General features: G+C 54.1%; 9 protein-coding genes across 10 annotated transcripts in view; 4 read left to right on the top strand and 5 right to left on the bottom strand.

The window, feature by feature from the left end:
* The window catches only part of SRC (SRC proto-oncogene, non-receptor tyrosine kinase), a 29,271-nt gene extending 2,263 nt beyond the window's left edge, over positions 1–27,008 (top strand). Inside the window, exons 2-13 of one of the 2 annotated variants that reach the window (XM_054274540.1) lie at positions 10,094–10,168; positions 14,192–14,441; positions 15,038–15,137; positions 18,866–18,964; positions 19,711–19,814; positions 21,346–21,495; positions 21,756–21,911; positions 22,073–22,252; positions 22,333–22,409; positions 22,783–22,936; positions 23,048–23,179; positions 23,823–27,008. In XM_054274540.1, the coding sequence (XP_054130515.1) occupies positions 14,201–14,441; positions 15,038–15,137; positions 18,866–18,964; positions 19,711–19,814; positions 21,346–21,495; positions 21,756–21,911; positions 22,073–22,252; positions 22,333–22,409; positions 22,783–22,936; positions 23,048–23,179; positions 23,823–24,031 (1,602 nt within the window). In that variant the 5' untranslated portion in view covers positions 10,094–10,168; positions 14,192–14,200 and the 3' untranslated portion in view covers positions 24,032–27,008. The remainder of the gene's footprint in view (positions 1–10,093; positions 10,169–14,191; positions 14,442–15,037; positions 15,138–18,865; positions 18,965–19,710; positions 19,815–21,345; positions 21,496–21,755; positions 21,912–22,072; positions 22,253–22,332; positions 22,410–22,782; positions 22,937–23,047; positions 23,180–23,822) is intronic. The other variant, XM_054274539.1, reaches the window with a different exon arrangement.
* A 3,382-nt stretch (positions 27,009–30,390) lies between these two features.
* Positions 30,391–38,419, bottom strand: BLCAP (BLCAP apoptosis inducing factor). Its single transcript, XM_054274593.1, has 2 exons — positions 38,322–38,419; positions 30,391–32,005 (listed from the first exon to the last, which is right to left on the bottom strand). The coding sequence occupies exon 2, from the start codon at positions 31,918–31,920 to the stop codon at positions 31,657–31,659; it is 264 nt and encodes an 87-aa protein (XP_054130568.1). The 5' UTR covers positions 31,921–32,005; positions 38,322–38,419; the 3' UTR covers positions 30,391–31,656.
* Positions 38,420–41,184: 2,765 nt separating this feature from the next.
* Positions 41,185–46,612, bottom strand: PIGT (phosphatidylinositol glycan anchor biosynthesis class T). The gene is made up of 12 exons (XM_054274560.1): positions 46,423–46,612; positions 45,845–46,022; positions 44,812–44,939; positions 44,242–44,342; positions 44,002–44,088; positions 43,675–43,762; positions 43,504–43,601; positions 43,047–43,212; positions 42,758–42,958; positions 42,064–42,229; positions 41,862–41,945; positions 41,185–41,729 (listed from the first exon to the last, which is right to left on the bottom strand). The coding sequence occupies exons 1-12, from the start codon at positions 46,610–46,612 to the stop codon at positions 41,477–41,479; spliced, it is 1,740 nt and encodes a 579-aa protein (XP_054130535.1). The 3' UTR covers positions 41,185–41,476.
* Positions 46,613–48,428: 1,816 nt separating this feature from the next.
* On the bottom strand, positions 48,429–55,308 carry DBNDD2 (dysbindin domain containing 2). Its single transcript, XM_054274908.1, has 4 exons — positions 55,113–55,308; positions 50,403–50,558; positions 49,791–49,934; positions 48,429–49,019 (listed from the first exon to the last, which is right to left on the bottom strand). The coding sequence occupies exons 1-4, from the start codon at positions 55,306–55,308 to the stop codon at positions 48,811–48,813; spliced, it is 705 nt and encodes a 234-aa protein (XP_054130883.1). The 3' UTR covers positions 48,429–48,810.
* A 4,034-nt stretch (positions 55,309–59,342) lies between these two features.
* On the top strand, positions 59,343–62,941 carry LOC128936081 (neuritin-like). Its single transcript, XM_054274779.1, has 3 exons — positions 59,343–59,391; positions 59,760–59,907; positions 62,416–62,941. Exons 1-3 carry the CDS (start codon positions 59,343–59,345, stop codon positions 62,639–62,641), a joined length of 423 nt encoding a protein of 140 aa, XP_054130754.1. The 3' UTR covers positions 62,642–62,941.
* Positions 62,942–66,581: 3,640 nt separating this feature from the next.
* SYS1 (SYS1 golgi trafficking protein) lies at positions 66,582–68,901 on the bottom strand. Its single transcript, XM_054274644.1, has 3 exons — positions 68,725–68,901; positions 68,013–68,080; positions 66,582–67,467 (listed from the first exon to the last, which is right to left on the bottom strand). The coding sequence occupies exons 1-3, from the start codon at positions 68,884–68,886 to the stop codon at positions 67,227–67,229; spliced, it is 471 nt and encodes a 156-aa protein (XP_054130619.1). The 5' UTR covers positions 68,887–68,901; the 3' UTR covers positions 66,582–67,226.
* A 6,373-nt stretch (positions 68,902–75,274) lies between these two features.
* SDC4 (syndecan 4) lies at positions 75,275–93,486 on the top strand. The gene is made up of 5 exons (XM_054274793.1): positions 75,275–75,387; positions 88,942–89,083; positions 89,954–90,006; positions 90,246–90,429; positions 91,744–93,486. The coding sequence occupies exons 1-5, from the start codon at positions 75,313–75,315 to the stop codon at positions 91,893–91,895; spliced, it is 606 nt and encodes a 201-aa protein (XP_054130768.1). The 5' UTR covers positions 75,275–75,312; the 3' UTR covers positions 91,896–93,486.
* Positions 93,487–104,172: 10,686 nt separating this feature from the next.
* Positions 104,173–124,107, bottom strand: RBPJL (recombination signal binding protein for immunoglobulin kappa J region like). The gene is made up of 12 exons (XM_054274906.1): positions 124,080–124,107; positions 117,517–117,592; positions 111,182–111,307; positions 109,303–109,373; positions 108,957–109,072; positions 107,913–108,087; positions 107,023–107,160; positions 106,456–106,565; positions 105,908–106,048; positions 105,123–105,278; positions 104,832–104,935; positions 104,173–104,446 (listed from the first exon to the last, which is right to left on the bottom strand). The coding sequence occupies exons 1-12, from the start codon at positions 124,105–124,107 to the stop codon at positions 104,173–104,175; spliced, it is 1,515 nt and encodes a 504-aa protein (XP_054130881.1).
* A 2,474-nt stretch (positions 124,108–126,581) lies between these two features.
* On the top strand, positions 126,582–134,658 carry MATN4 (matrilin 4). The gene is made up of 11 exons (XM_054274781.1): positions 126,582–126,654; positions 127,940–128,082; positions 129,135–129,561; positions 130,238–130,360; positions 130,955–131,077; positions 131,177–131,299; positions 131,435–131,557; positions 131,994–132,407; positions 132,743–132,895; positions 133,693–133,797; positions 133,943–134,658. The coding sequence occupies exons 1-11, from the start codon at positions 126,582–126,584 to the stop codon at positions 133,999–134,001; spliced, it is 1,866 nt and encodes a 621-aa protein (XP_054130756.1). The 3' UTR covers positions 134,002–134,658.
* Positions 134,659–135,404: the final 746 nt, after the last annotated feature.

The following is a 135,404-nucleotide window of genomic DNA, read 5'->3' as shown; positions in this document are numbered from 1 at the left end:
TTCTCACTTCCAAGCTTTGACCTGGGAGCAGCAGGGCAGGGGCTCCTCTAAACACCTCCTGGCTTCACCAAAACAGCCCAAGACAGGGTTATTTATGGGCTACGCAGCAGCAGCAGGGAAGGGAAGTCCGATGTTCCCTGTCTCGATCGTTAGTGGCCTTGCAGTGCTCCCTGTGTGATGGAGATGCCCTAATGATAGCTCTGCCCTTTAATGACTTTGTGCCAGAGTGATGGAAAATCAGGGAGGTTCCACGGGGAGGCAGAGAGGGCCATCCCAGCCCCTGGCTGGGGAGAGGGGGATGAGACAAGGAGAGCACTGCAGTGACCAAGCAGTGTGGAGGCTCTGCTGCAAAGACAAGAGGGTCCTTTTCTGCCTTGGTGGCATTGAAGGGACATCAGCAATCCTGAGACAGCATGGCCTTTAGCAGCATGGGCAGCTCCTGCAAAGCAGCATTATTTCACTGGACTCACTGAGGCAAGCAGGGGATGGACCATGGGGCTCCCATGCTTTCAGAATCCCATCTGCCTCTCCCTGTTACTGCTGTGGGATCCTGCCTGGCCTTTGAAGTCATCACAGAGCTAAACTCTTATTTAATGAGACCTGAAGGACTTGGTCCCCAACCTCTCATTTAAACAACCAGCAAATGCCTGTAAGATCTTGAAAGAGAAGAGGTAGGAGGGAGCAAGCAGCCTGCACCTCCTCCCAGCATGTCTGAGCAGGGGGGACCCACGAGCATCCCTGGGACAAAGCACTGGCCTCCTGGCACGGCTGTGGGAAATTGGAAAGCCTATCTGAAGTGCTATTGTTTCCTGTGCTGTCTATTTTGCAGCTCGGTTTCCAACTTGTTTCTTTATCTCTTGGAACAATTTCCCATGTGAGCTCACATCCGCATCTCGCCCCAGAGCCCGCCTGGAGATGTGTCCAGCATGCATCCCGTCAGGAACAGCTTTGTCAGACAGCAGCACACCCCTGCACCTCCCTGCAGAGGGGAGCCCTTGAACCCCATGCCTGGAGAGCAGCTCGGACCTGTGGATGGAAATAACCATCCATGCATGGCTGTTCCTGGGACAGGAGCGTGCATTGTCACTGTTTCCAGTCCGAGCTGCTCTTCCCGACTGCCTGTAGCTGTGGGTGGTGCACTCCAGCTCCCCAGGGCTCGTGTCTTGCTGAAGTTTCCACCCATCAGCAGAAAACACGCCGTGTCACGGGGCTGCTTTACAGCCTTTGGTTCCTCTTCACTTAAATGGGCAGCAAAGTGGGAGATAGTCCAGTACATCACAGAATTGTGGGCTGGTTTGGGTTGTAAGGGACCTTAAAGCTCATCTAGTTCCAGTTCCCCTGATCATCTAGTTCCAGACTTGCCCACAGTGTGCTTAGGAGGGCACTCAGACCCCCAGCTCGGTGCCAGGCTGGCACAGTGACCTTGGCACTGGCTGTGTTGGGAACCAGCGCACATGGCTCTGCACACGCGCGCCTCGCAAAGAAAACCCTGAAACAGATTTCAGGAACAAATGTGGTTTGAACCTGGGCCAGGAACCAGGACCTGCAAATCTGCGTGTTGCACTGACTTCCCTGCAGGCTATGGATCTGCTGGCTGCTCTCACTGGGGAGCAGGGAGGGGTTTTCAAGGGCTGGGGGCTGGCCAGGCTGCCGGGGGCATCGGCTGCTGGGCAGAGCGGGGCTGGTCACTGAGTTTAACTCAGCCCTTAAACAAATCTCTGTAGTCTCAGTGGAGATGCAGCATCTGAAATATCCATAGGATGGCATGTGGGATTGGTGGACTTGTCTGGAGAAATGTGGAGAACAGAACTGTCTGGATGTTTAAAGTAAAAAAATAAGAAATGGGGGCCATGTGTAGCAAGCTTGCCCTCACCTCACAGCTGTGGGCCCCATGCCAGGAGGGCACTGGGATTGCTTTGGGGTGTGCAGCCAAGAGGGACATGTGTGACTTGGGCTGTGCTGTGGTTCTTTCCCTGAGCTGCAAGACTCACAGGCTGGCCCTGAATTTCTTAGCCCATGCTTGACCTGTCGTGGTCTCACTCCTGTGACTGTGAGGTTTCAGCTGGCCCTGAGCCCCCTGGGCTCAGAATGGATGGAGGGATGGATGGGTGGGTGGGTGGATGGATGGATGGATGGATGGATGGATGGATGGATGGAAACCTGACTGCATGCTGTGCAAATAGCTTCCACCCAGTGCAGATGGGAGCAGCTGTGCTTCCTGACTGTGCTTGGCAACCTTGGCCACCAAAAACCTGGGCAATGAGGGTAAAAGCCTCAATGAGGGTAAATTGCTGCATTGTCCCCTCTACCATGGCAGAGGTTAACAAGTCCAGCCTGTCCTGAGCAATGTGTCCCCCTCCCACACCACACACCAGTTTGGGGGTAGCATGAGAGGGTCAGGTCTGTGCTAAATTGATTCTAAAAATATCTCACCTCAGGGCACCCTTTTGCAGTAATTTGGGGTTGGAGGCGTAGCATTGTGTCTGGGTTTCACTTCTCCACTTTGCTTTCCCACTGCATTCCTCAGTTTCCCCTAGGAACACCTGAGGAGAAGCTGTTGTTGGAGTTGGTGAGGTTTTACACAGAGTGTGTGCCTCAGTTTCCCCTTCTCCCAGCCCCAGCTGCACTGCCCTACCCCATGCACACACCATGGGTAGATCCTCCCTTTAGGCAGGGCAGACAGAATCTGATCTCTGTGAAGCACTAGCACCTTCCTCATCCTCAGCTGCAGTGCCAGCAGCAGTGGGGTCAGGCAGTGCTCTCTCCCTGGGCTTCCCATGTCCCGGGGTTGAAGCATGTGCTTGCTGACTTATGCAAAAAAAACTACACAGAAAGGCTCTTGGAGCCACTCCCTGCTCAGATGGGCCCTTTCCTTCCCCTGCCCATGGGGCAAGTGCTGGTGGGGCCCTGCTGTGCTGGGAAAGGGATTGGGAATCCTCGGGACAGCAGGAGGGAGCTTGCAGTGAGCAGCCTGCTGCACCAGGCAGGGAGGGTGACATGGGACCAGGAAGGGTGCAGATGTAGCTGTGACCAGGATGAGCTCCATGCTCCAGTGCCATGAGCAGCTGAGCTCAGGAGTGTGTGGGGTGGTCAGGCTCAGGCTGCTGGGAGCAGTGTGTGTGGCTGGGGCTGGGCAAGGAGGGCAGCAGCTCTCTGCCCACCTGGCTGCCTGCGCAGGTGCAGGTGTGTGTTTGCAGCTGTGCACGTGTGTGTGCACGCTCACCTGAGCCCTCTGGGTGGTTTGGGGTGGGCACAGCTCTCCTGCTCCCATGTTGTGGTCCAGGGGGGCTGTGCTGAAGGCACTGTGAGCCACAGGTGATGGGAAGCAGAGGAGATGCCCTGCATCCCTTTGTCCCTGCATCCCTTCAGTCTGTCCCTGATTGAGGATGAGCAGCACAGGCAGGGCCTGGAGAGATGCCATGGGAGGGTGCAAGGTCCACGTGTCACTGGTCACATCCACCTTGCTCATAGTCCATCTTTGCTCCCCACCACAACTGCAGAGCAGTGCCAGAGGTGTGCAGAGCCCAGCTCTGCTCCAGGAGTGACAGGGATAAAAGACACCAGCTCAGCATTTTTCTTTGTTTTGCATCTGCTCAGGTTGTTGATAGTGAGCACCATGAGGGGCTGCACCTCCCAGCTGGATCCTCTCTGGTGTGAGCATCCCACTCACCACGGGAGCAGCTGGCAATCCAACACAGCATTTTGGGCTTGGAAAAGCTTTTTGGGGCTGGCTGATCTGGGTCTGCCCCTCAGGACCCTCCCTGGTTGTTCCTCTGACGCATCCTGAGCGATGCTTTGTTTTGGTGGTGCAGATGGGAGTGGCTGTGGGGACCAGCATCTCTCAGGACTCTGTTGCCAGTGATGTCCTTGGTGTTCCAAGGCCAGAGCCACAGTCCATGCTGTGATCACTCCTGTGGGACCTGCTCCCAGTCCCATCCATGCCCATGGGGGTGAAAGGAGTCGAGTGTGCACTGCTGGAGGCTGACCCTGCTCATTGAGTCCTGACCTGCAGCCACACATAGCGTGTGGACATTAGGGCTGGTGGCCCCATGGCTCCCCAGAGCATGGGGCTTGTGTTGGGCAAATGCCCCAAAGTCCCAAAGTAACCCAGGAAAATGATCAGCATAAATTTGATAAATGTGTTCTGTGGGATCCTGCTTATTTATTTGAAGATGTTCAGGGGTCTGCAAAGTGGGAATAGGTTGAAATCTGTGACAGAAGAGCCTTGGCCTCTGCTGGGCTTGTCCTTCATCCCCCTCCCATTGCAGTGAGTCCCAGCAGGTGTCCTGCCAAGCCTCCAGCTGGGAGAGGGGCAGTTCCCAGCCCCATGGCTTTGTGTCACATACCCACAAACCCTGCCAGCATTTTCCCTTGTTTTCCCCATGAGTGTTTCAGTTCCTGTTCCATGTCAGGAGGGCTGTGGGAGGTTTCCTGCCACGGGGGTCCTGCAGGACCCCTCAGCAGGGCTGGTGGGGCTGTGGCTCTGGTCATGGAGGGCCAGAGGATGCCTGGGAGCTCCTTGCCTGGCTGGACTGGACGGGCTGGTTTCTCTGAAAGGGGAAATGTTTTAGCAGTGACGCCAGCATGGCCAGGGGTGGTTGTGACTTGCTCAGATGTGGAGCTTTTCTGCCTCCTGCGCTCCTTGCCCCCTTCCTCCCCCTGCCCTGGAGATTTGCTGCCTGCCTGCACTGCTGTCTTGCCCAGGTCAGAACGGGTGTGTCAGCCCTGCAGCCACTGTTTTATCCGGATCTGAGACACCTGTGAGTCACAGCAGCCTCCTGCTGCCGCCTGCCCCTTCTCCAGGAGCTGGGCAGGGCACGGGGTGGGCTGGGTGCTGCCACAGCCATGCCCCCAGTGCCCCCGGGGTGGATGTTCACTTCCAGAAAGCAGAAGGAAACCACATTTCCTGGAGCCTGAGGCTGCCTGTGCAGGGAGAGGCGCTGCAGAAATGGGGAACAGAAATCACCCCTCCTCCTCCAAGGGCCAGCTCGTGTCACCAGGTCTCCAGTGGGGTCAGTCCCTTGTCCTGGTTCTTTGCCTGGAGGAGGATGGGAACAGCAGGGCTGTGATGGGCCATGGGGAACTGGAGAATTAAGTGGGAGCTCAGAGGTGCCAGCATGCCCAGGGGCCAGTGTTAAAAGGGCACATTTTGAGGAGTGCTGAGCCACAGGGCTGCTTTGGGGAAGCATTGCCCCATGGCTCCAGGCAGTCCTGGTGGCCAAGAGCTCCAGCTCCTAGTGCCATTCCAGCTTGATATCAGAGTTTCCCTGCCCAGCATTGTCTCTTCCCAGCCCCACAGGCACTCCTGCCCTTGGAAGCATTTCCTTTCAGTTTCCTTCTCCCAGACTTGGCAGGAGGAGAGCTGTGCCCTCATCACCTGCCTGGGAGAAGCCAGCTCAGGTTAATGCAGGCCAAGGGCTTTGTGTGCCTTGGAAAGCATTTGCTGGAGCTGGTTGGGCAATTCCTGGCTTTGGCTGGTGTCCTGATGGGAATGCTGGAGTGCAGACTTGAGTCAGGCTGGGAGGTACTTACTGGGAGGCATCCCTGCTCTGACCCGGGGCACAGTCAGGCTGCACAGCACCCAGCCAGCTCTGAGCATCTCCTGCTGGGGCTCCCACCACCCCTCCAGTCCCTGTGCCTGTGCTGGACCACCCTCAGGGTGAGAAAGCTTTGTGTTCCCTTCTGTAATTGTTGGATGCCCCTACAGTGCACCCACACACTGACTGATCCAAAGATGGTCCCTGTCGGTCCCCAGGCCTGCTGCAGCGCAGTGACAGGGATGTGACAAGGTGTGGCAAGGGCCACCTTCCCTTCTCACATCTCTCAGTGCAGAAAAGGCTCAAAACTGAGTGCTCATCTCAGCACCAGCAAGCACAACTTGCAGCACATTCGCTTCCTGCACCCAGCTGCTTGCATTGTTTCAGGGAGATAAGGCTTGTGGCTTTATGCAGGATGGTGCTTGGGGGTGCCCAGTGTCAGGATGCCCCTGCCTTTGCCTGGTTTTGGGGTGCTGTGGGGGTAGGGGGGCACAGCCTGCAGCTCTCTGTGCCACTGATGTTGGCAGAACCACTGCCCATCACCCCAGCAAGCCAAAATCTGCCCATGGAGGGGCTGACCTTGTGATGGCTGGGAGAGCTCAAGCTCTCTCAGTGTGCTTGCTTGGAGTTTCCCAGTTTCTTAGCCACATGAACATGCAGAATGTGCTTGTGTGCTTCTCAGGGTTTGTTTTGGTCTTTCCAGCTCCCTGTTTTGACATGTCTTTTTGGAGGCGTTGTGCATCGCTCCTGAGCGTGCTCTCCCCCGTGCTTAGGGGGAGTGAATTTGGATGGTTGATCTAATTATCCTTTCCCTTTTCATGAAGCACTGGCCTCTGCTGTCTTGGGCTGTGGAGCTTTAATTAAGATGGTCTTAATTTTAACGGGAGTTGACAGGGCCAGAGAGGAGGAGTTGGGACTTATATCTGTGGGGAGTGTGTTGGAACTTATATCTGTGCTGGGCCCCTGCACAGCAGCTGCACTGCCCTCCCTGCTCCAGCCATTCTTTCATCTGGAAGAGCTCTCCAACAGCTGGGGGAGCCAGGGGAAGGCTGGACTGCCTTGGCTCAGATGCCTTCATCATGCTGTTACTGGGTGAAGCAGACATCAGGACTGGGGACACTTGCCTGTGGGTGCTCCTGGTTGGAGCTGAGAGATGAAGTGAGCATCCCTGCATTGTTCCTGCTGTTTTAGGAATCAGTGCAGGTGAGAAATGAGTGTCCTTGTGGAGGAGAAGGGCTGCAGGCACAAGCCAGACGTGTCCTCACTGCGTCATCTGGGCAGGGACAGGGTCTGCAGCATCACACCCCACTTTGGGGCTGGGGCAGCAGCTCCCCCTTCTCACAGCTCCTGGGACTCACTGCAGTGAGCCTGGTCCCAGCCTGGCTCCCTGTCCTGTACTGAGCAAAGCCCGATGGCAGGGACAGGGGACAGGAATTGTCACTGACTGGCCACTGTGACTGTGTGTTCAGGTGGCAGAGGGGATGGGCTGAGCCAGGGCAGCCAGGCTGTCCCCAAAGCACGGGGGCTGTGCTGCTGCTCGCTGGCCCCCAGCTGGGATGCTTGCCGTGGGAAAGGGCAAAACCGGGATCGTCCCCTGGGACCGAGGGGGAAACTGCTCTGTGAGCATATCCGGGGCTGTGCATCCACTGAAATGTGGGGAGGGAGCAGAGAGCAAAGCAGGGAAAGGGACAGGGTGCCCCCTTAAGATGATTAAAAGAATCCTCTATGGTTGAAAGACCACTTTGATGCCATGATAATGGCAGCACTGACCAAGCTGGGACTTCACCCACAGCCCTGACCCTGCTCTCTGGGCAGCACTGCTGCCACTTGGTGCCACCCAAGCAGGGGTATGGGGAGGGTGGCAAAGTGCCCTTTGGCTGCTCCAGTCTGGGACCTCTGGTTTAATGCCCCCTTTGCAAGCAGCTTCCATTGATTCCGCACGGATCTGCCCCGGCTGGCCGGGAGGGGCTGGGTGTGTGCCAGGGAGTGGATGGAGGGGCTGGTTGTGTGCCAGGGAGTGGATGGAGGGGCTGGGTGTGTGCCAGGGGATGGATGGAGGGGCTGGGTGTGTTCGGGACCGCTGCCCCGTGCCTCTCCCTGTCCCCGGTGCCGGCTGCCATGGGCTGGGTGCCGCCAGGCTGCTTTGTCTCGCCCGCCGTCCCGCACGCTTCATTTTTCAGTCTGCTGCGAGACAGCTGCCGTGATTAATCTCACCGGGGCTCTGCGGGCTGGGGACACGGCTCCGCTCGTCTCCCTCCATCAGTGCCGGGGTGCTGGTGCTCCCAGCCCCTCGCCCCCTGTCCCCCAGCACCCCCACCCTGCCCAGCACCCCCGGCTCTGGAGCAGCTCCAAGGACTCCAATCCTTTATTGCCAGAGATGTTTCCCTCCCCAAAGCTCGGTGTCTGGTGCTGGGCCCCAGCTTGTCGCGGCATTTCCCAAGGTTTCTGCCTGTGCCGTGTTTTGTCTGCTCCCAATCAGTGCCTTTTGTTAGTGTCTTTACGAAGGCGATAAGATCGCTTCCCCTGCGCTGTCAGCCTGCCCGTACCACGGCCATTGTATCCTTGAGCGATCCAGGAAAGCAGGAAAGCAGCGGGAGCGGGACTCGCCGCGGAGCTGCCAGCGCATCTCTCCTCGGGGAGGTAGGGCAGAGGATGGAGCCTTTTCCTGCCGCCCAGCTTGCCAGTTAATTTTTTTGGAGGAGACAGCCCGGAGCGTGGGTGTTGGGCGGCCCAGGTGGCATTTCCAGCGCCGGCAGCGCGGACGGGGATGCCGCTGCCTCGCGTACCGTGATCTGATCCGAGCTGAGCTGTGCAGCCGAGTGTGCTTCATTTTTAATTGCTTTTGGAGAGGGTGGGACTGGGCTGGCCTCTCCTTGCTGCGGCCTCTGCCCCGGGCAAGTTGCTCAGCCCTGGCACCCTCCCCTCTGTCTAGGGAGGAAAGGAGGCAGGGAAGACCCCAAATGCAGAGCCAGCAGCACAGGGGATCGGTGGGGATGGCAGTGCTGGTGTTCTCTGAGCCTGGCTGTGGCTGTGCCAGTGATGTGCTGGTGAGGATGGCAGCCCCACTGCCAAGTGAGCAGCAGGACTCTGCCACATGTGCCAGGGAGTGCCAGGCTGCTGCCACAGCAGCCACCTTCAGCCACCAAACAGTCAAATCTGTCAGCATGAGGTTGCTGGTGCATCCATCCACCCAGGGACCTGCCCTTCCCCATCAGCAGACCTGGTATCTTGCTGCTCTGGCACATGGCTGACCCCAGGCTGAGGCATATTTGGATTTTCCTTGTGGCATTTTTGGCTCTTTTTGGTCTAATCATTCTTGTGGCCCGTGTCACAGCATGTCTGGGGGCAGGGACACGGGCACCACGTGTGTACGTGGCACAGCTTTATTTGTATGTGCTGCAGCCTTGAGTTGGGGCTGCAGCTTCCCCCCTGCATCCCGCTGTGCAATCATTGCCAGCCAGTATTTGTCAAGTACAAATTACAAACCATTCAACGTCTTAAAGAGCTGTCAGTCAGCTCCCACTCATTATCCTAATCAAATGCACTAAAAATAGTGACAAAAATTATTAGTAGGGGGAAGGGGAGGCCATGAAAACAAGCCTGTGGTGGGGCACGGCCCCTGCATGCAGACACTGAGATATTCCCTTGGTATGAGGTGTGAAACCCGGGATGTTGCCCTTGGATCAGGTGTGAAACCTGGGCTCCAGCTGGGACAGGAGCCTGGTGGGATACTGCCTGGGGCCTTGAAGTAGGGTCTGAATCCCCTCTGTGCAGGAGCAGGAGCCCCTCGGGGGTGGCTGAAGCTTCTGCCCAGCACTGGGTGAGCAGGGCTGGTTGGAGAGAGAATTTCCTTTCTGTAGGAGAAGAAGGAGCATTTCCTGTTGGAGCTGGGGCTGGGAAAGGGTGGCAAAGCCAGGTGAGGGGCTGCCCTGGCTCTGCAGGGCCATGTCCTGCTCTGCTTTCCACCTGCAGCTCTGCCCCAGGCTGCTGCTGCTGACTAGGGTCCCCCCATCACACACACTTGTGACAGAAAACCGTCCTTTTTGAAAAATTTAGCTAAAACACGCTTTTCTGGATGAGTCAGGGCTTGAGCAGCAGAGGTTGCTCCCATACCTTGTGCTCGGTTTGTCTCAGCTGTTGGAGCAGATGACTCATCCCGGGGGACGAGGTCTCTGCCTGGTGGCCAACCATGCCCTGCCACAGGTCGTGGCTGTCCGGAGATGGAGCAGCAGGGCTGGAAATGCTGGTGTGTCTGGAGGAACCGGCTTTGCTTTTCCCCTGAAAAATCCCTTGCTGGGCTGGGGGTGCCTCTGTTCCCCTTCCACTCTGGGACATGGCTTGGGGCCTGCTCTCCCATCCCCAGTGGGGTTGATGAAGGGGAGCAGAGAATCATCCATCCCCTCGTCACACAGCAGAGATCAGAGCGAGCGGTGTGAGCTCGCCGGAGGGATGGCGAGGAGGAGGAGGAGGATGAAGGCAGCCCTGGGCAGTGAACCATGGCATGGGGGGAGAGGGTGTCAGGGCTGCCGCGGTGCTGACGCTCCCTCTCCTCGCAGGCTGCAGCGGGAGCTCAGCTGAGTTCTCTGGCAGCACCTCCCCACCCCGCGGCCAGGCTGTAGCCGAAAGCACCGGTGAGACATCGCCCATGGCCCGGGCAGCAGGCATCGGGCTGCTTCACCTGCTGGGGGGGCTCACTGTGTGCTGTGCCACAGCCAGAGCATCCCGGGCGGGCTGGGGCCAGCTGCAGGTGCAGAAGGCACAGCGCTCCGTGGTGCTCCTGGTGGGACCGGCCAGGCTGGGGCTGGCTGGGGCTGGCTGCAGGCGCGGAGGGCACAACGCTCCGCGGTCCTCCCAGCAGAGCTGAGGCCCCGCAGCCCATGCCAGGGTGGTTCTGAAGCCTCTCAGCCCATGCCAGTGTTGGTTCTGAGGGTTCCCAGGTCATGCTGGTGATGGTTCTGAGGCCTCAGCTCACTCCAGTGCTGGTTCTGAGGGCTCACAGCCCATGCCCACCCTGGTTCTGAGGCCTCAGCTCATTCTGGTGATGGTTCTCAGGGCTCACAGCCCATGCCAGTGCTGGTTCTGAGACCACACAGCCCATGCCTGTCCTGATTCTGAAGCCTCACAGCCCATGCCAGTGCTGGTTCTGAGGTTCTGAGGGCTCACAGCCCATGCCAGTGATGGTTCTGAGGTTCTGAAGCCTCACAGCCCATGCCAGTGTTGGTTCTGAAGCCTCACAGCCCATGCCGGTGCTGGTTCTGAGGTTCTCAAGCCTCACAGCCCATGCCGGTGCTGGTTCTGAGGTTCTGAAGCCTCACAGCCCATGCCGGTGCTGGTTCTGAGGTTCTGAAGCCTCACAGCCCATGCTGGTGCTGGTTCTGAGGTTCTCAAGCCTCACAGCCCATGCCGGTGCTGGTTCTGAGGTTCTGAAGCCTCACAGCCCATGCCGGTGCTGGTTCTGAGGTTCTCAAGCCTCACAGCCCATGCCGGTGCTGGTTCGTGCCGTGCCGCTGGCGCTGCCCCCCGAGCGGAAGGCAGGGAGTTCCTGCAGGCTGCAACGTGCCCGGGGTGCTAATCCCCGCCGCAGGAAAGCTGTGAGCCGAGCACAGGCAGCGCTGGCCGTGCTCCAGCCCCCTGCACAAGCCCTGGGAGGGGGACAGGGGCAGTCCTGCTGAAAGGCAAGGGGTGGGGAGCGATGCTGAGCCCCCCATCCCAGCACTGTCAGCTGTGAAAAGCAGGGCAGAATCCCACTGGGCGTCAGCCAGGCTGCCCTGGCTGGGTGCTGCTGGTGCTGAGCATCCCTGCAGCCTGCTGCCTGTGGAAATGCTGTATTTATTAGACATAAATTTATTAGACATATACACAGCATAGCTCCTGGCAATGGGTGTTTTTTGCAGTCTGGCTGCTATCCCTCAGCTCCCAGTGATGCTGCTGGGATGTGCTGGGAGCCACCACACTTCCTCCTTTTCCATTTGACTCTGGAGGGGTTTTCATTGGTTTTCACTGGTGACTGTGCTAGAGGCAGGGGGGTCTCTCCCTGGTGCCTCCCGAGGACCTGAGTGCACAGCACATTCCTGCTGTCATTAATCACTCCTTTGCCAGGCTCTTGCACAACCCTGCATTCTCTCAGGGGAATCTGCACCCTTTCCTTTCCAGCTGCCAAGGGGGTGTGGGTGCTGCAAGGGTTTTCTCAGGCCCCTCTCCTCCCTGGGGACAGGTGGAGAGCCACAGGGCTAAAGCCACAAAGCCACATGGTCGTGTTGGCTGAGTTACCTGGGACTCAGAGTGGGGATGGTTCGAGGCTGGCAGTGCCCCTGGGCACGGTTTGGGGTTGCCAGCCTGTATTTTGCAGATTGAAGGCAGAGTGTGTAGACATTCAGATGCAAAGCAACAGGAGAGCTTGGAGTGGGGCTCTGCAGCCCCTTCCCCAGAGAGCTGTGGGCTCCTGCCTCCTCCTCCTCCATCTTTGGCTCTTGCAGCACAGCCCTGCCAGAGCATTGTGTCCCAGTGACCAGCACATCCAGCAGAGCCCTTGCCTGGCATGGTCAGCACCCAGGGCAGGGTGGGAGCTCTCCCTGCCCAGACTGCTGTGTGAGGAGGGATGAGCTCACAGTTCATGGTGTTCCTGGCCAGGACATGGCTGGAAGTTACACATCCTGTGCCCACAGACTCACAGGTGGGAAGGTGAGGACCCCCTGTTTTAGGGAAGTCCCTGTCCCCTCCCTGTGCTCTGCTTCTATCTAATCTCTGGGCATATTGACTATTTTATACCTTGATTTCCTCAGCACACTGATAAATAATTTTCTGACCCAGCCTCAGAAAATGTGCTTGGGGACACTTGTGTCCCCAGAGTGCTGCTAACCCACCATCCTGGCTGGGGTGTTTTCCTGCCTGGGGAAGTGCTGCTTGCAGGGGAAACTCTGAGCAGCTCTACTCTGGCTCACTGTCCCGTGGGGAGTCACAAGCCACACGGTCACAGCCCTGCCATGCTCCCACTTTTCTCCCTGCACTGCCACTGGCATCCCGGGAGCCCCAGCGGGTGCCAGAGCCCCGGGCAGAGGTGAGCAAGGGGCTGGCTGGGGACAGGGAGGTGGGGGCTCCTTGTCATCACTCCTCAGGTCTTGCTGTCCCCTACTGAACAAGCTTTTAAAGTGCATTTATGGGACAGACTCCTTCCCCTTGGCTGCAGGATCTGCCTCTGGATTGCCAGAAGTGACCATTTGCAAATCCAAAGCTTTTATTTAATTCTTATTTGCTCTGAGACCCCCAAAGCCTGGCACAGGTATGGGTGGACTGAGTCCTGTGGCAGATAGAGGCATGGTCTCTCCTCATCACCTGCATCCACAGGAGGAAGGACAGCTCTGCTGCCCACTGGAGTGGCTGCAGGAGTCATACCCAGCACAAAAAAATCAGTTTATTACATTTCCCAAACCATGGCAGGATCTGAGCCTGCCGGCACGGGTCACACAAGGACACTGCTGGTCCTCTGTGCAGTGTGGGAGCTGGAGAGCAGGAGATGGAAATTGTGTCTTTTGGGAAATAAGCCCTGATCGTCAGTCAAAGCCCTTGCTGTGGGAGGGGAGCTGAGGGGGACAGGGAGCAGCTTGTGCCTGGCACCCTCAGCTTTCCCACAGCAAGAGCCAAGGCTTTGCCCCAGTGACACTGTGCAGGCTGCTGGGGCTGCCCATGGCTCTGGGGGGCTCAGCCTGAGCTTCTCTGCAAAGCTGGGCTCAAAACCCTCTGCTGGATGAGGCTGAGCCCTCCCAAAGCCTCACTGTGTCCAGGTCTGCACCCTGTGGGCAGCAGCTGCCTTCTCTGCTGCTTCCCTTCTTGTTTTCTTGTCAGAGATGCTCTCCTCCCTGCTTGTCTCCACCTCCCTTTTCCCTCCTGCCATGTGTGATCTAGCCTAAATATTTCCTGCCATAGCTTCAGGACACTGCTGGGTATCCTGCCATCTTTAGAGACTGCAAATAATTCCCTGCCTTCATTTATGTCATTACCTTGAAGGTATTTATAGAGTGTGGTCTTGAGTGGAAAGGAAGGCTATATATAAACTATTTCACTATATATAAAAGCGAGATCCCTTGGTCCTTAGCTGCAAACTGCCTGAAACTGCTCCTGATTTAAACTTTTATCCTGTTGGCTGCATGCTTTGGACTTCAAAGGTCTGTCTTCAGTACTTAAATCCCCATCCTGGTAGAAACTCATGTGTAGGAGGAAACACGTGGGGACTGAGCCGTGTCCCATGACAGGTGCCTGGCCCCAGAGCTGCCACAGTCTCAGCACAGGTCCAGATTCCACACTCAGCATCTTTGCTCTGCACTCCCACAGCTCAGCGTGCTTCCCTCTGCTCCCAAAGCGTGTCCTGGCAGTTTCACTGCCTGCTGCAGCCACACAGGAGGAGTCTCCATGCTAATGAGGGGCAATGGTATCCCAGGGCAAGGGCAGCACAGCCAGACTGCCCAGCAGCTGCTGCTTGAACTGACTCCAGAGGTTGTTTCGTTTCCTGGTGGGCAGGCATCTGTCACTCGAGCCCTGGGAAACAACTTCTTCTTCTTCCTATCGATAATAATTACAATAATAATAATAACCATGACAATAATAATGATGATGATGATAATAATAATAATAATAGAAGCCCTCTGTGTGCCCTCCAGCCCGGGACCATGGGGAGCAGCAAGAGCAAGCCCAAAGACCCCAGCCAGCGGCGGCGCAGCCTGGAGCCCACGGAGAACACCCACCATGGGGGCTTCCCAGCCTCGCAGACACCCAGCAAGGCGGCTGCCCCCGATGCCCACCGCACCCCCAGCAGATCCTTTGGCACCATGGCTGCTGAGTCCAAGCTCTTTGGGGGCTTCAACACCTCTGACACCGTCACCTCGCCGCAGCGCGCCGGGGCGCTGGCTGGTCCGTGGGGCTGGGGTTCACCAGGGTGGGGTCATGGTGGGTTTGGGAAATAGGGGTCTCCTCAAGCCAGCTCTCATAGCTCAGATACCTTAGAAGGCATAAAATCAGCAGGATGGCTTCTGTGGTAGTGTTGGAAACAGAAAGGTTTTAATAAAAGGCAAAATAACAAAACTCTTTACTGAGAAAAACCAAGCCAGGTGCAAAAGGTCTTTGCCCCTGGTAAAACACCTCACAAAAGCCATTAGTTTCTTTGTTCTCTTCTTTTTCTAGTAAATTGCTCAGGTGGGACTTTTTGGCTCCTGTCCAATTAGCTGTCCTTAAGTTTGAGGTGAAGTCCCCCAGGTCCTATGAGATGTGTTTTCACCTAATTGAGGAATGAAACTTCTGGGCTTGTTTCCTTTTTAAGGGGACAAACCATAGTTTTGTCACTCTGTCCACAGGGGGCACATTCCTATAGGTTTGTTGCCAACTTCTTGGGGTTTGGGGTTTTTGAGGGACTCTGGGCTTGGGGGAGGAGCAGGTCTGTGTTATCAGTGGGAGGATGGTGGGAGGCAGTGTCCCTGTGACTGTGCCCTCCTGAGTGCTCTTTGTCACAGGGGGAGTCACCACCTTCGTAGCCCTCTACGACTACGAGTCCCGCACGGAAACCGACCTGTCCTTCAAGAAAGGAGAGCGCCTGCAAATTGTCAACAACACGTGAGTGTCCCTGCAGCCGAGCTCGGGGGGTGAGCTGTCACCTCTGTCCCTCCTGTGGAGCCCCCAGCCCAGCCTGGCAGGACCAGCTGTGCCAGGGATGGATGGGTGCTCAGAGGGATGTGGCAAAATGCACACGGACACGGTGACTTGTCACACTGACACTGAAAGCAGTCATTTGCCTGCTTCCTCATCCTCCTCACCCTGCTGCAGGTCACTGTGGCCTCACAGCCTTGTCACCAAGCTGTGTCCTCTCTTTGCTGGCCATTCTGCGCCACCACAGAGCCGTTCTGTGCCCTCCAACACAATCCTGACCAGTCCTGTCCCCATCCATGCTCAGCTGCCTCTTGTTGGCCTGGACACCTCCCTGAGCTTCATGGGTGCTTTTCCCTGTGCTTGTACGCTGTCTCTGGTCTCAGCTTCTCTCTTGACTCTTTCTTTCTCTCCCTCCATGCTGTCCTTTAGGAGAAAAGTGGACGTCAGGTGTGTATTGCACATTCTTACTGTTGTTATAAATGACCTAAATGATCAAAGCCTGTCTGCTGCCCACTTGAGGGCAGGTTGGATGGAGCAGGGCTGGGAGGAGATGGTTTCCAGATGGTTTTGTGGTTGGTTGCATTTGTCCTCTTTGAGTGAGCAGAACAGAGCAGGGAGTCCCTTCCCATGCTGGGGAAATGTTCCATCCAGAGCTGTGTCTGCACCTGGGAGCTCTGAACCCATCCCCTTTCCTTGTCCCATGTGTGGCTCCCCTCTGCACTCTCTTTCCAGCTGGCTTTTCACTACCCCCTGCCTTTTGCATTTTTCTTTTGCATTTTTTTAAATTTTACTTTTATATTTCATGAGTGGCTCTGATATTCAAGTATTTCCTCAGGGTTTGGTTTGAGGACCCCCTGGTTTGCTCCCCATCCTGGTCACCACAGCACATCCATCACGTGCAGGGCAGCATGGCCAGCTGGAAGATGCTCCTAAAAATGATCCTGTATTAACCCCATGTGTGCTCTGTCCTGAACGAGGCACACACAGGCCAGAGCCTGGCTGGCAGAGCCAATGTCCCCAGTGTCCCCAGCTATGGAGCTGCCACAGGGTCCTGAGGGTCTGCAGCTCCTGCTCCCCCTCCACTGCTGCCTTCCAGCTTGGGCACCCAAAACAGCAAAGTCAAAGGGTGGAAAGATGAGGGAACATCCCGGGAGTGAGATTTCTCCTGCAGTGCTTGGGCAGTGTGGCTCAAACATGTTTTCACTCTGATCCTTGTTCTCGTTGTTCCAGTGCTGTTTATTAACGGTTTGTTTCATCTATGAAGTCTGAGATGTGCAGCATTTCAACATTGTAGGAAAAGCCTGAATTTGGGAGTTTTGGTGATTCTTACTTTCAGCCTCAGCAGTGTGTGAGCCCCATGCTTTAAGTTCTGCTCTCTGGCTGTTGCAATGTGAGCTCTGCCCGTGGGGGTCCAGATCAGGCCCATTTGTGAGGAGTTTTTCTTTTCACCTTTTATCAGTTCTGGGGTTTCCACACTTTTTCTTCCCTTTACTGCTATTTGTCAAAGGCTCAGTCACAGGGAAGGCTCACTCTGTGATGGGCTCTGCAGCACCCTGGGGAGCAAAAGGGCTTTTTTTGGTGACCCAGTCCTTTGGTGGAGGGTGCAGGATGTGGCTGCCAACCTTCCCAGTGCCTGTGTGGGTGAGATGTCCACAGGGAGAGAGGTGGTGGAGGAAGTTGGGAGTTTGTGCAGTGCTCAGGGGTGAATCACTCTTCTCAGTGACCTCCCAGAGATGCTCACACAGTCTGGGAACAGCTCAGGCTGCTGCACTTTGGGGACAGCCACAGACAGATGTGTGATGCCCCCTTCCTCTGGTCTCCCTGGCAGGACAGGGAGTGCCCTGGAGCTGCAGGGAGGGGACTTGGGTTCAGTCCAGGAAGGGCTGGCAGGTGCTGGGCACAGTGGCCAGGGTGGCTTTGCAGGCTGGCACCAGATTTTGGCTGTCCTGATGGAGCTGAGGTTGCTCAGGGTGAGATGAGAAGCCTCCACATCCCTCACCTCCCTGCTCTGGGTCATCCTACCAATCCACCCAGTGCAGAAGGGCTCTTGTGGTACCATCTCCAGTGGGAAGAAGTCTCCTCCCAGCCAGCAGGCAGCCAGCTGGGATGTGGTGGGATATTTTGGGTAAGATTGTGCAGGGAATTGTTGAAATGCTTTGTTTTGATGATGATGATTATTATTATTTTTTTCCCCACTGAGACATTTTTGGAATAGTTTGTTTTGCTGAATTCCCAGCTTGTAGCCTTGCAGCCCAAGCTGGAATAAAGCCACAAGTCAAAAGCTGGGCATTTTTCAAGCAGATGTTTACTATGGTCCTGTGGGAAAGGAGCCCAACCAGCCTCCTGTCCCCTTCAGAGCCACCTCAGTAAAGGTGACTCGGGAAACAGCCCTGGCTGAGGAGCACAAGCTGCCTGCCACAAGATGTGCTGGGGCTGGAAGAAGCAAAAATGTCATCCAGGGCTGCTGTGAGGCTGCTCCAGGGGCAGAGCCCAGCTCTGTGAGTAGGAAGAGATGCCTGGAAGGTCCCCACCATCCCCACCAAGTGGCACCATCACGGGGAGCTGGGGGCCACGTCTGGGTTATCCCAGTGCTTTGAAGCATCACTGGTTTAGCTGGGAAAAGCACGGGTCACAAGCAGCTGGTGAGTCTGAAGCAAGGATGGAGGTTTACACATCTGCAGGGTCAGGGATGGGTCTGGATGTGGTCTGGTGATCCTTGTGTAGTGGTGGCTGAGGTTATTGGTGTTTTTCTGTAGCTTGTTTGTGGAGGTTGTCCTGCCAAGTTCTTGTATCCTTACGGGGCCGTTCCCACGAATCTGCACTTTCCCGTAGCCTCGTCTCCCTTGTGGTCAGGATGAATTCAGAGGCTGTCTTTGATGGGCAAGAAGATGCAGGTGGTGGGAGGAAAAGCCCTGCTGTCCACAGGAAGGGGAAGCCACCTCCTGTCGTGCTCTTGTTCTCTATTTGTTGTCCTTTCCAGCCCCGTCCGGCGGGAAGGAGGGCAGAGCACCCTCCAGCTCCTGGGGACATGCCTGGGGTCACTGTGCCCGGGGCAGGAGGGCTGGCTGGGGCTCAGCTGCAGGTTTTTAGGGACAAGGAGCCTCAGCCCTCGCTGGGGCAGCAGGAGGCTCAGGGTCGGGCTGCAGCCTTGCAGGGGCTGTGAATGGGACACCCGGGCTGGACAGATCCCAGCATCCAGCCTGGACACCACAGACCACAAACCTCAGCCCTGTCCTGCTGCTTTTCTGCAGCCTGTGTTTAACTAACTCCCTTGGGTTTTCCTGGTTCCTTTTCCAATTGCTGCCATCATTCTGTCGCTGCTCCACGTTTCCTGTCCCTCCCCTTGTCTGCTGCTCCCTGCTGCCAGGACCCCCAGTGCCCCCCAGCCTCCAGCCAGATATCCTTCCCATTCAGGTGGCTCTGAAGGTGTTTTGGCTTGCTGGCTGCCCTGCCTGATTTGGGTTTAAAGCATTCCATATGTGGATGGATGGCCCCAGGTGCGAGAGCTCACCCAAACAGAGCCAGGGGCAGGGGCTGGCAGCAGGAGCTCTCCTGGCTGGGGTCTGGTTGTGGGGCTGCACCTTTTCCCAGTGGGGCTCTGTGCTGGCTCATCCTGCCCCGGTGCCTGTGGGCGGGTGAGGGGCTGGCTGGGGGGCTCCTGGCTCCACACTGAGTGTGTTTTGGTTCTCTTGCAGGGAAGGTGACTGGTGGCTGGCTCATTCCCTCACTACAGGACAGACGGGCTACATCCCCAGTAACTATGTCGCGCCCTCAGACTCCATCCAGGCTGAAGAGTAATTGCCATCTTTTAGACAGTTTATAGACAAGTGATAGCAAACACACCCTGAGCACTCCCCCTCCACTCCTGCCCTGCTCCTGGGAGAATCCTCCAAGCCCTCTGGGTGTTTCCTTTTTGTTAGTTTTCCCCTGTGAATGTGCAAACCAGGCTCTCTTTAAGGCCATAGTGCAGTGCTGCAGCGTGCTTGCATGGTGGAGGGGTGAGTGGTGGCATAGCAGGGCTGTGGATGCTTTTGCTCTGGTTTTTGTGGAGAGCCTGGAGAAGAGAAGGCTCCAGGGAGTTCTCATAGCAGCCTTCCAGAACTTAAAGGGGATTCTTAGAGAGAGGTGTTTTACATGGGCACAGAGGCCTGTGAAAGGACAAGGGGGAATGTTTTTAAACTAAAAGAGGAGAGATTTAGATGTCAGGAAAAAAATTATTTACCTGGTGGATGGTGAGACACTGGCACAAGCTGCCCAGTGTGGCTGCCCCAACCCTGGCAGTGTTCAAGGCCAGTTTGGATGGGGCTTTGAGTAACCTGGTCTGGTTGAAGGTGTGGCAGGAAGGTTCCAGCCCCTCTGGCAGAGAGGCAATGCCCAGCCCAGGCTGTGTGGGGATGTGACACACAGCGAGGTGCCCGAGCCCGGACACAGCCCCTGCTCTCCCAAACCTGCAGTGGGAGGGCCAGGGCTGAGCCCCCTGCTTGGGCAGGCAGTGGAGGGGGGCAGTGCCAGGGGCTGAGCCCCTGCCTTTGTCCTGCAGGTGGTATTTTGGGAAGATCACTCGCCGCGAGTCCGAGCGGCTGCTGCTCAACCCCGAAAACCCCCGAGGGACCTTCCTGGTCCGGGAGAGCGAGACCACGAAAGGTGAGCAGGGCTGGGGGGCTGCTGGCCTGGAGGAGACCCTCTCTGGGGGGTGTGGGGGTACCCTGAGTCCCCTCAGTGTCTGCTGCTGGTCTCCAGGGAGCCAATGCTGACGTGGCCATCACATCACCAGTGACGTGCCTGTGCCAAAGGCACTGTTACACCACTGAGCCCATGGGCTGGAGGGATGTGGCCACTTCTCTCCCACCACTGCCCACCCAGTGAATGCCCTTCTCAGAGGTGGTTCAGCTCATGGCAGGGTGGAAGCCAGGGGTCTCACCAACTCTGGCAAGACCATCAGGCAGGATCATCTCTTTTCCTGTTTGTTTTTTTGTTGTTGGTTTATTTGGCTGGGATTTTGTACACCCCCAACTAGATGGTTTTTTTGTTTTCTCCTGGTCCCTTTATAGTGACAAAATCTTGAACACATTCTGCCTGGGCAGCCAGGGCTGAGGGAATGATGAACTTTAGTCCTTTCAAGTCTGGCACTTCTGAAAGTGCGAGTTGTGATCTTTGAGGTTTGACTGCCTGAGGACGTTTCTTACCTGGTTTAGTTTGGCTCCAAATGCACCTTTGGGAAAAGCTCTTTGATGTTCCTTTCTGGTTTTGTGCCTTGAACTTTTCACTATTTGTTTTATTCTGATGGAAGCAGCTTCTTCAAGCAGCAGCATACATCTTGCCCTCTGCTCTCTGTGGCCCCAGCAACACCACATTGTTCTCATGTGGGCAGAGCAGAGCCAGGCTCCTGAAGCAATGCCTATGGTGGGACTTGTGCAGAAGGGAACTGTGACATAATTCACAGGGGTCCAAGGATGAGGGAAGAGACAAGGATCTGACTCCATGTTTCAGAAGGCTGATTTATTATTTTATGATATATATTATATTAAAACTATACTAAAGGAATAGAAGAAAGGATTTCATCAGAAGGCTAGCTAAGAATAGAAAAAAAAAAGAATTATAACAAAAGCTTGTGTCTTGGACAAAGACTCCAAGCCAGCTGACTGTGATTGGCCATTAATTAGAAACAACCACATGAGACCAATCACAGATGCACCTGTTGCATTCCACAGCGGCAGATAATCATTGTTTACATTTTGTTCCTGAGGCCTCCCAGCTTCTCAGGAGGAAAAATCCTGAAGAAAGGATTTTTCATAAAAGATGCCTGTGACAGGGAGCTGTGCCCACCGGCCCCTTAGCTGCTCTCTGAGACACTGAAGAGCTGTTGGTCAGCAGCCCCCCCAGCCTGGCTCTGCCTGCTCCTCTCCCCTTGTTAGCACATCCCACAGGATGGCTGCTGGCAGAGCTGCTGTGCAAGCAGAGGGCAGCTGAGGTTGTGATGGTGTGGCATGGCTGTAGCTGGGGGATGTGTGCCATTCCTCCCTGGCACCTGGTGCCAGCTGGTGCAGCCAGGAGCTGCTCCCCATCCTGTGCTTTTGGGTGAAGGCAGCACCTGCGTGCCCAGCCCTGCAGTGGGACCCCACGGGGAGCACCCACCCATGGCACATCCTCTGCAGCCCCTCTGTCGTGCCCACAGGTGCCTACTGCCTCTCTGTGTCTGACTTTGACAACGCCAAGGGGCTCAACGTGAAGCACTACAAGATCCGCAAGCTGGACAGCGGCGGCTTCTACATCACCTCCCGCACCCAGTTCAACAGCCTGCAGCAGCTGGTGGCCTACTACTCCAGTGGGTAGCCATGTGGGTCCCCTGGGCTCTGGGGGGCACCCTGGGTGCTGTCCCTGCCCTTCCTGCAGGGTGGGTGCTGCTGGAAGTCACTGCTGCACAGGAGACACCAAAGCAGCTGTGTGGGACTGTGGTGAAAAGCTGGGGTTCAGGCAGAGGGTTTGGGTTTGGGTCCCCAGGGTGTTCACAGGAAAGTTATGGGTAAAGACATTGCATGCCTAAGTACCCAGGTGTCACCCTGCTGCTGTCCCTTCCCGTGCCAGAACATGCTGATGGCCTGTGCCACCGTCTCACCAACATCTGCCCCACGTCCAAGCCCCAGACCCAAGGCCTTGCCAAGGATGCCTGGGAAATCCCCCGGGAGTCGCTGCGGCTGGAGGTCAAGCTGGGACAGGGCTGCTTCGGAGAGGTGTGGATGGGTAAGGACCATTCCCACCCTGCTGTCCCCTCTGTGTCACCCTCTGCATCCTGTCCCCTGCTATCTGCAGATGCCTGGAGCAGGTGGTGGGGTGGGGAGCAGGGGAGGGACACAGCCCCTTGCCCTGTACGTGTGTCCTGAGCAGCGTGTCCTGTGCCACAGGGACCTGGAATGGCACCACCCGGGTGGCCATCAAGACCCTGAAGCCTGGCACCATGTCCCCAGAGGCCTTCCTGCAGGAGGCCCAGGTGATGAAGAAGCTGCGACACGAGAAGCTGGTTCAGCTCTACGCTGTGGTGTCAGAGGAGCCCATTTACATTGTCACGGAGTACATGAGCAAGGGTGAGCAGGGGAGGGACACCGAGGGGACAGCTGAGGGGCTCTGCTCCCCTGGACTGCTCTCACCATGGTCTTTCTCACAGGGAGCCTCCTGGATTTCCTGAAGGGTGAGATGGGCAAGTACCTGCGGCTGCCTCAGCTTGTGGATATGGCTGCTCAGGTGGGTTTGCACATCCCTGGGCCTCCTTCATTCCTGGTGGGGACACTGTCTGCCTGAGCCCTGCACTGGGCTGTGGTGGCTGCCATGGTCAGGCAGTGGGGTGCTCTGCAGCCTCACTTGGGTGGGTGCTAGTGTTGGGTCTCAGCCCAGAGCAGGGTTGCACTCCTGGACCATCATTTTGCCTGTTCCTGTTGCTGCCAGCTCTCCCTGGCCAGCAAACCCAAGCCTGCATGGCGTTTCTTGTGCAGCTGGTGTTCCCCATACCTCAGCTGGGTCCCACTGCAGGCCTGTTCCCCTCAGTGGTGGCAGGCTGTCCCTGGGGATCCTCGTGCCATTCTGTCAGCCACAGTGCCCCATGTGCTGCTCCCCACAGATTGCATCGGGCATGGCCTACGTGGAGAGGATGAACTACGTGCACCGGGACCTCCGGGCAGCCAACATCCTGGTGGGGGAGAACCTGGTGTGCAAAGTGGCTGATTTTGGCCTGGCACGACTCATCGAGGACAACGAGTACACGGCTCGGCAAGGTGCGTGCCCAGGGCTGCTGGCCAGAGCAATGGCCACTGGTCCCACAGTGTGTGTGCCTGGAGCCACCATGTGGCCCTGGAGGCACCCCCTCACCCTGCCTCTCCATCCAGGTGCAAAGTTCCCCATCAAGTGGACGGCCCCCGAGGCAGCTCTGTATGGCAGGTTTACCATCAAGTCTGACGTCTGGTCCTTCGGCATCCTCCTGACCGAGCTGACCACCAAGGGCAGAGTGCCATACCCAGGTGAGGGCTGGCACTTGCTGGCAGAGGCCCTGTCCCCTTTGTGGTGCCCAACACCAGCTGTCCATGCTCAGTGCTTACCTTATCCCAGGTTGGATCCTGCCCCATGGGGTGAGCAGATATTGGCCAGGATGCAGCATCCCAGCCACCCTGTGCCACTGAGCAAGGTGACAGGGACAAGTGCTGCTAGGCCTGGGGTTCTTCTCTCCCTGGGTCAGTGGGATTGCCCCTAAGGCAGGTCCTGGCAGTGCACCCTTGGTGTCCCTCTGGGACAGGCAGTGTGCAGGCCTGGCTCTGCTCAGGGACAGGCAGGGTGCAGGCCTGGCTCTGCTCAGGCACAGGCAGGGTGCAGGCCTGGCTTTGATCAGGGACAGGCAGGGTGCAGGCCTGGCTCTGCTCAGGCACAGGCAGGGTGCAGGCCTGGCTTTGATCAGGGACAGGCAGGGTGCAGGCCTGGCTCTGCTCAGGGACAGGGAGGGTGCAGGCCAGGGATGGGCAGGGTGCAGGCCTGGCTCTGCTCAGGCACAGGCAGGGTGCAGGCCTGGCTCTGCTCAGGGGCAGGGAGGATGTCTTTGGTTCTGCTCAGGCACAGGCAGGGTGCAGGCCTGGCTCTGACCCGTGCCATGTCTCCTCTGGCTGCACACAGGCATGGTGAACAGGGAGGTGCTGGACCAGGTGGAGCGGGGGTACCGCATGCCCTGCCCGCCCGAGTGCCCCGAGTCCCTGCACGACCTCATGTGCCAGTGCTGGCGGAAGGACCCGGAGGAGAGACCGACCTTCGAGTACCTGCAGGCTTTCCTGGAGGACTACTTCACCTCGACAGAGCCCCAGTACCAGCCTGGAGAGAACCTATAGACATGGGGCTCCTCCTGGCACCAGGGACGCTGCTGTCCCCAGCGCGGGGCGCCGAGGGTTGGCCTCCCCAGCGAGGGGCTGTGTTTGTGGAGCAGCCCTGAGCAGGACAGGGCACTGTGTGCAGATGCAGCCAGGGGAGCCCCTGGGTTCCCCCATCGCTCATTAAGACTTGTGGCCCGTGTTTAACAAGGCGGCGCTGTTCTGCTGGCGAGAGGAGCCTGTGGGCACCAACACAGCCAGCTCAGGAGGGCAAGCAGAGCATCTCCTGCCAAGAGACTTGGGTTTTGGGAGACTTTCCCCCCTCACAGCTCTGGGGTCAGCCAGGAGGATTTGAGGGACAGCATCACCCCACCTCAGACACACGGTCCCAGTCTCCTGCAACCCCTTTCTAAATCAGCACAAATTTCCCTGCCCCTTCACCTTCCCCACCATCTCCCTCTTGGCTCCAGCTCTCCCAAGGGTGCTGGCAGAGATGTTTTACCACAGGGATGTCACAATTCCAGGCTGGTTTGAATGGGGTGATGTGCCAGAGTGGTGGCAACATGGGATGACAGCAGAACTCTGGTGGTCCCTCTGGCCTCACCATGACCTTAAGGGCTGGTGGGTTCTGGAACTCTGAAATGTGACAGCTCCAGGCTCTGGTGACCAACACTAGCCCATTGGAGCACCCAAGCACACGATCAAATCTTCCAGCTATGTCTGTTCCCCCAAGGGACACATCTTGGGGAGCAGGACTGGGGATACCAGCAGAGCCCTCACCCTGCTGTGCTTTACCCCTCCACATGCTCCAGGTCTTCCAGCCAGACCCTTGGGAAGTACCCCCCAGCCACCCTCCCCAGCTCTGCCACCAGCTTTCCCACCAGCAGAGTCCCCTGGGCTGGCCCTGCCACCAAATCCAGTGCCACTGCGGTGCTTGGGTGCATGGCCCATGGAGTGTTCTGGGTGTGGGAATGTTTTGGAGGAAGTACTCGACTTTCACAGATGGTTTTGTCCACCTGGTGTGTTTTTAGCTGCCTTCCCTCTACCCACTGTGTCTCAGCTTCCAGGCAGCAGTCCCCATGCAGCATCCCCAGCCACATCCCCCCTCTGGAAGTGCTGTGCCACATTTGCATCCTCATGTCCCCTCTGCTCGCTCCCAGAGGCCTCAGCCATGTCTCAGCTTTGTCCCACACCCACCCTGTGGGGCTGATCCCTGGTGTAGGCAGGCAAGGCTCATCCCCTGCCCTCTCCCACCCAGCACCTGCTTGTACATAACCCTTGAGTGGTCCCTGCACCGCCCCAGACCTTGGCTTCATTGCATGTGTCAGTTTTCCCTGTCCTGTGGCTGTACCCTGCTGGAAAGCCTTCACCATGGTGGTTCACAAAGCTTCACTCCTTCACCTCCTGGGTCCCAGAGACCCTTGCTCAGAGAGACCTGGGCGTCTTCAGATGCTCCCCAAAGGGTTTTGGGCGCTTGGGGGATGCTGTGGGGCAGGGATGCTGGAGGAAAGGACCTGGAGAGGGGAGCCAGTGGCTGTGTCCTCCTCTGAGCCCTCAGGCTTTCTGTGCCTCCCCATCACCTTTGGGATGGTGTTTGCCTCTGGCACAGCCTCCTGGCAGGCAGCAGACCCAACCCACCCCTCACCAGCCCCTGCCATGGCGCCAATGTCCTACAAAAGCTGGGTGGGAGCCAAGCATGGGCAGGAGGTGGCCAAAACCCCTCCCCAGGTCTCCACCAAAGCAGGACCCGGGCGAGCCACTGCCTCTCACTCACTCACTCACTCCCACAGTGCCCTGGTGTGGTTTGACCCAGCCACTTATTTATGAACCAAGTACATGGTTGGTTGTTTGGTGGCTCCGTTTTTAATAGTAAAGCTTTTAAAGTCAGTTTGAACAGACTCTTCAGCAGTATGGAGAGGACATGCTAGCTTGAAGGGCAGCAGCTGGATAATGAATTTTTTTAAAATGATTTTGGGAGTTGGAGCCTTTTCTCCCCCCTTCCTTTCCTAGCAGGTTTGCTGTTTTGGCATTTCTGCATTTGGGCAGGGACTCCCCAAACCTCAGTGTTTTGGGTCTTCCCATGTTTGCAGCCTTTTGGGATGGGCAGCTGCCACAGATCCCTGTCCCGTGGTGGCTGTTCCAAGGGGTGGCTTGTGCCATAGCTCTGCCTGAATTACACAAATCCCTATCCCTGGGAGAAACCTTTTACAGCTGTAACATGTGGAAGGCAGATTTGGTCTGGAAGCTGGGAAGAGAGAAGGCAAGCACATATTCTGTGGTCTGGCCTTTGGTTGTGTGGCACGTGCAGGGCCCTGGGTGCAGCAGGACAGGAAGGCCAGTGCAGCCTCTGGCTCTTCCCAGAGGGCAGCAGGTGCCCAGGATGGCTGAATTCCCTCAGGCTTTCAGCAAGATCTGGTGAAGGAGATGTGCTGGGGACACTTCAGGGCAGTAAGGCAATCCCAGAGAAGCCCTCCTCCACGGGGCTGTGTGTCCACATGTCCGTGTGTCCATCCGTGTTCCTGTGCAGTGCTTGTGGTGGGACCAGGTGTCACCAGACTCGCCACCACAGCCAGCATGACCTGGGAATGCAGAGCTTCCCCTCCATCATTCTGTCTGCCAAGTTACTTTTTAAGCCAATAAACTCCAGAGGGGAGCCTCCCCCTAAGGATGCTCTTTGGCTTCCTGGGGTCCATAAAACCCTACAAGTCATTCTCCTCTGCTGTTACCATTTTTTACACAGTCTTTTGTAAGATCTCCAACTGACTATGCAGAGAATGTGTGGATCTGTGTCTCTCTCCCCAGCTCCCCTCACTTCCTCACTTGCCTTTTTTGGTGTCTCAGTAAAATATTTAGCTTTTTTTTTTTTTTTTTTGGATAATAATACAACTTTGGAAAAAAAAAACCTGAAAAGGTCCAGCTTTTTGGGTGGTGGGGGGGTGGAGATGCTTTGAAATTCTAACGTTGATGTAAATACTTTGCTATTTGATAATTAAATACAAACAGACCTCACAAAACAGAAGTGTAGCTTGTGTATGAGGAGATGGGTGCTGGGGCAGGCCAGGGTGCTGCTGTCAGCCTGACCTCTGGGGAGGTGCAGGGAACTGAGGTGGTTTGTGTGCAGGGGATGAGGGGACTGGATTCAGAACTGAGGTGATTTGTGTGCAGGGGATGAGGGGACTGGATTCAGCACTTCCAAGCGCTGCCTATGGCACTGTTTGCTTCCTCCTCTCCCTGTCTTGTCCTCAGCCTCAGTGGCAGCTGAAACATCTTAAGAGGGCATTGTGGTGGGGCTGTGGCTGCCCCTGAGCAGTTCTAGTGAGGAGGCAGGGGTCCTGTGCTGTGCAGTTTGTATTGGCAGTGGGCTCTAAAATGGCAAGGAGGAGTTGTTTGACTTGAGCATCCTCTTCACTTACCCAAAGCTCAGTGGTAGCACTCCCCAAGAACGTGGATCCTGGCTCCCACAGGATAAATGTTTTTGAGCACACAGGCTCAGCCCTGAACTGCAAATCCCGAGTTGTGCTGAGGGCTGGGGTCTCTCCCACAGCCTAAATGCAGCAAAAGGTCTCCTGGGGCAGGAGCAGGATGCTCTATTAAAGGGTTGGTTCACAGCAGGACTGTCCCCCTGTGTCAGGCTCTCAGGCTTTGCTGGCAGTGCCACCAGAGCTCCCACAGGGCCTGTTACTCACTGGTAACAAGGGGTGGACAGGAGGCTGCCAGCATGTGCTCCCTCAGAGGACACAGCCTGCTGTCACTTGGATCTCATCCCCTCCAGCAGAAGGTCTGGGTGGCACCTGAGCCATCTGCCCTCCCTTGCCCTACTACCAGAGGATTTGCCTTTGCTGGAAGAGTAGCAAAACCCTCTTGCCAAGGGGTAATCTTCAGGCTCTGGGGGAGGGCTGAAGTCCTTACCTGACTGTAGCTTGCCTCCCACGGCTGGGAAACCACCTGGTGGCAGAGAAAAGCTGCAGGGCAGGGCTACTGTGATCCTGAGTGATGTTTGTGTCTGCCTGGCTCAGGAGATTGGCTGGACCAGCCTGGGTGACAGCATGAGGGGACGAGGCTGATGCTATTGTCAGTGGGACTGTACCTCCAGGGCTGCCTCCCTGAGCCACTGGTGGGTGCTTCCAGCCCTAATGGCTCCTCCATGGGATCAGCCTCTTGCCTCTGGCTGCTGCTGTTTGTAAGGCCACGTTGTGGGCTGGGCTCAGGGTGAGCAGGAAGAGAATCCATGCAGGAGGCACCAGCAAGATCGCTGGCTGAGAGGCAGATGCTGGGAGAGCAGCTGATTCTTACCTGCACCCCAAGCACTGCTGGGGAGCCAAGTATCAGACCCAAAGATGATGCACTGAGACAGATATCAGCCAGATCTAAAGCTTAAAATAAAAGGGCAAGCCTTGTGGTATTCCAGCTGCTCATCCTGGGGGTGCTCCCTCTCCCTGAGAAGGCTTGAGGAGGAGTATGAAAAGCCCCTGGGCCCTAAGGGTCTACTCACAAGTCCAAGGACTGCCTGAGGCAAGCTGCATCTCTGTTTGTAAGGACTGGAACCTGGGCTGGCTTTTGTTTTGTTTTGTTTTTTTCCTTTATTGACCCTGCTGTGTCACTGATCTGTTATGTGACCTAGAAAAGAAAATGATCTCTCCCTCACAAAGGAACAGCTTAAGGCTCCAGCTCCTGTATCCAGGGAGTATCAGGCAGATGGACACTCTAATTCAGCAAGGTGATGACACTCACTCCGTGCCAAAGTGTCAAGTGACACTTGTGGGCAGTGTCCAGGCTCAGGGGGCCGGGCACAGCAGTGGTTGAGCTCTAAATCTCACTGTTCTGAGCCCCTGGTGCAGCTGCCCAGCTGTGTGTCCCCACACAGAGCCCCCATGGTGCCCCAGGACTCCCAGGCACAGAGCCACCCCAGTGTCCCTCTGGCAGAGAGGGGCAGGACATCTCGTGTGAGCATTTTCCATGGAGCTGGCAAACACCTGGCTGAGCTCTCTGGCTGTGTCTGCCCAGGCTCAGCCCCATCTGTGGTGCTCCGGCAGGGAAGCTGTGATGCTGCTTCTCAGAAGCCATCGGGTTTGACCTGTTCTGCAGTCACAGGCTGGTTTTTCACAGTCTCTTTATGGAGAAGGATGAAGCAGGCATTAGCATGGGATGTGAGACTTGGTTGGGTTCCTCCTTCTGCCCGAGGCTCTCTGTCTGACCATGACGAAGTTGCTTTACTTTTCTATCTTTACAATGAAGATGGTATCTCAGGCCCTGAGGGAGGGTAGGAGAGAGTGCTGGAGAGGGCTGAGTGCACATCAAAGAGTGCTCCTTCTCTGCAGCAGGGGTGGGAAGCTTCTTACCCCATTGAAAGCTGTCCTGCAGCCTCCCTCTTTTGAAGTGCTTTTTTCGAGCTGGGTTTCATACGAGGCAAGAGCCTGCAGCTGTACCTTGTCCTGAACCCCACATACAAAGCCAGGCCTTGCTCTCATCCAAAGCACAGTCTGTCTTGGTGGCTAGCATTTATTTAAATTGCTGTGAAGTGCCTTGGCTAGTGAGCAACAGAAGTGTTCTCTTGACAGAACAGAGCACATTAGCTTAAATACATTAAAACTTACAAGTTGCTCAGAGCACAGCTGTGCCATGGCTTGCAATGGGTGCCCTCCCCTCTCCTTTCCATTTGTTATTTATGCCTGAGTTGATGTGACAGCTACTGGGACTTCCCTCAGCCTGACAGGTGACAGAGCTGTCACATCTATTTTTGATGTGGCACATGCTTTCCTTTAATCATGTAAACAATAAATATGCCCTGAACTCTTTCTAACTTGGACCTGGTCTTCAGAGAAGGGATAAAGCCAAGCCTGTTTCAGCTCCAGCAACACAGCTCCACACTCTTTAACACTCTCAGGTGCTCCTGGGTGCTGTTGGACCCCCCAGTCTGCATGGCCAAGGCTGGGGAAGGGCTCACAGCAGCACGTGTGTCCCCCAGATGGCTGGTGGCAGCTGGGCTGTCCTGAGCAGAGGGACAGGCTGGGGTGATGTGGTGTCATGGCATGGGCTTACACCACGTGGGCACCCAGCAGACACTTTTACTGTTGCTGGGGATTAGTGGCTTCCAGGACACAGCTCGGGGGTTTAATTTCCTAAGCAGCAAGAAAAAGGGGAATCTGTCAGGAAAGTGCAGAGACACACAGGACACAGGAGATGAGGCTGGTTAGGAATTGCCAGTCTGGCTCCCAGTCTGCCCAAACAATCAAGAGTCAGTACTGGGAGCTACAGGGCAAACAGGCTCTGCCTCTTGCTGGGGGTTGCTGTGCTGGGAACAGAACAATGCAGGGACACGTGATTGCTGGGCTAAGGCATCCACAATGAGCAGCCAATGCATCATGCTGGGCAGGAGGCCATAGACCAAAGTTTATAAAGCTTTATTAAACATTTTGAACAGCTGTGCAATGAACAAACAATACTCTGGAAGTTTCACAACCTCATAGCTTGAACTGCCTCATGACAGCAACAGCCACTTCTGCTGCTCTCCACCAGAAGACTGAAGGAAAGACAAGCAGATGGCAAAGGAGAGGGAAACCTTCAAAGCTTAAAGGTAAGTGTTTTGTGCCAACCTCTAAGGCTTCTCACAAACCAACCTCTGCCCCAGGCTGTAGGCCAGACCCACCATCACCCTGGATTCTTGACATCCTTCTGCCAGGGAAGCTGGAGACACCAGGCATTTTCCAGCCTCTGCCCTTCTCTAGTCAGTAGCACCAGCACCTTCTGTCACCTCTGGCCCAAACCCATTATCTCTGAAAATGGCTGAAGCATTTACTGCTTCAAGCCATGCCCCCACCTCATGGATCCCCTCCTGCCCTGCCCACACCCAGCCTTTTGGGGTAACATGAGTTCTGTAGGGTAAAGTTCACAGTGGCTTCCAAAACCCTATATCTTGCAGCATGCTGGTTCTTTCTCCCAATGGTCAATACCTTGGTAAAGCCAGGACATGGAGGAGGAGGGAAGAGAGTCTCTACTGCCTGTGAGGCTTTATAAAAGCAGCAGCAAAGTGAGGCTTTCAGGCTGGGATCTCAGAGCAAAGAGTTCAGAAAGCACTTGGGCAGTGCACACATCTCTTTGGCAGGCTGAGCAGGAGGAGATGACTCAACTGCCTCTGGCTCCAGCAGCTTTTGGCCAAGTCCATTTGTGAGCTGTTGCACTCTCCCTTGATCAGCAAGGTGGGAAGGCTGGCTCCCCACAAACAGAGACTGAGAGAATCCTGTAGCTATTCAAGCAGGATCAGAGGGCCAAGAGCCCTGAGTTAGACCATCATGGCCTAATGCAGACAAGTGACACACAACCCCAGCACGCCCAGCTGGGCAGGGGCCAGCAGCTCAGGCTTCCAGCAGTTCTCAGTTGAGGGCTGGTGTCTGCTCCCGGTGATACGGGAAAGAAAAAGAAAGACTTCTGCTCCTAAAAAAGCAGGTGGTGCTGCCAGAGTTCACACAGTAAACGAGTCGATTTCACAGGCAGAGAGGGAAGAATCTGCCACTCCAGTCCACGCACAGTTACAGGAAATAGGTTGTCCTTACTCCAGTCCCACACCCAACACCCCCCTCCTCCCCAGGCCCACCCCTTTTTTAAAAATCAAAACAAGAGCCCTCAGCAGACTGGAAGATTATGATTTTCTAGGTGCCCACTATGCTGGGGTCGTGAGCTGATTCTGGTAACTGGGATCCTGTGCAGTGGTACAAGAAGCAGTTCCCCCAGCAGCTGTAGCAGATGAGGAATAGAGCTGCCAGGAAGACCAAGGCACAAATTGTGCAAGGTTTCCGTTCCAGGAGAAAACTGAGCAGGTAGAATCCCATGAACATTGAGTGACTGAACCACAAGGCTGGGTTCAGGGGCTTGGGTATGAGCAGGACAGGTAGCAACCACTGCAGGCAGTACATGGTGGCTGGCTGGGGCCTCGTGGGCAGTAGCAGGCAGATGTGCTCCAGAACAGGCTCCAGCAGCTCCTCCCGAGGGCAGGCTGCTCTGCAGGGAGAAGGAAATGTCAGACTCTCAGAGAAATGCAGGGAAAACAAATCAACTGACATGCTTCTAAAGCTTCATTTACTCCCAAGCATCATATGCTGATGGTTGAACTCCCAGTACTAAATTCTTGGAGCTGGTGGAAAGGTTCCTGCTTTCTGAACCACTCAGCTGGGGACAGGATCAGCTAATGCTGGTATACAAGTGTGTCCTGTGTGCTCTGTTCCTCAGGCCTTTATCCAGGCTAACAAGTGAGACCCTTTTAGCACAGTGAAGGAACAGAAAGGGAGAGGTGGAAATGGGAAACAAGCTGCCACAGCCTTCCCTACACACACTGATCCAAGACAGCCCAAAGGCTGGAGTGATGATATAAAGAAATGCAATTGAAGGGTGGTCATTATTTGGTGTCGCAGACATTTTTTCATAGAAATCCTTTCTTTGGGATTTGTTCATCTTCTGGGAAGCTGAGGCCCCAGCAGAAGAATGTAAACAATTGTTATCAGCTGGTGTGGAATGTAACAGGTGCAGCGGTGATTGGGCTTCTGTGAGTGTTTGGATTTGCTGACCACTCACAGAAGAGTTTGTCCTTGCTTTCTGCTGGACACAGAACTTTGTTATTCATTCTTTTCTATGCTATTCTTAGGTTAGCAGCCTCTGCAACTTCTCTCCTTATTCTTTTTAGTACAGTTATAATGTATTATATATCATATATCAATAAATCCAGCCTTCTGATCATAAACTAAGATTCTCGTCCACTTCTCTCACCCATGAAGACCTCATCAGGCCGCTGTGATAATTTGGTGCTACAGAGAAGTGTTAAGGAAGCATTTGTGTAAGGAATTGTTCTGCACACAAACAATAAAGGGTTCCAGCAGGACAGCACCACACCAGCTACACATCAAGGTACCCAGGAAAGCCCCAGCAGTGTCCAGGCTGTAAAACAAAGGGGAGGACAGTCCCAGCTTAAAGATTTATAATCCTTGCCAAACAGCTAAAGTCAGATAAGATGAAGTATGTGAATAGATCAAACAGGGGGACAGGCTCAGAATGGCAATTTCCATTAAGTGCTGTAAACACAGGATTTCCTCACTTGGATTATTATAAAACCCTCTGGAAACTGGGCTTTAAGGGCTTTCCTAGACAGGGATGGCAGCACACTGCAAGTCCAGAAAACCTGCTCCTACCTTTAGCAATCCCCTCAATGACATTAAATGTGTGCTCTCTTGAGGCACTACAAACCCCTTCAAGAATTTCAAATGGCTTTAAAAACAATCAATCCCTCACCCCCACCAAGAGGAGTCTGCTGGGGACAGCTGCTTGCAGAAAGCCTCGAGTGTGCAATTACTCAATGGAGCAGTGCTCCCTCAGAAGGATGAAGGGCTCAGCCCAGCCTGTCAGGATTACAGCTGGGGGTGGGAAGGTTAGTAGGATGAAGGAGTGAGAATGTAAACAAACAGCACATTCCACCGGCTCCTGTTGGCAGGAGAAGGGATTTCCTGGCAAAGGGAGGGAGAATGAGGGATTGCAGAGAAAAGCCAAGAGAAACCACAGGAGGTTCTATTCCAAAAGAACTCTGAGGTCAGACTTGTCTCACAGGTAGCAATGGGCTCTGCTGTCAGCAGCAGGAAATGCTGCCATCCTGAGCAGCACCATCTATTTTACCTTAATGTCAGTAGGAAAATGCAGGCAAACAGCTCCACCAGCACAAACATTATGTGGGGAAGTGCATTGTGCTGGTGCTCCTGCAAGGGAGTGCTCTCCTGCAGAGAGAGCAGCTGGAGTTCAATTAGTAAAACTAAGCTGCAGCTCAGTAGCCAAAGAGTAAGGAAAAAGTTAATTTATGCTGCAATACAGATAAAGCCAAGTCACAGGAATACAGCTCCCAGTGTTAGTCCTGTTTTAGGCAGGTCACTCACTCACATCTTTAAGGGCAAGTCTAGTCCCAAGCCTTTTCTCCCATCTGTGAACTGGAATTAGCTATTACTCATTTCATAACAAAACAAAACATGCTTGCCTTTGTGAATTGCTCAGATGTCTCTGGAGTAAACAATACCACAGAAATACTAGAGAACTTTTTTGCAAGGGGAAGAACGGAGAGAAGAAAATCTAACAACAAATATTTGAACAGGAAGGTAACCAAACCCCATCACCCAAGTTTTCAATTCACTGAATGCAGTAAAGTTTTACTAAATCAATGATCTGCAGCTGCCTTAATCCTCCTGAAATGTTCCCTTCTTGAAGTTTCCTGCATTTTTTTTTCTCACAAGTGCTCCAAACACCAAGCATTAAAAATCAGTGCCTAAACAACCATGTTATGTTTTTGCCAGATCCAGTTGCATCAGCTTGACTTCTGTGGCAATTTGTGTCAGCTGTTTTCAAAACTTTGAAGTGCCTACTTTGCTTTGGGTTTCTGTATCCAGAGTAAAGAAATGGGTAAAGAATGTGTCTGCTCAAAAGGCTGAAACAAAGAACTAGAATTTTTCAGAACTAATGTCACAAATCTCTCAGCTTTAACAGGGTCATATGTCACTCTTGAGCCTTTAGCTCAATACAAACTTTACAACTGACTACAGTTAGAAAATAACTATAATTTGTGTTGTAGCTACACTTTGTACTTCATGGTCTGGCATCCTCACTCCTACAATGCTCTTAACAATAACACTCTAAATACTGAATTAATTTTAAGTGTCTAAGCTTTACTTGAGCACTTCCTACAAACACAAAGCCACCTCACAACAAGTTACACATTTTTAAATATTAGTATTTCCTGCAAGAACCAGTTGCTTTTAGCAATCAATGCAACCACTGCAGAATAAAGAACCATTTAATAGCAGTTATTCTTACTATGAAATTTCAATGCCAATGCCCTTCAACCTGCAAACCTCTTGGATTTCTGCCTAATGCAGCCATTCAAACAGCTGCTCTTTGTGTCTGTACTCAGTTTGCTTTTATTCTCAGGAGTCCCTTCACTACCAAGCAGTTAAAGGATGAGGATCCTCTGCTGTATCCCACAGCTGATCCTAGAGCAAGTACTTACTACAGGAGGCTGCTACAGCTCTGTGTCCCTCAAGGGACTTCCCACCAGTAGGAAATGTGCTCTTCATTAGAGATTCTCTGTACAGCTGGCACTGAGTTCTCTTTACACTCTATTGATCCAAGAGAAACAGCAGCTCCTGTATCAGCCCTTCACTGAGCAGGGAACATTCTCCTTCGTGCCCAGGACAGGCAGATCCTTCCGGAAGCCACAACAATATTTGGTTTTGCCTGGTTTCTCAAGCAAGGTGAAATTTGCAAATTAAAGATTCCTCCCTTGTTGTGTTTGTCCCCTTCTCACAACCCAAGCCAAAGATTACCATGTTCCAGAGCAAATAATAACCTGTCACCCAACAGGACTGGTTTCACAACTGCATCCTGTTTTCCCTCAGCCAGCTGCTCTTGCTCTCCCCTGCCTGACTCACCTCTTGCCTCAGCCAGCCCCGTGTCCCACTGTCCCCAAACCTGCCCCTGGTGCTGCTCCTCATGTCACCTGATTTGGTGGCACTCATGTTTACCTGACAGCTCCTTCCCACTTCCTCCTTTCACCCTCCACAGTTCTTGGAGCCACTTGAACTCCCTTCAGACCCCTCAGCAGCAGAGCTGGTGATGCTCCCACTGTGTCCCAGCCTGATCTCCACGTGCTGCCAGAGCCTCTCCAGTTCCTGCAGGCAGAGGAGCAGCCAGGGGAGGTTCCCTGCACACCTCCTTAATAAGCAAGCACCAGCACTTCTCCACATGCTTATTAGCTGGCTTCCATTGCACTGCCAGCCCTCCCTGCTGTCATCTTCCCTCCCAAAAACATTCAGGTCCTGCTGGTGTGTGTTTGCGTGGAGGATTTTGGAATTCCAGTGCAAAGGCAGCAGCAGACCTTTCCCAAGCAGAAAAAAAAATCTCAATTATGACAGGTCTAGAGTGAGCAGCACAGAGCACTGCTCTGCAATGGATCAGTCACGTTTTGGAATAAATCCATGTGAGGAGCTAGCAAGCTGTTCCTTCGTATTCTACACCCTAACTCAGCAATCAACACACTGAGAGGTGTTCCTACACCACAGGTTGGCACATCAGTGTGTCAATACCAAGTCTGTACCTTTCTGAAGAACATTTGAATTCTTTAACAGTCCACTTACCCTGCAAGGGGAGAATAATCAGCCAGCTTTCCCTAAGCACTTCAAGGGTAAGCTTGTTCAGCCCTTACAAAGGCAGCCTTTAAGCCAGTGCTGTCCACACAGAACTCCCCCAGCAGATGCTACAGAAAGAGAGGCTGAGAGCTGAAAGGTCTGCAATAAAACACTGAGTAACCTTTTTATTGGGGCGTGCTGCTATCGTCCTCCCCCTTTCCCAGAAGCTGAAATCTCTGCTTGTGATGAAAAGCCACACTGGTTAGATAAAACTCTCTCAAGTCATCCAGTGCACATAAACTGAAAAGGAAGGCTCAGGGATGTGTTTCTCACCTGTCTGCTTAAAATTGTTTTAACCAAAAACCCTGCCACAAATACCAACTGATGTGTGTGGGCAGTGCTTCACACCAACTCAAATATCACACAGCACCCAAAACAGCTGCTGAAAAATACACAACAGCTAAAGCACTGGGACAAAAAGAGAGCTGAAGAACTATCAAGTGACAAGTTGGAAGAGTTCAGCTAAGAAAAGCAACAGCACACCAGCTTCCCAGATGCCAACCCGCTGTCGTAAACCCAAGAACCATAACTGCTCAAACTTTAAGACCTATTTGCAGCAGGGATTAACTTCTCTGGGGTTTTTTTTTAGCCTTGCCACTATTATTTCAATTTTTTTAAAAGCTTTATCTGCTGGTATGACTCAGCTGGAAAGAGTGAGTCTATACTTTTTGGCAAAGGCCTTAGCCTAGTCTTGGATCATGCCTTGGACACTTTGTGTAGAGTCAGAAATGGTGCAATATAATCACAACAGCTTCCTAAAAGAGCAACAAATCCTTTACTAACCAAGCCTTGGGGTTAGTATTCTGATTTCTCACGCTAGACACAAGCCAAAGCAACTCACTTGGTGAAAAGTGGAGGCTCTCTGTTGAGCCACTCTTCTCACCACCTCCAAAGCTGCCTCTGAGCTCCATTCCTGATGGGAATGGATGAGCTTTTGTCCAGAGGCAGTGCCCACTCCATCTGCAATGCAATGCCCTCACAGCACCAGGGTGAATCCTTCCCCACCCATGAGCAGGAAGGCAGAGGAGAGATCCAAACTAAAACTAATTGCTTTGCTCAGAGAGCTTGGAATGGGCCTGGAAATCATCAGGAATCAGAGGAGCAGAAGCTTAAGTCAGCCAGCTCTGTGATGGGAAGAGATGTCAGCAGCCACAGCTGTCATCTGAAGTATTACTACTTCCATTTGGACTAATTCATTTCTTTTCAGAGGTCCTCATTCCCACCTTCAGCCTTTGTCTAACTGCCACAGATTACAACTTCCAGGCCCATTCCAAGTTCCCTGAGAAAAGCAGTTTTAATTTGGACCACTTTTCTACCTTTTGTGCCTTTAGCAGGCTTCAGAGGTCCAAATACAGCCTGATAAGAGTGAGTTTTCTGCATCTCAGATGAGGAAAGGCAGAAATGCTGTTTGGGCAGCTATGAGGAGTTATGACTTACAGTTTGAAAAGACAAAGGTTACTGCACTATGACAGTATGACAGTACTTGCAAGGTCCATTGAAATGTCCATTGAAATGTTTCAGTACCAATGAAGTATGGGAGAGTTCAGCATGCTGTGGACTGCATTTAGAGCTTGTTTTTTCTCTTCTCTTGCACTTGCACGTCTGGGATATCATGAGCAATGTTGGTATGACAGCACAGCTTGTAAACTCACTTTGTAGCTGGCTCGAAGCACGTATGGGTGCTCGGGGAGGGTGCCTGGCTGGGCACAACAGTCTGTATTCACAGACTATCGCAGAATACCCCGGGTTGGAAGGGACCTACAGGGCCCATCCCGTCCAGCTGTCTGCACAAAAGCTTGTCAGAGCATTGTGCTGCCCTGGGGAGGAACGGGCCCGGTTTTCCTTTCAGAAGGCGCTAACGAGAGCTGGAGACGTTCGCGGCCGAGAGCAGCAGGAAGGGAGGGAGGGCACACAGTGCTGTTATTTCCATGCTGGCACCGAGCTCGGGGTCGGTTGAAGCCTCTCCCATCCCGGCGCACTCAGGGCTCCGAGCGCGGGGCTCCTCGGCCGGGACAAACCTTCCCCCTTTCCCCCGGTCGAGCCCCGGAGCCCGCAGCGCTGCCCCGCTCCGCCAGCCCCGCCGCTGGGCCCCGGCCCGTACTCACCGCTCACGCCGCCATCCCGGGGCCGCCCTGAGGAAGGAGGGAGAAGCCTGCCAGGCCTCCCCAGGCGGCCGGGCGGCTGTCCCCGGGAGCGGGGCTGTCCCCGGGAGCGGGGCTGTCCCCGGAGCGCTGCCGGCCGCGGGGCGCTGCTGCTGCCGCTGCTGCTCGGCCGGCGGGGCGGGGGCGCGGGCAGCGGCCGCTCCTCAGGCGGGTCCGGCAGCCCCGCGCGGCGGCTGCTGCGCCTGCGCGCACGGCGCTGCGCTTGCGCACGGCGGGGCGGCGCTGGGAGCCGGCCCCGGCCGGATTCGCGTTTTGTGAAGAGATTTTTGTGTTTGTGGGCTCTTGTAATGAGCCGCGTTTGGGCTGTTCGGCCTGGGGAAGAGGAGGCTGAGGGGGAGAGCTCAGCGCCGCTTATTCACGAGGGGCAGCTCCGCTCCTCAGGGCTGCTTACATCCTTCTCACCAGGGGGGGCTCCGCTCCTCAGCGCTGCTTACACTCTCTTCACGAGGGGCGGCTCCGATCTCTTGGCCTTCATGAGCAGTGACAGGAGCCGAGGGAATGGCCTGAAGCCGGGTCAGGGGAGCATTAGGCTGGATATTGGGAAAGGATTTTCACCTTGAGGGGTGGTTACAGCCCTGAGCCTGTCTGAGTTCTAGAGGCATTTGGACATCGCTCTCAGGCACAGAGTGGATTCCTGGGGTGTCCTGTGCAGGGCCAGGAGTTGGACTTGGGGATCCTCGTGGGTCCCTTCCAACTCAGAATATTCCGTGGTTATTATTCCATTGTGTTTGCATGCTCCATTGCACCTTGTGCTGCCTCAGAGCCACGGAGGACAGCGGGGCTGGGCAGGGACCACTGCAGGGCATCCCTCCCGGCCATCCCTCCAGGTCCCTGCTCCACTGGGTCCCCTGGAGCACAGTGCTCTGGATTGTGTCCATGGGAATATTTCAGTGCAGCCTGTTCCACTCATCCATGCAGTAAAGTTCTTCATGTCCAGGTGAAACTTCCAGTGTTCCTGTTACCTCATCCCACTGTTCAGCACCCTGGCTCCATCTTCACAACACCCTCCCTGCAGCTGCTCACAGGCATTGATAAGCTCCCCACTCTGTTGTCTCTCCTCCAGCCTAAACAGCCCCAGCTCCCTCAGCTTTTCCTTATAAGAGAGGTGCCATCCTCACAGCCCTCCCCTGATTCGCCTTGGAGAGCTCTGTGTCTCTCCTGGACTGAGTAACCCAAGGAAAGAAGAAAAATAGTCCAAGAAAAACAAAACCAAAAACCTCAAAGACCAAGATTTGGCATTTTCACAACCATTTAAAACCCACCCAGCCACAGGCACAGGGCCACCCACATTTCCCACAGTTTTCCACTTGGCTGGCCTGGGTATTTTTGATAGTTATGATAAGACCTGCTCTCCCAATGGCCCTTCAAGCGTGTATCCAGCCTGGAACAATTTCCCTCTGCTCTGCCATTATTCTGGGCTGACCTTTTTATGGGGTGTTTAAAATTCCTGGTTTATGGCACTTCATAGGAATGGCCCTAAAGCCTTTGGCTGATGCCAGCTCTGATGGTTCATAGTAAAAATAACTACTGGATGCCACCTATGATTCCCATGGCACTCAGGGGACTTTCAGGATCCCACCCAACACCAGCAGCGAGCAGGCTTCACCCAGGGAACTGGGCTGCTCCAGCACATGCTGCTTGTTGCAGTTTGCAGGACTGATACTGGATCCAACTGATACAATTTGAGGTCTCCAAATCCTTTTGCAATCTGTAATGCGGACCCTCATGCCTAAGACTGCTGTGGGACCTGTGTGCTTGCTTGGGTTTTGGTTGTAATTCCAGCTTTCTATAAAGAAATTCCATTTTGCACTTGCAGCCTGGCTGGCAGGGCTGTGAGCTCCCAGCCCTGTGGCACCTTTTTCAGCAGGCAGGAACAGAGAGGGATCATCCAAAACTCATATTTCAGCAGGCTCTGCAGGCTGCATGGAGCCATCCAGTGGAGTGATCTGTAAGGAGCTGCAGAGTAAAAAGCATCTCTGGCTTGGAAGGGAAAGGTAATTCCAGGCTAGTGGGAACAGCTTGTTCTGTGCAGAACAGGAGGCCATGGGGTTTTTATGGCTTTTCTGTTCAAGCAGAAGCTTTTAAAGGACCTCTGGCTGTGCTCTGCTTTGGTTCTGGGCAGTATTTCTTCCAGTGATTTCCCTGTCCTTTGTAAGATTGTCTGTTGCAATCACAAAAGCCACATCTGAGATGGAAAGGGTGTAGCCCTGAAAGCAGCAGTGTCAGAGGCCAAGCAGCACCACCACTGACCTCCCACTGCTCTGGGTGAACCACAAGGTGGTAATCTGTGTTTTGAGAAAATAACTGAGGAGCACAGCGGTGCCAGGGCTCCTGCATTCCCAGCCCAGGGCTGGCTGCAGCTCAGCACTTGGGGTCTGCTGAGCCAAGGCTCCCCAAAGCTGCAGGGACACTGTGGGTGCACAGGAGAATCCTGTGCTGTGGCAGAGGGCTGAGAAGGTGGAGGGTTTCAAAATCCTGCAAACAGAAGTTGTGAGCAAGAGAAGCTTTTTCCTGTGAAAGAAAATAAACCCTTGCTGTTGGTGAGGGGGCAGACATACCCTGTGCCCAATAATTAATTTGCAAACTGGCTGCAATGTGGCCAAGTGTGACAGGACACACATGTGTGAAACATGGCAACTGTGAGAGGTGAGATGTTAGAGCAGATGAATCCCTCTGATCTGCAGATCAAACCCCCTTGCCTGGTCCTGCCTGCATCAAATCCCAGCTGAGCCAGGCAGTGTGCTACAGACCTGGCAGCTCTGCCCATGAGCTGAGAAAGCAAAACCAACCAGGAGCAGCACAAACATACAAAACACTCCAGTTTACTTCCAGCACCATTCCCAGCATGTAAGTTACACCTCTCCCAAACAGAAGTCTTTTACTTTTCCCAGTCCCACAGCACTGCAGTTCAGTAGTCAATGGGCTTAGAGCCATTTCCCTTCTTAGCAACGGAAGTGATCTCTCGGCTTCTTGGATCCCAAAGAGAATTCCTGGCAGCAAAACACAACAAGCTGCTTCCAGCAAGACAAGAGGCAGCAGAGCTCTGCTGTCTGTCTCCCACAGAGCCCTGCAGGCAGTGCTGGCTGCCCTGGCCCCTCTCAGAGTGGGGGCACCCCCCTGAATTTTCGGATGACGTTGGCCAGCCGCTTGGCCAGCCCGCCCCGGCTGGGCTCCTCCACGTGGAACGTTCTGGTCAGCAGGTTGTAGAAGGAGCCGTAGCACACGGCCACCACAGTGCAGGTGAGGCAGATGACGTTGTAGGGCATGCTGAAGTCTGGGGTTGGCAGGTTCACCAGCAGTGGCTCCGTGTACAGGCGCACAAAATAGCTGGAGCCATCGGAGGAAGGAAACCTGGAGAGTTGGAGAAGGAAAGGCAAGGTCAGCCTGCACAGGACCTGTGTTTTGTGCTCACCAGAGAGGATGAGAGCAGCCACAGCCTGCAGGTTGTGGCACAGCCCTGCTCCCCAGCACAAGCACACTCACAGTGAGGTGAAGAGAGGGCTCTGCTCCACATCCATGTCCTTCATTGCAGTGACACTGGGCACCAGGGCACTGAGCACAGATGAGCTAAGGGGACAAACAACACAACAGTGTCAGCCCTGGCAGCAAAGACATCTCCAGAGACCTGGGCAGTAAGTCCTATGCAAAGCCCAGAAAGGGATGAGGAGCTGAGGAATGTCATTACCCGACATAAAAGCCATGATTGGGGTCAGGTGGGTACTCTGTCCACTTCAGCAAGGCCCTCTCAAACTGGATTGTGATCTTGGTGACGGAGCTGGCTGGCAGCTGGATCAGCATTTCCAAGAGGTGAGGCCGGCTCCGGTCCTGGGCTGGCTGGTAGTGGATGTAACCTAACCCCAAAGAGATTTCCACATTGGCACCAGGGGAACCTTGTCCCATCTCACACTGCCTGGACATCTCCCATGAGGTGGCTGCTCCTGCTTCCACTGTCCTGAGAGAGGTTTTCTGGGCAAGTGAAGATGCACCCATAGCAAAAAGTGCTAAAGCTAAATTTAGCTGGTCTTTAAAGCTACTGACCCATGATGGTCAGGTATTCATAAGGTATAAATGCAAAATAAAAACCAATCATCAGTTTTAAATTGAGCTTCCTGTGCTACAAAAATTAATTCATGTTGGTTTAAACCCTTATTGGATTATAAAACACTATCCATGTGCCTCTTATAAATAAAACACACTTAATGGTCTCATCTGCTGTGAGCACTGAACTTGAGGCTAGGAAAACATCCTGAAATGTTTTGTTTCACAATCCAGTTTCCCAGTGATCACTGGGACCTGAGGGAGGGACTAAACCACCTTTGGAATGAGCTGCTCATGCCAAGGGAATGGGGTGGCATGTGCTGCTTGGAGGGTTCACTCACTGGGCTTGTTCTCCTTCCCTTTGGTGATGATGGTGAGGGTGTGCACGTAGAGGCGCAGGTACCAGGGCACAGTCTCCAGCAGGATCACGGGGAAGGCTCGGTAGGGGTGGGTGTTGTAGATGAGGGTGCAGATCTCCCCGGTCTGCAGCCCGTACCCGCCCACGTAACGCTGAGCATGGAGCGTGGGAATGGGCATTTCCGCTGTGAAGAGCAAGCACAGCAGAGGGGTGATTTTCAGCCCTGGAGCCCTGGCCAGTGGTGCAGGGGAAGTGAAGTTCTGCTCACTCACAGCTGTCTTGGGGCCGCTTCCACTTCAGCTGCACATTGAGGCTGCGAGATGTGTTGAAGAGGGAGGGGCTCAGCAGGTCATAGACAGCGTAGGTTCTCCTGTCTCCCTGGACAATAGCTTCGTGTACTGATGTTGGAGGGGGGGACACTTCCAGCAGCTCCTTTTCCTGAGGAAAGCAAATGGACTATGAAAGGAAAAAGTGCCCCTTGAAGAAACTGGCAGCACTGAGCAAAGTTCTTCCAGGTAGCCCTGAACTCTGCCACCCAATGGCCAGCTCTGTGCTCATACTAACATCACCAGGCTCATCCCTTCAGCCAAGCTCAGAGCAAGGAAATCACCTCCCAGTGTTAGCCCCTGAGAGGCCAGGCCATGCAGAGGTGGAGGTGAGGATGTTTCAGAGCCACATGAACTGGCAGAACTGAGAGAGCAGGGGATGCTTTCTGGCCCATGAGCTTACCTTGTTTTTGGGGGAAATGTCAACGTAGACTTTGCTCTGCGACGCCAGAGGACACGTGTCAGTCAGCGTGCGAGAGAACATCTTAAACAAGGACCAGTCTGTGGGAAGCAAGGTCAGCTGGCAGGTCAAGTGCTGCAGGCTGGGAGCACTCCAGCACAGCACCACGCTTACCTTTCTTTCCTTGGCCACTGGAAAAGAAGTCAAAGACCACAGTGAGGGTCTGTCTGAGCTCCCAGGACAGAGCCAGGCAGGAGGCATCCTGGACAAGAGACAAGCAGTTCTGATCACACCTTCTGGAGGGGGAGGACACCAGGATGGAGCTGGACCTCCACCAAGATTACAAGATTTCCATTGGGGTTACCAGAGAAGGAGGATGACAGCTGTGTTAGACACAGTGAACCCATCACAGGGTAGCTGAGCAAACCACTGTGATACCTTGCAATGTGACAAGGGGGCTTTGGATTTTCTCTTGGGGGAAGGAGCTCAGCCAGCACTTACCCTGCAGATGGGGCGGATGTGCACTGCCTGGGAGTGGTAGCTGCTGTGGAACAGGCGCTCAGCCTTCAGCAGCACAGCCAGCCCAGCCTGCAGGGAACAGGAGAAACTCAGCCCTGCCCTGTCCTCTGCTCCCACCGAGAGAAAGCCCTGAGGGAACCTCCCAGTGCATGCTCCCACATTGCTGCTGGGAGCCCAGCTCCATCAGGAGTGGCCCCATTGGGCAGCAGGACTTCTCTTTACCTTTGAGCCACATGGCAGCAGCTTCTTCCAGGGGGTGAGGTTCTCTGTGCAGACAACTTCCCTGGGCAGGACAGCGTAACGCAGGAGATGGTGATCTGTCCCTGGGCAGGGAGAGGGAGGAGAGCAGGCTGGGATTGCTACAGCCACGAGCACAGCAGCAGTGTTCCACCCCCAGTGTGCCCCACATCCCAGCACCCTCAGAGCATGCCTGAAATGCAGTGAGCTCCACCAGAACTAGATCCCACTCTGTTCAGAGTGATTGGAAAGAATGGTAAGGATACATCCTAGCAGATCTTCTTTTGTGAGTGCCTTAAATCCTGTGGTCCCCACTGTTTCATAAAACATTTTTTATAGAGTCAAGTAAGGGCTTGAGAGCACCTGCCATGTATTATTTGTGACTTTCCTCTGTTTAAATCCAAGCCTTGTTTGTAGGGAGAGGAAATCCTTCCTGGGAAGGGTTAATGGATGCTGTCGTACACACCCAGACCCAGAGTCATTGCAGGACCTGCACGTGGAATGCTGGCAGTGGCACAGGGCAGAACTGAAGTGAGAGAGCAGAGCCAGGCTCACCATTGGCCAAACCCAGGGGTTTGAAGGATGCTGTTGGAATCACTGTGTTGGTCGAGTCAATGAAGTTGAGAGAAGCACAGAATATTCCCGAAAGGATGTTACTCAGTTCTTTCCAGGCTTTGTCAACACTGTGTGAGAACAGACACCAGAGATTACTCAGCAGCTCAAATCCTTGAAACAACAAGTGTTAAGTCAGTAACATTCAGAAATGACCACACTGGGTTACCAAAGCTGCATGGAGTATGCAGAGAGACTGCTGGGCTGGCATTCTCCAGCTCTCTTGGTATTTTATTCTGACACATCAGATCTGAGGGACACACAGCAGGGCTTCACAGGCATCACACAGCCAAGGGACAGGGTGGTGGTCACAGCTGGTATGTGAGGAGAGAGGCCAGGGGAGCTGGGAGCACAGAGGAGGTGATATGTGTGAATGGGGAAGGGGCTGTGAGGCCCACAGCAATGCCTTGGTGCAGCTCCAAAGGCTGACCCGACCAGCAGACAAGGGATGGGACACTTGCAGGGAGGAGAGGGCTCTGTGAGTCCCCACAGGGCTGGTGTGCTCAGGGAGATGGTGACAGGTACTGGATGGGAGTCAAAGGAAGTGAGTCATGGATGAGAGGCCAAGATACAGCCCCACTGTATTAGCGCAGCAAGGGTCCTGCAATCCACCCTGAACCCTCATCCCCCATGCTGTTTTACCCCAATGACACACACACCCATTGCTTGGTTAGATCAGTGTTATTTCTCTCTGTGCCATCGTTAAGTGCTTGTCATCACAGAGCCCACAGGGGAATTACTTGGGCCTTTAATGAACAGGGATTTGCCCTCAGCACCACATCCTGTCCCCATACAGATGGGGTATGTTCTGTGGGTTTTTAGAGCTACTCCTGGGCTCTTCTTTCCAGCAGACATTTTTCAACCCAGGAGGCCCACTCACACACCGTGGCTGCCTCAGGAGGGACAAACAACCGCTCCTGGGAGCAGTGGCCACAGAGGGGACCCAGAGGGACAGGTCCATGGCTGGGGTACCTACTCGGTGACCGTGGGCTGGAACCAGACCCAGAGCTCAGCGCCAGCGGGTGCCTGGAGGGGCGGCTGCCCCCAGTAGCGTGTGCGCCAGAAGCCCTGGGTGAGCGCGAGGTGCAGCTCCCGCACGCCCAGCGCTGCCACCAGCCGCCCCAGCGCCTTCGGGAAGAGCCTGTAGTGAGAGACTGCGGGCAGCGTCAGTCCCTGCCCCTGGCATCCCCGATCCCTTCCCGATATCAACCAGGGCCTGCCCCAACGTGACATCACCGGCACTGCCTCTGCTTGCGCCACCACACACAGCCCGATGGCGTCACGGCCCCCCCCGTGATGTCACCGCTCCGTCCCCACAGCCTCGCTCTGCCCCGTCCCTGCTCACCTCACCCCGCCTCTGACGTCACTCCCTCCAGTGACGTCATCGCTCGATACAAACCATCACGTCGCGCGGTCCCTCCGCGATAGCCCCGCTCCTGCGCACCGCCCCAACCAATAGCAGCGCGGTCCGCCCCCGTGCTAGCCAATAGCGACGCGGTCCGCCCCCGCGCCAGCCAATAGCGGTGCGGCCCGCCCCGGCCGGGCCAGCCCTACCTGCGCCCTGCTGCAGGTCCGCGTCCCATCGCGTGCGGAACTGGAAGGTGGCGGCCACATCGCCAGTGGGCAGCGGGCTCAGCAGCAGCTCCTCCCGCAGCGCGTCCCGCCGCTCCCGGCCCGCGTCCGCCCGCCTGGGCCCGGGCCCTGCCGCTGCCAGCAGCAGCAGCAGCAGCACCGCCGCCGCCATCCCACCGCCCGCCCCGCCCCGCGCCGCGCTGCTTCCGCTTCCGCCGCGCCGGCAATGGCGGCGCTTCCGGGGGTGCCATGGAGACGCTGTGCGCGTCGGGCTGTCCCGGCCTGGCACCGGAGCCGCTGCACGGAGCGAGCACGGAGCCCCCGCGGGGAGAAGGAGAAGCGCCAGCCCGGCTGTGCCTGCGCCTGCCCCAGCTCCGGAGCGAGCGCCAGCGCTCTCACAGAACCGCGGAAAGGACCCCAGGGGTGATCGCGGTTAACTCTGGTGCTGTGAGGGGGGATCGAGCGGCTCTCCGAGCGCTCCCTCCGCCACTCTGAAATCGGGGCTGAGGGGAGGCCCTGGCGCCGTCTCATCTTGGGCGGCTCCCCCGGGGTGCCGCAGGACGCTGCGAGGACTGTCCCTGTCCCCAGGTGGCTTCCAGTCCTCAGCCGTTCCCGCCGCTCTCCCTCGCTCCTCGGCTCCTTCCCGCAGGGCAGCGCCCATCTCCGGGTGCGGAGCCGTCCGGGAGCGCCCCGCTCCCACACCCGCCTGCCCGGGGCCGCCCCCGGCGAAGGGAACGGCGGCCACAGCAGGACAGCACCGGCGGTGACGGTCCGATGGAGCTCACAGCATCTCCGTTCTCCCCGTGATGATTTGAGTGTGATGATTTGTTTCAGTAGGAAATAAGCATTTCCAGTAGGAAATAAGAAATTATAGCAACGTGTGGTTGCCACTTACCAGCTGTTGTACGTTGTTGATTACCCACTTGCCCAGATCTTAGGTCCTCATGCAAGTTAACTTGGAACTGACAATGTTCAGTATTTGTGAAGAATAAGGAGTTACTTTATATCTCTTTTCCCCCCTCTTGCTAATTAGTGGCATCACATAAAACCAGAAAGTCAGCATGCCCAGAAAAAAAAGGTAATATTTACATAATATTGTTGGTTTTGTTATTTGATTTTTTTTTTTTTTATACTGGGCAACTCATTGCAACAGGATACTGGTAGGTAATAAAAGTTTAGATGCATTTTGGAAGTGATCAGCCAAATTAAAGGTAAAAACATCCATCCAGAGCTAAGTACCCTATACCTAGGTAGAGAAGTCCCCGTGCTACAGCCTGAACAGCCATGAAGCCTGCCCCTTTTTTCTTGATCAATTCTCCAGCTTAAGGCAGCACGTGCCACACATTTCTGCTGCACTTGGCTATGGGGCACTCCAGCTGGTCCCACAAAGTGCTGGTTGACACAGGAACAGTGCAGTAATGTCTCAACATCCCTGGGGAGCAGCCAGGATGAGGAGAGCATTCCCTGCTTATCTGCCAGGCTCCTTTCCCCATGGTGACCGTGGCTGTGCTGATGCAGGGGCAGGGACAGCGCTTTCCTGGCCTGCAGCCACTGATGGTGGCAAGAGGCCTGTGCCCAGCTTGGTGCCCAGCTTTGTGCCCAAGTGGGCTGTACAGTGGCCTCATGTTGGTGGTGTTTCCTCCATCCTGTGGAGCAGCACAGGGGGAGCAGCTGCTGCTGTTCTCTGCTCAGCCCATCTGCATGGGAAGTGCCCCCTGTGCTCATGGCTGGTGGCACCCCAGCCATGCTCAGACCAGCTGTGTCTGTGCTGGCTCTCTCTGCAGAGCCTGAGTTGCTCCCCATGGTGCCCTGCAGCCCCTCTCTGCCAAGGCCTGTCTGTCCCTGCCCTGGGCACGGGAGCCAGCCCTGGGCTGGGCAACAGGAGGTTTCATTTGTTCCTGCCGAGCACACAGGCTCTGCACTGCTCTCCCTCCTGCAGTCCCCTCTGAGCCCTCAGCCCCCAATGACACACACAGCCACTGCTTGGTTAGATCAGTGTTATTTCTCTCTGTGCCATCATTAAGTGCTTGTCTGGACAGAAACTTTGTCAGTAGGGCAGGGAGAATGGGATCCCAAGGGATGGCTTTCTGGAGGTGGTGGGGCTGTGGGATGCTGAGCATGTTGGGAGGTGGGGGGTTGAAGCAGGGAGTGTTAGCAGCAAAGCCTGAAGAGTTAATTTTGGGAGCTTACAGTACCCCTTTCCTTCTCCTTTAGCTGCCAGGAGAACACGTGGAGGGAGAGGAGGGGAAAACCCTCTCTCCCCTGTGGCAGGGCAGCAGTCCAGGATGGGGTTCACTGAGCACCAGCAGCTTTTCCTTCTGGGCCGGCCAGTCCGTAGGGAGGAGGCTGGGAGCAGGGCAGAGCTGCCTGCTAGCTCCTCACCACCTGCTCTTTGGGACTGTCCTCCTGCAGGTCCTCCTCATCCGACTGCACCACGGGGGTCTCGGCCCCCTCCTCGCTGGTGTCCAGGCTGTTCAGGTCCGTGGAGGCAGAGGAGGTGGAGGAAATGCGAGATTTGCTCTCGGCTGCGTTGGGCACTTGCAGGGTGATCTCCTCTGGGCACTGGCTGGCATCTGCCCCTGGAGAGGAGAGGAGTATGAGAATGAAAAAGGCTCTTGGAGGTTTATTGCTGCCTAAGCTTCATGGATGGCCCCTCCAATCTCACTCCTTAGTGGGCTGTGCGTTCCTGACCGCTCCCCACGTGGCTGCTGCAGCCAGTCCCCACCTCACACCCCCAGCTTGGCTCAGGGCACTTGCTGCACATTCCTTCCCCGCTTTTGGCAGTGAAGCCTCTTCCATCTTGCCTGAAGCACGGCTCAGAGCCACGCTGTGTGAGGCTGTTGGCTGCAGCAGTTGTGAGGAGACCTGTGGTTTGACCTCACTACAGTGTGTGAGTGGGGAGGAATGTGCTGGCAGCCCTTGCTTTCCCTGCAGACCCCAGCCCAGCTCCCTCGGGTGGGGCTGGGAGGTGGGGAGGTTCTGCAGCCTCCCTGCTCAGCACAATGAGCTCTGCAGCATGGAGGGGACCCTGGGAGTTGTGACAAGGCACTGGCCACTCCAGAGAGTCATCAGGACAAGGGAATTTGACTCACACACTCTGGAAGGTGCCTGGGCTCTTCTGTCTTCTGCAGCACAAGGAATTTACAGGGGTCTGGATGTCTGGGCTGTGGAGGTGGATACTGATGTAGAACAGCCCAGTATGAGGTCCCTCCAACTACACAGGCCCAGCACCAATATCTGCCTTTGGGTGGGTGTGGATCTGCCCCAGGGCTGAGGAATGAGTCAGTGTGGGCACTGGGGGCAGGAAGGGCTTCCAGCCTGGCCCACAAAAGGCTTGGGACTGCACATACCTGGCAGAGACCCAGCAATGCTGCTCTCCTCTGTCCCACAGCCCAGAAACACATCCACAGTGTCCTGGTCTGACAGGTCCAGCACATCCATCTGCTCCAGCATGTCCACGTTCACCTCCATGGAGGAAATGCTGCCTAAGGGGGCTGCAGAGACAGAGACCAGTGAAAAGGTGAGTGATAGTGCCAGGCAAAGGGCACCATCAGCTCTGGGCAGGCAGGACCCTGAGGGGGGAGACCAGCTAAGGAACTGAACTTTGCTTGCTGGTAAGAGATGCCAGGAAAATCATGTTTCCTTAAAAGATCCCTCTGGAAGCCCCCTGCTGTGTCACTGCAGGCCTTGTCCCTGCTCCAAAATGCAGCTTGCCCAGAGGCAGACTCTACAAGGCACAGCCTGGTACCCATGTGCCTTCAGTGGAGGGGTGTGAGTGACCCACAGCACACCCACACACGGCCACTGTGGTCCCACCTTGGTTCAGGACATGGGTGTCCTGTTTAGGCTGGGGATGTCCCAGCAATCTCCAAGCCCTGTGTCACTGTCCCCTGTGTCACTGTCCCGTGTCACTGTCCTCTGTGTCACACCCCCAGCCCCCTGCTGGTGCCCACAGCACGTACGTCTCCGGTGCTCAATCTGCAGGTGGGACATGGGGAAGAAGAAATCCACATCGTGCTGGAAAACCTCCTCAAAGAACTTCTGTCTGTCCCGCAGCTTCAGCTGCTGCTGCTGCATCTGCTCTGCGTCCAGGTTCCGCTGGGCCTGCTCCATCTCAGCTGGGGAGAGAAAGTCAGGAGAGCTGGAGCAGGCAGGGCTGTCTGAGCCCTCCTGCCTGTCCCAGCTCACACTGCATGGCCGGTGGCTCCCTTCTGCTCTGCTTTACCAGCACACATTGATTTAGTCACCGTGGATGGATGTGACACACCAGAGCAGCAGCGTCACCAGCACTTGTTGTGCTGGAGCCTCGGATCCCTCCCTGAGGTACAGGGGAGCTCGTGTGCTGTGCTCACAGTTGCTGAAGGGAATTCTCAAGGGGGAAGGGGAGCTGGGGTGAGATCAGCCGCGGTTTGCACACTTTCAAGTTTCAGTTTCCCTGCTACCAAACAGAGGGCTGTCTGTGAATGATAACGAGCAGGGGAACTCCCAGGGTCAAGAGCTGGCCTTAGTGCTCCAGGCTTTCTGGGCCGAAGGATGTATAAGGAATGAAAGGATCTGGCAGCCGTGTCACCCCTGCCCGTGCACAGCCCTGCCTGTCACACCCCCGCCACCGCCGTCACTGTAAATGCAGCCGCGCCCACGCTCCAGGCTCACATCCCGCTCACAGCCAGCTTGGCTTCTGCCTGCACAAACATTTTCATTCCTGTAATTCCTCCAGCAGTTCACTGCCGGTGCTTGTGTCCCCAGCTCACGGGAGGGAGCGATGGGAGCCCTTGGGCTGTTTTGAAGGAGATTGTTGCTGCATTCCCTGTCTTGGTAACTTCCTTTTGGGCTGGGTACCCAAAATAGCAAGGACCCAAGTGGCACAGAGAGGCTGTGGCTGGTGGCCCCAGCTGTTCCCAGGCTGGTGTTTGACCTCAGCCATTCCACATTTCCTTCTTGCTGCACTTGGCCCAACCGGCACAAGGAAAATGTGATTATTGGAGCAGGCAGTGTAATAACCAAGGAAACCAAACAAACATCCTGTGCTCTGCCTGAGCACAACCCAAACCCTCTGCTCCTCCAGGCTGGGGAGGAGGGAACAGAGGGAGCAGCATCCCCACCCTGTCTGGCAGGAACAGGGGCAAGGAGAGCAGGGAGCTGGGTAACAGCAGCATGGAGCAGCACAGGAGCCATGCAGGAGAGAGGTGCTGAGCCTGGTGAGATGCCATGGAGATCAATGTCACATCTTCCTGAGAGCTCCTCCAGGGCTTCTCTGCATCCTGTTTCTGGGGCATCCTTCAGTGAAACCCATCATCAGCAGGTGCTGCCCCGCGGGCAGGGCTGTGCTGGCAGCACCACGTGGGGATGCACCGTGACTCAGGGCGACTCACCACGCACTCTGGAAGAGGCTCTGGTCCTCTTCTGGCTGCTCAGCCTCTTCCTGCAATGCCTGGGGCAGCAGTCCAGGCTCCCTGAAGGGCTCTTTGCCTTGGTATGTCTGACCAAAGCACTGGTGCCAAGGCTGAGTGCAGGGCCCAGGAAGGTGGTGCCAGGGAACCTTCCCTGCTGGGAAAGCCACCTCACCAGGTGGCTGCAGCCTGGTGCTGCTGGGGTACAGCAAACACCTCCAGCCTCCCCGTGCTATCTGCAGAACAGAATGAAGCCAGGGACAAGGAGGGGGTGATCAAGGCTCTGATTATGGAGCTGTCTCCCTTCAGCAGCTGGCTGTCCCAGGCAGAGCTGTGCTCCCCAGCCCAGCTGTGCTGAATCCATGGCACACTGCCGCAGTTCACCACACCGAGGGGAGCCCATCTCCAGCTGTGCAGAGGCTGGGCTGGCTCCAGGATCCAGGGTGACAGACCAGCTCTCCATGGGACATCTTCCAAAGAGACCTCAGTGTGGAGCTAAGGACCTGTGCCCAAATCCTTCTGCAGTGCAAACACAAAATAAAGCAGAAAGCTCTTGTGTGCTGTCCTGAGTGCCATGAATGCGGCCGATCCGGGCTGTAAATGCTCTCCCTGCACGTGACCGATACTCGCACTAAGTGTGCTTTGGGAGAGTGATGACGGCGGCTGGTGGCAGCATTCCTGTGGGCGCCGGGGTTTCTCTTGAGGGAGAAATTAGCAGGACCTGTTTATGAACTTGTTTTCGAGCTCTGCTCGGGGAGTTGGGCACGAGCACTGAGCTCCCATTATGTAAGGAGCTTCGGCAGCGGGAGGCAGCAGCTGGGGCTGCGCTCGGCCCTGCCTGACCCGTGACGGCGGTGGGAGCCGGGGATGGAGCCGGGGATGGAGCCGGGGATGGAGCCTGCCCCCCTCGCACGGCGCTTCCGAGCGCAGGGGAGCGCACAGCCCCGCCAGTGCGGCCGCCCCTCGGCAGCCCCGGCCGGGAATAAAGGAGCGCGGCGTTCCCTGCCGCGGCCGTGCCCATGTGACGGCCGGTCACACTCGGTGGCTGTCAGCCGCCGGGATTGTCTCATCCCGCTGGCATGTTCCCACCGCGGGACACGTTAGCGCGCACAATGCGGCCCCTGTGCGCCGTGGGGGATCTGTCGGTACCTGCTGGTGGCCTGGCTTTTATTACCATTGTCATGGTTATTGCTGGAGCCCGCTCAGGCGAGGGGCTGGGGGCTGATCGGCATTCCGAGCCAGGCTCTGCCCCGCTGGCAGAGCCTCCCAGCGCGGCTGCGGCGGCTCCGAGCGCCCCGCTGCCCTCAGATCCTTCCGGCTCTCACGGCTCATTCAGCGCCGCTCGGACAGCAAGCGGGGCCAAACACTGCTGCGGAGTTTGGGCAGGATTCCCGCGGGGATTTCCTCTCACCTGCTGCTAGGCAGATGGCCGCAGGGTGGGCTGTGGGCCAGGAGGATGGCCCCGGTGGTCCCTCTGCCCTGCTAGGGCACACCAAAGAGCCACCACCCCTCGCCTTGTGTGGGCTTGTGGCCACGCTGTGGTGGGGAAAGGCGTGGGAGGGCTGGGAGGCAAAATGCTCTGTCAGCTCTCCCACCCACACCTTCGCCAGAACAGGCTTGGGAGAGGAGCAACTTCTGGATGCACTTTGGATAGGGCAGGGGCCAGACAGGGCTGGAGAAGGCTGGGAGCGCCAGCTCAAGGTGTACTCCGACCCAGCTGCCTTTCTGCTGGGAGGGAATGCACTTTTCATCCCTCATGGCCATCGGGATCCTGGCACACCCTCTCTGTGCTGGTAAATGGGAGGGGTGTGTTTGGGTTGGGAGAAGGATTGTTAGTGAAGGCACGAGGCCAAGAGAGGATGGGAATGGCCTTTTCTTGAGGCCACAGCTCTGCAATATCTTGCAGTGGTTTCGAGGGATTTAAAGAAGGTCCTGAAAAATAATATGGGCTGTGGAAAGGAGCAGCAGGTGCTGGCGAGGTGAGCAGAGTTTAAGTGGGAGGTTACTCCAAGCATGGACAGTTCTCTGGTGAATGAAAGGGCTGGAGTAAGAGCCTTCCTGGAGCCCAAACCTACGATTCTGCTCCTTCAGAGAAGTTCAGGATGCCCCAGCTTGCCTAAATGCACCTTCCACACCCCCAGGTTTGCAAGGAGATGGGTGGGGAGCAGTGCAGCTCCTCAGCTGCCTCAGCATCTTCTGGGAGGCTGTGCAGAGATGGCAAACCTTTCCCTGCCCCCCTGCCCCAGCACAACCCCTGCAGAACAAGGATAACTCCCAAGGGCTTTCAGCTCCTTCAGCCTTGGGAGAAGCGGCTGGCGAGGAGAGCTGGGAATGCCCAGAGAATCACTCAGGGTCGGGCCACGCAGAGATGGGATGCTCAGACTCCAGCTGCCTGAGTGTTAATGCCCTGCACAGCTCTCCATCGGCACGTCTGACCTCGTGTTGCAGCACAGCAAAAAATAACCGTGGTCCTGATGAGAGGAAATGCACCGGGCGAGTGCGAGGGAGGCAGTGGTTTTGGCAGGGCTGCTCGCTGGGAAAAGCAGGGAGGGGAGGGAATGGAGAAACGGAGAGAGAGGACACGGCACCTCGTAACCCCTGTGTGTGCCGTGGTTTCATCGCCTGCACTCCTCCGAGCGATCTCCAAATCCCCTGCGTCTCAGCACTAAAAATATCCTTCCCCGCCGCCCGGAGCTCTTCCCCGGCAGAGGCTGTGTCATAAGACCCTGCTATTTGCGGGGCCCTGCTTCCTTTCACGCGAGGAGAAGCATGAGAACGGAGCAGCGCGGTGCCCGGGGCACGGCAGGCACAACCCGGGCACGGTGCCTGGCAGGCTGCTCCTCCACAAGCCCGGCTCCCCCGGCTGCCGCTCGCCACGGAGCGTGCTGTGCCCAGCATCCTCAGCCCTGCGGGCACGGGGGGATCCGCTCCTTGCGGCAGCCACGGCGCTCTGAGAGCGGCGATCCCACTCCAGAACAAACCCGCGACCCAACAGGTTCCCGAGCTCTGCCGCTTCCCAAGCAGGTGTCCCTCCAATGCCCCGCTGCCCGAGCACCCCCGTCCCGGGCACGGAGCTCCCGGCAACCCCTAAAGCAGCGGGGCCGGCAGCAGGTTGGTGCAGGAGGGGCTGGAGGCTCCGGGGACAGGTGGGGCACAGGGCTTGGCCAGGGGCATCAGGTGTGCGCTGCGGGGAGGACGGAGGGGATGTGGCACCCCAGCCCTGCCCGCCCGCCCGGTGCCCCTCTCCCATCCCGGCGAGCCCACCCCGCGGCCGGCACTTACCGGGCAGCCGCCGGCTGCGGCTCTGCGCCCCGGGCCCCGACATGCGGCTGCTGCCAGCGGAGCGGAGCGGGCCGGGCCGGGCCGGGCCGGGCGGGGGCACGGGGATCAGTGCGGGCCCCCCCGGCCGCCGCCGCTCTCCCAAGGCGCGCTGCGGGGCGGCGCTCGGCGCGGCACGGGGCGGAACCGGCGCGCCCATTGCCGCCGCACCGCGGCCGCGCCTCCCGCCCGCCCGCCGGGTCCCGCTCCGCCGCTGCCGGGGATGGGCTCTGCCGTGCACAGGGACAATCAGAAGGTCCCCGTGAAGGGCACCGATGGAGAGCAGGGTCCCTGGGTCTCTGCTTTGCGGGACACACGGGGTATCCCCACGGAGGGTCCCTGGTCCTGCAGAGGGTCCCTCCCCACCGCAGCCGTCCCAAGCAGAGTTCAGTGCTGGGCTGCAGGTGCCTGTCCCGGCAGGAGCTGTGCCCCGCTGGCGGGAGGTGGGCAGGGGGAGAGGGGGGAGGCAGGAGCTGTGCCTGGGCAGGGAGAGCAGTTACCATTCAGCATGCTCGCTTTTTCTTTGCTTATCTTCTCAAAATGCCCAGCTCACGCATTCCCGCGCAGAGAGGACAGCATCATGTATTGATGGGCCCTCCCCATGTCACTCCTGGCCTTGTGAGACCCTTATCCCCGGCAGACCCCACTCGGGGCTGCTTTCTCACACGTTCGGCCCTGCACATCAGGGCTGTTCCTTGGCAGGGCCGAGGGCTTGGCCGCCGCCTCCTTCCTGTGTCTCAGCAGGGTGAGTCAGTGCCTCGCCGTGCCCAGCGCCAGCTCTGCCCGGAGCCCGGCCAGTGCCAAGCTGGAGCGGGGGACATCCACTGTGCCCTTTGCTGGGGCTGCAAGGGAGTTTCCAGTGTCTGCGGCGTGTCCCGCCTGTCCCGTTCTCAGTGTGTTCCTCTCGCTGTCTGCATAACAAAAGATAACTATTGTTTGTGTCCCAGCTCTGTTTTGGCTACTGTTGCTTTGCTGTCCCCCCTATTTCTCCTGGGACCTCCTGCTGCCGAAAACCGGCTTTGTGTGGGTACCCGGAGCTGGCACCCCGGGGCTGGCTTCAGCTTTCACGGTGGTTTTGAATTTTGTCCACGCAAATGTTTATCCCTGTCCATAACACTCCCAGTCCTTCCTGCCTGATGTTTGCCTGTAGTTTGGGGTGCCAGCGCTGCGGTTTGGGGGGACCGGGCTGGTGTAGCACGAATGGGGGCCTGTGGTCTCTGAGCAGCGGCATGACCAGATCTCTGCCGGGTACCTGCCTTGTTCACAGCTCCGTGTGGCCGCGGGCAGCATCACCCTGTGGGCACCGTCCCTGATGCTCCCTGGCCGGCCCTGCCAGCGGAGGGGCGAGGAGGCAGCGCCGGGATTAGCTCAGGTCTCTGCTATGTGACACGTCTGTGTCTTTTGGCGGCAGGCGCTGCTGCGAGGCGTGGAGCTGTTTGTGCACTCTCGAGTTTCCGGAGCACCCCGAGGTCCCCAGAGCTCGCTGCATTCCCAGTTCCCGCTGCGGGGACGGCACATGTGGGTGCTGCCCGTGCAGAGTGACACGTCCCCAGATCCCTCGCTGTCGTGGCCCCTCCATCCTCCCTTGCCAGGAGGGCGTTGGAGAAGCACTGATATCATCGGCACCGAGCCTGACTCATCCTGGCTCTTCAGCACAAGCCGTGCCGCTCAGCGGGGCACACATTTTATTCCCATTAAACCATTGCAGGCAAGCCAGCTCTACATAATGATTTTTTTTTTTTTTTACTCCTAGCAAAGCGTGCCTGCCCCGGGCTAAGAGGTGAGAGGGGACAGAAGTGACGCGGGAGTCAGCGGAGAGTCTCCACTTCTGGTACGGAGCCCTAGGAATGATTCTTGCCAGAAACCCGCAGGGTCTGTCTCGGCTGCCGCAGCATCCCTGCCTGCCTGGTGCCTCCAGAGCGGGCTCTCAGCGCTGCCTTGTGCCAACAGCCCTTCCCCAAATGCCCCGGTCACCATCCCAGGTGGCAATGTCACCTCTCCTCCCCAGCTCCTGCCAAAAGACCCCAGGGGGGCAGCATCAAAGTGCCCCTGTCATTGTGAGAAAAATGTAAGGTGACTTGTTCCTCCTGCTTTTCCTGCTCAGGTTTTTCCCGTTTATTAGAGTTTTGGGGGGTGAGTCAGGAGCTGCGGGGTGAGGATGGAGCTGGGGAGGAATCGGCAGCTAAGGAAAGGCAAACCAGTTCCAGGCACAGGTGAATCACTTGCTGGTGAAAATACATCTTATTCTCTGGGAGGCATGCGTGGATGGGGTTGGGAGTGAGCTGCAGCTTGACTCCATCAGAAAATTGTGGAGTCAAGAAAAAAAACAAGGCAAGGCAAGGCTGCTTTTCCAGTAAATGAGGCGATACACTGCAAGGGAGCAGCCTGCAGCCGGCAAAGCTCCAGCAACCCGTGGTCCTGCGGCTCCCTTAAAAGGGGCGATTTTAGCCTGGGACAGCGGGGAGACAGAAAAGCCATAAACACCCTCAAAGGAATGTGGCTGCCGAGAAACGAGAATCTCCGCAGGCGAGGCGAGGTGGGGGGAGCCTGGATGGGGTTTGCACCAGCCCGGAGCCAGCCTGTTCCTTGGCCGTGCCCTGTCCCGAGGGAGCACCCCGTGTCACAGGGCTAACAGTCCCTGTGTGGTGCTGGGACAGGCTCCTGCCAAGCCCCGGGGGTGTCGTGTCCCCACATCCTCGGGCTCCGTGCCATACAGACATTCCTGCTTGCCAACTGCTGGCACGGGGGCAGGTAGAGGTGCTGTGGGGACAGCAGGACACCAGCCTGGGTCACAGGAGGAGCAGGCAGGGCTGGCAGAGGGTGCCTGTCCCAGAGGAATTCCCTCTTCATCATATCCCACTTCTTTACGGGCAGCTGAGCTGCTCTGCACAGGCTTTGTTTTAGCGCCATGGAGCAGCCCCGTGTGCCCTGGGGCGTTGTGCAGGTTTTTGGGAAGAGCCCTCCGGGCTGGCTTGTCCCTGCAGGTAGCTGTGGGCATGTGGGGACACCTCTGGGCCAGGCTCTCCCTGCGTGTCCCAGGCTGGTGGCAAATGGGATGTGCCTGACTGGAATGACCATGCTGCTTGATTTTCTCACAGGACTGGTGAAGATGCAGCACGTGGCACTCGTCTGTAAATAAATGTTGTAGTTTGTTGGTTTTGTTGATCTTTCATAAAGAGTCTTTGGTTTTACACGCCAGCCCTTTTTGCATTAGATTTGGGTACATGCAGTGTTTGCAGAGTTGTGGTTTCCAATTGCTCTGGGTTGCTGGGGCTGGGGGTGTCTGGGTGTGGTGGCACAGCTGCCCTGGGGGTGAGGGTACCAGGGCACAGAGGGGTCCCACTTATGAGGGTCCTGGTACCAGTCATGTTCATGGGCTGGTGCAGAGCAGTGTCCCCAAGAGCAAAGCTGTCACCAGCAAAGAAAGGGGTCTGACAGCACCTCCACAGCAATGCCACCAAAGCAGGCAGGAAACGTTCTGTTCCCCTTCCTGCTGGAGCCAAAGGGATTCCTGGAGCAAGAGCTGGGATCAAGCTAGACATGCAAAATCCCAATTCATGCCCCAGAGACCACGCAGCCTTGGGAACCGCTGAGCCAGAGTCTGGGCAGAAGGTTTTGGAGCTGTAGGTGCTGATGTTTACTCCTTTGACCCTTCAAACGCTTTGGGTTTTGCTTCCCACCCTTCACTGTGCTCTGCTGTGCTGTTCAAGAGACTCAGTGAAGAGTTCCTTGTCCTGCCCGGAATCCTGCTGCTGGCAGCGGGCACTGTCCCATGTCCCCGACTCGGTCACACCCGGAGTGGGCAGCAGAGGCTGCGGTGGGCAGGGGGTGGGGGTCTTTGGGGTGAGGATGCTGGTACGGGGTGCCGTGTTCCCGGAGGTGGGTGCAGTGTGGGCAGCGCTGGGTGCTGGCAGAGTCCCGGCCCGATGCGATGCGGGGAGGTGCGGGGCTCGGGATCCCGGGGCTGCGGGTGAGGGGCCGGGGGTGCCCCTGGACGCTCGACAGCCTCGGTCCGGCCCCTTCCTTAATTAGCCGCGGCCGGAGCCGCTCATTAGCGGCGGCTGGGGACGGGTGCCCTCCCCGTGGAGGCGGGAGGAAGGGGAGCGCTGCCGGCCCCGGCGGTGCGGGCACCCGCACGGGCACCGGAGCTGGCACCGGCAGCGGAGCGGGGCTGGAGCCCGAGCCCGGCGGAGGATGGGGCAGCGGCAGCGGCGGGGCCCGGCCGTGCTGCTCCTCGCCCTGGGTGAGGGGTGCGGGGGTCGGGGCGGGGGGACCGGGCGGTGTCCAGGGCAGGGGGGATGCGATCAGGGTTCCCTCCTTCCCTCCCTCCCTCTCTCCCTTGGTCCGGGCGGGTCCGCGCGGCTCCCCCATCGCTGTCCCCGGGCCGGGGGTGCCGGTCTCGGGATGGCAGCCCGGGCTGACCGGGCTCGGGTCGCCCCGTGCCCGCCGGGCTCTGGGCACCCCCCGACAACGCCGGGCACAGCCGGGGGGCAGCGGGGTTGGGGCTGTCCCGCGGGGAAGGGGCGCTCGCCCAGCCGGGCACCCCGGAGCGGGGGTTCCGGGCTCTGTGCCCAGGGGTCCCGGTGCTCACCTCGCCCCCGGGGCTGGCAGGGCACCTGGCCGGGCTGCTGGCAGCGGGACCCGCCTGTGCTGACGCTTACCGCGGCCTCTCGGACTGCGTGCTCAAGCTGGGGGACAGCATGGCTACGTACGAGGAGGAGGAGGGCATCGAGCTGCAGGGGCTGCACAGGGTCTGCAGGTGAGTACGGGGCATGGCCAGCCTGGCTTCTGGCAGTGCCCGTGTCTGAAAGCTCCTGCCCTCTGGGTCCCGTCGTGCATGCACACACACATGGGCTCCACACCTCACTCCAGTTTCACATTGACCCAGCGAGCTTCTTTTCTCCATCCATCCATCCATCCATCCATCCATCCATCCATCCATCCATCCATCCATCTCCTACCTGTGTCCCACCGGAGTTTGTATCCCTGGTCCTTGGCAGCAGCTCCAGCCCCAGCACTGATCCCATCAACCCCTGTATGCCTGCAGCCAGGAGGAGCGGGGCTGGAGGGACCCGACCTATTCTGCACCCCAGGAAAGTCTCCCCTGCACCCCAGGTTTCTGTCAGTGCTCTGTCCCGGTGCCCAGTGCTGCCAGGGGCAGCCCAAAAGAAGTTTTCTCCCTCCCTGTCTGGACCCTTCATCCTTCAGGCTTCGATTTGTTCCAGCCCTGGTTTGCCCGAGTTTGTAGCGGTGCCCTGAGATGATGATGTTGGCAGGATGTCAACTGTAACAGAGCTGAAGAAGAGCTGGGCAATGAGGGGTGGTGTTGGGCAGGTTTGGAGTAAGGTCTGCTTAAAAAGCAGACGAGGAGAAGCAGCAAGGTGGATGTAAAATGTTTGCAGAGATAAATGGAGGCAGCTTTGCATCTCCAGAGGAGCTGTGGGGAGTGAACGGGAGTTACAAGGAAATGCCGATAGCAATGAAGGGAAAACCCAGGTGCCTGGGGGCGGTGGAAACCTGGCAGAGCGAGGTGGAGGGCTGGGTGCCCTGGGGTCAGGCTTTCTGTGCTGCTGGAAACCACCCTGCAGGCTGGGACCTGCTCTGTGCTCCCCCTTCTGCAGGAGAAACCCGGATCGGGATGAACAGCCTCCCTGGGGCCTGCCTCTGGGTGGGCTGAAATGGGAGCTGCTCTGGTTTGGACAGAATTGGTACTTTTTGGGTTGTTTGGGTTTTTTAAAAAGGAGGCTTCTTGGTATTAGAAAACACCCAAGCAGTCAGTGTAGTCCATGCTGCTGCTGGAGGAGAGATTCCTTTGCTGAAGCTCATGTGAAACGTGTGATCTGGATTTTTCCTGCAGCCCAGAGGCACAGACCATCCCCAAAGAGGTCCTGGCATCTTCCCTGGCAGGAAGCTGATGATGTCCCAGCTTCCTGCCAGGAAATATTTCTGAATTATTTGCCTTTGACACCCAGCCTTATCCATTTCTGGAGCTGGTCCCCTCTCCAGGAGGGTGGCTGTGAGGGATGGACAGGGCACCAGGAGCTGCTCCGGGGGGCTGCTGGTGCCTCAGCTCCGTGTGCAGCCTGCCTGCCTGAGCAGATGGGGGCTGTGGAGGGTGAAAGGCTGGGAATTGCCATCCCAGCTGAGAGCAGATCCAGGCTGGAGTTGTCATTCTCCTTCACCTTCCTGAGCTTGTCTTGCCTGAAGACATGGGGCAGGTTTAACTCTTACCTGTCTGAGCTGTCTGCTGCTGCTGCAGGTTGGGAGTGAGCACTGGAGGTTGCCAGGGCTGGCACCAGCTTTTCTCATTATCTGGGGACGTTTATTCTGCCACAGTGACTCGGTTTAATGAACTCCCTCACAGCTGGCGCTCTGACGTAAGCCCCGGCTCTGAGCAAGCTGAGTGCTCAGGTTTGCCTGCCTGCACAAAGTGTCATCCCCAGCACAGGGCACAGCACAGCACCGTGCTGTCCTTTACAGGTGCACAGTGTCCCCTCCCAGCCAGCTGGACTGCATCCCCCTCCTGACAGGCGACATGTGTGCCTGGTGTGTTGGCAGACAGGGCAAGGTGTCAGAGCTATTGCTGCTGTCCTGCAGACTCCTGTTTACAGCTTGCAGGGAGCTGGGCATGGTGCCAGCCCCAGCCCATGTGGGACAGGACAGCAGAGCAGCTCCTGCTTTATTCCTGCAGGACCACGGGTTGTCTTTGCCTGTTTTCTCTTTTCCTTCTAGTAGTCTCCAAAAGCCTCTTTGCACTGAACAGCTTCTACTTGTGAAAGTAATACCCAGCAGATAAATGGAGATGATTCTAATGAGAACACAGTGACTAACTCCTGCTGCCCCTGCCCGTACCTCAGGAAAGCTGAGACAGCCTGTGCGAGCTCTTGTCCTTCTCCCTGCTTTGTGCTCCCATCTGCCCTTGACTCTGCTTGGAGAAAGTGATGAATGAGATGTGCTGGGCCTTTGTTTGCAGCCTGTGTGAGATACTCAGGGAAACATTTGTTGATGGAAAATAATGGATTTTATTGACTTCCAGAGAAAAGGGAGGGGGGAATAAAAGGAATAAATAATTTCAGTGCTTTGAGATTTGGAGTTTTAGCCAAGATGCTCTGGGAGATGATGGAGGGGATGAATAGTCTGGGAGGCTTGCACAAAACACAAGGGCTGTTGCTGCTCAGAGGGCAGGCTCAGGGCAGCAAGGCTCTGCCTGGCATCCAGCACCGTGGCAGTGCAAAGGGACTGACAGTGTGGTGTCTCCTGGCTGCAGGTATTGGGATGAATTCCACACCTGTGCCCTGACAGTGCTCTGGGAGTGCCAGAAGGAAGCAGCAGCTGTCTGGGAGACGCTGAGAAGGGAGTCCAGAAAAACCAAATTTCAAGGCAGCTTGTTTGACCTGTGCAGCCCCAGCATGGCCCAGAGCTCTGCCTGGACCCACGTTCCCAACATTTCCATGCTCAGCATCCCTCTCATCGTCACTTGGCTGAACTTATGAACTGCAGCTCTGTGAGTACCCCAGCAGAAGTGGTGGCAGGGTGTGGCGTGGCACCTTTCTGATGTGTTTTCCAAACCTTGGAGGAATACACTGTGTGGAGCTCAGAAACTCCCAGCTCCATCCTGCACCTGTGAGACATGGAAGAGCTTGGCAGCATCTCCAGGGTGTTGAAATTCCTCTGTAATTCGGAGTAACTCCTCTCTCTCACCCTTCTGCCTGAAGGCACAGGCACAGATCTGGCTGTCGGGAGATTTGGGAACTTGTAAATACAGGGCACAGGATTTGGGGAGAAATGATAAATTCTGGAAAAAGGATGAATGCTGGATACTTCTGCACTCTTATGGCAACTGGAAGGAAACCTGTTCACTTTGCTGACTCTTTCCACCAGATCAACTCTCCAGGGTTTTGATTTGGACACTCAAAACAAGATGGGTATTCTTCCCACTGCTCCATGAGGTGCAGGGGATGGTGTCTGTCCTGTCACAGGCTGAAGGGAGACCTTACTGCCCTGTGCTGGCCTTCCTTCTTTGAGGACATGGTAAAACCCCTGCTGAACAACAATCACAGTTGCATGACTTCTCTTTGGACACATCTGAATTCCTGAGTAACTTCTGTGTCATGTGTAAATCCCTTTTCTATGGACAGAGGTGAAAAATATTTGGGGGGAGAGGGAGTATCAAGCTAGGAGGGAAAAAGGGATTTATAGCAACTCCTCTGCTTTAAAGCTTTCCCCAAGGTACCTGTAAGCAGCTGTGGGTAGAAGTGTGTAATTCCAGAGTATTAAAGTTTGTTGTAGAGCCAACAGCGTGGCAGAAGTTATTTGTCCTTGCTCTTGCTCAACAGCACAGTCTCCTCTTGTCTCCTTTGTGGCTCAGAGTGTTGTCAGTTTTGCAGCTTCAGTACAAGCATGGAAGCATTTGGAACAGAGAGGTGTTTGCAAGTGATTTCTGAATATGTTGGAGAAACATAGAAATATTATTGGTTAGCCCAAGGCAGCCTGTATTCTAAGGATGCTGATGGATCTCTGTGACCTGCCATGGGGTGTGTGCTCAGTGTGAGCAGGGAAACCAGAGCCCTGCTAACTCCACAGATCCCACCAGATGCGTTCCAGGCATTGGGCAAGCTTCTGGAGCACAGGATCTTAGTCCTAACAGTGCTGCTGGGTCATGCTGCTTTCCTCTGGCATTCACGTGTTCTTCCTCTTACCTTCACCATCCCTCAACACTCTGCTCCTGCAGCAGCAGCAGGAGACAATGAAGAAATTGGAGCAAATTCCAAGAAATAAGCCAGAGCAGCTGGTGTTCAGACAGCACTTCAGTGCACAAGTTGTTACTTATGTATTCAGTACTCAGCATCTGGGGCACAAAGCCTTGGGGTGAGCAGTGGAGAAAGGGTAAATCAGAACATTGTAAAACCTGGAGTGAACCACTCAGATGCTTCATTTTTCTCTTTGTACTCCAAGCCAACAGCACTGTTTGCTGTTTCATCCTGTTCCCCTTTCCCTGTTAACTTCAGTGGCTGGGGAAAGCTGAGGCAGGGGAGGGTGATGTACAACCAAGACTGGAGTATTTTGGCTCCAAATCCTGCTCTTTGTTTAGAACAACTGTTTAATGCCATTAGGAAAAGAAATAAGCACAGCCCCCTAAAATCCCACAACCCTTGCCTTGTCTTTGAATTTGGCAATTCCTCTCTTAAAATTTTCTACGTTGAAACAGCTTTGGGAAAAGGGAATGTAAAAGAATCAGATTGGCAAGAAATCTTTCTGCAAAACCATGGATGCAAATGGCTGACTGCCACTGTCTCTGAGAAGAACAGGTCTTGGGACATATCTTCCCTGGAAGCAAATCCCTCAACTATTGCACACAAAAAAACCCCCAAAGATTCATTAAGAAACAAAGACCATCTGCCACTGTTCTGGTATGGAGCAGATTTTTTTTTTGTAAGCCAAAGGTGCTTCTAAATCTGACTGAAAGCATGTGAGAGAAAACTAGGTCTCACAGTATGGGAGTGATGAGTTTCCTCAATCAGTATTTCAATTTTAGCAGAACTTCCTCTATGACTAGGACAATTAAAGTAGAAGTCCTTAGGAAAAAAAAAGGAATACACAGGTTCATTTTTCCTGGGCAGTCAGCAGCCTTTCAGAAAGATTTCTGATCCTACAGCACACTTCATGCTGGTGTAGTGCAGCTCCTGGGATGTCCTGCAGCCTCAGTGTTAAAGCCCCATTTATCAAGGGTTCTTCTCATGGCCTTGCTGTGAGTTTCTCCAGATACAAAGCTGTCCCCAGATCTCCCCTCCAGGGGAGCTGCTGAAGCTGTCACAGCATATCTCATGTATTCAAAAAGAAATGGGTTAAGTGTTCTTTAGTCCAAAGTCTTCACCTTTGTTCCTGCAGGGGAACAAAGGTGGCAGCTCTGATAATACAGACCCACAGCAACCCTGGGAGCAGCTGGAAGAACGTGGCTTTGTCTCCTTGCTCTCAAATTCACTGTAATTAATCCCCAGCTCCTGCTTGCCTCAAGAACAGCCCTGAACACAGCAGTTCACACGAGGCTTTGGTGGGATATGAAGCCTTGAAGTGAACCTGCAAGCTTTCCCTGTCCCTGCAGGACTGGGATGTTCTTTCTCAAGAATAGCACCACGAAGCAGCAGAGGACAAAATGACCCTGCAGGAGTTTTAAAACACGACGACTAACAGCACGGCAGTGCTCGTCACCCCGAGGCAGCACTGCCCTCTGCTCCTCACCCTGATCCCAACACAGCACTCCCTGCTCCTTTCTGAGGGACATACTGGCACCTACTGGAGACCAGTTTACATCCAGCCTGAGGTGACTGGGACAAAGGCAAGTATGCTTGTATGTGAAAAATGAGATTTTTAGAAGGGATGGACTGTCTTGGTGCAGGGGCAGCCCTAGGAAGTGACCTTTGGGTGGCCCTCCAGGCTGGCTCCTGCCCAGAGAAACACTTGTGTAAACTCTTCCCTCTGAAAGCTGCTGCTGTTTGAAACTCTGCTTACAGGGGCTCTGGTCAGCATGGGCTCCTGGTGAAATCCACCAGTATAAAAAGTGCTGGTTACACTTGTTTAGACAGAAATCTTCCTTTGGAGACCTGCTGAGCATGTAAAGCAGCAGGATGCCATCCTGCTCTATTACAGTGTCTGAGTGTGAGAGCAGGGATTGAAATACAGCTCAGCTGCCCAAGAGCAGCTTCAGAGAGTTTATCAGTCTCACATCATCCCACCACTTTTCAACAAATTGAATTAGCAAACAATTTCTGCAAATTAAAACTTACAAATATTAACATACAAAGGGAAGTTACTGCAGCAAGATGCTCCACAGGAGAAAAATCTGTCTCTAGACCTGGCTTTGCCCTTGTTTGGGGTTCCACATGGCCATCCCTCAGTGGAAACCAGGCAGGATGTGGGGCTGCTTGCTTGGGCTGCTGGATCTGGAAGAATCGCCCAGCTCTGGACCCTCAGCAGTAAGGGGATGTCCCTGCCTGGTGAAGTTTATTTGAAGGATCTCTAAATACTCAAGAAATCACAACAGTCTCTTACTTAACATCACCTCTACCTGGCAAGACCTGTTGCTGGACTGCTGAAGCCTGATGGGAAAGCCCATCCAAGGAAGAGCATCATAGCTCCAGGACACTTCTGCAGGTTTCCCCAGGGCAGCTCCAGGCTCAGGCTGCACATGTGGAGATCCTGGACTGCTGACACTCCCCCTGAAGTGGGGCTATGCCAGCTGACTTCCCCAGACAGCACTCAGTGATGCCTTCCCTCCAGAGCAGAGGTATGAAATGTTTATTGTAGGAAGTTTTATGTGCCCCAGACAGTGGGCACCTGACAGCCAAGTGTTCTCTGGCTGCATCCTCCTGTTGCCATGATACAGACACTCTGGTATTTCTTCAAGTGCTCAGCTTCCCAGGAGAGCCGTAACACTCACAGCAACATTATATTTTTATTATTACAAAAGATTTCTTCAGCAAACTGCTGTCTGTCACCTCTGTGTATCAAACATGGAAACAGCAAACAAACCCATCTAACGTTACAGGTTATTATTTAGTGTCTCAGCTGGTGATTCAGGTAAGTACAACTGTTTTCTTTCTCCCCATCCATTCACTTCCTTGACTCTTTTCCCAAGCAAAGCCCAAAGAAGTCACAGATTGGAAGCAGCAGCTCCCAGCCCCACTGCTCAGCGTGGCAGCTCCAGCAAGAAGAGCTGACCACTGTGTTACCCATCAGGGCACTCCCACATTGTTAAATTCCAAATGCTCCTCACGCACCGAGTTTTGCTACCTGGCCTTGAACAATCTCACGAGTGAAGAGCTGAAGGGCACACTCTCCATCCAGTCCATATTAATACTTTGTGTTAACAAAATAAACTTCTGCTCCTCCCCTGCTGTCAGCCGATGCCAGAGGAGATGCTCACACTCATGCAGTCACCGAGGTCCAAAGGAAAAAAAAAAAAACCCAAAACCATAAAGTCTGAACAGACCTGCTGTGCTTCTTGAGGGATGATTCTGAGGCATTGGATGCATTGTGCTGGGAACAATGACAAAACGCAGCGCGGTTGCCAGCGGCAGTCTATACGTTGGATTTGGGGGCGGAGTTGAGAGGGATCTCCCGCAGCTCTATTCTCATGCACAGGTACTCGCCGATGGCCGCCATCAGCGCCGTGCACACGATGTGCACCAGCCACCACGTCAGCGTCGAGGGGAAACGCGAGTTGTAGATCCAGCAGCCCAGCAGGTGGAAGAAGTGAACGGTGACGGTGAAATCCAGGCACTGCTTCCCTCGGCGGATGAAGTACAGCAAGCCCAGAGCGCTGCAAAGCAAAGGCCAGGGATTAATGAACTCCACCAGACCTGTGGAAAAGGTGCTGCAGCAAGAGCTGTCAGCAGTTCTCACTGCTGATTTTGCAGTGGGTTTAAAACTTCTTCAAATATTTTAAGAGTAGGTTGTTTCTGACCTCTCTCCTGGCTGCTGCAGCAAGACTTGCAGGCTTACAGCTTTTAATTATGTGATGGTAGGAAAATTAGATTTTAGTGCAGAGAACAGGCAGGAATTTATACACTGTCTCCTAATACATTAGTGTTTGCTGAAATCCATTAATTCTAACTTTTAGTAAAATCTCCCATGAAAGCACATCTCATTCCCAGCTGGGAAACTGAGACAGAGAAGTGAAATGACTTTTCAGGTTCTAGAAAGCCAAGAGTCAACAGTTCCCAGCTGCCCTCGGCAGACACGCTTAAGAAGGCACAGGGATTTTGGGAGATGTTTGGAGAGAGGCAGTACAGCACACTGAATTCTTTTACAGCTTAATGGCATGAAAGGACAAGATACAGGAGCTCCAGCTAGCTGCAGACTTACCAGGTGAGTGCATTGAGGATGAAAGCCATCATGGAGAGCCTCCCCGGCGGGGTTGAGAAGCCTAAAATCTACATGGGACTATTAGTAGGAACCCGCGGCACAAATCGCAGCCCGAGTCTCCCGTGGCACAGCCCTGCATGGATCAGGATCTACAGGAGGAGCTGGACATGTCTGTCCGTCTGTCTGTCTGTCTGTCTGGGGGCACCTACGGGAAAGGGAAAGGTCTGGTTCTGTGCTGAGGGGAATCCCCTAAACTGGGGGTGGAGGGTGTGCGTCCATAGTGGGGTTGTTTCTAGGGGGTAGGGAGTATTTATACCGGGGTACCTATAAAGGGTATCTCTATAAGGGGGTGTCACCTACAGAACGAGGTGCTCCCTCTCCACAGGGGCACCACCTGCACAGGGTGTCTGTCCCTATATGGGGGTACCCCCCACCACACACCGAATTGCTGTCTCTGCCCCGGGTACCTATTGAGAGGGACGGCTTTACCTCCACACTGGGGCACGCACACAGGACAGGTCTGTGCATTGGGGGGCTGCTATGGGGCATGGGAGCCCTGAGCGCACACCGGGGTGCTCCCAGGGCGGGGAGCTGTCCCTAGCACCGGGAATGCCCACACGGCAGCAGTCTCTGCCTCCCTAGAGAGCCCCAGCAATCCCCCCGCTCCAGGGGCCTGTGCCCACGGCGGCGGCTTCCCGGGGCGCGCCCTCACCTCGTCGCTGAACACCTGCTGGAGGGAGGGCCCGGTGCTGCCCAGGGTACCGAGGAGGGCGAGCCAGAGCCCGAGCGAGCTGTAGTATCCCGCCTGCAGCAGCACCATCTGCGCCACGATCAGCGCGGGGTCCCACACGTAGCTGCGGAACTGCGCCGCCATCGCCCGCCCGCCCGCCGCCCGCGACGGAAGTGCCGGAGGTGCCGCGCCAGAGCGTCCCCTGGCGGGGGGGAGGACCCGCTGCGGCCCGAGCCCTGCCCGCTGCCCCGAGCCCGCTCGGTCCCGGTCCCGATTCCGATTCTGACTCCCTTCGATCCCGATCCTGACCCCGCTCGATCCCGATCCCGACCTCGCTCGGTTCCGGTCCCGGTCCTGATCCCGATTCGGATCCCGATCCCGACCCCCCGCTCGGTGTCCCCGAGCCCGTTCGGTCCCGATCCTGACCCCAGCCCGCTGCCCCGACCCTGCTCGGTCCCGATCCTTACCCCCTGCTCGGTGTCCCGATCCCGATCCTGATTCTAACCCCGCTCGGTGTCCTCGATCCCGCTGGATCCCGATCCTGACCCCGATCCCGACCCCGCTCAATCTCGATCCTGACCCCGCTCGATCGCGAACCCGACCCCGCCCGCTGCCCCGACCTCGCTCGATCCCGATCTAGATCCCGATCCCGACCTCGCCCGCTGCCCCCGACTCGCAGCTACAACCTCCGACCCTACTGCCCTCTGTGCCCGGTGTCCAGCATCAGCTCTCCCACATCTGCCTGCCAAGGGCGTCCCCAGCCCTGTCCCCTGCCCTGGGCCGGTGCCTTCCGTAACTTGGCTAAAGGTTGCAAAAAGACGCAGAGTCCCACTCCTGTGATCAGCCCTTGGCTGCGGGGCTCGGTTTGGTGCCTTCAGTGAGCCGCAGTGTTTGCTTGGCTCCAGGAATGAGATTGTCGCTGTGTGAACAGTGAAATTCCTGAGGTTTTGTGGGACAACAAAGGATTTTGCAGATAAGGCTTCCCCAGCCCTGCACTGGTGTCAGTGTGTTCAGTAACGTGGCCGAGCAGCCCTTGCTAAGGACACAAATACCAACCATACAAGAAATTGTTGTCCCCGGGTATTTCCTTTCATTTCCAGGCCAGTTCCTGTGGGCGCTGAGGCTCTTGGCAGCTGCTGCCCAGCTGCGCTCATTTTAGCTCTAGGCCATACCACGATGTTGTTCCGAGTCCTGGTGTGCCCTGGCAGCACCTTTCCATTACAGGGCTGGGTCGGGAGGTTTCTTCTGGTACGTGCTGATATCTTTATTTGGCCTCATGACATGGCCAGGTGCCAGACACCCTCATGCTCCACTGTACCCCTTCTGTGATCAGCTTCTGGCTGCTGGGGCTTGTTGTGAGCTGTCCTGCTTGCTTGGCTTCAGGTATAAGAATTGTCACTGACTTAATAGCAAATCCCCAAGGCTGTGTGGGACAACGGAGCATTTTGGAGATAAAATCTGTGCTGGAAAAAGGAGAGGAGGCACCCCCGGGCTGTTTCAGTCCATGGGGGAGTTGCCACAAGAGCCGTTTTCACCTGGAAAAGAGAGCAGAAGGAATAAAAAGGGGAATCCAGGTTCTGAGGGAGGTGGTAGGCTCACATCAATTGTGGGTGTGGAATATGCTGGCTATGGGAACACAGATTATGATCTCTGACAGGCTCTCATGACGTTTTTTCCATGCCTCGTATGGGAAGTTCCCTATGCAGCTCTGCTGTATGTTTTCCTTTCCTCATTCTGTCAATTTCTGTGCTGAGCCAGGTTTGACACATTTTGTTCCCTGTTCCCTGACCATTTCCTAGGAAAGATTGTGCAAGGCAGAGGCGCATGTGTGGTGGGCGTGGGCCACTATTGCCGAGTTCTCACTTAGGCCTTTGGAGAATCTATTTTTTGCAGAAGCTCAGCCAGTGTAGAAATGAACAGGGGAAAATCCCAGCCCTGTCAGTGCTGTCTGCTGCCAACACGTTGCTGAGCATAAATTGTGAGGCTCGACACTTCCTCTGTTAATTCTTGGTAGAAATTGGTTTCCTTTCCTGAAATCTGCTGTGTTTGGCTCTCAGAGACATGCAAGCCATCACCTAGATATTAATTATCACTTACCTATTTCTTTTATAGTCCCTCATAGGACTAACTTTCCTTTGCCAGCAAAAATTTTGTCAGTTTAGACAAAGCTGACTAAAGCTCCAAGCTAATGTAAGGTAGCACTGTTGGTATCATTGTTGGTTATCTTTCCACAGCCAAATATCTGACTTATCCACAAGTCCATGGTATCACACGATACAAGCAGGTGTTTTGGGAGGTGTTGACTTGAATTGCTTTGGAATCTGAGGCTCCTCCCTGCTTGGTTGCTGCCCTTGTGACTGAAGGTATGGAATAGCCACAGGTGAGCCTGAGGTGAGATTTGAGGCTCCCTCCTGCCCCGGACAGACAGAGTTCCCATACGGACACGGGGAAGGGCTGTGGCACAAAGACATTTGTGCTGTGACTCAACTGCAGTTGAGTTTGTGAGCTTGTTTCCTGTCTGACTTTGTGACAGCATCTTTCATGGTCATGTTTGTTTGTTCCTGCTCCTGATTTGGCTCTCTCACCTCTCCAGGCTGCTCCAGCATAGGGGACTGTGTTCTTCTCCTGGAAAAGAGGGTGTTCTCCCTATGGGGTGCCTTGCCCCCCACACCTGCTCTGTGGAATAAGGTTTAAAGTGGAGCTGGAAAGCAAACAGCATTGGGAATTAAACAGCTTTCTTAATTTCTCTTTTCTTCCTCTTTTGTTTAAATAAAAAGTTGGAGACAGCTGTGGAGGAAACGTGTTAAAGAGGAAAAGGATGTTGAAACACAAAGATCATGATTTCTAGGGTGCCACAGTGGGTGCTGCTGGCCCGACTTCTGGTTAGAACATCCTTTTTAAGCAGTGACTGTTCTGTGAGTGCCACCTGTGTGTTGTGGAGAGCAGCAGGTGGAAGGAGCAGCAGTGATACGCCCAGGACGCAGCTGATGACTTGAGGGTGTACCCAGGTCACATGAAACCATTGTGGTCACTTCTTTATCAGGAGTGTAGGAAAAGAATAGCCTATTTAGCCACAGATTCTTTACATAAAAAATAGCTGCCTAGGAGGGTACTGCTTTCCTCCCCAGGAATCATTGCCTAAACAGGAAGCTGTTTATTTAGGTGGTCTGTATTTTACCAGCTGGTGTACAAAGGGTGGTGCTGTCTGGATGACCTTCACTGGAGTTCATTTCCCTCCTGACTGGGAGGTAGGAGTTGTGCTAAGGTCACCTTTGCTAAAGGGACAGCAAGGCTAAGAGCACACATTTCCAGAATAATTCAACATTAAGTGGCTCAAACTGTGGTATGAGAGTTTTCAGTCACTCCTCTTCCTCCACCCACAAGGTGTGCAGGTGTGTTTTTCCAAAGAATTCAGTGTACTGAATGGACTTTTTAAAATTTGGAATGGAATTAAATAATTTAAAATGGAATTTTTAAAACTCTACTTAAGGTTTCTTCTCGCTTGAGAATCCTGCTCTAAGCTCTTTCTAAAAATTTGCCTGTAGGAACTGTGCTGAGCTTGCTTGGAGAATCTCTTTTCCTGATTAGTGCAACAGAATTTATGATCAAGTTCTTTAAAGGGACTTGTGTGTGGTCTTCCCAAGATTATCTAGATGATTTCTTTTTATTTCTATTATTCTATTATGATTTATTTCTATTATTTCTATTGTTATTTATTTTTATTTATCTCTAGATTATTTCTTGATTCCCTTCAGAATTAAGAGTGAGATTCCCTTCAGCCTCCAAATGTGTTGCATTTGGACACTCCATTCCACTTCCAGCATGTTTGTGTTGTGTTGGTAATTGACAGCTGTTTATTTTGATTTTCAACATGAGGATTAGGTAATTCTTCACTAGGTTGGGAACAGTGGTGGCCAGCCTGTGTTATTTCTCTGCCAGCTGTAATTTTTATGTGGAGAATGCAACTGACACACCTTGAATGTGAGAATTCATTGCCCAGAACAAATGTGTTTCTCAACATGCATTTCATTTTGCTTCTGTTTCTCTCCTTTGGGGTGAAGTTTCAGGAAAGGACATTTCAGTGGTGCATTTTTGCTCTCTGGGCCCATTTGTCCTGTTGCTCTCTCAGAGTGTCACATACACACAGATTTCCTGCATTATTCCAGAGAGGAGAATGTCAGCATCTTGAAAGGAAACACTTGAAGGGCAAAATGAAGGCAGCTGTTTTATGGCCATGAGTTTAGAATCATATGATGACTTTTATGACTGCATTTCCTCTTATTCTCTTGAGATACAGAATGTTTCTGTGTGTGTGAGGAAGGGAGGTGGATCTACGCAATGCATGTTAAAAATGTCATCAGTAAAGTTACAGGAATTTGTTCTCAAGGCTGAAAAGTACATTAGGCTTTAGTTTAATTTTCTCTTCTGTTTCCAGAAGCCCAAGATCAGTTTTCCTGAAGGATTGTGCACACAGATGTGGGATGGATGGACAATGTGTGTGGTCCCCAGGCCAGGCAGACTGACTCCTCTCCATCCCATCAGAGCAGAACTTCCCTGGGAGGGAAAACACTGTCCTGTGCCATGCAAGGGGATTTTTGGGTGGAAGGGGTATGTGTTGAGCGTATGATTACCAGGAGCTTGGCATATTGTGCTGGTTTGGAGAGGAAGTTAACAGGTGAGTGAGCAATATTTGTAGCCACAATACAGAAAGCTGGTTTTGAAAGCATCTTTGGGGTGGCTACTTTAGCTGGAAGGACGTGTAGAGAGGTCATGGCCACATGCACACAAATACAGGTGGCATTTAGAGGGTTCAGGGGCATGGAGTACTTCTGGCCACCTTGTGCTGCTGAGGCTGTCTCCTGTCTGGCAGATGTCATGGTAAGGACCATTCTTTGCACATTTGACCCAATCTGTGTGCTCTTGCTCCTCACCATCCACTGCTCCCCACCTCTGCCGCGTGTCCAGAGCTGGATGTTTATGAGAGCTGGGCTCCCTGGCTGCACCAGCAGTGATTTTTATCAGTTCCTCTGTGTGACGAAGTAAAGGTAATAAGGAAGGGTAGTAACCCCGCCCATAGCACAGACCCCTCCCTGATGGCCTTGGATGCTGAGGTGAACTAAAGGGTTAGTGACACACGGCTGTCCTGAGCAGAGCAGGTCAGCAAACTCCCCCACAGCCTGTTCAGGTTGGCTCTACCATTACCCACATATGTGCTGTCTTCACATCTTAACTACTTTTTTTTTTGAGCCCTGAGCAGCGCCCCTTGTCACTTCATATTGTGCCAACAGGCTCTGCAGCCAGCTCAGCACGGATCCCTCCTGCCAGTGGCCATGTGCCTGGGCACAGTGCTAGTAAATATTGAGTATACCAATGGATCTCAGCTCACACTGAGATCTCTGCAGCTGTGTACACCCAAAGGAACAGGCACTTGGAAAAGCTGCTTCACCTTAGGGATCTTTTTGGCTGGAGGTGGGACGGGAGAAGGGTACAGGTTCTCTCAAATAACTTTGTAGTACTGGAGAAGGCTGAGAATCAGACCAAGACGAGCTGGCATACCTGGCAGGTGGGACCATGGCACATATGCTTTGCTATGCATTGCCTCCCTGTTAAGAAGTTTTTTATTCTCTACAAACCAGAGAAAACTAGCTGGAAACCCAAGTGAAAAATTGATGTGGCTGCAGCACGAGCACGGGGCTGTAGTGTTATGGTGTTTCAGGTGGCCCTCGGGTTAAGGGGCTGAAATAGAGATTGTCAAGCAAGTTTTTATGGTCAGGCAAAGTTATTCACGTGAGAAGAGAAACGGAAATAGTTGAACTGCGCCGTTGGGTTTTCCGCCTCTTTTATCAGTGTGGGTTTTTGCGCTTGCCGCTTACTTAGAAGACTGAGGGAGCGGTTTCGTGTTCCATCCCCGAGTGATGCAACCGCGGCGGCGACACGCTGCCAGGGACAGGGCTTTCTGTAAATGTGACATCGTCACTTGTGGAATGCTGCAAAGGCGGATGCTGGGTGTCCGCTCCCCTCGCTTTCTCTTTCCTCTTTCTTACCCCCGCTTTCCCTTCCCTTTTTTCCTTTCCACCCATTTTTTCACTTCTTCCCTCCCTTTCGCTTTCCCTCTCTCTTTTCGTTTCTCCCTTCCCTTTCCCATCTTTTTCCTCCTTTCGTTTTCTCCTGACCTCTTTCTCCCTTTTCCCCCTTCCCATCCCTTTTCCTCTCTATTTCTCCCGGTCGCTCCTTTTTCCTTTCTCCCCTTTCCCTTTCTCCTTTCCGCCCGCTCCCCATAACGCAGTGACGGTGGCCGCGGGCATTGCGGGGGTCCCTCCGTGCACAGCGGGGTCCGGGGCTGGGTTCCTCCGTGTCCCCCCGCCGTCAGCCCCACAGTGTCCCCCGGTGTCGGTGCGGGGCAGGTCGCACTCCCGGTGTCGGTGCGGGGCATTCCCGGCAGACCGCAGGCACCGCCCCGCTCCGCCCCGCTCTCAGCCGTCCCTATAAGGGCGGTGGCGGCGGCAGGGCACGGCCAGAGCCCGCTCCGCTCGGTGTCGCCGCTGTCGCTCCGTGTGTCCCAGCCTAGCCATGACGCTGCCCCGTGTTCCCCTGTGCGCCGCGCTGCTGCTCGGCCTCCTCCTGCGAGCCGCCGCCGCCGAGTCGGTGAGTCCGGCCGGGCCCCTGAGGGACAGGGGGAAAAGGGGAGGGTCTGTCCCGGCAGTGAAGGGCTCCCGGTGCCCTGAGGGGTGGGTGACCCGCGGGTATCGCGCCCCGCTCGCTGGCAGCCCGAGAGCCGGTGCCACCGCTGCCCCCGGGGCGGTCTGCCCTTCTCCGGGGGAAGGGAAGGGTGAGCGAAGTACGGCCATGGGGCCGTTCCCGTTCTTCCTCCGGTTCCCTTGGCTCCGGCGCTGCTTCCTCCGGCAGATGCCGAGGCAGCGCCGCGCCGGCCCGGCCGTGCCCGGTGGGTGCCCCGTTGTCGCCGTGCCTGGTGGGTGCCCCGCTGTCCCCGCTCGGCCGTGCCCGGTGGGTGCCCCGTTGTCGCCGTGCCCGGTGGGTGCCCCGCGCTGTCCCCGCTCGGCCGTGCCCGGTGCCCCGCGGCTGTGCCGCCTCTCACGTATCCCGCTCTGCCCCGCTCAGGGTGCTGGGATTGCAGCACTGGAGGGCACCCGGCTACCTGGTGGAAATGAGCCGCTCTCCATTACAGTTTTAATCTTCAACTTCTGGTCGTGAAAATGCTGTAATTCTTATTTTCTTGTGCGTGTGGATGCGTTACAGTACCCGGATAGGCTTTCCAGCCTTACCTGAGTTTGGTGGTACTGGTACCTGATGTTTTTTTCTGTCTGTCAAACCTTCCTCGCGTCCACATGGGAGTGAAAAGCGATGCATTACCGTGGAGTGTTTAAAAATCTCTTAAACGTACAATGAGGTGAAGCATTTGGATGTTCTTCAAGCCGGCACATGTGGGGTCTCCGTGGTGAATCAGAGGTCTGGGCATTCTGGCCTCCCTGCTGTTTGTTTGTTTTTGTGTGTGACCATCTTGCTGATAGTGCAATCGGGGCGGATTCCTCGGGTAGTGTGAAAGAGCTGCTGAGATTAAGGTAACTGCAGGAGATCAGGGATTCCCAAAGTAGATTTAATCATCCGCATAGGTTTGTTTTGGACTGATGGCTGGGTGGGCCGATCAGAACTGATAAGGCTCTGCTGCTTTCTTGTAGGGACACAGGGCTGGGGGGGTTGCTGATTGTAGGGCAGGAATCTCCCACAGAGAGCATCTGTAGTAATTGTCAGCTACTCTCTAAAACCAAGCAGCCCAAATCCACTTTACTCTAATCTGGTGTGTTTATCCCGGCCATTAAGCACGTGAATCGGTCGTTTGGGATCTGGCCCAAACTAGCAGGGCAAACCTTTGGGGCAGACAGCATCTGGAAGTTGCACTGACCATGTTTGGTATGAAATGCAACTTGGTGTCCCTGGGGACTGGACTGGTCTGCCAGCATCGGGTTTCTACAAAGACAACAAATTTTGCACAGATGTGGTCTGTAAATACTTTTATAGAATTTACGTGGAATATTTATCCGTGTCTTTTAAGCTACCTAACATTGAGTGTATGCTTGAGAAGTAACACTGGCCTACTATAAAGCCTAATCCAAACAAATTGTTTGGGTTACAGGGGAGGAGACAAGGATGACACACGGTTTGGGAGAGTTTTGCTGGCACTCCTCCCATATTTTTTTTTAATAGCACTGCCAAAACGTGCAGGGCTGCACAGCATGTGGCTCTTGGTTTTTCTGTGCGGGCAGGGTGAGGACAGGTAGCCGTTTCTTAACAAGATGGGGATTGTATTTCTTGTGCTTATGTAAGAGCATGGACGTTGAGAGTGAATCCGTGCTTGAATATTTCCCCACGCCTGTACAAACAAAAGTGCCTTGGCTCTTTTCCCCTTGAGCAGCTTTCTGGTGTAAATGGGATTTCTCCGTGTGAAGCAATCCTGGATGTGTAAGAGGGTGGGGAGTATGACTGAAGTGCCTCAGTGTGACGTGGGAGCCCAGGCTGTGGGTGGGTGGGTTGTGTTACAACAGCCCCGCAGCTTTGTGTGAGAACATTGCCTTCTTCCCCTGGTGCCTGATGTCCCCAGGTGGTCCCCAGCCCTCTCTGCTCGAGTGCCTTGGAAAGCAGAGGATGCGTGGGCAGGATGCTCCCCTCTGTGCTGTGCAGGGATGGGCTTCCTGCAGAAGATGCTTGAGTGGGGATGCACACAAAGTCACCAATGCATCCAAGATGTGGGATCGGTGGAGTTAACAAAGGGTGTGAGGTCTGCCTTGCTTGGGCAGAGTGGCTGAGCTTTCCCTGTGCGTTTGGCCTCCAGCAGTGCCCCTGGCAGCACAGGAGGGGAGCAGGGGGTATTCCCCCTTGGTGAGGGTATTTTCTCTGCTGCAGGCTTGGGCTCTGCTCAGTTTCCTGGGCTGCAGAAGGGCCCAGCAGGGCTGGAGCAGTGCTAGTGGGCTGCAGGCTTGCTGCAGTTGTCCTACTTTAGTGCCTTGAACTCTGCAGAAAAAGTCTTCGTGCAGCACCAAATCGTGTTAGTGTGTCCTCAGCAGTGCAGAGGAGCACAAATCCAACCCAGAAGCTGCTGGCAGAGGGTTGCTCAGGGAGAGGTGGGGGAGGCTTCGTGCTGTTTGTGGGCTCTGTTTGCTGGTTTAAAGCAATCGTGCTCAGAGGCCTCCTGATTGGCAAAGCTGGTGTCTTGTTGATGATAGCTGTGTTTGGAAAGTAGTGCAGCATTATTAATGTTAAAACCGGTTTGGCTTGTCCTGCTGCCATTGATCCCCGAGGCCTGTTCTTTCTGCTCTTTGCCCAGTTTCTCATCTGTCCCTCCCAATCAAATCAAGACATTGCTATCTGCACATTTTACTTTATTTTACCTTTACTTGCCCTGTTCACATTTAGAGCAAATCTCTGCTTTGCTTCAGTCTCCCCAAAACACAGAGCAGCAAAATGACAGAGTCTGAAGCAATGTCCCTCAGCCCCGAAGGGGGAAGGAGCTCATGACTTCTGGAAGTCAAACCTATATTTGTTGGGATGAAATGACTGTAATACTGTAATGTGTAGGAAAAAACCAACTCCTTTGGCACCCTGTACTTTCTTGAGCTGCATGCACAGCTCCTGGGGTGGGGTGGGACCATGCAGGGCTGCTCGGTCCCTGCACTGCTGAGCGCCTTGGATGTGGGGTTCCCATGGGTAGGAACAGTCACCCTGCAGCACTTGGGGCACAGTCAGGGGAACAGCACTGCTGCCCAGCTCTCAGCTGTCCCCCTGCTGCCAGCTCCCATGCTGCAGAGTGCTTTCCTGTGCTTCGGAGCTTTCCCAAACATCTTTCGCAAGAGGCGAATTGGGGCTGAACTTGGTGCTTTTCAGAGTTGTGATAGCTGAGGCTTATTCACCCTGGGAAGTAAAGGCTGTCTGCCAACCTGATTGCTCTCTTTCCTGCCCCTCTGGTTGCTCTCTGTCGAGGCACTTTGAGATCCTGCTTCCAGTCCAGCAACAGGGAAAATGTTTTTCCTATGTGTATTCCCCTCTTCCTTCCCTTCCAAGCCTCTCCTAATGGCTGTACTATTGCCTTGAGCTGTTTGAATGGCTTGGGGAGGCCATTTGCTCTCAAATACCTGAACTAGAGCCTAATGTGACCTTGCCATGATTTTCCTGTAGTGCCATAGTGCCTTTTCAAAATGTGTGTATCCCACTTCCACCACAAGCTGGAAGCTGCTAGCCTGACTTTCCCATTGATGATGGTGGGGTGGGGCACACTGGCTTGCTGTTCAGCATGCAGGCTTCAGCACAGCTCCTACAGCTACTTTTCCTTCCCTTTTGACTCCTACAGCTACTTTTCCACCCTTTAGGTGCTGCTAAATGCTCTGTTAGAAATATCCCGGTGTCTTGAATCCCCTTGACTATAAGTTACCCCTAAGTTGTGCTGTATTTTGTAAGTTGTTTTCCCTCAAATGAATGGATTGATGGACTTAGGTTTAAAGCCTTTTTTTTTTTGATTAGTGATGGTATCTGTACCTGTAAGGGTGGCATGGTAGCTGTGGTTCCACAGTCTGCCATGTAAATTACTTGGGTTGACTTGTAAGATGACTTGATGAAGTTATCATGGCTCTGTGATCCCGCAGAGCTCCCCAGCTATCACTTGGGCCAGACTAAACTCAGCATCCATCCTTCAAAACACTTCCTAGCTCTTGAGTTCGCATTTATCCTCTTGAGCCTGCTCTTAGGTCTTGCAGCTGCATTCTCCCCCTGTGCTCAGTACATCCTGTTCCTTTATGCCCTGTAACAGCAGCCGGGCTGTGCTGCTTTCGCAGCCTCAGAGCAGAAGCTGATGCAGTTGAGGCACTACAGAGCCGAGGGGACGAGCCCTGCACACGCCTGACCTCGGGGCTGCTGCTGAGGAGCATGTGTGGCTGTTTGTTTGAGACTCGCTGGAATGCAAATGCTCCAGATTAAGGATTCAAATGATTTGCACTAGAATGAGACTCTTGTGATGAGACCGGGCTTGGTGGCTCTGAATAGACAGGGCAGCCTAGTTAAAGAGTTTCACTTGTAAGAAGCCTCTGCTCCGAGGGGCTGTAAAAGATCCTACCCTAATGAGCAGTTAGGGCTGTGCTGCTGGGTTGGTTCAGACTTAGTTTTTTTGTATTTAAGCGTGTGCCTGAATGTTTGTCCAGTAAGTGCTGCTGGTCCGGGGAGCAGCTCTGCTGCCCTGACTTGCAGCAGTCATGCTCTGACTCAGGTTTCTGGCACCTGGCTTGGCATCCTGGCTCCGGGGACACTGCTGTCACCTGTGAGTAACGGCCCTGGCCCCTTACCCAAAGCAGTGACTCAGACTTCTGAGCAGAGGTGGATCTCTTCTCCTGGGGCTGGAAAAGGGGCTGACAGGCAAAACTGGTGCTGCTGCTTGGCACCCGGTCTGTGCTGCCCTTGGCACCGAGCTGCTGCCTCCTGTTTAATCTGGTTGTGGCTTTGGTGGGCAGAAAAGCTGTCGGGCTCTGCCGTGTGACTGCTGCCAGCAGCTGAGTTGGGTTGGCAAGGACAGAGCAGAAAATGGAACTGTCTTGAGGAGCCGTAACTTGCTCTGGCAGTGTAGTGGTTCCTTCATTTTCAGGCAGATACTGTTGGAAACAAGAGCTGCATGGGAGACAGGAAAGCAGCAGTATAATCTGAAATGACTGAAAGCATTCAAAGCAAGCTAAAGGAGCGTAAAGTCTCAAAAGAGGGGGTTAAATACTTAATCCTGAATCTGGAGAAAATGTCAGCGTAGGAGGGGAAAGCATGCAATACATAGCTGTGTCCCTCTCAGTTTCTGAAGGCTGGCTGACTTGCAAAGTGTGCTTCTTGTAAAAGTCTTTATTTTTGCTGGAAGTATGCACTCTTGTCAGTTTTATCCTCAAATCCTTTGAGGCTGAGACTCTGCTTGTGAAATGCCAAGAGGCTCTTGTTAGACAAATTATTGGGACAACTTAAAAATCAAAGCAGTTAATTAAAATCTCAGGGAGACACTCCTTGGGGCAGGAAGGAGACTGGGAAGACCCGTAGCACTGTTACCCAAGCAGCTGGGCTTATGTCAACCAAAACCACGGCTGCTCCTTGCTTAAACAAATCCTGTTCTGTCAGGGAGAGCAAAGCCTTCCATGGGAAGGGTTTCTCTCTTGATGTTGCTCTGCCTTAGCTGCTGAAGGAAAAAAGGTATTTTCACCAAGGTTCCTCTAAAACTGTGGTGCTGTCCAACTTGAATACAGAGATGTGGCCTTGCCCCGCTTACCTTGCTGTGAGGCTAACCCTGCCTCCTGCCCTTTAGCTGCTGCCACAGTCAAACTAGAGCAATGAAAAGCAATGGTAATGTGTATTAATGACTGTGAAAGTGCTCGGATTGCACTGAAGTGGCCTGCACAGCGCAGTAGCCAGAAATCTCTGTGCAGAAGGCAGGGTGACTGAGATGAGTGTGGCTGGGAGGAAGGCACCAGGTGTGCTCCTGTGCTGGCCTGGAGAGGCGTGGGACCTGAGGTGGAGGGACAGAGCCTGCCTGCTGTGGTGCTAGGAGGGTGGCAGAAGCTGCTTTAATGGGCTAATGCCCTGCTTTAAAAACAGAGAAGCTCCTACTCTCCTCCAAATGGAAATACAGCCCCTTACTGATGTCAGGAGCTTTTGCTTGGAAGATTCTGTTCCCCAGTGAGGTAAATATTTATTGCAATTCCTCACTGTGCAGCGGAGCAGAGTCTGGAGCCAGGATCTTGCAGGAGACTGTTTATGTGCGGGCTGTTCTTGGCGCTAATTCTGAATTTCCTGAGGCTGAGGATGAGGAGCAGGTCCTGCGTGTTGGTTGCTCCCAGACTCGCTTGTCCAGCCCGGCGTGGCTCTGCAGGGGAAGGAGTGACCAAAACAACGCCTGGGTCCCTCTGCTCTGCCTCTGTGGCTGCACAGATGTGGTCAGCGAGGGCTGGAGAGCTGCTGCTGGTTGCTCAGCCCATGCTCAGAGAGGGGAAGGAACCTGACAGGGAGTTCAGAGCCCTCCGAGGGAGGAAAATGCTTCTGGAAGTGACAGATTTCCTGAAGTGCAGCTGTATTATCCCCAACAGCACGTGCTGTGTCTGCTGCTCTCTGGGCCCAAGCCAAGCCAGAAGCAGGCAATGTCTTTGTGAAGGAACAAACCAAAAAATCCCCGCCGAGCCCCGTGCCCTGAACGCCCAGCCTGTGGTGCTGCAGCTAGCCAGGAAAATCCCTGCTGGTGAAATGTTTGTTTGTATAAATGCTCACACGGGCATGGCTGATAGCGCAGCAGTGTCTCGAGTGCTTTGTGCCGATAACTTCCCCTGCTGCTGCTCTTTGCTGGCACCTCTGCTTTGAAATAACATAACTGTGCTGCTGGCAGAGCTCGACAGCCTGGGCCAAGCCTGAATCTTTGGGCTACTACTTCTGATTAGATTAAAGTGGATGGTGGGAGGGGAAGCATTTGTAGGGCGCAGCGTTGGGAATCGTGGCTGTACAAACAAGCTGAGATTGGCTGCATGGTGAGCTAGGGAGGAAGGGCACCCTTTGAAGTTGGGGGTGTCTGCCTGGCTGAGTTTTGCTAAGGCTCTGGCATGGGGGAGCAGAAAGATCCCAAAAGTGCACGTCAGAGATTTCTTGCTAAGTGGAAATTCTGCTTATGTGCGTGTTCGGGGAAGCTTTGGGGTGTAGCTGGATTCTAGGAAAGGACAGTGAGGGCAGGCTTCTTCCTGGCATGCGGGGGAAGTGGGACATGTGAGATATCCCAAGTTTGAAGTGTCAGCATGAAAAATCATCCTTGATGGGAAAGCTGCTTGGCTGGGGCATTTATATCCTTTTTTTCTTCCACAGACAAGTATGCAATAGAAAGATTTATTCTAGACTAGGGCAACTCAGAGCGAGTTGTGAGCTGGAAAAACTGAATTCCTTTTTTTAAGCTTCAACAGAATTTTTCCAGCTTCTTATCTGAGCTCTGGACAGTGAAGCATATGAACTACTTATGATTAGGTTTGTAAATACCATAAAAAAATATTTATCTCTTTATGAACTAGGCGTGTATCGTGGCCTGTGACCGGGAGAACCCTTCAGGGGCGTGAAATGTCTGTCACAGTTGTTTTCCTCTTGAGTCACATGAGAACTCCTGCTTTTTCCTCCTGTAGTTTTCCTCCAAGGTTTCTTCATTTTGCTTCAGGGCAAGTGATGGACACACGGCCAAACTTTCTTCTTCCTCCAAGCTTTCTTCATTGGCTTCAGGGCAAGTGATGAAGACACAGCCATCTGCAACTGCCTGCTGAGCTTTATGTCCCTGAGCTGGAGTGGGGAGCAGTCATCTCCTTCCCACTCAGGTTCTAGAGCTGGGAATTGAGTGTGGAGCTGAGAACTGAGTGTTTAGAGCAGCTATTTTGCCACCATTGCAGTAAACATATCCCAGCATGTGCCTGTCTGGCAAAGGACTCAATCTTTATGGCTTTGCTCTTGGCTGATAATCAGGCAAAAGCAGTTAAACAAGAGTTCATTCCTTTTTAATCTCTCTGTCCTCCTGCTCCTGCAGCGTGGTGTGGGCTGGAGGCAGCAGGCTGTGTGTCAGCAGGAGCAGCTCAGAGGTGGCTGAGCTTTGACTTTGTGAGTGCAAGGAGCCTATTTTGAGCATGCAGGGGCTGGGGGGGTTCATCCCTGCTGCAGGGGACAGGAGTGGCCCTGGGAGCCCGGGATTACTGTCACTGTCACAGGGATTATGGCTCTGCTGCCACATGAGCCCTGAGAGCTGCTCGTGGCCACAGGGCTTAAAGAATCACCCAGGGACTGACCAAGGGGGGAGAGGGATAGGGCTGGGATGGGGCTGGATGTGCCTTTGCACGTGGGCTGTGCAGGGTGAGCACACTGGGAGGTGCAGACCTGCTTGGACAGGCACTGGGCTCACCTGGAACAAGGGATGCTCTAACCAGTTAAACAGTTCCCCAGCCTGCCTGCTGCTTCTGCTGTCTTATTGAGCAAAACCCTCTTTTTTGCTACTGAGAACAATTAAAAAGAATTGTTTTCTCCTCTTTGGTGAGAGGCACAGACTGTGCAGTAGCTGCTGTGGGTGCTGGGGCTGCCTGCAAGCCCTGGGCTGTTCTCCACTCTGATTTCACCTTTCCTCAGTGCTGTGGGTTTGCCTTTCTGGGTCATTCTGGTGGGAGTGCTGTCAGGGGACATGGGCAAGGCTGGCCCTGCTCTAGGGTTGCCTGGGAAGTGTGGAGCAAAGGTGGTATTTAACTATGTCTGGAAGCCTCAGGTGATCCTGTCATGCAACTAAATGCAAACATAGCCTGGATGGGAGCTGTGTAACTTTTGTCCCTTGGCACAAAGGCCAGTGCAGGCCGTGTGTGCTGCAAGTTTTGTGGGACAGACTGACCAGGAATGGGCGGTAAAATGATGCCTCCAGGCATGGTCACAAGGAGCTGGCACAAGTGGATTTTTTTATTATTTTACTGTGGCTGTTGTGTTTAGGGAGTTAGGTGTGACTTCAGTTGAAATGTTGATATTTGCTTTGCTCTCAGGACTAAAATGACTTGTGGGTGTTTATTTTCTTCTCCCTTACGTGGAGCTGAAGCATGAAGGGAGTGAAGGATATTTTGTGGGGTAACACAGACCCTTCCCTTACCTGTCTGGAAGGAGCTGCCTCTGCTGGAAGCTCATGTAACTTCTAATAAGGTTTTTTAATGCTTATACAGATGGGAAGATAGAGCAGTCTTTTCCTGTTGTCACTGCACTCCTCCCTGCTGTGGAGATCAGCTCTGTTTGGGTGTTTTACCCTGATTTGAGCTGCCCTGTTCCCAGTGCTCTGTGGCTCCTCTGCTCTTGGGGGAGCAGATGTTGGGGCATCAAGGGGGTGAGCTCACTCCTACCCCCTGCTCTTTCACATGCTTGGTGTGATCTTTAAAACCTTCCTGCTTTGTGGGCTCCTGCAAGAGCTGGGTGGAATATGGAAATCCCCTCTCATGGGCTCTGTGGTTTGCAGGGCTCTGCATCCTTGCAGCTGCTCGTGTTGTTCAGGAGCCCTTCCTGATTATGCTGTGTGTTGTGGTGACACCTGTCTGTGACAGCACGGGGGTTGGGGAGGACGTTTTATTTTGTGGCTATTTTATTTTCTGTTTTGCTGCTTGCTGCAGTGAGATGAGGTGATGATCCGTACCCTGACCCTGAGTGCAGAGCCTGAGAAGCCCTGGGCACACCTTGCACCCACCTGTCCCTGCAGGGCACACAGGGTTAACAGGTCTGTGCCTCTGCCACCCCCCAGGCTGGCCCAGCTCCATGTGCCTTTGTCTAGGAAAGGTTGACTTTCACCTTGTTCCTGTTTACTCCCAGGTTTATGTACACAGTGCTGGGAAGGGAGGCCAGGAGCGAGCGCTGGGTCTCCATGCCAAAATTATAAACTTGATAAAGGGCTCTGTACACTGTGAGTACCCTGCAGGTCTGACTCCCTGTGCAGCTTGCTGGCTGTGACCCTTCAAAAGAGCTTTTAATGAACTCTGTGTTTGATCAGAGGCAAGGGACAGCTGTAAAAGCCAGTTCCATGTTTGGAAAACTTTGTTTCTGCCCCAAAACACCATTTGGGTTTTTTCAAAAGGGTTGCAAAGGCTGTGGTGAGGACATGTAGGCTGGGGCAGGTGAGCTGCCTGGGTTTGTTATTTCCCAGGACTTGCCAGGGGCTGGGGAAATTCACACATTGCACAGAAACTTTGCTCAGTGCCTCAATAAATAGCAGATTTTGTTTTGAGAAGAGGTGAGTGGTGCTCTGGGGCTGCAAGGGAAAACCCCAGCAGCATGAAATGGGGTAGGATGGGGTAGGGATGGAGCACAGCAGGGCTGCCTGGGCTCCCAGGGCTGCCTGGGCTCCCTGTGCCTCCACTGAGCAAAGAGTGTCTGCCCTCATCCACTAGTGCAGCCTGTCTCAAACATCAGCCCTCTGTGCCCAGCTTTTCCAGGAATGGCTCTCACAGTTCACGTGCCTGACGTGCTGGCTGTCTGGTAGGGAATAAACTCTTATTTATTTATTTATTTATTTGTGCCACTGGCAGGCAGGAAAAGCTTCATCTGTTTAATCTCCCTTTGTGCTTACTGGGGATAAAGCTGCTTAACATGAGGAAGAAATCCTTGAACTGGACTCCTGCAGGGAAGGTTGATTCCTGTACAGACCCCTCCTGGAGAGGAGCACATTGACTGTAGGACTGCACTTCAGCTGCCAGGGTGAGGTGGGGCCGCACAGGCTGGATTCCAGTGCAGGACAGCAGGTGGGGAAGGCAGGCTCAGAGCTGGCAGCTGCAGGAGGTGTTCAGCTGGATGTGCCAGGGGTGACTTGGCAAGGGCTGACCATCCTCCTGTGGTCATTTGGAGCTTTTCCCACATCCTGCAAGCCAGAGGATGTACAGACACCTTCTGTGGTGCACCAGGCAGCAGAGCTGCAGGGAGCACTGTGTGCTCTTGGAAAGGGATGTGCTTCTTTAAACAACCCTCCAGGGAGCTCTTATGTGGCACTTGGGAATGCCCAGAGCTGTGAGGGTGCCTGTGTGTGCCCTCTCACAGGTGTGTATGTGAGGAATGTGCCTGGGCTGCACTGCCGTGTTAACCCTTCCCAGCCTGCCGTGCCCCAGCTCCCAGGCAGGGCTGCTTCCTAGAAGGACCTGCCTTTAAACCTGGAGAGTAATTGTGCAGGTGCCCAGCAGCCCTTGGACTTCCCTGTTGGATGAACCTGTCGTGTGAGGCCACTGCCCACAAGAAAAGTTTCCTGCATGGTTTGAGGAGTTCTTGCGGCCTCCAGGAACTTCCCCATCCTTGCTCAAGAGGATGATGAAGAATGAGCTCAGGGAACGCTCCCATTTAATCTTATTTATGCTTGTGAGTCAGTAATTTCCTTGTTATGTGCCCTGCCGGTAAACACTGTCTGTGCTGATTTAAATAGGGGTTTTTGATAGGCAGCCCACAGCGTGCACTAATCACTGTGGCTGTGTGCCACCACTCAGCTCGTGGCTGGGCTGATCTGATAAGGCCACTGGGCTGTCCAGCCACCCCAGGGCTTAAACCTGGCTTTTCTTGAGCTGCCCTTGTTGGACATTGCTGGCTGTGACTCATGGTGAAGTACAGGGTGAGCTGGCACTGGGGTGTGGCTCTGCCCAGCTCTTGCCAACACCAATCTGTGCCTGGTGCAGGGCTTTTGGGATCTGCAGCAGATGTGCTCCCCAGCCCCAGGAATTGAGTTCTTCCTGCCCCTCCGTGAAGTGGCCAGAAGCTGCCCTGGGAGCAGCTACTGCCTGCTGGCAGCAGCTTCCACTGCAGGGCTGGCTGAGGCTGGGTTTCACATATCTTGAAATTAATTTGCCTTGGAGCAAGTGATCCATAACGGCAGGAATGCCTGATTCCAGGCTGGGAGAGGATTCCTTCCAAGCTGCCTTTGCTCCCAGCCCCCTTCCCAGCACCTAGTGCCAGGCTTGGCATAGCAGGGAGAGAGGGTCTGGCCTCAGCACTTCATGCCCTCTGGGCTGTTCATCTGCTTGTCCTGTAGAGGGGTTGCTGGGGAAACCAAAAATGCCTCAATAAGCAAGGAAAAGCACATCCAGTGCTGCTGCTGCTCCTGGTGCAAACTGAGAAACATCTTGTGCTTGTTTGTGACCAGCCCTGTGTGCCAGTGGGCAGGGGGATGGGGCTGGAATCAGGGCTGTGGGCAGGGGATGGGGCTGGAATCAGGGCTGTGGGCAGGGGGATGGGGCTGGGATCAGGGCTGTGGGCAGGGGGATGGGGCTGGGATCAGGGCTGTGGGCAGGGGGATGGGGATGGGGCTGTGGGCAGGGGAGTGGGGCTGGAATCAGTGCTGTGAGCAGAGGAAGCTGACACATGGCTCGTGGCTAATTGTTTGCCTTGGTTAGGGATCAATAGCGGATGTCATTCATCACCTCTGGGCCGTGGGATGGGCCACACCTGGCCAGGTGAGCAGGGGGTGACCCCAGGGCTCTGTGGTGCTGCCATCCAGCTCTGAGTGTCCCCACCAGTGTCTGATCCTCCTCACCCAAGTGAGGCTGTAGCCTGGAAATCTTGCATTGAGAAAAACCCTCATGGAATGCTCTTCTGGCTGGACAAAACCTTTGTCAGGGCTCCCCAAGCTGTCCTGTGAGGCCAGCACAGAAGAATGTTGTCAGCTTAGCCCCCAGCTAAGGGACCTGTCCATCTGCATTATGCCTCTGGCCTGGGGCAAGGGGCTGAGCCCCCTCCTTGGTGGTGATTTCATGGCTCTGGAAGCATCTGCAGTCTGTGGGGTGGTGTTGAGCAACCCCAGAGCTCATACCTGTGGTACCCTCACTGGCCTGGCCCCAGGGCTGTGGGGTGAGGAGGGATACTTCTGGGGAGTTGCATAACTTTGGTGAGGGCAGGAGACTGGGGCTTGTGGCTCCTTGAAGGTCCAAGTGCAAATGAGCTCTGGTGTGCAAATTGCCCTTGTGGGCAAACAGCTGATATCTGGGAGGCTCTCCAGCTTTCCTGCTGTGACTGCACTCCTTAGGCCTTTGGATCCTGGAGGTGTTTTATGGGTTTGTTTGTTTACATGCTTTTAAAGGAGGTGATGCTGGGGAAGCTGTTCCTTCAGGCAGGTCATTATTGATAGCAGTGCTCTTGAACTCGGCCTGTATTGCACTGCAGTTCAGCTGAACTCACAGAGCAGCTTTTAACCCTTGGCTGATCAAATAGCCTTGTTCTCCTATAAAGAGTGAGGAATTGCTTTGGCATGAAGCTTTAGTTCTATGCAAAAAACTGCCCTATACCCATCAGGCTTTTCTCCTGGGAATTACAATTCCCTCCTAACTCTCCCTTATCACAAGCTGAAGATGCTGCTGTTCCAAATGCTTTGCCACAAACTCCTGACCAAGATCCTGTTGTGATATTTTCACCCTGTGTGTTTGGGTGAACCTCTTCAATGTGTAGCCCTCAGGAAATTCCCCTCCCAGCCTGGCTCTCACTTCTGTTCTGAGAAATTCTAGGGAAATTCAGCTGATAAAAGATAATGCTTTTTATGGAGAGGAAATTCAGCATTTAATGTTTTTTTTTTCTGGTGGAAGTGATATGCTCAGGCTCTGAACCTTCTGTGAAATGCTTCTGGAGTGTTGTTTCATATTTAACATGTCTTTAACATGTCTCCACCCCCATTTACAGGTGAGGGAAACTGAAACCATGGATGCTGGATGGCTGGACTACCCTGCCTCTGGGGACCTGCCAGATGATGAAGACATTGGTGAATTCAGGCCTCACTTACCCTCTGATGGGTTAGATATAGATGAGACATCTGGGTCAGGAGGTGAGTGGGGAAGTGGATCTCCCTCAGCAGCTGCTGTGGAATTTCTTTCAGCACCAGCCCTTGAGTGATGGGCTAAATCACAGCCAGAGCTGCAGAGACAGCACAGTGCCAGGTGGAGATGAAAACTGTGACTCCAATCACTCAGATGAGAACAGTGAGAGTTGTGGTGCTGTGATGTTGAATCACTCAGGGAGGACAGATGGAGTCCAGCCAAGCTTGTCTAGCTGCAAATCAAAAAGCCTTGTGCTGGCTGGATCTTTTTCCTGTTGAACTCCAAAGAACTGCTGAGAAACTTAAAAAAAAAATAAATCTATTGTTGAGGCAGTGTTAAAAGGCTTAAAGTTAATGTCTCAGTTGAGGCCAAACAAGGTAAAGGAGTAACTGGTGCTCAAGTGAACTCTCTGTGACATGCAAAGCTCCCTGCCCAAACCAGTTTCTGTAGCTCTGTGTCCCTTTATGTGAACATTTGTTCTCTAAAAGCAAAAGAACAAATGCTGCAGTTGGTGCCTGGCGTGTCTGGGCAGATCTGGAGGGCTGGTGGAGGATCCTGTAGGGGTGGGTGGTGGGAGCAGTGCCCTCCATTGGCATTACCTGGGGAGCTGTGGCAGACCTGCTCTGCAGGGCCAATGGCACCAGCCTCAGTTCCCTCCCGGTGGAGAGGTGCTGGCTTCAAGATTATGTCTCCTGGTCTTGTGCAATCCAAGCCATTCAGTGATCAATAGTGCTAGGAGATAAGGGGGAATTGTAGAGGACAAGAGTCCTAATAGGTGCAGTTGCTGGTATTGCAGGAAGCGTCTGAATCCTGTAAAAACAGCATGTAATGAGGCAAAACCTTGAGAGCCCTTTCTAATTTTTTTGCCCCTTCTGCAGACTACCCAGACTCTGAAGATGGCTTGTATCTGACCACCATGGATACCCCTCTGGTAGGTATTACTCAGTGTGTCTTTAACCAGCATGTAGCTCCTCTGGTGTCTGTGAAACCTTCTGAGCACCCTCCTGCCCTGCAGGATGTGGCATCAAGACAAATCCACCTGCATGAGCAGGCACAGAGTGTTTGTAATGCACTGAGCAAACTTTGCATTCCCTGCACACCCTCCTGGTTTCAGCTGTGGGCAGGCTGGGTGCTGCTTGCTGATGGGTGTGGTTTGTCTGTGTTCTCTAGCTATCTGACAACTCTATCCCTGGAGATACTGGCAGAAAGATAGAAGGTGAGAAGGAAAACACAATGGTGGACAATGAAATCATTCCAGACAAAGCTGTACCTCTGGAGGAGAACCTGTCCAACAAGATCTCCATGGCAAGCACAGCCAACAGCAGCATCTTTGAGAGAACAGAAGTCCTTACAGGTAATACTCCACCTTGAACTGGTAAATCATTAATAATGAAAATCAGAATGGCTTCTGTTGTTCCCTGTTTCTCTGGGGAGCAGCTCCCTGGGGAATGAGCTGCTTTACCATGAGTGCTGCCTGCAGCAGGGTGGCTCTGCCTCCCAGAGCCTGCTGCTGCCTTTGCTGGGATAAACAGCTCATTTTTGAGCCTGCCAGCTGACTGCTGGCTTGACTCACGTGGCAGCTGCTCTGCACCCAGGTACTGCCTCTACAAGAGCTGTCTCTGGCCATAAAGCAGTGACATCAGTTTCATATCAAACACAGGCATTTTCCTTCCAACCTCTGCCCAAGTTCTGCCTTTTCTGGGCTTTGCCAGGAGCTGAGCAGCCCCTCTAAGGGGTTCCAGCTGTAGGAATCTGAGTACCAATGTCCAGAGCAAAACCAAGTGAGTGCCTTTTCCTCAGTGTGTGGGACAGGTGTGTCCCCAGCACATTGCTGCTTCAAGCACTTGGCCTGATGGGCCAGGTACAAACCCAAACCCTTTGTGCTGATCTGCAGCCATCATCCCAGTCAGAGAAGAGAGAGGAAGAGTGAATTGCAAAACCATTTAGCAAAGAGGCTGATTTAGTGCAAGCAATAGGTGTCACAACAAGGAATACACTTCAGTGACTGTTGTGGCCATGCTTAGTGTGAGGAGAGAGGAAATCTTGGTGGTGTTTTGCAGGTTTGTGGGTTTTGGTTGTTGAGGTTTTCTGATTTTTTTTTTCCCTTTTTTTGAGGGAAGTGGTGTTGGTAATTGGGTGTTGATGAATTGAAATACAGTTCCCAGGGTGTGCTCAAACAGGTTGTTAACAAAGCAGTCAGATTGGAGCTGGACCATTTTTCTGTGGGTTGTGGTGGGGCTTTTTTGGGTGGTGGGTTTTTTTTTGTTTGTTGGGGGTTTTTTTTGTTTGTTTTTTGTTTGCTTTTTTTTTGTGCTCTTTTTGAGGTTTTTTTTGTTTTTTTTTGTTTGTTTGGTTATTTTTGGGGGGGTTGGTTTTTTTTTTTTTTTTTTTTTTTTTTTGTTCTGTGTCTATACAGGGAGAACATCTTTTGTCAACATTTATTTTTTGGACTGAACTGGAAGATTAGCTCAAACTGGTTAATGTGGAACATGTGATTATTCTGTGGCTGGACTGGGAGCCATCCTGGCCTTCCCCAGTAACATCTGCTGTTGCAGACGGTGCCAGCACAGGCTGTGACAGGCACACGGACACTGTCTGAGGCTGCTGCTCTTGGAGCAGTGGTGGTTTGGGGTTGTCCAAGGCTCATTCCTGTCTCTTTCCTCCCCAGCTCTCATCGCAGGAGGAGCAGTGGGTCTCCTGTTTGCCATCTTCCTGATCCTGCTCTTGGTCTATCGCATGAAGAAAAAGGACGAGGGCAGTTACGACCTGGGCAAGAAACCCATCTACAAGAAGGCCCCCACAAATGAGTTCTATGCCTAAAGCTCAGCAGCACCTTGTGCCCATCAAGGGACAAGCAGACTGTACTGAAACACTGTGCCCTCAGATGAGATGTGCTGAACAAATGCTTTTTTTTTTAAATTTTTTGGATTGAATTTCAAAGTGACTTTGAGAAAAAACAAACTTCCTTCGTGACCCTTCCCATCCCACTCAGCTAACAAGGGCCCAATGAAATACAAAGAGTCTGAAAAAAAACCTCAGTGTATTTTTTTTTCCATAAGTTAGCGTAAAAAGAGTAAAGATGCCAAATTTTCTGCTTGGTTTTATGGAGGCTATATAAACACAAACCAGACTGTATGGAAGCAAACACCATGTGTTTGCATCCAGCGTGCTGTCCTGGGATTGGCTGCTTCCATAGAAGATGGCTTTTTTTTTTTTTTTTAATATAAATCTTGCTACTAGATGTCTTGCAGCAGGCTGTTGATGTGAAGCATTTTTGTGGAGAACTATTTATGAATCTCTTACACTACAGATAATGTTGCCTTATCAGGGAGTAAAAGGCCCACGAGGGCTCCGTATCCCTGAATGCCACAAAGGGCCTATGGGAATGTCCTCCCCAGGAGATTTCTGTCCTTTCCTGTTGGCCCCAGGCAAGGGTCATTAGTCCTTGAAATCAGGACAGCCAGTTGTGTTTGGCTATGGCAACACCCTTTCCTTGCCTTCAGTCTCTTACCTTTTTTTAAGGATGGCTTGTAGGACTTTTTTTATAACAAAATTTTAAAGAAAATAGCCTAATGTTTATATAAAGTTTGTAGAAATTGTTTTGAAATAATAAAAAAAATAATCTACTTTTTTAATTTCCTCAGATTTATTTTTTCAATCCCTTTGTGTTTCCTTTGGCCGGGCATTTCTCTAGAGATGCTGTTTTATATGATTCCTATTCTGAACTGAAGCAGAGTTAGCTACAGAGTGTTACAGGTTTCTTCTAGTTCTACAGCAGCTACTATAGAGGGTAAAGATATTTATGGTTTTCTCATAACTTTTCTAGGATTTTTTAAAATAAAATAGAATTATTTATAGTTTCTGAAATGGCTGCTTTCTCATTTGGTAACTTTTATCCTTTTTATGTAAAACACTAATATAATGAGTCTCTGTGAAAACTATTTAAGCTTTATTCTGTGAATTTCAATTACAAATTCAAGGCAATAACTTCTGTATGCAAAGTTGGATGCATAAATATGATTGAAGTAGGGAAAAGACAGGAGTAATCCTAGGCTGTAATATATTTCAATCAGTCCTATAGAGCTATATATTATATATTTTACTGAGATATATACAGATGAGAATGAAAAGGCTGGAGTTAATTCTTCAGCAGCCTTATGGTGTGGTGTGTAAGAGGCTTTTTGATCTTGTTTGTGCTGCTGTTTGTCCAATGTCTTGTGTGGAGCACCAGGGGCTTGGGAAGGAGCCTGGGGCATCCATGGCTGTGGCCAGATGTGCTGGGCTGGAAGCACAGAATCAGAGCAGAGGTTCCCACCTCCAGCTGCCCTTGGGAGCTTCAGTGTGGAGGTGACAATTTTCTGTCCCCTGTGGTGCTGTGCCAAGCCCTGCCTCAGGGAAGGTTGGGTCTGACCTCTGCCTGGGTGGCATCTCCCATTGGGAAGCACCAAGCTTTCATTGGGGCAGGCTCTGAGCTCCCCTGCTCTGGGTCTTTAACCTCCCCTGAGGGTGGGAGCAGCCCCCAGTCCCCAGAGCAGAGGGTGATGTGTGCCTGGTGCCGGGAAGCTGTTACAGAACCATGAGCAAGCTGGGTCCTCCTGCATCTCCCAGTCTGACGTGGTGTGAGACGAAAATCTGTGTGTGGCTCCCCAGACTGAGCACCTGAGCAGGCAGCACTGAGCCAGCCAGTTGCAAAGGCTGGTTAGAAATCTTCATGGCTCCTGAAAGCTCCTTCCTGAGGCTTTGCTGTGGGCTTGAGGCCAAATCCAGAGAGGAGATAGAATAAAATGTGTCCCCTTGTCAGGGTGAGGCAGGAATGTGTGTTGAGACATCAGGGCAGAGGAGAGATCCTCCTCTGGGTGACTCAGTCCCAGTGTGAGTGTTTTTGGGAAACTGGGGGCTCTGGGAGGCTCTCAAAGCTGCACAGAGTTCACAGGAGGCTGGAAAGGAGAGGGAGGGCTGTACTGCCTGTGGACAGCACTGCCAGGCAGGCAGGAGCTGTGGCTGCTTCTCGGGATATTCACATTCTCTTGTGTAATTGCTCTTGGGGATTTTCCACTGTTACTGGTTTTGTTGTTTTTTTGTTTTTTTGTTTGTTTTTTTTTTCCCCCTCAAATAAATGGTACTTTCTAAAACTGGCTTTTTGGACTGTTTCTGATCTGAAATTACTTTTGGGAGCCGGATAACTGGGAGCTAAATGTTTGTGTAACTGCTTGGTTACTGAAGGGGGAGGCAGGCTGGGACCTGGCCTGCAGCTCAAAGGGGCTTTGTCAGCAGCTCCTGAGCTGCCTGCAGTGCTCAGCCATGCAGGATTCTCAGAGCAGCAGCAGCCCTGGGTCTCTGCTCAGGTGAAGCAGGCACAGCACAGTGCCATGGGGTGAGTGTCCTTCTCCTGATCAGTTTAGTGATGGCACTTGGAGAACGTTGTCCCCTTGTCATCAGGAGGGGCAGAGGGAGGTAGAAGGCACATCCCCTGTGCCTGTCCCCTGAAATGAAAGCAGTGCACTGGCTGTTTTGCTTAATCAAGTTTCAAGCCAACCCTGTTTAACCAATGCAGGGTGCAGAGCTGATCAGCTGCTCTGGGAGCAAGTCCACAGTGATTTCATGCTGTTTGGGGTTAAACAGCTGCACTTTCAGGCAGGAGGAATCCGCCAGCAGTTCATCCAAGCTCCCCTGCTCTGCCAGCTTGATGCTCTCAATGGACAGGGCTCACCTCTCCCTGGCAGGTGGGAGAGCAGGGGCTGCTCACTGGGAACAGTGCTGAGGCTCCTCACTAGTGCTGCATTTAAATGGATTATCATCCTCGAGAAAATCTAATTCCCTTCTCCCCGGTGGGAATTCCTGCTCCAGGTGCTTTGGATTAGCACGGACAGAGGAAACAAATTGGGACTGGCACTCAGGGTGAGGGAGCAGCACGTGCTCCTCTGCTCCTTGCTTCCTGCCCTGTGCCAGGTGTGCTCTCAGGTGCTCTGGGAGTCTCCTGCAGTGCCAAGAAAAGCAGAGCCCTGTGCTCCCAGGGCCCTGCAGTGCCCATGGGAGCTGCTGTTTGTCAGCACATGGCTGACGTACCCTGCCAGCTCCATGTTCTCCTGCCTCTGACAGCTTCTTGGAAGTGCTGCTGCTTGGAACAACCTACGTTTGTCACTTTTTGTTGTTTTTTTTTTTTTTTATTTAGCTTTTCCCTTTCTTTCTCTCCTGGGCTTCGTCTCTTAGTTGCAAGAATGCTGTGTACTTTCCAAAACTGCCCTCGCTCTGCGTAGAAGTGCCTTGTTTTTGCAAAGCAATCTGGATGGGCGGCCTGCAAATCCCCAGAGCTCCAGCCTGGCTGCCTGCCTGTCCCTGCAGAGCCCCAGCTCCTGAGATGGATTTGTCACCATTCCCTCCATCTGCCTTCCTGCCCTTCCAGCCAGCCTGCCTGTACCTGGTTATGTGCTGAGAGGCACCAGCACTGTGGCAATTCCTGGTCTTCATCTCTGACCTCACAGATGGCAATTTTTGGGTCTTCTTCTTAGTGCTGGTCTGATTTCAAAACCAAAAGACTGAGGATCTTTGTCTGTCTTAAAAATAGCTGGAAGCCTCCCAGGTAGTGATGTGATTGAGCATCCGGGGAAGGTCTGTCATTCCCAAGTGCTCCCTGAATGAGGGACATGGAGGAGCTGGAAAATGAGGTGTAACCTTGCTGACCTTTATGGCTTCCAGGGGGTTTTGAGGTGATGTTTGTGGGTGTTTGGGTCCCTTGTTTTGCAGTGTGAGCTTGGGCTGTGTGCCAAAGGTGCCAAAATGGCTCACAGCAGTGATGTGCTGGTGATTGTGTCTGTCCCCAACATCTGGAACCTGCAGAGTCTGGGAGGGCACAATTCCTGCGGCCTGGAGATGTGGTGTTTGCCATGAGCATCCCATGACCCTCCCCAGCCCCCTGGGTGCTGAGCCAGGTGCACAGCTGGGCACCCTGTGGCAGGACACCGTGACATCCCCTGGCCCACCCGATATCCCGGTTCCTCCCCATCATCTTGACTACTCCAGTTATCCCGGTTCCCTCCTTCATTATCCCTATTCCCTCCCCCCCCCCTTTATCCGCCTCCCCTCATTATCCTGGTTGCCCCCGTTATCTCGGTTCCATTATCCTGGCTCTGCCTGATATCACGGTTCCCCCCTTATCCCTGTCCCCCCCCCGTTATGCTGGTTCCCCCCGTTATCCCTCCCCATTATCCCCGTTCCCCCCGTTATCCCTCCCCGTTATCCCTGTCCCCCCCCCCCACGTTATCCCAGTGCCCCCTGTTATCCCGGCTCCCCCCGTTATCCCTGTTCCCCTCCCGTTATCCCGGTTCCCCTCCGTTATCTCTGTCCCACCGTGATCCCGGTTCCCCGTTATCCCAGTTCCCCCCGTTATCCCGCTCCCCTGTTATCCCTTTTCCTCCTGTTATCCCGGTTCCCCCTCCGTTATCCCGATTCCCCTCGTTATCCCGTTTCCCCCGTTATCCCTTTTCCCCCCGTTATCCCGGTTCCTCCCCGTTATCCCCGTTCCCCCCTGTTATCCCGGTTCCCCCCGGTTATCCCTCCCCGTTATCCCGGTTCTCCCCCGTTATCCCGTCCCGCTCCCCGCGTGTCTGCTGCCGCCTCCTGGGCACGCCCGGTACTGCAGGGCCCGCTGCCCGCGGCTCTGCCCCGGTCCCGCTGCCTCCCAAACCCAAGGGCACTTTTGGGGGCCTTCCCCCGGCTCCCAAACCCAAGGGCACCTTTAGGGGCCTTCCCCTGGCTCCCAAACCCAAGGGCACCTTTAAGAACCTTCCTGCTGCCGTCCACCGCCAAGGGCTCCTTTAGGGGGCTTCCTGCTGGCTCCCACAGCCAAGGGGACCTTTAGGGGCCGTCTCTGCTGGTTACAGGCTGCCCGACCTGCCCCGCTGTGGGTGGGAATTCTGTGATCTCACTAATGGTGATGAATCCTGCTGGATGCAGGAGTTTGTCCTTTCCTGTTTTCTTTGTTCCCCTTTCCTCCCTTCTTCCCCCCTTTTTTTTCCCTCCTCTCTGCCTTCCCCCCTGCCCCATTCCGCCCGTGGGGTTGGCCATGGGCAGGGATGGATACAAGTCCCATGGATGTCCCCATGGACGTCCCCATGGATTTCCCTTTATGTCCCCATGGGTGTCCCCATGGATGTCCCCATGATGTCCTCATGGCTCCGTGAAGGTCCTGGGTGCTGGGGGTGTCCCCGGCACACAAAAGGCACTGCCTGACCTGCAGGCCCTTCCCCTGCTGCCACAGTGTCTCCCCGCCAGGTCTGGGTGGGGTGGTGCCTTGGGGCATTTTGCCCAGTATTGGAGGGAAAAGACCTGGTTTATACTCCCAGGCTGGTTATTTTGGGAAGTGGGGGGTGCAGGAGCTGGTCTGGCTGCTTGAGGCACATGGAGGGGAACAATGGAGCCACTGTGCAGCCTCAGGCCCCGGCTCCGTCAGAAAGGTCCAGCGAGGGGTTTTCAGCACGTTCCTATTCCGCTGCTCAGGTATAATTACACCGGGAACAAAGAGCCCTTCAAACCCCCCAGCACAGCCCAGGGCTGTGGGCGCACACACACACACACACACACACACACACACACACACACACACACGTGTCGGTGCTCAGCGGGGTGTGAGGGGACAGTGACCATGCACACCCACCAAAACAGCCCAGCAGGGATGGTGACACTGGGCAGGGCTTGGGAACAAACCCTGGAGCATCCCCAGCTTCCTTGGGAGCCACAGCTGCAGTGGGGAGGCTCCTCTGCCACAGCCACACTCCTGGTGAGCACCCCGAGGCAGAAAGCAAAGAGCAAATCCCACCCTGCCTCTTGGCACCCACCCTGCTCTTGCTGTTCATTTATGAAGTGCCTTTCCTTCTGCCTCTGGCCAAATCTGCTGCAGAAGCAAGGGGCAGCAGTGGGGCAGCTGGGGCTTCACCCCTAAGCTGTCCCAGCCCACACCAGCCAGAGAACGAGGTTTGATTTAGCAGGGGGTCCTTGCAGGCAGCACCACCATGCAGCTGGGTGCCAGTGTGCTCCACGCATGGCTGTCACAGACATCTTTTATGGAAAATCCTTTCCTTAGGATTTTTCCTCCTGAGAAGCTGGGAGGCCTCAGGAACAAAATGTAAACAATGATTATCTGCTGCTGTGGAATGCAACAGATGCATCTGTGATTGGCCCATGTTGGATGTTTCTAATTAATGGCCAATCACAGTCAGCTGGCTCAGACAGAGAGCCGAGCCACAAGCCTTTGTTATCATTTCTTCCTATTCTATTCTTAGCCAGCCTTCTGATGAAATCCTTTCTTCTACTCTTTTAGTATAGTTTTAATGTAATATATATAATAAAATAATAAATCAGCCTTCTGAAATATGGAGTCAGATCCTTGTCTCCTCCCTCAGCCTGAGACCCCTGTGAACACTGTCACACATGGCACTGCACGGTCCTGCCTGCTCCTCACACTGCTCTGGGCAAAGCCATGGGTCTTGCCAAGCCCCACAGCCTTGGGGCTGTGCATGGACACCCAGGGGTGCTACTCAGCCCCTCCATTGGCAGCTCCACTGGTGCCTAATCCCCCCTGGCCTCACGGGGAGGGACCTGTGCCCAGTCCTTTCCTCCTCAGTGCTGATCTGTGACTGCCTGCCTGCTCTGCACCCTAACTCCTGCAGCAGTGCATGGAAATCAGGGCCGTGCTTTCAAGCCCAGTTGTTTATTTAAGCTGTTTAAAAAGCTACTTTCCTTCCCTAGTGAATCCTGAGAAAGCTATGCATGTGTTTCTTTTGAGAGCAGGATGAAAGGAGATTGCCAGTGCCCTCCCTCTGCCCCCCTCACTGGATCCCTAAAGCCCCAGCAGTGCTGCAGCGTGGGGCTGACCACAGGGAGCTGTGCCAGCACTGACCCCACCCCTAATGAGGCCATCAAACCCCAGTTCCAGCCTTGGGGACACTGCTGGCCCCTGGGACACTGCTGGCCCCTGGGCTTGGTCCTTCCCTGAGTTGCAGGGAGCCCAGAGCTTGACAGGAATTAGCTTGTTTTCAGCTGGCTTTTAGGAAAAATACCCAAAACCACTGACAAAAAGCAAGCCTAATTTTCCACAGGCTTTTTGGCTGCATGGGCAGGGCTGAGTGCCCAGGGCTCTGGGCACAGAAGTGTGGCAGTCTCAGGGCTAATAACACCCACTCCTGGCACTGCTGGTGCCACGGGCACCCACGGGTGTCTCACTCTGTCCTTGCTGCTGTTTGGGTTTATTTCAGAGCCTGGCCAGCAGGGCCACATGCCTGAGCAGTTCCTGATGTGCTTGAAGCCTCTTGAGCAGGTAATTGTAATTCCTCAGCAACCCAGCTTGGCTTATTTTGGCCCCAGCATAGTTTTGCATCCTGAGGCCCAGCTGGGTAATTTATAGCTCTGTCAGAAAAAGGATAAAATCAGCACAGGGTTTCTGGGCACTGTGCAGATCTACTACAGATCCACTGTGCAGCCCCTGTGTGCTGGGGCTGGGAGTGCCCATGGTGGGATGCTCAGGGACCCCACTGGGGTGTGTGAGCAGTGCTGGGACCAGCCTTGCTAGGAGAGGGATTTTATGCCTTGTGATGCAGTGACTGGCCCTGTGGGAGGATAGAATGTGAGAAAATAAAGATAGTGCAGAAGGTAACCTCACCCCTGAGGAGTTGCAGCTGTACTAACCACCAAAGATTAGGAACAGGCCTGCCCTTGATGGGCCACAGCTGTGACTAGTAAGGAAGAGTGCTATAAAAGAGTGGGTTAGCTGGCCCAGAAGAGAGTTGGAGTTTTTGGCTGTGAAGAGAGATGGAGTTTGCTTGTGCTGTAAAGAGATTTGGTGTTCGTTGGCTGTATTGTGCAGAAGAAGAAGTCAGTGCTGCAAGGAGATGACTGTGAGAAATCACTGAGAATGTATGGAACTTTTGAAATACGATGACAACGTGGCCCCTTGGTTCAGTCTGGCTGGCTGAGTCCCTTTTGTGCACTGGGCACCAACACCTTGGGGGCAGCTTTCAATAAGAGGTTTCTCCCTGCTCCCTTCCCCTGGCTGATGCGCAGAGCAGCATTCCCACATCCCCTACTCCTGAGGGCCAGGAATGCAGATATTTACACTGAACAGTGAGGGCTGTGGGCCCCTGGCCCTCCTGGAGGCTGTGCCTGGGCTGTGGGGCAGGGACAGCCCCAGGCAAAGGGCTCAGAGCAGGGGAGGCAGGCTGCTCTCAGTGTGTCTGCTGCTCATCCTGGTGCACATTCCCTGCTGATGCTGGCCTACACTCTGTGCTTCTCACTGGGGATGGAGAGGCACCTGGAGAACTGCCACACTCCTGTCAGGGAGGTCACCAAGTCACAGACCTGCCCTGGGGCTGTCCTTGCTGAGGCAAACACCTCTGCTACAGAACAGCCCCACTTTTTACAGCTCCCCCTTCACCCACCCCTTGCACTCAGGGGTTGCAAATCCCCTGCTTTAACAGAGTTTTTCTGGTTTTCCAACAGGTCTTGTCACAAATTGTCCTACAGGCAATCCAGCCCAGCTGCCACCTCAGTGCCAGGAGCAGTGCCACCAGCTGGGCTGAGTGAGCAGGGACGGGACAGTGCCCACCCTCTACTGTCCCACAGAGGTGTCCTCACTCACTCCCCTTTCTGAAAAACACCCAACCAGCCCACGGGGAAACCTGCTGGGTGATGTGGGGCAAAATGCAGCGCAGGGGCTGTTCAGAAAGCAGCCAAACCCTTTGATTTGGACAGAAGATGTGCCCCGGAGGTGGCCGGAGGTGCCCAGCGTGTGTCCCTGGCTGTCCCGAGCCCCGGGCAGGATGGGCAGTCACTGTGATCACCGGGCTGGCTTCACTAGATGGCAGCAGCTTCTTCCAAACAGCTCAGTGACACAGCCCGGGCAGGGAGGGAGGCACCAACACAGGCTGAGCGCACCTCTGGGATGCTGTGTCACGGCGGGAAAGCCAGGATTTAATTTTCTTCTTGATGTTTTTAAAGGGAATGCTCTGCTCTGGGACCTGAAGTGGCTGCTTGATGTGGTGGGGCTGGTGAGAGCAGGGGATCCCCATCGCCTTCGAGCCTCAACATCACTGGAGATGCTCATGCCGCACCACATCCTACAGATGAATTATCCCGTGCATCCCTAAAACAATCGATGCTTTTCCTAAATCCAGCTCTTGGAGCCATACAACGGTGTTTTCATGCCCGATTTTGTACCCAGCCGTGTTTCTGCTGCCTGGGGGACAGGCAGAAGCTGCAGATCCCCATCGCCTTCCAGCCTCACCATCACTGGGAGATGCTCGTGCCACACCACATCCTACACATGAATTATCCCGTGCATCCCTAAAGCATTCGATGCTTTTCCTAAATCCAGCTCTAGTAGCCATGTAAAGGTGTTTTCATGCCCGATTTTGTACCCAGCCATGTTTCTGGCTGCCTGGGGACGGGCAGAAGCTGCAGATCCCCATCGCCTTCCAGCCTCATCCTCACCTGGAGATGCTCATGCAGCATCACATCCTACACATGAATTATCCCGTGCATCCCTAAAGCATTCGATGTTTTTCCTAAATCCCCAGACCCTGGAGCCATGTAAAGGTGTTTTCACGCCCGATTTTATGCCCAACCGTGTTCCTGGCTGCCTGGCAGAGCTCAGAGCAGCTCTGTCAGGCGGGCAGAGCAGAGCCAGGGCCGGCGGACGGGCCGTGCTCCCTACCCGGACACACGCTGGGTTATTGTGGGATTCGGCAGAGACATTCCCGAGCGAGAGAACACGCAACTGCCTGCCTGGCTCCTGTCCGAGACATTTGTGTTAATCAGCGATTATGCAAATAAACAGCTCTGCCACGCTCCCGGCTCCCGGCGCGATGCGGAGCATCTGTTCCTGTGGCAGGCGAGTGTCCCCTGCAGGCGCTCCCGGCTCCTCGTCCCCAGCGTGGGACCCGCTGTGAAAAGCAGATTAAAGGCAGGCAGAGGCCGGTGAGGAAGGCAGGAGCCCCGGAAGGCTTCCCCAGCCCGCGCTGCCACCTCTCCCCTTTCCCCATGTGGCTTGAATTACTGCGGCTGTTTGCTCAATCCATCAGGCTGCAAGAATGAGCCGCTCAGAGCTTTCTTGGCCTCTCCATCCAGCAAAGTGCTGTAAACATAACAAGGCAGGCTTGTTCCAAGCCCCTGAAGTCAAGAAGCAGTGCTCCTCTTGCCCTTTGGTGCTAAATATAACCCAGGATGCTTTCCATTCATAAAATGTGAATTATGCCCTGGCCTGTGAGGGAGGAGAGCAGGCTGAGGAGCTGAGGGCTCTGGATACTCCTGGTGCAGGCAGCAACCAAAAGGCTTCAGCCCATCCTTTCACAGCCCTCCAGCCCTGCACTGAGCAGATGGGGGAGGAAATGCTGTTGGGGGAAATGTGGGGGATCCTCTGTTTGGGTTGATTAAAGTATTTTCTTGCATTTGACCCTCAGGTGCATTAGGGCTGGGGTGGATTTGCTGGGGAGGTGAGTGCAAGGCATGGCAAGTGTGGGCTGATGAGGTGGCCCAGCAGCAGCACAGGGGAAGCCCCCAGTGCCCCTAGAGCTGTGTAAGATATTTGAGCATTTTCCAGAAATGGGAGCAGTACAGTCCTGCACCACGTCTCCCAACACCTAATGAGCACATTAGGACCTTGCCTCCTGCTGGAGGAACTTAATTTTGGATCCCTTGTGGATCTCCATGTGATCACCCTTCTTCTGTCCTCCAGCCTCTTCCTCCACCAGCCCTTGGCTGTTGGCACGTGCTGTAACATTCTCCCAGTTTTTCCACAGCAGCTCCAGATGCAGAGATGTGTCTGCTACAGCTTTTTACCCTCAGTGAGGTTCCTGTTTTGGGGAAGAAGGAATCCCATCTCCTGGTGGAGTTTAGGGAGGTGCTGCTCCCTGGGAAGCCCTGGGTGAGGATGATGGGACCCAAGCTCTGGTGTTCCCATGGGAGCACAGGTACAAGCTGCAGAGGGGGGAGGCCAAGGCTCCAGGCATGGCTGAGCATCTCCTGCTGGCTGGTGTGAGGCCGTGAGCCCTCTGCAGCCCCAAACTCAGCACCTGGAGCCACAGTGAGGCATGGGGGGCACACAGCAAGGCTGAGCACGGACTGCACACAGGGCAGTGCTGCATCTGAGGCATTCCAGATCACAGAGAACACACAGGTGACCCAGGTGCTGCTCCAGGTGCTGCCCATGTGTGCGTGCTGGGGTGCTGCAGGCCATGGGGGCTGTGCTTCCCCTGCTCCCCTGCCCCCAGGTCAGGGTGGGTTGGCTGCCACTGTAGTCTGGCTGCTGGGCTGTTTCAAACCCCAGCTCAGGACTGCCAAACCAGAAGGTTTCCAGGTACACCATGGGCCTTTGGATGCCACGGAGATCTAAATAAAGCCTTTAACGCCCACTCTGCAAAATGCTCATGTCCAGCTCCAGGAAAGCTGGCTGCTTTTTATGGCATCCAAATCAGCAGTTTGCTGCTGATGCCAGCAGTGTGTCTAATTGTATAAAACAACAGAGCTTGGCAGAGCCACGCCAGCTAGGGAGGAGCTGGGTTTCACACTGAAGTTTTTTCTCTCTTTTTCCCTTTTCCTTCTTAAATAACCCCATTTGGGCCTCCAATAAAAAACCAAAACATCTGGTGCTGGGTATTTGGCTGCTGGGAAGCAGCTCCTGCTGAGCTGAAAAGCACAGCAGCGATGCAGAGATTCCTGGTATGGATCAGTAACACTTAAGGTTGCATTTGGGCATTATCCCTGTCCCTCCTGGACTTTGAATATATGGCCTGGGGACACTGAGGGAGCTGTGGTGCTCGATGCCAGCATGCAGGTAAATCATGCAAGTCAGTCAAAAGGCAATTGAAGCAGTGAAGAGTCCTTCAAGCCTGATTTATTGATGCTCTCATGTGAGATCTCAGCAGCGTGAGATGCTGCTGTGAGAAAGAGATAAATCAGTAAATCACAGAAGCATGGTGTGGGTTCAGTGAGTGGGGAGAGCCCTTTGGCAGGGCCACCCCAAGCCCTGGATGAGCCCCCCCAGCATGGCTCAGGGCTGTTCCCCTTCCCTAAGCCAGCAGTGAGGCCAAGCCTGTTCCTGCCCAGCCTGCTAGGTCTGCATGAAGAGGTGGAAGTTGGTCCTGGTGAACTCCTGGTGGATGCTGTCCAGTAATTTGTCTGAGTCCTGGGGAACATCAGAGAGGACCTGCTGCCCTGGGATGCAGCTCTGCTCTGGGGTGTAGGTGAATGTGAAGGAGCTGGAGTAGATGAGGCCGTCGTCCCTGATGAGCAGGAGCGGGACTGTGATGGGATAGCGCAGCCACCTCCAGTCGCTGCCGAAGGCAGAGACATCAGGGACCACACACACCAGGGACTTGGGGCTCCTGTCAGTGCAGGAGAGGAAAACGTGCATTAACCAGGGAAGGTCCCCTGCAGGAGCAGCCAGCACTGAGTGACTGCTCTTCTCCTCCATCCTGGAGCTCAGTGTGAAGCCTCCACCCAGTTCCCTCTCTCCTCCCAGTCTTTCATTCCTCTCTGCCAGGGCTGCTTGGTTGTTTGCAGTTCCCTGAAATCCCTGTTGTTCCCCACCCATGGCTATGCCCAGACTGCAGCCAGGGCAGAGAGCAGGCACCAGACTCATTCCTGCCTTTCCTTGCTCCTGCAAGTGTCCTTGTCCCCAGTGTCTGCAGCCACATCCTTCCCAGACCTGCCCAGCACAGCCCACACCTGGCTGCTGTTCCCTGCCTTCAGCTCCCCAATCCACCTTACCTGTACATGGTCTCTGCTTCCACATCTCCAAACCAGACCTTGAGGTGTGCATGGAAATACTCCCCCTGCACCTCCAGCATGGCCACGTCCCCACCACCTGTGAGCTGTGACAGGCAGAGTGTGGCGGGGCTGGGTGGGTTATGAAGCCAGACTGCTTCTCCCACAGGATGCTCTGCCTGTGCATCTCATTCCCACTTGAGAATGGGAGGTGCCACAGGGGGAGAAGGGCTCAGGAGGAGGAGGCACGAGGCAGACAGGTGACAGGGAGGGGCAGCCCGGGGCTGTGCCCACCTGCAGGGCAGCGATGAGGGGCACGGGGCTGACGGGCTCGCGGATGCACGCCAGGCTCTCGCTGAACGTGTACTCCACTGTCTCCGTGCTGATGATGGTCCAGCACGAGCCGTCGTTCAGCAGCTCCCTGTTGGCTTCCTTCGGGCAGGGAGATGCCTGTGGAGAGTGTCAGAGCTCCAAATATGTCAGGTGGTATAGGAGGGCCTTAACTATGAAGGGTAGTAGAAGAGCTAGGCTTGCAGCCAGGCCCAATCAAAGAAGAGTTTAATGTAGGATGTGAGAGTTTGAGTATTGGGAAGTGTAGTGTACCAATTTGATTGTGCAGGTGGAGGATAGCAATTAGTAGTGAGAGTGTATAAAATAGGAGGTAAATGCCAGCGTTCAGGTGTTCTGGTTGGTTTCCTCATTGTGTGATGAGGATGAGAGTGGGGATGAGGGTGGCTTTGAATGTGATGTAAGAGTATTAGTTCTGAGGCTTGGAAGGCTAGGGGGATGAATAGTTGAGCTAGGATTACTGTTGCAGGGGAGGTGGTGGGGAATGGGGATGGGATGCCTGGCTTCTACCCTCAGCGTCTTGGTTCCAGCAAGTGACTGCTTTGCTCATGGGGAAATGGGGATTGTGATTCCTTTCAAAGACCTCAGTTCCAGCGTCCCCACTCAAGCTTTGCCATGATTCTGCCCTGAGTTTGGATGCAAGACTCCTCCCAGTGCCATGCTCCCCAGCCTGAAGCAACACAGGAGCTTGGAGAGACGGCAGCAAGCACCCTGCTCCTGCACTGCCATACCTGGAACTGGATCACCTTGTCTGTGGAGAGGCACAGGTACATGCGGTCACTGCCCTGCAGCTGGAAGGCACACTTGTGCAGCTGGGAGATGGGCTCATCCACGTCCAGCATGGCGTACTGCTTCATCACCTTCCGGATGATCTGTGGGCAGCAGCATCCCTGGCATGGATCCCTGGTGTGGATCCTGGCATGGATCTCCAGCATGGATCCCTGGTGTGGATCCTGGCATGGATCTCCAGCATGGATCCATGGTGTAGATCCCAGCACAGATCCCCAGCATGGATTCCTGGTGGGGATCCTGGCATGTATCTCTGGCATGGATCCCTGGTGTGAATCCCCAGCATCGATCCCCAGCACGGATGCCCGGCACGGCCCCACCGCTTGGAGCTGTGGTGCGGCCGGCTCTGTGCACTGGCAGCGCAGGCATGGAGCTCACCAGGGGCACCAGGGTGAGGAGTTTACCAGGGGTGGCAGGGTGTGAGGGGCTCACCAGGGGCTCACCAGGGTGTGAGGGGCTCACCAGGGGCAGCAGGGGGTGAGGGGCTCACCAGGGGCGGCAGGGTGACGCCGGTGGTCGTGCAGACCAGCTGGACCACGGAGCCGTAGCGGATGTACCCTTCCCGCAGCGGGAACTCGCTGCGGCTGCAGCGCTCGTCGGCTGCAGGGGAGGGAGAGGCAGAGTCAGCCCGGGGAGCTGGTTAACCCAGGTGGGCACAGGTCTGGCCCTGCTCCTGCTGCTGCCTTACCTGGGCTCATAGGGAATGATGCTTGGAGAGAGCATCATTTCGTGGGAGCCCACCCGGGGAGAGCAGTTGGGCTCTGGCCCATTCCTTGCAAGGCAGGAATATTGTTGGGCTCTGGACTCTTCCAGGCAATCCCTTGCTTGAATTTGTAAACCTCCAGACCAGTACAGCCCTGGTCACAGCCCCTGTGCCCTCAAAGCCAGTGGGAAACGTCCAGAGATGCACCAAGAATGCCGGGCAGAGGTGAGACTGAGCTGGATTCCTGCACCCCCAGGCTAATTCCCATGCCTTCTGCCACCAAGGAATGGCTTTGCAGGATGGGAGAGCCAGGGCTGGAGGCATGGTGGCATCAGTGTCCCCGAGGGTCCTTACCCAGGTGGAGGGTGAAGGCTGCCCACTGCCGGGCGCTGGCAATGAACGCTCCTCCCTCCACGGACAGGTACCGGGTGCTGACGGTCTGGGAGCGCAGGCGGTTGAAGAGGGACACTTTGGAGCCTGAGGAGATGCACACTGAGGGGAGAGGTGCCAGGTTAGTGCTTGCCAGGACTGAATGATGGCTCTGTCAAGCCTTGGTTCCTGGGTATCCAGCAGCCAAAACCCTCCCCTGTGTGTGAGTGGGGTGAGGCCCATGTTGTGGGGACCACATTGGCATCAGAGCATTACACCCCGTGCTGGGTGAACCACTTGGAAATGAGACAGCACTGTGCCACATAAATCCTCTTTTGGGAGTTCTACATCCTCTTTTGGGAGTTCCCATGGGCTGTGGGTGTAGCCACGTTTTCCTTCACAGAGAAAAGCAAGGCACAATTCTTCCCAATAATATTTCTGGGATACACATTCTCTGAACCTCAGAGAAAGAAAACACAATTCTTACCATTTGCTGTGCCTGCATTTATGCAAAAGTAGAATGCAATATGGAGATTGTTTACCCAAAGTGATGGTGTTTTGTTTCCTTGGCCTATCAGGGCCAAGTGTGTGTGAGTCAGGACTGTTGGGTGACAGTCATGAGATTGAGCGCAGTGTGAGCAGGGTTGAGCGCTTGGCAGGTTCAGTTTTAGATGTATAGAACAATATAGTATAATAAAATAATTAATTAGCCTTCTGATATCCATGGAGTCAGCGGCATCATTCTCTCTCCTCACTGGGACCCTCACAGCATTGCAACATTTGTGTCCAGCCTGGGCCACTGCAGAGCCAAGCTGTGAGCAGAGAGCATCCCACGCTGGGCTGGCACCCACCTCCCTCCCCAGAGAGCCACTCACGGTCCGTGTTCTTCAGGGACTGCTTCTTCTGCGAGGGTTTGGAGATGACCTTGATGAGTTTGCTGTGGAAGGTGCCGATCTCCTGCCCGTTGCTGAAGAAGAGCTTCAGCACCAGGCGGAAATGCTTGCGCTTGTCCGTGTCCGAGATGTACAGGGCCTTGGCACAGCTGAACCCCTGCCAGGGACACACAGGGGCTGCCAGCAGCTCCAGCCCAGCCCCACCAGCCCTGCTCACCCTCCTCACCACCCCACAAGGACATAATAGCTCCCTTCAACAAGCCCCGGGTTCATTTAAAGGGAGAAATGACCAGAGATGTTATTACAGGTGGAATGAAGAGCTGGGGATCAGCAGAGGCTTTATTTACACTGGGGGCAGAGTATTCCTTATGGAAATGAATGTTCATGTGTGATTTATCCCACATAACATGAGAAATCACCCTGGGTTTATGGTTTCCCTCAGCCTGGCCGATATGCTGTGCTTTAGCAGCAAGGCAAGCACTGTGGACAAAGGCCCTTTCTGTGAGCTCCTGGCCTGCCTCAGACCCCATGCTCTTCAGGGAGCCCAGATAATGCTTCTTCTCCTTTTTTCCCCCTCCAATCAAAAGATGCCAGAGCTCTGCTGAAGGATTTGAACTTTGGGATTGACTGGGGCATTTTTAAAAGCTGTTTATCTGCAAATGAAGGACCAGGCTTTCATTTTGTGACAAGCAGGAGAAGGAACCAGGGCTGAGGGAGCTGGACAGATTTTGACAGCTACAGTCCTGTTGACCTGAAAAGATGGTTTCAGAGAAAGACAGGGATCTTTGGGCTGCCTGGATTGCTGCACATGCCACAGCAGTCTTTCCTGTGTCTTATCTGGGTTTTCACTGTCTTTGCACTTGTGTGAATGGTGTGGGGAGTGGGAGTGGGGAGTTATGGCCAGGAAGAAAGAGCTGTGACATTCTGAGGAGGATGGGGAGGGTGTGACATCCCAGAGTGTGGGGTGCTGATGGTGACAGCCCAGCCCCTGCATGACAGGGATCTCCACAGCCCCACGGGCTTTACCTTTGCATCTGGCTGCTCCTCAAAGCTCAGCTTCTGCGTCTCCATCAGGCTGCTGCCCATGCTGTCCAGCCCCATGTACCCACACACCCGAAATCCAGCCTCTCCCAGGTCCCTGGCTGGAACAGACAAGGAGCAGCACCTTCCATCCCCCTGCACAGGCTCAGCTTCTCCAGGAGCACAGCATCACCAAGCCTCAGCCCTCTCTGGATTTCAGGGGGCTCAGGCTTGAGCAGGAAAGGAGTTTGGAGGGCCAAAACCAACATAAACAGACTCACTGTCCCCTTTGCAGAGGGCAGCTCTCCATGGTGCAGGAAGGGAGGGAGGAGAGGTCCAGGGCTCTGCTCACCTTTAATCTGCTCCTGCTTTAACTTCCATCCCGGCCCGCTCAGGTAAACACAAGGTGGGGGGCAGAAAAACCTGCAGAGACAAGAGGGCATTTTCTCACTGCCCTTCAGCACCCTGAGAAGGTGCTCAGGAGGGGCTGCATGGCTGTGCTGAGAGCAGAGACCTGGGGATCCCCAGCACTGGGGGCACCCATGCACCTGGGAGGCACAGGGAGCTCAGCCAGGGGCTGGGGACCCTGTGCCTGGTTCCAACCTCAGCAGCTGCCACATCTGGTGCTGCCACTGTGGCCACGATCCCAGCAGTGACAGATGGCCCTGGGATGGGAGGACAGGGAGCCTGGCACCCCCAGCTCCCCCAGAGAGAGGGAGCCGTCAGCCCCTGCCTGCCTGCCATGTGGGAGTTTGAGCAGGCTGGGAACAGAGTTTGCATTCACAATCACTTCTGCAGCCCAATGCAAATAAACCCATAGCCAGGAGTTTGGAAGCCCATTTTCCTGTGTTTTATTTGGGTTTCCACTGTCTTTGCACTTGTGTGAATGGTGTAAATTCATCCTCTATGGACACTGGGTAAAGCACCAGCAGAGAAAACAGCAGTGCAGGGGGTTGGATATCTTGGAGCCCTGGAGGTACAAGTTTATTTAAACAACTCATCCACAGCACAGGCCCCTGACTCCCATTATTAAGGAAAATGGCAGCAGCACCTTCAAACTTAAACCTGGGAGCTCTGTGCAGGTTTTTCTCTCCCTTTTCAGACCTGGCATCTGATTTTCACCCCTTGCATGGGGTCAGGAGCAGAGGCTGTGATGAGAGGGCTCCCTCCTGGCTGGAAGATTCAGTCCTGAAATAACTTTTTTACCTGCGGACCAGCAGCCCCTGGCAGGAGACTGGATGTGGTGAGAGCTTTGTAGGCACAGCCAGCCCATCCCAGAGCTGTCTCCTGGGGTCTGGGTGGTTCCAGAGGAGGCTGAGCTGGTTCCTTGTTCCATGCTGGGTAATAACGGAGCAGTATTTATATCCCAAGGATTAATGGAGGATTAATTACATCGCAGTGCTGCAGACTGACGTCACTGCCAGCGAGTGGCAATTTTGGCGATTCAAGCCAGAACCTCAAGGTGTTCAGTGTGGGGAGGATATTCAAAAATAGCAGCTTTGGAGACCACTGGCATGGATGGAAACAGCCCAGTCCCTGCTGTGGCCATGCTGATTTTAAGGCAAGAGTTAGAGGGCAGTTAAAACATCAGCCTTTCCTTCTTGGGGGCTGAGATTTGAACAGAATCTTGATTTCTTTTACTTTGTCTTTCTTTACTGCTGCATGGAAAGAACCTATCTACTGGGAATGTCTAACTGGGATGGATAAAGGCTGGAGCTAATTCTTTCTTGTGTAATTAAATTAATGGAGAATAAATGATGGCTTTGGATGAAAAGATGAGTGAATAGGGGGGTTAAATTTCACCAGCTTAGATCAGTGAAATCCAGCAAGGCTGAAATGAAGCTTTAGGTAGCTGGGTTTAGAAGTGGCTATCAGGCCAGCTGGGACCATCTCCTGTGGCAGCAGCTCTCTGGCCACAGAGAGGAATACACAACTTTACAGCTTCATTCTGGGGAAGGCTGTGAGAGGATCAGAGAAAAGAATGAGAAACAATTCTTATCTTCACTTGCTGCACCTGGTATTGTGAACATGTGGAATGAGTTATGGAGATTTGTTCACCAAAGGGTGTTTTTTAATTAGCCCTTGGTGATGGTGTTTTGACTGGAGCACCAGTTAGGTCAGCCTGTAGCAAAATTGGGTATAAAAGCACAGGTTTCTTAATAAATAACAATCAGCTTTGTGTGATATATGGAGATTATGTAACTTATTGCCTGGTCCTGGCCATCTCCCACCTTTTCTCGTTGCCATAGGACTTCTGAGCCACCTTGGCGTGCAGGATGAGCACTGTCTGGTCTGCTGGCAGCTGCAGGTACCTCCTCACGCTGTCCTGGAGCAGGCTGCCTTGGCACGGCTTGGGTCTGCAAGACACAATTTCCCTGGCACGGGGGCACCAGGGCAGCTCCTGCCCAGCCCTGCAGAGAGAAAGGAGCTCCCTCCATGCCCAGCCTGATGGGGTGGGGAAGGTGGAAAGGCTTCAGAAGGAACTGCAGAATGGGGCTGGCATTGAAAAACAGAAAGTTTGGACAATGGAGTAACTGCTTCATCAGTTTGCCACCAAACACACAGCATTTCTAAGACTTCCAGCCCCCCATGCAACCCTGATTATTAATTTGTTTTTCAGCCTGCTGTGCTTGTTGCTGTATGGCTTTTGGGTGAGCTGGGCAGTGATGCTGCTGAGCTGTGAGTGCAGCTGGGAGCTGCATTGCAAGATTGAGCCACTCACTGGCTTCTGCAAGGGATGTTGGGTGAAAACAGCTGCGTTTTTCTCTGAGACCTAAGGAGTAGGTGGTTCTGCTGATTGTTTCTGCTCTATTAAATAGAAGGAGTTTCCAGACACCTGGCATTTAACTCTGCTAACTGGGTAGGCTGGGTGTTAACCAGCTGCAGAGAGAGGAGGTGGGTCTGAGATGCCCTGCTCTGCCACCTGGGACACGAGTGCAAGGGGGAGAGAGCTCTGGGATGGCAGCTGTGGAGGCCTTCTGTGGTGCTGGTTTGCCTTCAGAGGGGCTGAGACCACTCATTGAACAGCACAGCTTCTGCCCTGCTGAAAGCCCCTAAACCCCGTGAGTCTGGGGCAGGAGCATTCCCTGAGTTTGGGATATTTGGCTGGATAAGATGAAAGCAGAGGAGATGCCTGTGTAGGGGTCCCTCCTTGGCACATCTGTCAATGTGGTCACTGGGAACACACAGCTCCTGCTGAGGGGACCCAGCCTGGTCAATGACTCTCCTATCAGAGGCAAAGCAGTGCCCAGAGAAGGCTGTGAACCCCAGCCACAGTGGAAAACACGGGGCAGAGTAACTGTGAGAGAGCATCTGGGGGCTGATGGCAGCACTGGGGGAAAAGGGGTGACACCAGGGCCATCAGCCATGGCCACCCAAGGAGGAACTTGCAAGAGATGTGCAGGGGAGCATTCCCTTTAAACACAGTCTCTCTTCCTCTCAAATGGGCTGGAAATGGAGAAAAGTTGAGAGCATAAATGATGAGATGTGTGAAGAGAGGTAAGTCTGGTCCCGCCATCACCCCAAGGCAGGCTCCTCGTGCTGAGCTCCTCTGGGCTCAGAGGGCAGAGCAGGCTCCAGGGGGAGAAGCTGCACACAGTCACCCCAAGCATCCTGCTAGCAGGGTTTGCCTGCCAGCTCTGTTCTTCACAGTGCAGTGCTTTAAAAAGGCTGTGCCCCTTACAGCTTTTAGCACCGTGTTGCAATTCACTTTCAACACATTTCAGTTCCAGCTTTCCCACCTTTGGATGGAGCTGATGCTCTGCTGTTGTTGAGGAAGAAAACCACATGTCCCATATAAACAAATCCATGCCCAGTGTCTTCTCTAAGCAGTGCCACGGGGACCTGACACTTTGCACTGCACAGATGTGCTCTGTTAGGTTACCAGAGGGGCAATATAATCTCCTGCCCTCCTTGTTCCCAGCTCCTTATCCCAGATGTGTTAGCTAGTAAATATAAATCACCAGAGCCCTGCCAGAGTCAGATTTACAGCCAGGGCCAGTGTCAGTGTCACCCACAACATTACTGCTGCTCTGTGCCTGGAAAATGAATGTTTTATGGCCATTGCAGAGTGCAGAGCACAGGCTGCCACCAGGCTCTGCTCCTGTGGCAGCCCCAGAGCTGCTGCCAGCACAGGGCTCAGGGCTCAGCCCACAGCACTCATGGGACCCCAGATAATGCTTTTTCTCCTTTTTTCCCCTCCAATCAAAAGATGCCAGAGCTCTGCTGAAGGATTTGAACTTTGGGATCAACTGGGGCGTTTTTAAAAGCTGTTTATCTGCAAATGAAGGACCAGGCTTTCATTTTGTGACAAGCAGCTCCTTTGCCAGGGCTGTACCTGTTCCCTCCATCCAGGTGCTGGGAGACTCCTGCTCCAGCAATGCAGCACACTGAAACAGAGCTTTATATTTACCAGTATCCCACCAGTGGCTGCTCCAGGGTGGGTCACTTAGTCCTGCTGAAGTTTCACTCCTCTTCCTAGCCAGTGAATAGTTTATATCTTTGCACAGCCAAAGAGATCCCATAAGAAAGTTATTTAATCTTCAATAGTGGCAATCTGCAGCTGTTTCACTCCTCTGCTGCCAAGCAATGGTGTGATTTCAGCTTTGATCTGCCTTTGCTATTTTTCCTTTCCTTCATATAAAAGCACTTTTTGGGAATCTCTCAGCAAAACTCTGCATTTGGTTTTGGGTCTTTCTTCTTTTTTTTTTTTTTTTCCGGTTGGTTGGTTTAGTTGTTGTTTTCTTTTTTCTTTTTTTTTTTTTTTTCAGAACAACTTATTATGATTGGGGTAAATATGGAAATATATCAAGGAAATTGGCCTGACCCTGGATACCCTTTTACACTAATGCAGTGTTAAATTAACTAACAGAGTGTTAAATGAGTACAGAACCTGGCTGGCTCTGTTCAGTAGCATTTCACCCTCAGTTTGTCAGAGACAACGGGCACACAGCAGGGAAGAACCAGGCTGGGTGTGTGAATTTTTTCCTGGTGAGTCTCATGGTTCAGTGTGCTGTGTAAAATGAGGAGCATAGCTGTGGGTGTTTGTGTCTCAGCTGCAGAGCCACATGCTCCATCCCTGTTAGTGTCACCAATGCAGTCACCACTGCCCATCCATGCAGCTTGATGTCTCCCTGTGGGGCTCCTCTGCTATTAACCCCTTGGCAAAGTGTGGAACAGCCTGGCACAGAGGCCAGGGAGTGTTCAGGAGCGAATTGCCAAAAGCTGTGGATTGAGACGTGTGCTGGCAGCGTGGGCAGCAGCAATGCCTGCTCTGCAGAGCCTCCCACAGCCCTGGCTCAGGGCAGGGCCAGGCTTGTGCAGGTACCACTGCTCCCTGCCATCCCTGCAGAATTCCAGAGGCACGTGGGTCACTGCCTGGAGATGATTAAAGAACCTTCTGGAATGATTACCCACATGCTGCTCACTGCTTGAAGGGGGAATGTGCATGCCAAAGGCAGGTAAACAGATGGGAACTCCTCAGATTTGATGTCCAGCTGGAGGAACAACTACCTAGAAACTTGTATTCCTTTTCTTTGTCTGTTCTCTGCCACCCTTGCCTTCCCAATTTTGGGGCTAAATTGTGTGAGTGACGCACTCCTGAACAGTGTTTGCCATTCTGCCCACAGAGGTGACCACCCAGCATCCATCATCTGCCATAAATTTCCCTTCAGAGAGTCAAAGGGCTCTTGCTAAAGCAGCTCAGTATGCCCACTTGGCTCCTTCTGGCACCTCCAGCCTCCTCAGGGTTACAGAGAAATATTCACTCCTTCTGACATTTATTATATTAAATTATTAAAATGCTTAGGCTGTAGTGCAGTGTTAGTTCAGTGTCATGTTAGCAGCCCCACACGGGCTGGGCTCTCACAGCTCTCACTAAAAGCTGCCTTTTCAGAGCCTGAGGTCTTGGCTGGGGCTCTGCTGCTCTCCGCACAGTTGGGCATTATGTAGAAAAAGGAGGGGGAGCAAAGGGGGATCTACCACCTTTCTCCTACACTGATTTCTGTAAGCCTTTCCCCTTCCCTGCTCAGCCTGGCACCACTCACCAAAGCTTTTCCTTTGCTTTAGGTCAGGCTGTGCCTCAGGAGAGGGTGTGAGTGCATTTGTGGTGCATCTCCAGGGTGGCTCTGCCCTGCTGCTTGGGGTGGGAGAGATGCAGGGTACCCTGGGGGATTTGCAAACCCTGGCTGGGTTCCTGTGCCCTCTCCCATGGGAAATGAGGCAGAAAAGGAGGAGTGCTCTGTGTGCTTTCCACAGGAGACACACAGCTGGACCACCTTGCACAGGGCTGTTTCATGTGGGCACACCGAGGCGCCGGGAGGCTTTGGGAGGGCTGGACCCCACAGCCCCGTGGCTGATTTTAGGAGAGCTGATGTTTAACACCACAGCTGAAAATTATCCCTCTCCCTCCCAGCAGCAAGTGCTCAGGGGCATCACTCAGTGCTTTGTGCTGCCTGCAGCTGGGGAATGCTGCTCCCTGTGTGGGACATGCCCTGCTCCACACATCACCTCTGTGTGATGCCCACACCCTTGGGCAACCGCAGCAGAAGGAAAAAGCGCTTTACAGGCACTGGGAGAAGCAAACTGCCCTCTGCCCTGCTGCTTTTCAGTTCAGTGAGCTCCACCAGCTCAGTTCAGTGAGCTCCCCCAGCTCAGGAAGGGATCTGATATATTTGGTCCCCTGGGAATGAAAGTACCCAACTCTGGAGACCAAAATGCAATCCCAGCAGCTATTGTTTAAAAACTGGGTCTTCAAATCACCTCTTTAGACAAGAACTGTAACTCACAGTAACAGTGTCCCCAAGTGCAGTTAGCACTCTGAATTGAAGTGCAGAGACCTAATTTTCTGCTTTTCTCCCCCCCTCAAAAAAGGAGCTGTGGTTTGCCTTGCTCAGGACACAGCTGCCCTGAAGCTTGCTGGGGATTTGCTGCCACAGAGGGCAACTGTTCTTCCCTCAGTTTGGGGAAACCAAACATCCTAATAAAAAATATCCATTTTAGAGGTCTGGGTTATATTTTGTGCAGATCAGGGGAGAAAACGCCTGCAGTGCTCTTGGGTATGGAGTCAAGGCAATGTTTATGCAAAAGGAAAAGCCATTAGAAATCACAGAAATGAGAAGCCTGCAGTTTCTGGCTTCCCTCATTTTTCAATACCTCCTTTAATCCAGACCAACCCAACCCACAGCCCTTGTATATGTATGGGTATTTATAAATCCTGTATTTTCCTCACTGCACACACAAGTGAAATTCAGCCTTTTCTAGGCCTGGGGGATTTATTGACCACACCAAGGGCAAGCAGCGGCTGAGAGCAGGAAAAGCCTGTGGCAGTGAGCTCTGCAGGGAGCAGGGGCCAGCTGGGCTGGGCACCTCAGCAGCACCAACACCCCCAAAATGCCCAAGTTTGATAAAACAGCATTGGTACATCTGCTAGAAAATTCAGGCAGTGATTTACTGGAGTCTCCTTTCTCTGTTCCTCGTGTGCAAAGAGGAAGGGAAATGCTATTAAAGCACCACAACACAGTCCTATAAAGCACTAAAGGTGGCTCCTGCCACCACCAGACTGACCTAGGTGCTGGGGGACTGGGAAGGTCTATTCCAGAGTTTCCAAGAAGCCTCTGCTGAAGATCTCCAATGCACATCAGTTGACCTTCTTGATGGAAAATTAACCTGAGGCTCTACAGCCCTCCAAGCTCTGCTCTGCAGTCTTCTGGCTCAAAATCACCTCCCCACACTGCACCACTACCTGCTGATGCTCCTAAACTCCAAGGACACTGCAGGTCAAATGGGTATTAAGCTTAGACTCTCCTTTTTCCATGAACTTTTGAGTTTATGGGGCTACCACATGCGTTACGCCAGTAGGGGAAGAGACAACAAAAGGGTTAAAAAAAAAAAAAAAAGGGAGAAAAGGAGAAAATAATAAAAATATAAAACAAAGAAAAAAGCAAAAGGAGAAGAAATAGATAAAATAAAGAAAAATAAAGAAAGATAAAAAAGAACAATAAATAAATTAGAGAAAATAATAAATAAATAAATAAAATAGAGAAAATAAAGAAAAAAATTAAAAAATTAAGAAAGTGAAATAAAGGGGTAAAAAAGGAAAAACAGAGAAAAATAAAGAAAAAATAAAGCAAGTTAAAAAAGAACAATAAATAAATTAGAGAAAAAAAAATAAATAAAATAGAGAAATTAAAGAAAAAATTTTTAAAAATTCAGAAAGTGAAATAAAGGGGTAAAAAAGGAAAAACAGAGAAAAATGAAGCTAAACCGCTAAGAGCAGGCGGGCCCTCCGCGCCGGTGAGCCCCCGGCCGTCCCGTCCCGGCACCCTCCGGTGCCGGCTCCACCTGCGCGCAGCTCCCGCGGGGCCGCGCTCGGCGGGGCGGGGGCAGGTGGGACCCCCGGTTCCCCCCGCTTCCCCCCGGTTTCCCCCGGTCCCCCCCGGTCCCCCCCGCTCTCGGCGCAGCCCCGGGGCCGGGCCGTGCCCGCCCCATCGCCCCCCCCGCTCCCCCGCCCCGTTAAAGCCGGCGGGCCCCGGCGCTGCCGCCGCCCCGCACCGCCCGCAGCGCGTACCTGAGCCAGCAGCGCGGCGGGGAGCGGCTCCGAGCCCGGCACGGCTGAGGCGGCGGCTCCGCGGGCACCGCCGCTCCTGCGGGGAGCACAGCACACGAGGAGGGTCAGGAGGGCGCGGGTGAGTCCGGTCCCGGTCCGTGTCCCGGTTCCGGAACCGGTCCCCATCCCGGTCCCGGTCCCTATCCCGGTCCCGATCCCTGTCCCCGTTCCGATCCCCATCCTGATCCCGGTCCCGATCCCTGTCCCCGTCCCGATCCCCATCCCGATCCCGGTTCCTATCCCGGTCCCGATCCTTATCCCGGTCCCGGTGCCGGTCCCAGCCCGGTCCAGCGGGGCTGTGCGCGGTGCCGAGCGGACATTGGCACCCTCCGAGTGGGCTCTTCCATGGAGCAGGGTTGGCAGGAAGGGGAGCGGCGATCCTGGGCGCCAGGAGCAGAAAGCAAAGCCGGGAGGAGGGGAAGAGCTTGTCCTTCGCCCCAAAGGGTTTTTCCTCCCGTCTGGGGGCTGGAGCCCTCCCGGTCCCCGGGCGCACGGTGCCGGGGCACGGAACCCGCTCGGTTCCTCGGTGCTGTGGCAGCGATGTGAGCGAGCTCTTCCCGCTGCCTGCCCTGCTCGCCTTTTGCCTATCTGTCGGGCAGGTCCCTGCTTATACAGCCGAGGATCTCATAGCAGAGCATAATAATGTCTCGTACACCTGGGCAAGGCGTGCTGAGCAGCAGGAAATGGAGATCCTGCAGAAAGATAAGCTCAGAAGTGTACCCTAAGTTTGTTTCTGCACGACTGGAAAATTGGGTCTGTGCATACTCGTTTGCACAAGCAATCACCCACCTTTGGCTTATCATTCCAACTGTTTCACAGGATAAAATTAGCTTTGGGCACTTCTGTTCCAAGCAATTGCATGGGAAAACTTGTTTGGAAAATCAGATTATTCTGCACTCATGGTGTTTGTGTGGACATGCACTCGAGTGAGCTGAGCAGATACATGCTGTGGTGGTGGTATGTGCTCTGCTGAGGCTTTGCAGGGACAGCCTTTGCTGTGGAGCAGAGAGCTGCTGAATCCTTCAGCAGGCAGGCTGCAGAGTGGGTAAGGAGGCTGGCAGGGAAATGGGACTGTCCTGTGTCAATAGAAGCCACCATGGAGTGGGACTGAGGGGAGCAGGGGTCCAAGAGAGGGACCTGTTCTCAGTCCAACTCTGAGACAAAGCATGGGACTTTGCCTCTTTTGCTTAATCACACTGGATTTTTGCTTCACTTAAACCCGCATTATTTATAGTGTTATTATGAAGTTCTCCCTGTGGGACCTGTCCCTGTGGGACCCTCTGTAGCATCTCTTGAGAGTAAAGATTTTTATATTTTCAAGGAGCAGTTAATCCCAGGCAGTGAGTGTGCAGGCTCTCACTAACAAGTAGAAACTGCATTTCACAAGCAGATTCTTGCAATCTCTGCAGGAATTCATTAGGTTGCTGTTGATATCAGCAAAAAGCTGTGTGTGGGGAAATCTCTCAGATCTCAGCCCTGATATTTGCCACCAGGATATGGATAAACTCAGCCTCATCCAAAATGCAAACTTCCCTCTTGAAACCAGGTGACAGATCTTGGTGTCTGCAGTAAAACAACACTTTTCATCAAAGCAGGCAGGGTATTGCTGCATCCAATGGGAAAAAGCTGTTGTTGATTTTTGTGGAAGTTGTAACTTTCATTTTTTGTTGAAGAATTAAAGAAACCGCATGTGCTCAGAACAAGATGGGCTCGGGGGCTGCCCTGGCTGGTGGCTGGAGCAAACAGAGGAGCTGTGGCCAACAAGGCAGCCTGTTGTAGAAAACCTGTGGTCACAGAAGATGTTTGTGCTCCCATTGCTCATAACATAGCGTTTCCCCTGAGGTTGGCATGAGGGGTTAAAGGTTTTCAAGAGAAGTCTTTGTTTAAACATCTTTAAAGTTTCCAATAGGGGCCCCTTTGTTCGCTCTGGAGCAGCGTGCCTGCCCTGTTAAAAACTCAGCACTCATAAAATGCCATTTACAAATGCCTGATGAATAGGGCTGAAACATGGAGGGGAGATAAATAGAGTTTGTACCTACACACACACACACAGGACTTACAGACAGGCCCTACTGTGAGTGAATAAATGGGACCTAGAAAAAACACAGAAAAAAAAAATAAAATAGATGGGAGTGGTGCTTATAAAGAAACTTATAAAAGTCAGCTACTCCCCCTGCACCACTTGGGCCCTTTCATGCCAGATGTCTCTTCCAGCCAAGCCAGGAGGCTGAGTGGCTCCTGACACTTGTCATTACCTCTCAGTAATCCTGTTTGTGGGCTCACACAGCAGCAAATTGAGCACTTGGGCACCTTCAGCAGCTCATGCAGCTGCCACAAGGGCTGCACTGATCTGCTGGCCATGAGGACCCTGACCCAGTGCTCTCCATTACTGCTGAGGCTGGTGAGCATCACCCCCTGTAGGCACTCACAGCACAGATGTACCTTTGGGTGACAGGTAATGTTTTCAAGTCTTAGAAGGCTTTGGTTCTCTCCTGCCTTGGCTAAATAGAAAGGGTTTTAAACCAGCTCTGTTAAAGCAGGAGAGGGTGAGGTGTGTGCCCAGCAGACTCCAGAGGCTGGTTCACAGCAATGGCAGCATTTCCATGTGGGGTGCTCCCAGCTGAGTCTTATCCTGTGCCTGAATCTTTCTTGGTTCTCACACAGCTTGTCCTTCCTGGCGTTTTTTACTCGAGTCAGAATCCATCTTCCCCACCAATATTCTGTCTTTGCCTGTCTATCTGCAAACTTCTGATCCTCTGGCCTTGAAGCCCCTGCTTGCACACGAGTCCATCCCTAGCTTGGTCCCTCTGGTGCCCCTCAGGGACATCCACAGGGCTCAGCTGCTGTCCCTTGCAGAGAGGTGGCAGTACCTTGCTTTCTCTCCAGACTTCAGCTTTTCTGTCTCTGGGCTGTTCTTTGCCAGTGTGTAAATTCAGGAATCTTTGCAGTCTGTGGACCCATATGAGGGCATGCTCTGTGGCTGGAGCCAGTGGTAGCAGATCTGTTGGCAGCAGAGATAACCCCCTGTACAAGAGTCTCTGTCTGGGCTGGAAAATCAGGCAAGCTCCACATGTGGAAAAACGCTGCTTTTGGGAATTCATACAGCTCAAACACTGCCTTTGGGCATTCACAGCTCACACACCTGCAGCTGGGCTTGGAGGGCTTTCCCAAAGTGTCACCTGCTCTTCAGTGTGGGCAGAAGGGAGGCCACAGCCACTGTGCTGCTGGTGAAGCTCTCCTTTGATGCATCTCCTAAGGGGTGACAGCACCCCAGTCCCAGGACAGATCTCCTGCTGCCAGAGGGACATGGAAGCTGTGAATTTGGGTGTGAGACATTTCCTGTGCTACCTTTGAGGTTCTCCCTGTGAAAAGTATCTACACAAATTTGCTTTTCTGTTCTGAGGAGGGACAAAAAGTCCCCGCGTGCCTTTCCGCAGCTGCCAGACGTTCCTCACTTTCTGCTATTTCAATTAAACACATAGCAGGATGGGTAGGATAAAGGGGAGAGGCACAAGAATAATTCTCCTGGCGTGTTTTCTTATGCCAACACATTGAGTCACATCTCTAGAGTGAGAAATATGATATAAAGGCTTCAAGAAGGAGGTCAGGCAATGAATCTGTGATTGCTGGGCTGGAATAGCAGGCGGGCTCTGTGGTTGTCTGTGCCATGCAAACTTCCTGAGGTCAGCTGGGGATTGTGGTCCGAGCAGATCTGGGAGACAGCTGTCCTGCTAGGAACTCTCAATCTCATACCAGCTCTGCTGCATCGGGAGCTTAGCTGACAAACTCTGCACCAGCCCAGTGGCTGGTCTGGGCCATGACTTTTCCTTTGTGGTTGAACATGCATTTTTCTGGGGGAAAAAAATGCTAACACCTTCCTCCCAAAACAAAAACTTGGGCAATGGATTGCTGCGTCAGCTTCTGGATGGCCAGGACATCCTTCTCTCCAAGGTTTGAAGTCTCTTGGCCCAGCTCAGCTGTCCTCCAAGGACCTGTTTGCAGAAGAGCATTTGCTTTTTAAACAGAGTGGGTCTGTCCCCTGTTGATCACTCTTCATCAAAATCAGAGTACTCCAGTTTTATTGAAAATAGCAGTTAGGAGATGGGCTGAGTTGTGCAGCTCAGGGGACAAGTGTGGCCTAAAGGTCTTGGGTGGGACAGAGAGAACAGAGCAATGGCACCAGCAGTCCTGAAACAGGAGCCATCTCTGACACGATTAGCTGAACAAGGAGATTTGGCAGATGTGTTTTCCTCTTGGCTAGATCTTTAACATTTTAATTTGCAAGTGAATGTGGCTTTTATCTGTGGCAGCTGTTGCTGAAGCAGCCCAGGTACAGCTTGTTTCAGTGCAGGGCTGTCTGGGCAGGAGGCTTTCCTGCCAGGTGAGTGGCAGAGCACTGGGAGGTCTTGTAGAGAGAGACTGAGGCAGAGAAAAACCCCGTCTGCTGTTGTGGAGAACATCTAGGAGAGGATGCTCTGTCCATTGCTACACCCAGCATTTCCTTCCCAAGGGGATTTCAAATGTCATGTCACACTATAAACCTGCCAGGACTTCAGCCCATGAGCTGTGAGTCAAAGACATCTCTTACTGCTAAAGGACCTGGTCAAGAAATATATTCCTCCTGTGAATAAACAGGAGTGAGTCCCATAAAATGGGGAAAAGGCTTTTGTGGGGAGCAAGCAGAGCAAAAGAGAAGTTCCTTCTGCATCCAGCAAGGCTTTCCTGTTACAGCCCTCCTGCTGGTTTGCTCCTGTTGGGTTTGGAGCCTCGATGTGCTGTTGGAGAAATACAGCCTTGTTTTTCAAACAATGTGTCCTTCCAGGTGGCACTTGGCCCAGTCAAGCTGCCGTGGAGTTGTAACCAGAGAGCTCTGTCAGGTTCTGGAAAGAGTCTGCTCTGCTTGTCCCACATGTGTTTGGGAAAAACCAAGGACACATCACTCCTTAAATGGGGGGAGAAACCCCATTGGGGCTGGAAATTCTTGCCATTTCCATGCTCTGCATGTGCTTGTGGTCCCTGAGTCTTCCTTGCTCTAAAATCTGCATTGCTGTCCTCTCTGATTGGCCTTTTGTCACCCAGCTGCTGTGGGGGATGAGCACTGAGATTTTGGAGCTGTGATTGAGTGTAAAGTCAGTGCTGCCTGTAAAATGGTCCTGAGGGTGGATTCAGAGCTTGTGAGCAGCACAGGTAGCACTGAGAGCTGGGCATCTGCATGCAGAGAGCACCTTGAGACTGGGGATTATACTGGGAGAAACCAACCTTTGGGCAGCTCTCCAGGGGAGGGTGGATCCTGCTCCAGGCTGTCCCAGGCCTCATTCTTTCACACTGCTTGCAGGTCTTGTGCCAGCAATTCATCCATGTTTCTACAGCAAATTTTGGCATCGAGAGCTGCCTCCAGGATTGTGTAAATTGTCTGCATCTCTCCAGGTAGCTCTGGTTGCTTCATTGTCCCCTGGGGCAAGGCACACTTCAGTCTTCCTCCCTTGGTCCCACATGCATTTTTGGGCAGCCTTTCTCTCAGGCATGGACCAGAAGGATGATGACTCATTGTCCTGCTGAGGACATCACAATTTTTCTCCCCATCCTTCAGCTTGAGGGTGCTCTTGTGTTGTCCTGGCAGAACTCAGGTGTCTTAAGTGAAAGGACTCAGGGCTGGCGCTCCTGATCATATTTTGATTGGGTTTTTTGACACTTTCATCAAATAAAACTGGATGAATTTCTCAAATCTGCCTGGTTGGGTTTCCACAAAGAAAAGCTCTGAAGAGCAGAGGAGGGTCATGGAGAGGCAGATGAGGAGGGTGAATTTCAGCAACATCTTGTGTAGGGCTGCTCTGCCATTGCCCAAGGCTTCCAGCACAGAAATAGGTGCTGTCAGCACGTGTGGCATCAGTGCCCTGCACCCTGCCATGTGTTTCTAGACCTGCTGTGTGTGCCTCCTCCTTGCACAGCCCTGCTGTATGGGACAGCCCTCTGGCTTGGCTGGTGCTTCTCACGGGCTCCCAGCTCTTCCCCACTCCTTGCAGCTCACGGTGATCCCTTGTCCTGGCTTCTTGCAGGCTCTGGAGCCAGCATGGCTCCAAAGCCTTGGTCCTCAACCTGCCTTCCTCCCTGTGACACTTACAGTCAGGGCTTTTCCTGGGCTGTGAATGCACTGCCACCTCTCCTTTCCCATCTGCTCATCTCCTCTGCAGCTCAGTACAGAGCCCCCATCGCTGCAGCAGAAGGAGGGCAGGGAGCTGGCAGCATTCCTCACCCTGTGGCCTTGCCCAGGGCAGGCTGCACCCAGGCCCAACCTGCCACCAGCTGGATGAAGCAGAAGGGGAATATTCAGAGTATTTCTGCTAACCTGTAGCCAGGAGAGAGCTGCCAAGGAGGCCAGGCTGAAACCTGAGGCGGCTGTTTTTGCTGAGACTCAGCATTTGGCAGGGAGAGCAGACGGACAAGTGGTGGAGCAGGGAGGGATGCAATTGCCCTGGGGAGCAGCATTGCCAGGGGAGGTGCCCAGGGAAGGTGTGCTGGCTTACCTGTGTGTCTCTGGGGATCCATCTCCATGTCCTCCTTGGCTGAGATCACGTGCAGAGTGAAGAGGAGGTGACCCTGCTGTGCTCACATGTGCCTCTCCCCTCGGTCACCCTCCTTGCATCACACACCGAGCATCTCCTTCAGCAGTGAAGAGCAATAACTGTTTCCCCCTCTGAGTTGCTCAGAACTGTCAGGAATGGTCCCAATGCCCTCTCAGCTTGTCTGCAGGGTTTGGCTGAGCCAGCCCAGGCAGCAGCACTCACCTTGCCTGGATCCTTTTGCCTTTATAGCTCCGTGTTATCTCAAGGTCTCTGGCGGTGCAGGTGGTGTTTGCCTTGCCCTGCAGCACCTGCCTGCCAGCCGCTGCCTTCCCACCACGGCCTCCCACTGCTGCAGGGCATGGAGGGGGTGCTGTGCACCCTCAGTGCCTCTGCAGGGACGCAGGTCAGCCCAGGGAAGGGAGGGTGGAGGGAGGTTGACAAGTGTGGGATGGTGGTAGAGATATCGGGGGACTTTTGTCCCATCATCTTTGCTTCCCCATCCCTTTGCTGCTGGGGCAGGACTGGCCATTAAATTGAATCAGGGACCAGGACTCTGGTCTCTGCTGCCAGGACAGAATATGACTGAGCTGCCATGCCCTGCCCTGTCCAGGCAGCATCAGCCTTTGCAGCTGTGGGGAGAGCCAAGGCTTCATCCAAAAGCTGAGATGATGTTAAAAATAGATCAGTCGTGAACTGGTTTTCTCCTTCTTGGTTCCTGGCCCGACAGCTCATTCCTCCCCCTGGGCTGTCTTTGAACCTCTCTGGATGCTGTGAGAGACAGGCTCCACAGCAGCCTGCCACTGCAGGGGGGTGTGCAGAGAAGGGAGCTGCAGAAATGTTCTAGGTGGCACAGCTGTCCCAAAAATATTTAGTGTTTTGTGAGTGCTTTCTCCCAGGAAAGAAGCAGCCCTGGAAAAAGAATCTGCTAAATGAATGGGGAAACAAAGCTGGAGGAGGAGAACTTTGCCTCTCTGCTTGCATGTGGTGAGGGGGCACAGCTGTCTGAGCAATCCTGGCCACAGAGCTCACCTCTGCTGCCTAGGAAAGACCTGCCAGGCTGCTGTCCCTGCTCATCCCCTCAGCCAGAGCAATCCCTCTGGTCCTGCAGGGCTCTGCAGGAGCTCCTGGCACTGCTGCAGGGTCACCGTGTCCAGGGCTGCTCCAGGGCTGGTGGGCTGTCCCCTCCAGGGAAAGGCCGTCTCTCACTTTGAGATGGGTGTTCTGGACCCCAGTATCCTCCAGTACCCCTTTTCTGCCCTCCTAATTCTCTAATACAGTTTTCCAGGTGTGAGCACTGAGCCTCGAGACAGTTTTAAGATGCAGCTGTGAAACCTATTATCAGTGTCCCTGCTATCAAAGACGTGGTGTTCAGGGCTGCACGTAACCACTGAGCAATTAAACAGCAACCCTGGTGATGAATTACAGCTGAGACCTCCTGGGGCTAAATAAATACTGCCTGATAACTACCGATAAAATGAATTTTGGTGTGTTTTTTTTCTTAAAAGCACCCTTCCAGTACCTGAGCCCAGTCCTGGCACTCCCCATGTTCTGGGGAGAGTCACATTATCTGTGGAATTTCTGTCCCCAGCACCTTGGGTTTCCAACCAGAGCTGGAATAAAAATGAACTAAATAAATCCACATCCCTGCAGGAGCCAGGAAAGGCAAGGCAAGACAGCACAGAGGTGGGCTGGGAGGGAGAGAAGTGAGAAGCTGAGGTTTTGGGTAACAAGTTTAAATATCTTTTCCCCCACTGATCCCACCCTAAAGACATGAAAAAACTGTTGAGGTGCAGAGAATCCCTTGGAAAAACCTTTAGGACAGGGAGAGGTGCAGAGTGGTGGGGACTCTAAAGGCATCCTTGCACCCTCTGCCTGCAGAGGCTTCTGCTCTCCCAAGGGAGTTTGGAAACAGGCAGAGAATGGAACTTCTTGGAAAAATGATCTTTGCCAGTGACTTTGAGAGACTTCTGAGCAGGTGCTGTCTGTGCTGGTGTTTCATCTGGGGGCTTCTCTCCCCGTGCAGGAGTATCAGGAGGGCTGGTGCTCTGCATCCCTGTGTGCAGCTTTCCCACTCTCCACTGGCTGCAGAGAACAGCCACACAGTCAGGGAAAAAGCATTTGGCTGAACATCCCATCTGCCTGGTTTGCAAGTGAAAATAAGGCTTGTCCAATGGCCAGCTCCACCCAGAGCAGAAAATCAGACCCTTTGGCAGAGTGCTGCTACTGTAATGAAATTGAGCTGTGCTGAGACTGCCAGTCCCTGGAACAGGAAAGATTCCATGTGGATTCAGAGAAGTTTGGGGATGGATCTGTCAAAACTGCTGCTGTTGAGGGTTTTTGGCACTTCCTAAGGACACCCATCACAGGAGAATGTTGCCCTGTGGCTGAGCACTGATTGCACCTTGTCTTCTCCCTGCAGGACATCCTTCCAGCACTGGAACTGTGTGCTCTCCCAGAGCCATCATGAAGCTCCTGCCTGCTGCCCCTCTCCTCCTGCTCCTCCTGACAACACTGGAAGCCAGACCAAAACCTGCAGGTGAGCCCTGGCTGGTGGGGAGTGCATGGAGGGGGGAGAAGTGAGGACCTGGGGCAGTGGAGCCCTCAGAGGACAGTTTGCTGTGTGTTATGGGGGGACATGATGCCTCTTCCTTGGGAGCATCCCCAGGAGGATGGAGGATCCTCCCAGCAGTGGGACACAAACTTCCTGGCCCCAGCACGGTGGCTTTGGTGCTGCTTGCTCTGGGCACCTCCTCAGCTGTGACACAGCACTGCCCAGGACTTGTCACCCTCCAGGCCATGGGCTGTGACCTTGCAGGAGACACAGCTGTAACGGAAAGTCTCCTCCTTGCTTGACTCTCCAGGTGCAGGAGACAAAGCAAACCCAGAGGTTCCAGCCTCTCTCCTCCCAGGACAGAGAGATCTAAATCAATTTTAGCTTAAAAACAGTGAAGGCACCAAATGGAGAAAGGAGCAGGTATGTCTCAGAGACCTTTAGAGCAGCTGAGATTGGCATCATCCCAAAGGCGCTGAAAGCATTTCCTTTATGATTAAGGCCCAATTCTACCAGCAGAAATGTTCACTGGCATTTCACTTGCTGAACATTCCCTCGGTTTGCACTGGGAGTAGCATCCTTTTGCTCAAGAGATGCTTTTTGGCTCAATCTCCGCCAGCTTTGCTTTTAATGTCTCGTTCCCTGCCCTTAAAAAACCACAGCCACAAGAACCCACAGCCAGGAGATGTCTCCCCAGCCTGTTGGCCCTGCTTCCACTCTGCCACCTTCTGTGGTGGTGTTTGCAGGGGTCCCAGGATGAGGGAAGAGACGAGGATCTGACTCCATGTTTCAGAAGGCTTGATTTATTATTTTATGATATATATTACATTAAAACTATACTAAAAGAATAGAAGAAAGGATTTCATCAGAAGGATAACTAAGAATAGAAAAAGAATGATAACAAAGGCTTGTGACTGACCAGACAGTCTGAGCCAGCTGGACTGTGATTGGCCATTAATTAGAAACAACTGCATGGACCAATCACAGATGCACCTGTTGCATTCCACAGCAGCAGATAATCATTGTTTACATTTAATTTCTGAGGCCTCAGCTTCTCAGGAGAAAAGGATCCTAACAAAAGGATTTTTCATAAAGCATGTCTGTGACAACCTTCTGTGGATTCACTGGGCAGTGGAAGGTGCCGGTCTGTGGGGGCTGCCCAAACCTGCTCTCTCCATCCCCCATGAGCAGCCCCCAGCCAGCAGGCAGAGCTGTCTGTGCTCCCTGCAGACAGCCACAGGACTGAGCCTTCTCCTTGCCTTCTCCTTAGCCCTGAAGTGCAGGACGGGTCCCCTGGACATCGTGTTTGTGATCGATAGCTCGCGCAGCGTGCGCCCCTTCGAGTTCGAGACCATGCGGCGCTTCATGATGGACATCATCAGCAACCTGGACGTGGGCCCCAACGCCACACGGGTGGGTGAGCTGTTCTTCTGGGGGATCCCTGGGGGCCCCCTAAGCTGTGTGTTCGCTGGTAGCAGCAGGCAGGCAAGGAGACTCCGCACAGCTTCTGAGGGTGCTCATTACTTGAGGGTTTATTGGGGGTCCCACCCTGGGAGCAGCATGGATTCTGAGTGTGAAAAACGCCAATCACTTGTTTTTAAAATTTTAAAAGTTTAATAGTGATAAAATGGTTATAAAAATAGTAATACAATTAGAGTAATAATAATTTTGACAAATTGAATTAGGACAATATGAGATAATAGAAACAAAGAGTTATGGGTGTCTGGGTACCTTTTTCTGGGCAGCACAAGCCCGAAAAAGGACCCACATTAACGGAGGATTAACCCTTAAAAACAATAGCCTATGCCATATTCATACACCTCATATATGATGCATAAATTCCATTCAAATACAGGATTCTGTCTGGTCATAGTCAACTTCTTCCTCATAATCCTGCCCAAGCAAGGCAGGAAGAAGTTCATTTCTCCTGATAATGGAGCAATAAATTCTCTTTCTCTGAAAAATTTAGGTGTCCTGTGGCTGCTATCTCAGTGCGAGTCCTTTCTTTAGAAAAAAAAATCCCACATAGCATAGTTTCTATTTTAACATTTTGTTGTAACCTAAAGCTATATTTAACACACTACTTAAGAGAATTAATACAACATCACTTTCTAACACAACACATATAATATTCATTTTAATATTTGCGAAAAGCCAATCATAAAATACACATTTTCACATGAGGGAGAAGGGGGGAAGTGGAAGGGAGGGGACAGAGGGAGCGCCTAGGGAGCAAAGGAGCTAGGAGAGAGCAGGGCCAAGGGAGAGGAAAGGGCTAAGAGGCTTCTTGTGTCCATTGCACAGCTTGACAGGGAGATTCAAGGTGGGTGCTGAGTAAGACTTGGGCCACTGGGATTATAGATCTGTGATACTTCAGGGGAGAATCACAGTCTTGGAATAAACCCTACATTTTCAAGGGTTGAGACAGAACATGTCCTTTAATTAAATGTAACACCACACAACAGGTGGGGGTGATCCAGTACTCCAGCCAGGTGCAGAACATCTTCTCCCTCAAGACCTTCTTCACACGGGCGGACATGGAGAGGGCCATCAACAGCATCGTGCCGCTGGCCCAGGGCACCATGACGGGGCTGGCCATCCAGTACGCCATGAACGTGGCCTTCAGCACGCAGGAGGGCGCGCGGCCCCCGCACAAGGGCATCCCCCGCGTCGCCATCATCGTCACCGACGGGCGGCCCCAGGACCGCGTCACCGAGGTGGCCACGCAGGCCCGCAACGCCGGCATCGAGATCTACGCCGTGGGCATCCAGCGGGCAGACATGAACTCCCTGCGGGCCATGGCCTCCCCGCCGCTGGAGGAGCACGTCTTCCTGGTGGAGTCCTTCGAGCTCATCCAGCAGTTCGCCAAGCAGTTCCAGGACAAGCTTTGTGGTGGGTGAGGGCTGCTGCTGGTGCTGAGTGGCAAGGGGGTCCTGGTGTCTGCTCCTCACCCAAGTCTTTTGTCCTTGGGTTGTGGCAGCCATCTTGACATCTTCGGTGTCATGCTTTTTATAAACTACAAGAACATAAAGTTTGGTGGGCGCTTAGTCGATGATTTATCATCATGGTTTGTATTTTTGTTTGGTTTTTGGGAATGGGCCAGTTTTGGGGTTAGTTCTCTGTTTGTTTGGGGATGGTTGTGGAGTGATGATGATGGTTGATCGTTATTTTTGGTAGTAGGAAATATAGAGGAAGGTTAATTGAAAGTGTATTGACGACAAGTGGTTTGGATAATATAGAGATATATGGTTTAATTATTTGACAAAAAAAAAAAAAAAGGCCAGACCTTCAGAGGGCCGTTTGGGGTGGCTGCCCCTGCCAGAAGCAGGATGGATGGGGAAACAACCGCCCCAAGTGAGGCGCCAAGACAGGGCACTGCACAGTGTCTGTGTCTGTGTGACAGACAGTGGGTGAGCACTGGGGCTATGAAATCAGTGGCTGAGCACTGGGGCTGTGTGGGGCTGTGTCACACTGGCATCTGCTGCAGGGACAGGGCATATGCCAGAGCCAGGGTGCCCATGTGTCTGGCATGCCTGTGGGCCACTCTGATGCCCGTTCTGTCTTGCAGGGGTGGACATGTGCATGGAGAGGGAGCACGGCTGCCAGCACAGCTGCATCAGCACCCCTGGCTCCTTCTACTGCGAGTGCAACCCAGGCTACAGGCTCAATGGGGATGGAAAGACCTGCTCCCGTAAAAACCCTTTTTGTTTTCTGAACTTTCATGGGGAGCTTGTAGTTATGGAGGGAAGCTGGCATGCAGCAGAGGATTCAGGGAGGCCAGCAGCAGCCTGGGTGCTCTGTTCACTGGGCCCACTGCCTCCCAGGTCTGTAATGCCTGCAGACACTCAGCATTGCTAAGTCCTGTCCACCTCTCTGAGATGGGACACTCATGACTTATGGGGGCACAACTTGTCAGCTGAGGGGGTCCAGGCAGTGAGTGCCAGAGGATTCACACCCCAAAGTGCGCAGTGCTTTTCCCCTGGATTTTAGTGCAAAGCTGTGTTAGTTGGTCTGACCACCACACCAGGACATTTCCTTCTTTCATGGTGCTGGGAGCTGCTTCGAAGCCCTGGAGCAGTCGTGCCCTGCTGGCCCAAGGAGACTGGGAGAGGAGGGTGATGGGTGTCCCATGGAGGCTGGCTCAGAAGGGTGAGGGGTGTCCCAGGGAGGGTGATGGGTGTCCCAGCGAGGCTGGCTCAGAAGGGTGATGGGTGTCCCATAGGAGGGTGATGGGTGTCCCAGCGAGGCTGGCTCAGGAGGGTGATGGGTGTCCTTTGCCCCCCAGCCATCGATGCGTGTGCGGACGGGAGGCACGGCTGCCAGCACCACTGTGTCAGCCTGCGGGGCTCCTACCACTGCCGCTGCCGGCCGGGTTACTACCTCAGCCACAACAAGAGGAGCTGCACGAGTAAGTGGCTGTCTCCCTCCCTGTCCCTTCTTGTTTGCTTCCCATTCTCTTTATCTTCTTGTCTTTTCCCTTCTGCCATCGCTCTCCTTGTGTCCGCAGTGATTGATTACTGCAGCTTTGGGAACCACAGCTGCCAGCACGAGTGTGTGAGCATCCCCAACGGGCACTACTGCCGCTGCCGCAGCGGCTTCACGCTCCAGCCCGACGGCAAGTCCTGCAGGGGTAGGTCCCAGCGTGCTGCACAGCACAGGCTGTGTCTATAGCACGTGCCTTTATGTCCTGCCCAGCCTCCAGGGAAGGGCTGCTCCCAAACCACCCTGAATGGGGATAACCCCATGCCCTCGGCTTGTCTTCCAGCCACCGACCTCTGCAACGGGGTGGATCACGGCTGTGAGTTCAAGTGTGTGAGCACAGAGGGCTCCTACCACTGCGTGTGCCCTGAGGGCCAGCGGCTCCAGGCTGATGGCAAGACATGCAGCAGTGAGTACTGGAACACAGCCCTTGACATTCCTCTTATCTGGGCTCTGTGCTCCTGGAGAGAGCTCACCTGAAACTGGGCTGGGGGGCTCTGTCACCACTTAGGACTCTAAGCTAGGCTGGGAGAGGGTGGAGAGTTGGCTGTGGCTTGTGGGAACACCCTGGCTGCTGTGGGGATGGATGCCTGTGTCCTCAGAGACATGGCCCAGAAGGTGCAACAGCTTTAAGGGAAACTTTGGGAAAAGAGAAACCTAGGAAAGACTTTCATGGGGTGTTGGGATATCAGTGGAGGTTTTTGGGCTGAGTCCCTAGGGCATAGTCTGCTCTCCTTTGTAGCTGCAGTTCCAGGATGTTCCCATAGTGCCACAAAGCTGAGCCCCAGCCCTTCACTGTGACAGTGGCCAGGCTGCTCCTCTGTCACCTTCCTCTGTCCCTGCAGAGTGTGGAGCTGGGCACGTTGACCTGGTGATGGTGATAGATGGTTCCAAGAGCGTGCGGCCCCAGAACTTTGAGCTGGTGAAGCAGTTTGTGAACCGTGTTGTGGACCTGCTGGAGGTGTCCCCGCAGGGCACGCGGGTGGGGCTGGTGCAGTACTCCAGCCGCGTGCGCACCGAGTTCCCCCTCAACAAGTACCACAGTGCTGATGAGATCAAGAAGGCCGTGAGGGATGTGGAGTACATGGAGAAGGGCACCATGACAGGCCTGGCCCTCAAGCACATGGTGGAGCACAGCTTCTCTGAGCAGGAAGGTGCCAGGCCTCTCTCCCACAACATTCCCAGAATCGGGCTGGTCTTCACAGATGGACGCTCCCAGGATGACATCTCCGAATGGGCCAGGAGAGCAAAGGAATCAGGTGCAGGGGGTGTTGGGAACCCCAAATTTCAGTGTTTTGGGCATCCCTGGATGGTTCCTTGGGGTGGCTGTCTGAGTGAAAAGCTGCAGCATCCAGTCTTGGGGAGCAGCATCCCATGGCAGACGCGCTTTGTAGTGGCCACAGGGTGCTCTGAGCAGCATCCTTCATGCAGCAGCCTCCACCACCACAGGGCTGCCACGCTCCTGCCTGTCCTTCCCAAATTCCTGCTGTGTATTTGGGGAGCCCAGAGAAAATCCTGCCTCCTTGCCTTTGCTCCCTCTGGGCCTGCTGCAGGGTGGCCAGGGCAGTGCTCAGGATCTGTCCTTGCCACGCAGGGATTGTCATGTTTGCTGTGGGTGTTGGAAAAGCTGTGGAAGAAGAGCTGAGAGCGATCGCCTCTGAGCCAGTGGAGCAGCACTTCTCCTATTCTGCAGATTTCACCACCATGACCCACCTTGTGGAGAACTTCTCCCTGAACATCTGCCCAGGTGGGTGCTCCTGGCCACACCAGGGGACTTGAACCCAAGCCAGGGAAACCTTTCTGTCCCCACAGAGCCAGCAGGGTGGTTTGTGTGTCTGTCGCCCTGTGTCAAGCACCCCAAGGCTGAGCTGGGCTGGTGTGAGCCTAGACTGTCACAAGATCTCTCCAGGCTGTTGTGGGTGTAGATGTGGGTCTCTGGAGGGCATTTGGAAGAGAAGATGAAGCTGGGGGGATTAATTAAAAAGCAGGAGGGGTTAATACAAAAGTATTAATGTGATCAACCACCCCAGTGCCATTGCATGGGCAGAATTTGGGAATGGCACCCTGCCTTGTGGGATGCTCTGAAGGTGCCCTGTGCACCTTGTTCAGATCTGTGCACCTTGTTCAGACCTGTGCACATTGTTCAGACCTGTGCTCCTGCTGCAGCTGGGTTAATGTGAAGGTCTCCCTGCCCTGGGACAGGCTGGGGCTCCCCAGTGCCCTTGAGACCCCCACAGGGCTGCAGAAACAGAGCCAGCGTGCCCCTTGCCACCCCAGCTTGAAGGCAAAGTGAAGCTCAGCACTGGCTGTCCTTGGCACACAGTGCCCACATGTGTGACAGCTCTGTGGGATGCCTGGCAGAGAGATTGCTGGATCAGCAGGGCAGCCTGACAGAGAGCAGAGAGGCTGAAAGAAGGGGGCAAAACCATGGGGAGAGCCCTGAGCCCCAGAGGGTGGCTGCAGGGACAAGGGATCTGTCTGGGAGCAAGGGAGAGCGGGCTCTGTGTGGCCATGGTGTGACAGCAGCCAAACCCCCTGTGACAGAGGAGGGCAAAGGGGAAACGGAGATCCGCAGCCCGTGCGAGTGCGAGGCGCTGGTGCAGTTCCAGACCAACACCGTGGCCATCCTGCAGAGCCTGACCGAGAAAAATATCCTTTGGGGTGAGGCTGGGCTTGTCAGGGGGCTGGGACAGAGCACACGTGGGGGAGGGAGGGATGGGTAAATGGGAGAGGGGAAATTTTAAGCTCTTTGCCCAGCAGACTGCCTGGCTCACAGTTTCCTTAGCACGTTCACTTGCTCAGATGACAGCCAGACTTGAAGACCTGGAAAAGCAGATTGCCAACAAGAAGTGATCCTGGCAGAGGGCTGCAGTGGTCAGCAGGGCACAGGATGGATGTACAGTAGCTACATGTCATTGTTATTGGCTAGGTTATTGTAAAGCATCAGTGTTTGTTCTTGTATTGCAAAATCCCCAGGGGGCTGTATTTAAAAAAACCAAAAATCCTAAAAACACACAAAAAGGAACTTGAACAAAGCCCCTGCCACAAAGCTGAGGGGTTCAGTTGTCATTCCTTGGCAGGTCTGGGATGAGGGGGAGCAATGATGTGGGCAGGCTGGTCATTGGACAGACATGACACCTGGTGTCCCCCAGAGTGACTGGGATGGCACAGTCCCCCTGGACCCTGGCAGACTGCTTTGCAGGAGAAAAAACCTGCAGTGGTGTCACCCTGAGAGCTCAGCATCTCAGCATCTGCTGCCAAGTGGTGGGGCAAGGGCAGCTGGGTGGTGCAGGCAGCACAGGGGATGCCTGATGCCCAGCTGGCACCCAGTGTGGTGCCCAGGAGGGATTCCATGGGTAGATGGGCGGCAGGAATTCTTAGATCCCCTTGCCCCTGTTTGGCAGAATAGTTTGGAAATTGGTATTAATCTTGTTTGGTTTTGTAATCACATAGCAAAATGGTAATTATTCTTTCTATCAGTATCTGTGTGTGTATGTATATATATATGTATATTTAATTCTGAGAGCAGGGTAGTGCTATTTTTAAACTCTTGTTTTATATAAAGGAATTTCTATCTTGACAATAAACACCCTGAAGATTTGTATGACATGTCCCTCTCCTTTCAGCTGGGCTGCAGGATGACAGAGGAACCTCTGTGTCAGAAGTGGAGTCTCTGGCTTTTGCAGCAGCTCCTGTCCCCAGGATCCAGAAATCCTTTGGGGAAATCTTTGTTCTGTGGCACCCCAGGGTGCTGCAGGCTCAGCCCCAGCTGGAGAGAGCCAGTGTGGCACAGACACTGCATCCCCCTGGGCAGGGCTTGCTCTGGAGCCTCTGCTTGTAGGAGCACAGGGAGCTGCGAGCTGAGCTGGGCATGGAGCCACAGCCTGGCCATTGAGCTGCTCTGGGGTGGGTGCTGAGGCAAAGGGACACGCAGGATCTGCTCCTGATGGATCCCTGCACAAAGAACCACCCCTGACAGCAGGACTCTGCTTGGGGCAGGCTCCATTCTCTTGATTTTATCCTCATTAGTGCATTTAGTTCCTTTCAGGGGATAACACAAAATTCCCCTCTGCTCCCCATGATGCTGCAGCCCCCCCAGGATCCATCTCTGCCTTCAGCTCTGGGGTCCTGAGCACAGGAAGGACCTGGAGCTGTTGGAGTGGGTGCAGAGGAGGCCATGGGGGTGCTGCAAGGGCTTGAGCCCCTCTGCTGTGAGGAAGGACTGAAGGAGTTGGGGATGCTCAGCCTGGAAGGCC

This window comes from Melozone crissalis, unplaced genomic scaffold (genome assembly GCF_028551555.1).
Source record: "Melozone crissalis strain CALT ecotype California unplaced genomic scaffold, PUWL_Pcris_2 ptg000017l_1, whole genome shotgun sequence".
NCBI lineage: Eukaryota > Metazoa > Chordata > Aves > Passeriformes > Passerellidae > Melozone > Melozone crissalis.
The sequence above is the reverse complement of the archived record's forward strand: the minus strand, read 5'-3'. Positions and strand labels throughout refer to the sequence as shown.

Coding starts and splice junctions, on each gene's coding strand:
- SDC4 (XM_054274793.1), top strand. CDS start 75,313: ATGACGCTGCCCCGTGTTCCCCTGTGCGCCGCGCTGCTGCTCGGCCTC. Junction 75,388..88,941: donor GAGCCGCCGCCGCCGAGTCG/GTGAGTCCGGCC, acceptor CCCCATTTACAG/GTGAGGGAAACTGAAACCAT. Junction 90,007..90,245: donor CCACCATGGATACCCCTCTG/GTAGGTATTACT, acceptor TGTGTTCTCTAG/CTATCTGACAACTCTATCCC.
- LOC128936081 (XM_054274779.1), top strand. CDS start 59,343: ATGGGGCAGCGGCAGCGGCGGGGCCCGGCCGTGCTGCTCCTCGCCCTG. Junction 59,392..59,759: donor CGTGCTGCTCCTCGCCCTGG/GTGAGGGGTGCG, acceptor CGGGGCTGGCAG/GGCACCTGGCCGGGCTGCTG. Junction 59,908..62,415: donor GGGCTGCACAGGGTCTGCAG/GTGAGTACGGGG, acceptor TCCTGGCTGCAG/GTATTGGGATGAATTCCACA.
- PIGT (XM_054274560.1), bottom strand. CDS start 46,612: ATGGCGGCGGCGGTGCTGCTGCTGCTGCTGCTGGCAGCGGCAGGGCCC. Junction 44,089..44,241: donor TGCTGCCATGTGGCTCAAAG/GTAAAGAGAAGT, acceptor TGTTCCCTGCAG/GCTGGGCTGGCTGTGCTGCT. Junction 43,763..44,001: donor ACATCCGCCCCATCTGCAGG/GTAAGTGCTGGC, acceptor TCTCTTGTCCAG/GATGCCTCCTGCCTGGCTCT.
- BLCAP (XM_054274593.1), bottom strand. CDS start 31,920: ATGTACTGCCTGCAGTGGTTGCTACCTGTCCTGCTCATACCCAAGCCC.
- MATN4 (XM_054274781.1), top strand. CDS start 126,582: ATGAAGCTCCTGCCTGCTGCCCCTCTCCTCCTGCTCCTCCTGACAACA. Junction 130,361..130,954: donor GGATGGAAAGACCTGCTCCC/GTAAAAACCCTT, acceptor TTTGCCCCCCAG/CCATCGATGCGTGTGCGGAC. Junction 131,558..131,993: donor TGATGGCAAGACATGCAGCA/GTGAGTACTGGA, acceptor CTGTCCCTGCAG/AGTGTGGAGCTGGGCACGTT.
- DBNDD2 (XM_054274908.1), bottom strand. CDS start 55,308: ATGGGCGCGCCGGTTCCGCCCCGTGCCGCGCCGAGCGCCGCCCCGCAG. Junction 49,935..50,402: donor GCAGATTGAGCACCGGAGAC/GTACGTGCTGTG, acceptor CTGTCTCTGCAG/CCCCCTTAGGCAGCATTTCC. Junction 49,020..49,790: donor CATTGCTGGGTCTCTGCCAG/GTATGTGCAGTC, acceptor TCTCCTCTCCAG/GGGCAGATGCCAGCCAGTGC.
- SYS1 (XM_054274644.1), bottom strand. CDS start 68,886: ATGGCGGCGCAGTTCCGCAGCTACGTGTGGGACCCCGCGCTGATCGTG. Junction 68,081..68,724: donor AGCAGGTGTTCAGCGACGAG/GTGAGGGCGCGC, acceptor AGTCCCATGTAG/ATTTTAGGCTTCTCAACCCC. Junction 67,468..68,012: donor ATCCTCAATGCACTCACCTG/GTAAGTCTGCAG, acceptor TTTGCTTTGCAG/CGCTCTGGGCTTGCTGTACT.
- RBPJL (XM_054274906.1), bottom strand. CDS start 124,107: ATGGAGATGGATCCCCAGAGACACACAG. Junction 109,073..109,302: donor AAAGCAGGAGCAGATTAAAG/GTGAGCAGAGCC, acceptor TGTCTGTTCCAG/CCAGGGACCTGGGAGAGGCT. Junction 104,447..104,831: donor GAAGCAGAGACCATGTACAG/GTAAGGTGGATT, acceptor CTGCACTGACAG/GAGCCCCAAGTCCCTGGTGT.